Source organism: Trachurus japonicus, chromosome 6, assembly GCF_045865225.1.
Source record: "Trachurus japonicus isolate A0001 chromosome 6, Traja_1.0".
Lineage (NCBI taxonomy): Eukaryota > Metazoa > Chordata > Actinopteri > Carangiformes > Carangidae > Trachurus > Trachurus japonicus.
This window is the reverse complement of record NC_140912.1, coordinates 9,259,182-9,360,570: the sequence shown is the minus strand read 5'-3', so window position 1 is coordinate 9,360,570 and position 101,389 is coordinate 9,259,182. Positions and strand designations below refer to the sequence as shown.

General features: G+C 40.6%; 3 protein-coding genes across 3 annotated transcripts; all 3 read left to right on the top strand.

Moving 5' to 3' along the window:
• Positions 1 to 9,128: 9,128 nt before the first annotated feature.
• On the top strand, positions 9,129 to 25,530 carry ldhd (lactate dehydrogenase D). The gene is made up of 11 exons (XM_085778630.1): positions 9,129 to 9,263; positions 11,356 to 11,468; positions 12,715 to 12,856; positions 13,446 to 13,587; positions 16,298 to 16,457; positions 16,575 to 16,774; positions 18,746 to 18,874; positions 19,578 to 19,705; positions 19,979 to 20,069; positions 22,914 to 23,025; positions 24,793 to 25,530. Exons 1-11 carry the CDS (start codon positions 9,168 to 9,170, stop codon positions 24,971 to 24,973), a joined length of 1,494 nt encoding a protein of 497 aa, XP_085634756.1. The 5' UTR covers positions 9,129 to 9,167; the 3' UTR covers positions 24,974 to 25,530.
• A 3,811-nt stretch (positions 25,531 to 29,341) lies between these two features.
• Positions 29,342 to 82,874, top strand: znrf1 (zinc and ring finger 1). The gene is made up of 5 exons (XM_085778631.1): positions 29,342 to 30,520; positions 66,398 to 66,493; positions 77,984 to 78,089; positions 80,106 to 80,197; positions 81,116 to 82,874. Exons 1-4 carry the CDS (start codon positions 30,127 to 30,129, stop codon positions 80,161 to 80,163), a joined length of 654 nt encoding a protein of 217 aa, XP_085634757.1. The 5' UTR covers positions 29,342 to 30,126; the 3' UTR covers positions 80,164 to 80,197; positions 81,116 to 82,874.
• Positions 82,875 to 85,795: 2,921 nt separating this feature from the next.
• Positions 85,796 to 90,627, top strand: gins3 (GINS complex subunit 3). The gene is made up of 3 exons (XM_085778615.1): positions 85,796 to 86,083; positions 86,690 to 86,923; positions 89,420 to 90,627. The coding sequence occupies exons 1-3, from the start codon at positions 85,913 to 85,915 to the stop codon at positions 89,648 to 89,650; spliced, it is 636 nt and encodes a 211-aa protein (XP_085634741.1). The 5' UTR covers positions 85,796 to 85,912; the 3' UTR covers positions 89,651 to 90,627.
• Positions 90,628 to 101,389: the final 10,762 nt, after the last annotated feature.

Genomic DNA, 101,389 nt, shown 5'->3' with positions numbered 1-101,389 from the left:
GAAAAATATCAAACTGCACAAAATGATATATTTGACTTCTAATGCATCTCTGCATTCAGAGCATATTCACAAAAGTGAATAAATATCAAATTGCACAAAATAAAGACCCACAAAACAAAACAAGATTCACTGCATTCAGGCCACATTAATAAGAAACTGATATCTTTGCATTCAGAGCAAATAATAAGAAACTGAGGAGGACCATTACAACTGCATGTGTTCACGTGACGCGTGCCTTTCAGTATAAGTTATTTTTCAAAATAAAAGACATGTCCAACATCAGATGTGCATTAAATATTATTTACTTTTTTGACCAGCTGTCCGCGACCCATCCAGAACGGGTCCGCGACCCACTTTTGGGTCCCGACCCACCAGTTGAGAACCACTGGCCTAGATAATGAGTGCAATTTGAATTTTGAATGAACTATCCCTTTAAGACAGTTTTCACCCTAACAATTATAACAATGCAACGGGAGTCAAAAATTTATTTCGTGATCCGATTGAAATGTGCCATGAGAAAAAAAATATGACCTCTACCTGTTTAAAACATTGCGTTTCATGCCACTGGCTCAGGAGGTAGAGTGGGTCGTCCATTAACTGGAAGGTTGTGGTTCGATTCCTGGCTCCCCCAGTCTGCACGTTGAAACCCACACCCACACTTGCCCTCTGATGTATCAATGAGTGAGAATGATTAGCTCTCAAAGCCTGTCTGCGAACAGTGCTGTATGAATGTGTGTGTGAAAGGGTGAATGCGACAAAAACAGTGTAAAGCGCTTTGAGTGGTCCAAGCGCAAGTGCAAGTCCATTTACCATTTACACACCAAATGCCGCCCTTTCCAGTGTCAGTTGGTGACGTAGTTTTTATGGGACACCAGATCTGTCCATAGAGCAGTCTTCACACAAAATACATTCTTCCGTTGCTGTTTTATGATAAACTGCTGATTTGGCATGAAACGTGATGTTTTAAGTAGGTTAAAGCAGAAGTAAGCGATCCGGTCGTTTTGGCTAACTTTTTGTCAGCTGATTGAGTTAGCAGTCCCCGCCCTCGTCATGGATCTATTGGTCCTCGTCCCTACGTCACCACATTCACGTGCATCCCTTGGCTGCACACACAGCCCTTCATGCCGTTCTCTCTCCTCATTGGAAAAAGGTTGTAGGATACAAGTATACAAGAAGTTTTCTCGTGACTGACAGACCCTTGTTTCGGACCAAACACTCTATGTAGCCTGTGATTCTAACTATTTAAGACTTATTAACACAAACATTCTGCTTACTTCTTTATTCACTTATCTGCTGACAAAGACAAAAGTCAATACAGTCGGGCGATTGTTGTCCGTAGGGCAGGTAGTAGGCTAGGTTGCCCAAAACATTTGGTCAAAGATGGAATATTAAAGAACACATGAAAGTCCATACAGGAGAGAAACCATTTGAATGTGCTACCTGTGGTAAAATATTTAGTCAAAGAGGGAATCTTAAAGAACACATGAAAGTCCATACAGTAGAGAAACCATTTGAATGTCCTACCTGTGGGGAACATTTCAGACATCAAGGGAGTTTTAATTGTCACTTGAGACTCCACACACAGGAAAAAAACACTTAGTTGTGCTATTTTTGGGAAAGGATTTACCCAGAAGAAAACTCTTTTGTTTCACACAAGAGTCCATTTAAAAGCGAAGCCATTTGGTTGCAGTGTTTGTGGGAAAACATTTATGGAGCTGGAGAATTTGGCTGCACATGGATGCACATTACTGTAGTAAATATAGGCTAATCACTTCAACTACTACATAGGTAGGCCTACTGTATGTTACATGTTGAACCTCCCTGTTCCTTCATCATACAGATGAATTGCTATGTCATCTATTTTGGGATTGTCCCTTCAGTCAAACCTTCTGGTGCGACCTCAACCATTTTTGAATAGAAAATTAGATACTGTACCCCTTTTAAAATCAAAATTGAATATCTTTTATTTGGCCTTGATAAAATAACACATTTTTATACTATTTAGCAAATTTACAAAACAAAAACTTAACTTTTTTGTCTTCATCTCTTACTGTAAATCATACTTAATTATTACAAAATTTCGAAGCTTTAAAAACATTAGCCTTGCGATCTGTTTTTTTTTTTTCATTTTATCTTTATTTTTTTTCTCTCTGTCGCTCTCTTTATGTGATTCTCACACACACGCACGCACGCACACACAAACAAACCAAACGCGGCTCTTACCAGAAGTTACGTTTTTGTGGGCATTCCCTTGGTTGCCGACTGGTCTATGCCTTTTACAGTCTATGGTCTATGCACGCGACGTGCCCACTGCCCAAACAAACTGGAAGAGAGTCGCATAGGTCTAGCAGCAGGAGACGGTTCGGCTCTCCTCCAGGCAGGGCCGGCCCTAGGATTTTGGTGGCCCTAAACAAGATTTTTATTTGTGGCCCTGCACTCTAAGCGCAAACACCAAATCACTGGTTAAAACTGAATACAGACATGTTTATGCCCTCTGAGGTTTGAGGCCATTTTCTCGACTTTTACATATTTTCTTAAATGTATCTTTTTAAGATACTTGCAGTAACAATACTCAAGTGTTTTATGTCTAAATATTAGAACCTCCGCTGTAAGTACACTGAGGCCAATCTCAATTTGTCCTAGAACACTGTATAAAGAAATAATTTAGGCCAAATGCTGGAAATTTGAGGTCTGCTTTTTGAAAAATTTCAAATCCCTTGTGAAAACACACCTTCAGTCATGAGGATGAACTGTTTTGGTGCTTGAAATAGGATATGAATACAGTAATCCTATATAAGTGTAGAAAACAAGTCTAAAATGACATTTTGTAAGATTGCTTTTTGAGCACAAATGTTGTCATTCTGCCATTCTATTTTCACCAAATGTCTCAAATGTGAGATAAAAGAAGCTGAATATTGACTTCACATTACATATAAAGCTCATAGCGTGCATGCAGACCTCAGAATGTTTAAATGACTTGATGAACCCCGGTGCCTTTCTGATCATGTGGCCCCCCACCTAACGGCTGTGGCCCTAAACAACCGCATAGAGTGTTTATGCCAGGGGCCGGCCCTGCCTCCAGGAACAACAAAGAGTTTGAGTAAAACCGAGTTTCTGAGAGGATTCGTTACCGAGAGACTGACCGCAGCCTCCCAGGAAATCTTAGCGGCCGTGGACAGAGTCGTAGCCGGGTACGAGGCGGAGGCTTCGGGCTTCAGACGGGAGATCGAGCGGCAGAGGAACCTGCTGGACGTTCTCAACAAAACCGGTTGGTGATGCAGTTTTATATCCATGGACCGGCGCTGTCACTGTGACCGGATGTTTTGACTGTATAAGTAGACCTCTGGCCAATCAGAAACTCATAGCAGGAGCAAAATTCCTTGAGCTCAGAAATCACTGGGGTTCATACACACCAGTTATGAGTGACAGTATGAAGATACTGTTGTTCATGATGTGTTTCATTGTTTCTGCAGGTGATCAGCACATGTTGAAGATTGAAGCAGAGGATCCTCCTGAGTTGACCTCTAGTCTGGATCAGGAGAACCCAGAGAGTCTACATGTTAAAGAAGAAAAGGAGGAACTACTGACCACTCCAGAGTTCCCCCTAACTTCTGTTCATTTAAAGAGTGAGGATGAGGAGGAGAAACCTAAGTCCCTACAACCTCATCAAAGACAAACTGAGGCAGAATCTCCATCCAGCAGCTCAGCTGAACAGATAGAGGCGGCTGAACCAGCCAGGAACTCAGATCAACATGAAGATCTTCAACCAGATACGGATGGTGAGGTCTCAGAGTCGTCCTCTGAGACTGATGACAACGATGATAACTGGAGAGAAACCAGACCACCTGAATCAGGTTTGAACAGCGAAGCTGTTCATGTAAGTGATGAAGAATGTAACACTGGTAAGAAGTCTCGCCTCTGCTCAGCATATGGGAAAACATTTAGCAGAACCTCGGTTTTGAAGATACACATGAGGATCCATACAGGAGAGAAACCATTGACTGTGCTACCTGTGGTAAACAATTTAGTCGAAGAGGTCATCTTAAACAACACATTAAAGTCCATACAATAGAGAAACCATTTGACTGTGCCACCTGTGGTAAACAATTTAGTCGAAGATTTCATCTTAAAGAACACATGAAAGTCCATACAGGAGAGAAACCATTTGAATGTGCTATCTGTGGTAAAACATTTAGTCAAAGAGGGAATCTTAAAGAACACATGAAAGTCCATACAGGAGAGAAACCATATGCCTGTCCTACCTGTGGTAAAACATTTGGTCAAAGATGGAATCTTAAAGGACACATGAAAGTCCATACAGAAGAGAAACCATTTGAATGTGCTACCTGTGGTAAAATATTTAGTCAAAGAGGGAATCTTAAAGAACACATGAAAGTCCATACAGTAGAGAAACCATTTGAATGTCCTACCTGTGGGAAACATTTCAGAAATCAAAAGAGTTTTAATTATCACTTGATACTCCACACACAGGAAGAAACCAGTTGTGCTATTTGTGGGAAAGGATTTACCCAGAAGAAAACTCTTTTGTTTCACACAAGAGTCCATTCAAAAGCAAAGCCATTTGGTTGCAGTGTTTGTGGGAAAACATTTATGGAGCTGGAGAATTTGGCTGCACATGGATGCACATGAAATCTGTTGTTGTTGTAAGTTGTTCTGAATTGTATTTGAGATGTGTCCTGTTGAAGAATGTGAGGGAGTCGAGCATTAACCCCGTGGTACGAAGGGTTAACACATGGAGAGAGCGGAGCCAGGACATATAGAAAGATTTATGTACCTGTTTATGCTTTCACTTTAAAGCAGAAGTAGGCAGAATGTTTGTGTTAATATAAGTCTTAAATAGTTATATCTTCCGACAGCAATCACTTATATAGAGTGTTGGTCCGAAACACGGGTCTGTCAGTCACTCTGCTCTGCTGTAAGCCGAGGAAAAAACTTTCCTTGTATCCTACAACCTTTATCCAATGAGGAGAGAGAACGGCATAAAGAGGCGGTCCTTTCTGTGTGTGTGCAGCCAAGGGATGCACGGGAATGTGGTGACGTAGGGACGAGGGTGGGGACTGCTAGACTGCTAACTCCATCCGCTGACAGGAAGTTAGCCAAAACGACCGGATCGCTTACTTCTGCTTTAAGTAGTAGTAAAGTAACGCTTTTTTCTTGGGCAGATGACAGAGAACTCTCACTCTCTTGGGATGGTGATTTCAGCTAACTGCTTGCAGACTGCGATTTCTTGAACAGGAGAGTTTTTTGTATCTGATTTGTTTGATGATCTAATTTAATAAATAGTTAACCAGAACGACGCATGTCAGTTTTCCTGTTTTTTCAACCTGACAGTAGACACAGCATTCTCTCCAGATATCAATGCTGTGGTAAATGCTGGGGCAAAGCGCAACGGAAAGTATCTGTGATCCAGAAATCCCTTGGCCAATATTCTTCCCACAGCTTTCCACTCTTCCTCCTGCTATTTTGGTGGTAGGGATGGCACCGTCATTTCTGCCCCCAATCCAAAAAGCGGCACGGACATCTCTGGACACACCATCTGCATCTGCACCGCATTCATTTATAAAAGCAAACTTCAAGATCGACTCATCTTTGAATATGACTGAAATCATATCCTGTCTGTGAAGTTTAAGACTCACATAATGTTGGTCAAAGCCTGCAATTTGAGTAGTCATCAGTATGTTGATCATGGTCCCCTGACACAGGGGTGGATGTGGAGGGGGCACCGTTGATTTATTTTTTTTTATTATTTGTTTATTTCGGGCATGTCAATTAAATCATGATCATCACACTTCATCTTAGTTCAAATAATACAATACACATGGCCGAAAGGGGAAGCGAGAGAAGCAAAAGCTTATCTAGTCCCGCCCCCTTGATGACTTCCTCCACTGGAGTGAAAACTCAGACAGCATCATCCTTCTGAATCTCTGAGGGTGGGTCATTATGTGGGTCAGTGACATACACCAGAAAAAAGTGTTTTTTCAAAAATTTCAAATAACAAGCATGAAAATGGTTGACTTTTGTTCTACTAACTCTCATCTCTATAGAAACATATGTGGTTTTTAGATTTTCAGTTGGAATCAGAATTTATGTGACAATTTGTTTTATTAGCGCCTAAAATCGTCATATGGTGTGACATGAAAATAATTGTATATAAACTGAAAATGGATTATACCTCTCTTAAGCTATTCACTTTATCAAAGTCATTTATCATAACTAAACTGTGGTCCATTATACTTTTTTGGAAATTAATTAAATTTGTGTATTATTTTCTAAATCATTGCTCAATGTGAGACCTATGCCGTCGGTCTTTCAACATATTTTCTATTTATTGTGACAAACATTGCTATAAAATTATAAAAATATTTGTGACTCTTGCTGATACTATTTTCTATGTATTCCATGAACATTTTCACATTTTATCATTAATAAAGGTATGTAATTTTCACAATTTGGAATGTCACACCAAATGATATAGTGTCACACCATATGATCATGTCGCCATGTGTGAATGCAAACCATGTATTATCCTACTTATTATCATGTATTATTATTATTATTATTATTATTACTATTATATTAGTTGCACTGCCTACAATGTTCTAGTCCTATGATATTTTAGCTATCATGTATTGCCAGGCTTCAAGAAATCTGCCTCAAGGCCTTTTGAATCAACAGTGAAAGCACCCCTTAAAACCCTCCCTCAGACCTTCCTATTGGTCAGTGAATGGAAACAGGAAGTTGTTGTTTAGGCTACTTCTCTTTTCTTTTCTTTTCCTCAGCAACTCCTCTCTCATTGCAGGGTCAGAATTCAGTGTCTCCCTGTATGTCTTTGTCCTCTCTGCACTTGTCATCATTACTGCCTCAAATTGACCAAAGAAAGGGGAATATGGTTTGAGGTGAAGACAAAACATTGTTTAGACTTAAACAGCATTCTAAGGTTTCTGTGAAGGGGTCTGCTGTGTCTGTCTGATAAACTAGAAATCTGTATCACAGAATAAAACTAAACTAAACTAAACACAATAAATTGTGGATAATTACAGCCTTTATGTGATGATGGACCCAAATAAATGTTTAAAAGGACAAAACATACATTTTACTTTGTTATTTATAGTTATAATAGCAGGAAATTACAATTCATATCATATGGTGTGACATCTGGAAGACATCTGGAAGTGGGACCTTTGTCAGAGTGCCAACAAGATCTGATTTATTGTAAAAATAAAAATGATGGCACAACTCAGGTTGTACAGTACTAGCAATACATTGCCAGTACTGTACAGTCTTCTTGAAGAGGGTCCTCTCCTTCCCAAGGATGTCAAAACAATTGCCTGTTGAAATATCCCAAAACAGTGTCACACCATATGATTTTGATTTGTGGGACAAAATCTTTTTGATTAGAACTGACTCAAAACATTATGCTTGGACAGTGAAAAGAGTAGGCTCACAAATAGACATCTGTATTATTTTTCTGTATTTTTTTGAGAATTTTTGCATCTATTTTTCTTAGTTTTATTCAAGTTCTCACTTTGAGAAAAAAGTGCCGGACAGTCACGCCATATGAGTTTTGTTATGTTTGGTTGAAAATTCTGAAAGAATGAGTGATGAACTGTTTAAATGTTGAGTATGTTCACATAAAGCATGATGCTCTGCACAATATTGAGAAGGTTTTTGGCAAATATATTTTTTATTCATACATGTTTGACACTGAGGACAGCAAAAATGCCATGTCACGTCATCCACCCACGTGCACCACCTGAACGACAGCATAGTAGTCAACACAATCTCACAGGAGACAGGAGTGGATGTGGACAGGGCAAAACTGACTTCATTTGTTGGTGTGAAGACTGGAACAGCAGCATTCAGCAGTAGGTTGTTTTCCCCAAACAGTAGTTTAAAAGGTATCTCAATAGCAGGAAAGGTCATCTCTGAGTCAGCTAGCAGATGACACACAACTCTTTTTTTCGAGATAGATACCAAATTTATATTGCCATAAAACTATTAGATTAATTTTCTGCAGCCTATCTTTCTAAATGTGACCTCTGACCTGCTTTCCATCAAAGCTTGCAATGACAAAGAGATCTCAGGAATCCCTGTAAAGTTGAAAATTAAATACCTTGGTGTATAATTAAAGACCCAGTTATAAGAATGAATGAAAACTTTAATTCATGAATCACTTCACTTCTTTGCAGCAAAGATGTAATTTATGGACTCAAAGAGACCTAACTATAACTGGTCGAGTGCTGCTCTCCAAAGCGCAGTGCTTATCTAGACTTGTTTATGCGAGCTCAGCTCTTGAGGTCTCAAATGATTTATCTAAAAAAAAATAGACAAAACTTCATTTGATTTTATTTGGAAAAAGAAATCTAATTCGATTCCACATCTGATTCCACGAGTTCAGCATGTTCACTGCCCCAAGACCCACGTTAAAGCAGATAAGCGATCCGTCATTTTGGCTAACTTCTTGTCAGCAGATGGAGTTAGCAGTCCCCGCCCTCGTCCCTACGTCATTCACGCGCATCCCTTGGCTGCACACACAGAGGACCGCCCCTTTATGCCGTTCTCATTGGATAAAGGTTGTAGGATACAAGGAAAGTTTCCTCCTTGGCTTACAGCAGAGCAGAGTGACTGACAGACCCGTAGACCAAACACTTAAGTGATTGCCATTGGAAGATATTTAAGTCTTATAACATTCCGCTGCTTTAAGGTCACACATGCCGGACAGTCCCACCATAGGCTACTGTATGACATTTTTGATGTTTGGATCAAAAATCTGAGTAGAAATCTTAATACACCAACAACAACTTTGGTGTTATTGTAACAACATTTACATTCTTAAATAATATTATTTTTTATCAGTAGCCTATGTGAGTCAGAATTGTGTTATTCGTCAACCAAAAATATAAACAGATTTTGTTTGTCAGCATGGCCTAATTCATCTGTCCAATCATCATAACTATGACACCTGAAACGATAAAGCCAGCCGATCGACCGAGAAAAAATTACCACTCGATTGAATTGAAAACAGGTTCTTGAAGTGAGTCTTAATTCCTCGCCGGTTTTATTCTGAAAAGCACAGGCCGGAAGTGGTGTGTGTGTGTGTGTGTTTGCTGCTGTGCGTCTCCGGTCAGGGAGCTCCACAGTGAACCATGGTGGTTGGCTTGACATTGAGCCGCCGGCTGCTGCTGTGTCGTCGGCCCGGCCTCCTGCAGAGCTGCAGCGTCAGTTCAGGAAGCTCCGCCACGGTGAGTTATTTAAAAACATAGTTGACTTAACAACAGGTTTTATGTTGAACCAGCGTGTTGTCCAGAGACAGCTACACCGCCGCTCCAAGGATTCATGTGATACAAGTGCAGACAGTGTTGTCTCCGGTTAGCCTTAAATAAACCAATATTGATCGATAACTCAGTGATACAGCTGAGCCACAGGATCTTGGTCAGAAACCTCCAGTCAACCAAAGTGTTACCGACAACATCAGCTGTATATTTTACATTAACACCAAGCAGTAACTGTAGTGCAACCGTGTTGTCATCCTGACGTTAGCTCAGTCTTCAGCTGCACCTTATAACTTAAGAGATAATGTCACAGACTAGTAGTAGCTGTAGGCTAGTAGCCACGGGGCTGTGAAATTGACTAAATATCATAACGTGTTTTCATATTGAACCATTTAGAGATATGATTCCCATAAAGACGGAAACTGTGAAGGTAACAACTGAATGTAATGTTCTACAAAGGAAAGCTTTTAATTTGAAATTTAGCATTTAGGCCTAATGCATTACAAGTTGACTCAACAGCAACAATTGTCACATAATAGGTTAGTTTAGGTTTACTGTGTGAACACAGCACCACATTTGGGTCCAACTCAGTGAGCTGCAACAATATTTAATTTTAAATTCCAAATTAGTGAGCCAGTGAGCCACAGATCTCAGGAAATAACGTTTGATCTTTGGACTCTGTTGCATCTGGCATTTGTATTCCTTATGTAGCCTAACTGTCTTCTGTCTAAAAGACAAGTTAGAGTTTCTTACCAACTGCAGAAACCCTGTTGAAACGTTCAGTTATCAGTGCATTAGATTCCTCAGAAATACTGTGGTTGTGCTTCAATGAACAATATCATATGCACACAATACACTGCACAGTCTCTGTTTTTCAGGCTCTGAGGTCCCTCCTCATAGATAGACTGAAGGAAAAACTGCAGTAGTCCAACTTGGCCAAAAGATGGTGCTGACGTCAAAATAATAGAGTCCCAGTTATGAGGAGCCACCCTTTGGTTAACTAAGAGAAAACTGACAGCAGAAATAACACATTTATGAAGTTTAAACAAACAACAAACAAACTTATCAAGAAATGTTAGATTTAAATTAGGCTCAGGCCCTACAGGCTCAGAGAGAACGTGCACTCGCCCAGCTCGGGTCAGGCTGGATGTTTTGAGCCTGATTTGGCTGTGTGACAACCATATAATACAATATCATAACATAATGATACTTTATAACATAGTTCTATGTCATGACACAGCCCAGTCTCTCTTGTTCAGAGGGAACTTGAGGATTTAATGTCAGGTAACACAATTGTTATTGAGAGGCATCGCAAAGTTATTTAATAAAACATCCAATCTCAGTCCTTCCTTCCTTCCTCCCTCTCTCTCTCTACACTTGGGCTTCAGCCTCGATGTGAAATTTAGAGCATTTTAAACTGAGTGTGAAACTGTGAAAAATACTTTTTTGGGACTGTGTTTCTGTTTGAGTGGGAGAAAGATTTGGAGCCTCATGGTATCAAACAACAACAAAAAAAATTGCAGTGACATCTGGTGGTTTACCAAATACACAGCAGCCCCTCCAACCTGGAGTAAGAGTGCTACAAGACCACAGTGGTTTTAGCTGTAGTCTCTTGTGATGTGCCTGTGTCATTATCAAGTCGATTAATACTCTTAAACTGTGAGTTATGATAATGTACATGTAGATGTGCAATACATAGCAGTGAGACAGTGAATAAATGTGTCGTCTTCTAAAAAGCCTGAATACTGTGGGCTGTGTTCAAGCTGTTAAAGGGTCATGGTTGATTTTTATACACTCACATACTGTGACATGACAAGAGAAAAATGTTCACCATTTACGTTTGTTACTCACCTAATCCCTCACATTAGATCCATGTTAACCTGACAGATTAGAGATTTGAAGTAAGGTCGATCTGCTGTTCTCTCCAAATAAGAAAACAGAACGCATCAGGGCCAGTGTTCAAGTCAAGAGTACAATTTAATGTTTTTATCTTTACCTCCCAATCTCCTGTGATGACTCACTGACTGTCCTTCACTGCGTGTGTGTTTGTGTGTGCGATCAGAGTGCTGTTGTGGACAGTGTGCTCTCTACATTCAGATCTATATGTGGTGAGGACGCTGTCTCACTGGGTGAAGCTGTAAGACAACAACATGGCAGAGATGAGTCTGTACACAGGTTAGTCTGCTGCACTCTGTGATATAGAAACACACTCATGGTGTCTAGTCAGACATTAAAGAAAAGGGAAATGGTGCCAATGGCTCAAGGACAGACAGACAGGATGAACCCGAAAAATATTTGGAAAAAAAGGTGAACCAGATGACACAAACCATCATCAGTATTGTCTGTCCTGTCACTGACGAATCACGAGCTGGAGAATCAAAAATATGCATTATTGACAGAGGTTTAAAGGGATGGGTTGTGTGAGACAAAGTACCCACTCAAACAAACCAATATCAATTTAAAAGGATAGTTCAACATTTTGGCAAATTGGCCCATTGCCATAATCCCTATTGTGTTAGGAGCAGGTTTGTTGCCTTAAATTGTTGGTGCATGCTGTATTTAGATCGGCGGAGCAAGAGTCGCAAGCTGCCCAGAGCTACGCTACGGAGGCTAATAGGATTTCTTGGTTTTCCTCATCAAACTCATCAAATACACAATCCAACAACTCCAAAACGCTCTCGTGGACAAGTTGTGACCCGCACATTCACCACGCTATGAGCTAATAACGAGGTAAATTCATGCAAAACCGCTCATGTGTGTTCCCGTCTGGGGCAGTTTTTCGGCAAGCAGTCTCTGCATTTGTCTTGAAAAACAACTCAGTCTTGTAACGTTGCGTTATTATCTCATAGCCTGGTGAATGTGCAGGTCACAACTTGTCCATGAGAGCGTTTTCGAAGTGTTGGATTGTGTATTTGATGAGTTTGATGAGGGAAACCAAGAAATCCCATGAACCTCTGTAGCGTAGCTCTGAGCAGCTCGCGGCTCTGCTCCACCGTTTTAAAAATAGCTTGCACTGACAATTAAAGGTAACGAACCTACTCATATGACTATAGGGATTATGGCAATGGGCCAATTTGCCAAAATATTAAACTATCCCTTTAACTCTTCAAGTTCATGTAGCATATTAACAACAGTACCAGCACTTACATTTGGCGCTACATATTTTCAACCCCCGAACTGTCGTATTCCTACGTACAAGTGCACCTACAGAATTCAGTGTATCATGTTACAGCTGCAGGTCAGTAGAGTGAAACAGAAAGCTCCCACATACATTTATACAACATCAGCGTCTCACTTGACACCTGAGCTACAGGATGTGCAGCATCCTGCGGCAGTAGATTTCTGGCCACTTGGGGCAGAAATAGGATGGGATGTTATATTGTGAAATAGTGATGGAGAGCATTGTTTTCCTGCTGTCCAGATGTTGTCCCCCAGATGTGGTGGTGTTTCCTCATTGTGTGGAGGAGGTCAGTGCCCTGGCCAAGGTCTGCCACAACCACCGCATTCCCATCATTCCCTTCGGCACTGGGACTGGCCTGGAGGGAGGGGTCGGTGCAGTGAAGGTGAGAGACGGGAGGATGTGTGTTTGTGTGTGGTAAGAAGAGAGCACAAATCTTAGCTCAACTCAAATTTTTACATTGAAAATGTCTGATTACAATGTGTATGGTAATTGCAAATAACAGAAGTGGAACATCACAATTAACACGTGGACAGTTCAAAAAATTTAAGTATTCTTGTATCGCCTGTCTAGTTAGTTTTATTTGCACATTATATAACCTGCATAAACAATGAAAATAATAAAATTAAACATTGTGCAGGAGAGGTAGAAGCCAAAAAAGGCTTATAAAAATACCTCCCCTATGTAAAAATACAACAACAAAAAACAACAACAACAGCGGTGGTCTTCAGAGTAAAAAGATAATACAGAAATTCATAACATAAGACAGACCATTGGTAAATTATTCATATAAATCAAAAACAGGAGAGGCCCAAGAATGGAACCTTGAGGTACGCCACAACGTAGCTTAACTCTACTTGAATTATACATTTTTATAGAAACATATTGTTCCCTATAGGTAATCAATTAACCATTTGAGAGCAATATCATGAAACCCATATTTCTGTCTACATGTTTCTTCCCTCTGCTCTCAGGGTGGCGTGTGCTTCAGTCTGAGGAACATGGATCAGGTCCTGGATCTCCACCAGGAGGACTTTGACGTGACAGTGGAGCCTGGTGTGACTCGGATGGCCCTTAACGCCTACCTGCGAGACACCGGCCTGTGGTTTCCTGTAGGTCAGTCACACTGTCCCCCAGCTTTCATATTCTTCAAGAGCACAGTAGATGAACTTGAGTATTTTTTTTATTTGTAAATTGCCACAGAACAATTAACTAAACTACAGTTAATTTCATAAATAACAAACCGACATTGTTACCACACATAACCTAATTAACCATGGTAAACAGCCGCAGTTGTTCGGCCTTACAGGGTAATTTGATCGCTCACTGGAAACACACTGTTGTCACTAGACTTAACAGTTAGTTTGGATGATCCTCCAGTATAACCAGCAGATGCCACAAAACTGTATTCAGGTTTTAACACAACACATACACCAGTGTCCTGTCAGTTTGTAGTGGATGAATGGAAAAGTGTGTTTACAGGCTGGAGGGTAGGACTGTATTTTCATGTGCCTTTCATCTGTCCAGAAAGTTGAATTTAGTCTTTGCGGCTATACAGTTTTAAATTTCAGATTTTCCCTGGATGTTTTCTCACTTTAATCTTGCAAATTGTTTGCAGTGGTTCAAAGGGTGGGATGGTCTAGTTTCATATTATTGAAAACATGTTGTGGGTAAAATTGAAAAGGAACATTTCAAATGTGATTGGCCCTGACGTTTGGAGTCTGATACTGTAGTTTAGCACAATATTTCTATTGTGAAGTTATTTTACTAAAATGGAAAAACAGATTATGTTGACATCAAAGTTAAATTATATAACTCTAAGCTGATACATGTGTCAAAGTGACATGAAGATGAAGAGCAGGAGGGTAGGTGAGGGGCAGTCTACAGTCTGGAGTGGAGATGTGTTGATGGATTATGTAGAGAGTGTGAGGACAGAGGGGAACAAAGACAGATGAGGTAAAGAAAGTAATGAAGGAAGGGTTGGCTGGGAGAGAGGCTTAAAGGTTGAACTGTATAGTGGCTGATGCCAACTGGCTTCCAGCAGCAGGTGGACGCACTGATACACTGAAGCTGCAGCTCCTCCATCATACAGTATAGGCTGATCACCCCAGAGTGGGAAAAGTGAAGTGGTGTGGCTGGTTTTCCCTGAACAGTAGGTAAGTATGTAAGTATGATGATGAGGTGTTTGATCTAGCCTCACATACTCTCCTGCTGTTGAGTGCTCTTCATAGGACACACATTGTGTGTTTTGTTTAGGCTGTATAATGTGTATAGTTTAGTTTTAGCTCTGAATATCTCTTTATTTTTTTGTAGAGACCCACACGGAAAGAACCGATAGGTTTTAATATAGGTTTGAATATATGTGACATACATAAAATTGGCCGTTTTCATATATATGCACAGATAAACTGCATATAGGTTTCATTGCGCATATATCCTCATGAGGATATATACATATATAAAGACGCATATATGAAACCTATATGCAGTTTATCTGTGCATATATGCACCATATATATTAGCATATATGTGTATATATGAAAACGGCCAATTTTATGTATGTCACATATATTCAAACCTATATTAAAACCTATAGGTTCTTTCCGTGTGGTGAAGTAAAATATTTTTGTTTTTTCTGGTTTAATAAATGGTTTGACTCTAGTGCTGATAAATGTTTGATGGACTAAGCTGTTGATTTCTTTCTCAGTGTCTCTGTCATCTCAATTTATTTTTCCAGCCTGAGGTTATTCCTCCCCTTGTTACTGCTTTTGCTGTTGCAGAAGGTTGTGTTGTGTGTTGTGTGTTGTGTTGTCGTCGTCTACCAGAGAGGGTGTCCACACTTGTTTGGTCGAGAAATTCTGAATCTCTGAGTAGTGCCTTTTTAACAGACGGTTAGCAGATGCTCTCAGTAGGTAGTGTGATGCTCACTCACGCATGGTAAATGGTAATTATGGTCTGATAGTAGGAGTAATTTCTATTATGTGGACTGTGCATTTGCTTCACGTTGTCAAATCCATTGCTTGGCAGGTTTTGTTTGAACATAGCTGTTGCTTTATATAATCTGAAATAAACTGACAGGGTGGACTTGTCAGGTTGTGGATTATGAGCTTGGTTAAAATCAGCTGCTGTGAAACATTTTAATGGTAATGAATCATTTCCACATTAGTTTGGGTCATGGGGGTAAGTGAATCAAAGGAAAGAATTTGACCTCATATATGTCAGTGTTTTACCAGTGTCCTGTCCTGTGTAGCAGGAGTGTTGCTACCTGTCAAACCAACCATATGAAGGGTTGGCCTTTTATAATAAGAAACAACATTGATGTTCCACTGTTGTAATAAATAATGCGAGACAAGATCGGCCAATGTGAACATGTCAGGCTGAATGAGTGAAGTGAAAAGAAATGGCTATTCAGTGATTACCAGCTAGAGATGTTTGCTTTGATAGATTGTTGTATCCACCCTGTGCACTCCCTGATGTCCACAAGGTGTGTGATGCAGTGTTTCTCTGCAGCCTGGCCAGTCATGTATGCCCGCAGCATGTGGATATCTTTCACTCCTCCATTTCCCTGTTGCTCAGTCACATAAAAAAACATTTTATAAGATAAATCTCTTCCATTCAGGCGTCCACTAAGGATGTGAAACTGTACAAGTTTTTTTCCTCGAAGACGATTCTGTCATCTTACAGAGATGTCAGTCGTTAATGTAGAGTGTGTTTTGAGTCATGAATCATGATAAACTGATACTGAAGCAGACATTTTCTGTATATTTCTACATTGTATCTGTTTCATTTAGTGATGTACACTATAGTGTTGTGCTGTTTCCATCAGATCCTGGAGCTGATGCGTCTCTGTGTGGTATGGCTGCCACCAGTGCGTCTGGTACTAATGCAGTGCGTTATGGAACGATGAGGGAGAACGTGATGAACCTGGAGGTGGTGCTGGCTGACGGGACCATCATACACACAGCTGGGAAAGGCCGACGCCCCAGGTAACCTCACTCAGGGTTTCTGCTAGTAGATGTGTAAACAGATGTACACACATGTTCATTTCCATATGCAACTATTACCTCAGGCACCAATCAATCATGCCTTATGTCAATCTTCAGGAAGACTTCAGCAGGTTACAACCTGACAAACCTGTTTGTGGGTTCGGAGGGCACCCTGGGGATCATCACCAAGACGACGCTGCGCCTGTACGGCATCCCAGAGGCCATGGTGTCAGCTGTCTGCTCTTTCCCCTCCGTCCAGGATGCTGTAGACAGCACCGTGCAGATCCTCCAGGCCGGAGTGCCCATCGCTCGCATCGGTGAGGAGACGATGCTTCACAATAGATAACTGCAGCTCTTCCACATGACAGTCAGTGAATCTCACTGTATGTTATCAATCAAGGTGTGAGCTGTTGTTTGCTGACCTTGGTCACAAGTGGCACTGTGTCATGATAAATGACCACCCTGAACCAGGGCCGTTGTATAGGGGAGAAAGGTGATGATAATTCTAGGGGCCCAGCGCCCAGTAGGGCCCACAAAAAACCCCAGTAGTCTAATCTTTGTATGGCTGAATTATTCTTCATAAGACCCTGACTAATACTCGTAGTAATGCTGCATTAGCATCAAAACAAAGTAGGTTAAATAAAAAATGATAATACGTAGTCTAAGAAAAAAAGTGGAAAAGTCAGGGGCCCACTTTGGAATTCTTTCAGGGGCCCAGAATTCCTAGCAACGGCCCTGCCCTGAACTACATGTGCATGTAGTTTGGTCCCTTGACTGCACTTGTGCAAATACGCAGCTCAGTGAAGATAGACAGTGAAGATGATATTTTATTTTCTGCCACAAGATCAAAAAGGTTTGATCAACCATTCAGTGTTAATCAGTGACAACATTAATGAAACATAAAATATCTAACATTATCTACTTAATGCTTCCTGTCTAAAAAATATTTCAAAGAAGAAAGAGAATATTCTTTAAAAAGTTATTTTAGTCACTGATGAAAGCATATGATTTAATATTTATGTTGATTATATATGTGGTCACATCTCCCTTTTTTCATATGTATTTTCAATTTTTGCATTAAAAGATTAGAGTGGAAATAGAAAAAAAGAAAACATCTGAAATACCAAAAGTCCTAATATCACAGAAATATTTTACACCTGGTTTAAATGTTTCAATACAAAGAAAATATAACAAAGTGCAGTTACAAGCTTTCACTGTAAGACAGTCTGCTTGTAGGGGAGATACAGAGGCAAGAACATGCTGCTAGATGTGCAGAGCAGAGCTTGTGGATGAGTTAGGAAAGTGTGAAAAAGAAAGAAAAAGAAACATAGCCAGAGGGAAGTGTGGAGCATGGAGGCAGGAGGCAGGAGGGATCTTGGGGGTTGAAAGTACAGCTTTACCTTTTTGTGCAGGTGTAGCTTTACTTCATCTCATTTTGTCAGTCAGTGTGTAAAACAAGCCCAGGGTGATACCAAGTGCTGATGTGTCTGTCAGCAACAACTGAGGGTGGGCGTCACTGATGAGAACTCACTGGATGCAAAAATTAAGTTTGTTTAGGCGTGTCCTATGTCAAGTGCTTGATTGTGAACTCTGAAAGAGGAATAACAATAACTGTATTGTTAATTCCTCTTTACTCCTAACAACATCTGAAATTGAATTAAACTAAGTTAGATACATAGAAATAGGGGAAATCAAAAAAGAAACATTACATATAAGGTGAAGAAGGTTACAGTATAGTAGCCTCACTGTTTGTAACTTAGGTAATGTACTGTCAATGCCAATGATAACTGGACTTTCAGAAGAGAATCTACTTAATCACATGACTGTATTTATCAAACAAGTTGATTTGCCCACATGAGATTGTGTCATTGGAAACAGGCAGCTCATGGGAAAAAAATATGCCACAGCTAATAAACTTGCTTACATAAAAATGGATGCTAATTATTGCTATGTCAACATCTGTTTTAAATTTGGTTATGTAAAAAAATATGATGAATATTACAAATAGCTACAGAGAGGTGGAAGGGAGGGAAGATGAACAAGTCAAAACAAGGAAGAGATGAGCCTTTATTGATTCCTCAGAGAGAATAGTATCCTGCAGCAGCAGCAGGATAAAAATATTCAGCAGAGAGAGAGAGAGAGAGAGAGAGAGAGAGAGAATCAAGTGAACAATGAAAATAGATCAATATCAGATATTGAAAACTGGGAAATATGTTTATGACCATTAAGCAAAAGCCAGAAGAATGACCTATTAAATGTCTGTGTCTGTCTGTGTTTGTGTTACCCAGAGTTCCTGGATGATGTGATGATCGATGCGTGCAACAGGTTCAGTGGGCTCTCGTATCCTGTGACCCCGACTCTGTTCCTGGAGTTCCACGGCACCGAGCGAAGCCTTGAAGAACAAGTCAGCACAACTGGTGTGTGATAAACAATTAACAAATAATCACCTCTCTAACAACGGAGCTGACACAATGTCAGGTGAAAATTTGATATAAGGATGCATTATTTGGGTTTTTATTGTTTTGTAGGGTTATTTTGAAGAGGAAGAAATTGACATTTCTGAGCCTCAGTCTACATCAGACAACATAGACAAAAAAAAAGACAAAACTGGAAATCCTTCATCTAAACATTTTCATTCATTCATTTTCTTTAATTCAATACTCAAGTCTGCTTCAGCAGCAAATATTTTTCATGCTTAGCACATGCTTGGATTTGGACCTGCAGTTTATCCCATTCTTCCTAGCAGATCCTTCCAAGCTCCATTAAACTGGATTGAGCTGCCATCTTCAGGTTTCTTGACAGATGTTCTATGGGATGTAGGTCCAGACTCACGCTGAGCCATTTAAGGAGATTTGACCTGAAGGCACAGCGTTTGCTTGTCTGTTTGCTCTGGGTCAATGTTGTGCTAAAAGGTGAAGTGAGGCTCTTCTTGCCTCAGGTCAGGGTTAGAGACTCAGTTTGGCTCGACTGCCAGCTTAAAGAAGAGTTCCGAATTTCTTATATTTTACAATGAATGAGATGCTTCAGAAGACCAAATTCAGAAGTGGATTTATTACCTTGATCTATGTGTGATCACAATTTTATCCTTGGACTTAATGGTTTGTGTTTGTGTGTGTGCAGAGGACATCACTCACAGTAACAGAGGGGCCGATTTTCAGTGGGCTCGAGATACAGAGACAAGGAACCAGCTGTGGAAAGCTCGTCATGACGCCTGGTACGCTGCTCTGGCCCTCAGACCTGGCTGCAAGGTACAGGAAGTCAACTCCCAAATATTCCATAGGGATAAAACTGTGCTATCACCATGACAGTGCTCCCTCCGGTAACTGCTGCAGGTGTGACCAACAACAGGCGGTTCATCGCTTCATCTGGCTGAGTGATAAGAGCCGAGCCCTGTTGTGTCACTATCACCAGTCAGACGCACTGAAATGTTTAAATCCAATTTAATGGCATAAAGTGGCCATTTGATCCTGTTTTAGTTCTTTGACCTTCTTTTCAAGTTGTGTTTGTGTCTGCGTGTACAGGCCTATGCCACAGATGTGTGTGTCCCCTTGTCTCGATTGCCTCAAATCATTGTGGAGACAAAAGAAGACCTGATTGAAAACAGACTTACAGGTGAGCATGCAGCTGTTCACTGACTTGACTCAGTGTCAGTGATGTTAATGGGGCTTGATGTGATTTATTGAGCGTATATTATCTCTGCTCTTGTTAACCCATGAATAGTTCATAATCAGATAATCAGATTACAATCAAATGCTATGATTGCAGACTGATCACAGTCATTCACAGTGCAAGATGAATAAGGCTAATTATATGAAGTTGTTTATAAGTAAGAATATATTTCAAACCTTTACATTCACCTTTTTGATTGTGCTTTGTCTGTCCCATGAAAAGCCTTTCCCCACTGGGTCATTTCTTTCTTCCTTTTTTTCTTTTATAAAGACATTACCAAACAAGTAAAGCTACTGTTACATTTAACATGAGTGACAAAAGGCATGGCCAAGCATGGAACAGAGGCCATAATAAGTAGTAAAACGAATAAGAAGAGTAATTTCAGATTGTATTAGCCATTTTGAATTCCCTGTATTATAAATAAAATTGTAAGAAAAAAGAAAGGGTGTGGTGGGTGGGTTGGGGTTAATATGTATGGGAGAAAAAAGTCTATCCAGCAGCCATTAGTTCTCACTATCGAGGTGAGATATTGCCTCAGAGCAGAAACTCTCAGTTACAGCAACAATTTAGAGAAGAGGCATAAAAAAGATGCTACTCAGAAACAAAGTTTTTTTTAAACTGCAACCTTGGAGGCTGAAAAATAAACCTAGTGCAGAGGTTACTAAAAACTGCACCCATTCAAGTGCCCTCAAAATAGACTGCGATGTTAAAATGTCCAACAGAGATGAACATGTTTACAGCCTGGTTCTGGCTCAGTGGTGACGGTGGAGCAGCTGAGCTTTAAGACTGCTCTTCATATGTCATGTATATCCTTAATAGTTTGAGTTTGAGTTTATTTCGATCAGCAAAAAATAAAAAAATAAATAGAACCACAAAAAAACTGTTACACATCCCTCTAAAAGCAGGGCTGCGTGGCTGATCGAAAGGGTCAGGGGCTGAAGCTACAAGCTCATGGATGCCCTAACCTTTACACCATACATGTAAATATATGTATGTACAGTGCCTTTACATAATCAAACAAGCATACATGCGATCTACACACATATACACACACCTACATGTACATACTCAGCAAATACCAAGCAAAAAATAGACTAGGATAGGATAAGTTTTTTTCATTCAACTTGATTAAAAAGCAGCTTGATAGAAGCTGGAAATCAAGTGTAAAGTTAGTCACAAGTTTTCAACATGCGCAAGTCATAGACACACCTGCATTTGCAGACCAAGCCTGATGAACATGTTCTTTATTTTTCCCAGTGGCAGTGGCAAATCATTGAACTCGGTCCAGTTTTTCTTTTTCTGGAGACAGTGCACTTTACCGTGGGTGATACTGTACATGTCAAAAGACCCACACCTTTTGTTTTCTTTTTTGACATATTTTGGGGGGGCTTTTATGATAGGATAGTCAGAGAGAGACAGGAAATGGGGAGACAGAGAAGGGGATGGCACGTAGCAAAGAGCCGAACCGGGCTGGCTGCAGTGAGAACTATAGCCTCTGTATATGGGGCGCCTGCTCAACCCAGTGAGCTATACAATGCCCCACCTGCTTTCTGTGTAAAGTCCTACACCCTGGTGGTGTCTGGAAGCACATTTGTCCTCCAGAAAAGCAGCAGTTTTATGACATTGACTCCCTGAGCACATCTGCTGACTGCAAAGTGACGGTTTGGTGGATGTGTGCTGCCTGAAATCATCAAGTGTAACAGAAAAGGAGGGGAGGTGTCTGAGGAAAAAAGAAGCACAGGTACACAGAGACAACAGCTGCTTGAAATCTTCATACAGGAACAAAGATTAAAAATTCTCAATGCTGCAACTTTCTTAGGTCGATGAGTTTCTCCACCAATCATTTTGACTTGAGCTTCAGACCACAGTGAAAAACACTTTACATAATTAATAGCAGTAAAAGAGCCTGAGGTGATGTCTTTGAATTTCTTAAGTAATTTAAGTAACAACAGCGATATTATGTCTCACCTCACCATTATAGACCAGTGTCATATACTATACAGTATGTATAAATGTATTTGTCATAGTCTTTGTCAGTAGAGGTCAGATCAAGATGAGAGATGAGTGTTTGGACAGGAAGTGGATCTTGTAATAAAGGGAATAAGACAGATAACATTGCTTCACTTAGATCAGGGGTGTCAAACTCATTTTAGTTCAGGGTCTACAAATTGCAGAATTTGATCTCAAGTGGGCCGGAACCTTTAATTTTTCCCTTTGTTTAAGTACATTATAAAGATATTTCTACAGTTAATGAACTACAGTATCCTTTTACAAAACATGTTATGAACAACCTGACATGTATTGATAAAAATATGTGCAATTTCAAATTTTCACACTTGGCAAATTAATCCCGAGGGCCAGATTGGACCCTCTGCCGGGCCAGTTTTGGCCCACGGACCGCATGTTTGACACCCTTGACTTAGATAGAAATACTGTCTATGCAACACGGCTCTGAGTCAAATCATTAAAAGCATTTAAAAAAAAAACTTAAGCTAATAAATACAGGATTTTAATTCAAGTCACAAGATTTACTCAAGCTGATGAAAGAATAGTTGCAAAGTTAGTAATGTCTTTTAACCAGGGCTGTTTACCAGAACTATACCCACTTGTCTTATTGCTTATGTATGATTGCTTTGTCTGAATTTGGTAATTAGTGTTTCATATGGTAAGTGGCTTTACCCCGATGGGTTAGGGGTTAGTGTCAGGAGCTGACGCCAACCCTTAGTAAAAATGAATCCTGTATGTTTTCCAGTAAAATGAATTAGTGTACTATCTATCTACCCCCAGGTCCCATAGCTGGTCATGTAGGTGATGGTAACTTTCACTGTCTGATGGTGGTGGACCCCAACGATCCAGAGGAGCAGCACAGGGTCCACATGTTCACTGAGAGACTAGCCAGGTAACACCCCCCTTCTCTACTGACACTATTCACATCCTCACAAACCCACTGATTAACAGACACAGCTTTGGACTTTGTTAAAACTTAAGTTTTGTGATTTACTTTCAGTTCAGGACCATTGTTATATGTCTACATAGTTAAGATACACACAGGAACATAGGAACTTATTTGATGGAAGTCCAGTGTGTTAACCTGAATTTCTTGATTATAACAACTGTAATTGATTTTTTCTTTAGCTCATTTGCATGTTTAAAGGTGCAGGGAATATTCAGCCTAGGTACTGTAGACAGACAACTTCTCTGTCTCTCTTCTGCACTTTTCTCCTCTCCCTAATTCTTCTCACACTTTGCCAAATCCTTTTCATTCTGCTCGTCTACCTTCAGAAGAATTCACCTGTCCCTTGAGATCTCTCTCGCTCCTTCTCTCTGACTTGGTATTGACTAATCTGTAAGTGCCGGATTTAAAAATGAGTCTTTGTGACTGTGGTATGGTCCAAAATCTATTTTGTAAGGTTGTGAAAGCAGCTGGTTGTATCAGGGTCAGTTGTAGATCCTAAAGGCCTATGGCCTAGTGGGCAATAGGTTTGACTCCTCAGGAAGATAAACATGGATTTTATACTGTAATACATAATAAATAAAAGAAAAATGAGCCTTTAAGCAGCTTTTAAAGGGTTTCTCCAGACATGTTTAAAAAATACTGCCATTTGTATTCTTTTTAACAAGGTTTTCTCACATAAACACTGATTTTTTTTTTTTTTTTTAATAAATCTGGATCTGGCCTTGAGCCCCACCCACCATCTGCTGGTTCCAGGTGGAAGAGCAGAGAGCATCAAGATGGTTAGAGGAGGAAACATCAGAGAGACTCAGACCCAGAGGAGGAGTTGGTTGAGAACAGTTTGTGGAGGTTGACTGTCCAAACAGACTGTAGATCAGGTTTTACAGCTGTTTTTTAGGATCGTATGGTCGGATAAATTGGTGAATTTCATTTGTAAAAGTTAGAATTTCATCATAAAAGAAGCTTAGAAAGTTGCTATTTCCAGCTTCGCTATTAGATCCATGGGCTAAGTCTCAGCTAGTGACAGTCAGAGGGTTTTTCAGCCGTCAACCTATAGGAATTTGCATTAACTTACTTCATTTCAGGAAAGGTGAAATTGTTGTCTCTGAAAAGACCTGTGACATTTTTCAGTTTCCAAGTCAAGTCAGGTCATTTTTTGATAGAGCCAAATCACAACAGTTATCTCAGGGCTCTTTTCAAAAGTGCAGGTCTAGACCGTAGTCTATAATATTGATCACAGAGACCCAACAACTCTCACCAGCAGCAAACACTCTGCAACAGTGGGGAGGAAAAACTTCCAGAAATCTTGAGCAGTCGGGGGTTAGGTCTTTATAGACCTAAACTTTTTTTTGGATACCTTGGCCAGTTTGCTGCTGACCTTTGTGCCACTGTGTGCCAATGCTGCTGGCATCTCAATAGAAACCACAGGGCTAACCTTTTACTGGTAGTGTACTATATTGTCATGGGGGGTAAAATGTACACTGCTGTAACCACTCACTGAAAATGCTTCCTGTGAGACGTTACATTGGAATAAATTTGAAGTTTAGATGTAGTTACGAATTGTTTTCTTTGATATTAGTGGCACCAGTTTTTGTTCTTTTGCTGAGTCTAGTGAAAACTGCTGTGACATCATGAACATGTTAATGTCAGGAGCTGCTTACAACACTGAATAAACAATATGCAGTGACGTGATGTGGTCTGTTCTCCCTGTAGACGAGCTCTGGCCATGGACGGCACATGTACGGGGGAGCACGGAGTGGGTTTAGGGAAGAGAGCGTTGCTGTGTGAGGAGATGGGACCCACGGTTATCCAGGTCATGCAGGGTCTAAAGGAAGCCCTTGACCCATGTAACTTGATGAATCCTGGGAAAATCCTACAACCAAGGGGACTATAAACACTAATCATGGAAAACTTGTCCCCTGCTGGCTTGATCAGAGACTGTCACAATTAAATTAAATTATTTTTGTTTGTTTTGCACATACTGTAGAAATGTTCATGTTAAAACAGGAAATCAGGATGTGCCTCAATAAGGAGGAATCAGTCAAAAGTGAAGACCAACAGGAAATCACTGGCAAGACACTGTTATTTAACGTGGTGCTGTGATTGTACAAAAATCTGCGATGATTTCATCAGTGTTACTTTTTCTGCTCTCTGGTAGGTTGATGCTTTGTTTTACAGGGTGATATATATGTGTGTTTATGAATCAGGAAAATTAGGATTGTCTTATTTGATTGGATTAAAACACCAGCATGTGGGTTAATCAACTAATTCAAATGATCTTATTTGATAGTAAAAAAAAATGTGTTTATGCACTGGTTCCACGTGTTCTACTGAATGTATTTATACTGTAACTGCCTTATTTTTATAGAAAACTGACGAAGCAACAAAAGATATCATGAAAGTACAACATATGTCTGCGTATAACCTGTCTCATGTTGGTGTTTGAAGGAAGTGCTGGTTCAGACTCGACGGTAATTCCCAACCTGTGTGTGTATGTGTGCGTGCCTGCAGGTAGGCCAACAAATGATTTATAAAACAGTTAAATTTTGCTCCAACAAATATAATTGGAAAAAATTGAAACGCAAAATAATGTTTTTAAATGTCTAATAAAATAAAAATGATCTTTAATAACTGTAAAACTCCTTTTTAACTAATTTATATGGAGCTGCATCTTGAGTATCAACCTTAAAAAGAAGAATTTCCTGTATCTTGAGTCAGTCATAAATCTACAAAGTCACTGAGTTGCTCAAAGCAATATCACTCTTCAGTTAAGAATTTAACCAGTTATCTTTGTCAGGTGGAGCGACCTTTCATCATTTTATCACATCATCATCAACATCTCTAACATCCATGTTGGGGAGGTTTTAACAGGGCATGTGTCCTTTTTTCCACTGATTTTGAATCAGCATGCAGCAGGATATCTCTGAGATTACATCATCTTCAATTGATTATTAATGGTTCTTTCACACCCACATGTTGGTGAATCTGATGGTAATGTGCCATGTGTTTTTGGAGCCCGTTTTGGGCTTGTGATGGGTTAAATGTGATGGTGTACTGTACGTGTTTTCCTGCAAAGGATTATTTTGCAACAATCCATGTCTTGATTTATGTATGGCCACATGATAAACTTCCTCCACATGATCAGATTGTTTACACCATTTCCCCAGCACACAGCAGGATCACTATCTGTTTAGATCTTTTTGTAGAGACTGTTTAAAATTCCTCTTGCTAAGGTCCAGAGAAGCCAAATGTAGGGTGATCAATACATTGTGATTCTAAGGAAGAGCAGTGTGCAGGATATTCTTCCTTTCAAGACTGAAGTGACACTTTTCAACACAACTGCACTTGAGACATTTAGATGTGTGAATATCTTGGCTGAGGAAAACACCAGAGTGTCAAACTGTAGAGCTGGTTCACAAGAGAAAGAATAAAAAGGAAATAATCATGAGACAGATGGTGAATGGACACATGATGGTTCGTTCTCCAGGCTAGCTGTTTCCTCTCTTGACTAGAAAACAAATGTGTGTAATTTGCAGAATCATTCACTTTTTCTTTTAGCAGTTTGGTTAAATGCTCCCGTCTTCACTATTTAACGACAATTAAACAAGCAATGAATGCACCAGCCGTCTGTAGACCTGTGTAGATCCAATGAGTATATTTTCAGCTATGCACTCATATTGAAACAGAATGAAATGTCATGAGTTGCACAGTCAGCAGTCCACTTTTAAAACAGTGTTCACAGACCTTCCCCAGCTTCCTGAACTACTCAGAGTGTTTGTTCTTGGCATCGACTGCACCAGAGCTCAGACAGCTGAAGGTGACACAGCAGTGTATTGTGACACTTGAGTAATATGAAGAAGTGTATCTTGGCATCAGAGGGCAGCAGCACGTTACAGGAGTTTTACTGCTCTGTAGCAGTGAATGCTGCTGGATGGTTGTCAGGCTTTTGTTGTGAATTGCATTGGAAGACAACATAAAAAGCTATTAATTTGTTTTCAACTCTTTAGGCCCATAGGTATTATTGTCACAGCTCACTTCAACTGAACTGAATGAAGACTGAAATAAACAATAGACATGACCACTGTGGTGCAATAAAGTATCTATTTAATTCTTAATCACAGTCACAGTAGATGCTTTATTTCATTATTCAAGATCGTCCAGGTCCTTTAATCATCAGTATACAGAGAGTTTGAGTTGATTGCACTCTGCTGAACGTAATTACAGGATTTAAAATAATTTCCATGTATTGGTTTCAGTTGTTAACAACTGTGCTTTCATTGACCCACTTATCGGGCCTGTAGCTTCCAATGAGGACACCGAGGTCACGGCCTTACTCTTCAGTATTTCAATGAGTTTAAGAGGATTAAAGACTTTATAATATACAAAAGTGAAGAAATTAAATGGAGTAGTTACAGATCTGTCAGTCCTGTGAGGTCAAAGGTCAACCATAGTAAATAATAGAACTCATTAGCAAAATGAACAAATGTAAAATTTAACCTTTTCTCAGATAGAGACTGCATGCATCCGAACAATTTATGTTACTGTATTGTATTGTATTGTGTGTGTGTGAGGCTGAGGAGCAGAGGGGGAACCATTTATAGGCCTGCTGTCATTATAGCAGGATAGATTAATACCTATTGATGTGAGAGTTTCCCTTATTGGGCAATGAAACCGAGGAGACTGTACGAGACCGACTGTGTGTTATTGTAAAGAAACAAAGAGCCAAAGAGAATGAAACCAACCTAATTACACACACACACAGGCAGGCAGGCAGAGGATTAGACCAAGTAATCCTAAACAAAATATGTGAGAGCCAATAATCCCAATAATTTAACATATGGCTGAAAAATCTGTGCGTAACTTGATAATGACAATATGATCCTTCAGCCATTTAGATCACAGTCAAAACCCTAGTACCTGCTGAAAAGCCATTCTAAATTTTACTACTATTTAGTATGCGTAAAGTGGAAAATATATAAGACCTCTGTGCGACCTTTGGTGTGGAAAATGCACTGAAGCCGTAAATCTGAACCAATCCTATGTCAACAGCTGTCGCATGTGGATCCTAAAATACTTTTCAGAAGACAGAGCTTTCAGACAATTTGTCAGGGTTGAGTGAAGGCTGAGTCCAGTACAAAAACACACTTAAGGACAGAGTCGGCAGTGGTGCACTGTGAATTTGAAAAGGAACGGTTGTGTAGAGTTCCCACATTTATTTATTCATGTCGGTAAACACATTTCTGTACAAGATATTCAGTTATTATAAGTCTGAATTACTGGTGTATTGAGGTGTCTTCTAAAATAATTATTGTCGCTTGGACTTTGATCTGTATCACAAATTATATAAAAAAACAAAGAAACAAGAAAAGACCATGTTGCACCTGGTCATTCCCTCAGCTGCTCAGGTAACACTTACGACAAGAGGCTACTGCAGAGCTGACTGGTAAACTCTTCCAATTGGCATCCATCACAAATGTGGAATAAATAATATGAAACCATGACTTTAAAAAAATCCAAATCTGAATAATTTCAACTTTATCAAGTTCATGCTTGGAAACACATAACCTGAGATGTCCTTATTTATTATTGATTGGCTGAGCATTCAAAAGTAGGCTACAGACAATTTCCAAACATCCCCTCCTTGATTGCTTGTCCATGGTGAACACATGTGAACACACCCTGCTCACTGACATGTTCAGTAACTACTAATCCTGACCAGTTGTATTTGTAAAGAATGTGCAGCTGTGTGAGGGATGGTTTTCCCCTGCTGTCTGTGGACAATGACCTAATACAGTGTCCTTGTGACTGTCTGAATAAAACAATGAATTGCTCTTACTGGAATTAATAAAGTTTTCTGAAGTCTGATCAGTTTCTGAAACTCTACTCATATACTGTAGCTCCTGACCACTTGGCCTCTAATCAGGCCCCAGCTGAAGTTTCCAAAGTTTAATAATGTGGTTTCTTGTGCTTGTTGAGGTCAGTTTCTTACTATGTGGAAGAAGTTAAAAGCCTTTACACTAATTCTCTGACTAACTTTATGAGTTAATTGGAAATCAGAGGTGTGCTCACTCCTGTTGGCACCTGATTGTCACCGTCCATCCAGTTGCAGCTGGGTCAGATCAGATGCTTCTTACAGTCCTTGTAGGGGAGATAACAGAGTGATAGTTCACTCGGTTCTGTTTTATACTGTAGGTGTCTCCTCCCAGCACTGTTTCCCGTCTTGTCTGTATTTATGATCCGAGCTTGCGCACTGAGCGTCTCCATTGTCTGGCCCGTAGCAGCAGCGGCAACAGCAGCAGCAGCAGCAGCAGCACGAGCGGCGGCGGCGGCGGCAGCGGCGAAGCGGAGAGGACCGGAGCACCGATGTGAGCGCAAGGGAGCGACATCAGTGTGACCCCCAGTTTCCGGGGGAAAAGCGCAGGTTGGAGCCGTCGGAGCAGCCACACGGCGTGGACGGCGACGTCATTTGATTTTTTTTTTAGTGTGTCACACAGACAGACCGTGGTGTTTGGCGGTCAGACAGACAGCAACAGTTGTCACGATGTCTGAGATCAGATGAGGCCAGAGCAGCGGAATGAACATTGCGGCGCTGTTGTGATCCGGGCCGGGGGGGTTAAACGTGTTGCTGCCGCGTCCTCGCCTGCAATGATCCAACCGTCTTAATCACCTGGGACGGCGCAGGGAGTGTGGCGTACATCTGTTTTGTCAGTCGGGGCTTTCGCCGCGTCGTCCTGCTTGTCAGCCAGCCATCCCCCGGTTGTTGTGTCGGAGGTTGTGTGTGTGTGTGTGTGTGTGTGTCTGCGGCTGAGGTGAATCCAGACGTCAGGGCGGCTCATGTTCCGCTCAGCAGGGAAACGGGCTGTTGCGTCTGCAGAGAGTCAGAGCTGACGAGCCCGCGGAGACACGCACGGACAGACAGGCAGCCACAAGGCCGAGAGACAGACGAGGGGAGGGGGCCTGTTTCGGCTCTCTCGACCCCTTTGCGGATCGAGCCGAGCCCCCTCCTGATTCCACCCAGAACCCCCACCCATTTGTCTCCCGCTTTGGATGGGGGGAAAGCAAAGCACGGCGGGGCGGCCCCGGGGTGCTTTTCCCGGTGTCTCTACAGATGACAGCGCGGTGCCACCCTCGGCCCACTTCGGCCACTACCGGCCGAGCGGCACCATGGGCCTGCGGAGCCGCTCGGTGAGCTCCGTGGCCGGGATGGGCATTGATCACAGTCCCGCCGTGCCCTTCGGCTTCTATACCCCCAGAGGGACGGACCCGGATCGAGCCGGAGGGGGGTCAGGGGGCACTACCGCTGCCCCCCACGGTACCGGTTACCAGGACACTGGGGGCGGAGGGCACCACACGGACGGGGTGCTGTATTTGGGTTCCCGGGGGTCGCTGGCTGACACCTTGCCCCTGCACATCGCGCCCCGCTGGTTCAGCGCGCACAGCGGTAAGTGGCGGTCCACACACACACACACACACACACACACACACACACACACACACACACACACACACACACACACACACACACACACACACACACACACACACACACACACACACGAAAAGCATGAATCAAATGCATCATTCCCACACACGGACATCCCACCTCCAATCACGCACACCTTGTTTACCTGTAGGTGGGAATGACACCAATGCGGTGCCATTACATTACATTTCACCACTAAACAGGGACGTTGAGCCCAGCCTGAGGATGCACTGAGGAGGCAGACAGGACACAGAAAACGCAGCGTTGGGCTTTAGAAATAAGCAGAACTGTGCGTAAAAACAGTATGTTTCCCTCAGGCTGTGACCCTGTGCGGGCTGAGGAGGGTGAAATGCTCGGTAACAGCAGAAAACAGATGTCACCTTCTCCACACTTGATAGTTGACATTTTTCTGCAGGAAAATGTCTGGAATTGGAAAATATTGATTCCTGCAGCTTCAGTTAAATACAATCTCTACTTTAAATGATCTGTTTTACACTCACGTGAAATGATTGTTAATAGCCTATTTTATCAATTGAGAGGCACATTGTGCTCCATGTTTGTGTGTGTGTGTAGTGGTGGTGGGGGGCATTGGATGTTGTGAACACAACAGTGGCAGGGTGTGCTTCGTCTGACTGTCACCGCTGCACCGTCTGCATAGGTCATTCCTTGTGTGACATGACAGTAATAAGCCTGTTGCCAAATCTGGCTGAGTCAATTAGCTCTGCGATTAGAGAGGGGGAGGGGGAGGGCGAGGGAGAGATGGAAGAAGTTGAGGGAGGGAGCATGAGAGGAAGGCAGGGACCGGCTGGAGAGAAGGATTTAGGAGGATGCCTGAGTAGTGATGATGATGATGATGATGATGATGATGATTCTGTGGGTGAGTGATAAGATAAGATCTCCTTTACAATACATAGACTTGTTACACCATCATGTAGCCTACATGCAAACTCCTACATCATTCTGCACACACGCACACATACTATATGTAGACACACCTAAACAAACCACATGGCCATACATACATGGCCATAAATCATACACGCACGTCCTCAAGGAAGATTAGACACACACACACACACACACACACACACACACACACACACACACACAGACACACACACGCACACACACACACACACACACACACACACACATCAGGCTCAGCCAGGTCCCCAGGCTCTCATTACCAAAGCCCTGACTGGCTCACAGCAGTAGAAGTTGGACATCAACATCTTGGCTGTTTTTCCTTGCCTACATTACCCAGTGACTCTGATGTGCTCACATATCAGTGGGAGGAGATAACAGGGTTGAAGGGGGAGGGGAGGGTGGGGTGGATGGGTGGGTGGGTGGGTGGGAGGTGCAGGTGTCACGGATAGAGGATGAAGATCTTTAATCAGAACACAGAAAACATCGGTTTAGGTTCAGGATCCAATCAAGATGTTTGATTCAAAGATGTCGTAGGAAAAGTTCAGCATATTTTGCAGATGTTCATCCTCTGGGTGATCATCGTATGGGCGTGGTCATCAGCCGGCTTGTTGGCTGCGCCCAAAGGTGAGGCTAGCAGCAGCTACACTAGAACAAAAACAAAAACAACAACAACAACAACAGAGCTAGCAAAAAGAGGTCTGTGCTTTTAAAGGAGCTGGAGGAGATTGATGCTGCACACCTCGGCCTCAGGCAGGACCACATTAAAAAGACTGACAGCCCATCAAGATGACTGGCAAGAACTGGGCTGAGATCTGGACTGTGTGAGGGGGAAAGGGCAGGACTGACAATACTGTTGTCTGCCAGAGAAGCCTCAGCTTCAGACTCTTCTTCTCTCAGTGAGCAGATGTGGGTGGAGGCAGATAACCTCACAAGATACCGCCTCAAGTGTCTGTTGAAGGTCCCTCTCTCTCCAACCTGTCTCGTCTTTGATGCTGTAATAAAAGATTGGCAGTAATTGTAGGGAGTTTGCCCCCCTTTTCATCCACCCAGACCTTTCATTTAACTTGTACCTTCAGCAGAAACGTTCCTCTCACGGAGGTTTTCTGGTGTTGAATGAGATTTTTTAGCTGCCCCAGGCTGCGTTTAGAACCACTGTGGCGCCACGTCGAAGAAATCCAGGGTCCTCTTTTATTTCTGTGAGACCACTGCTTTTTCTCAGTGGGATGCAACCGCGAGGGGCTCTGGAAAGAATGCATAGCAGTTTGACAAAAAAAAAAAAAGTTCATCTTGGTTGTGCAGAGATATTTTGGTGATGCACAGGTGTCTGAGCCTATTTGAGTTCTATAATCTTTAAGAAACAGACAAAATTGTGATTTTTTCTTGGATGATGATTTGCACTTTTCTCCACTGAAATCTAAGTGATTGAATTATAAAAGAAACAAACTTTTTGTTCTCAAAATTGATATTTTTTTTTAAAAGTTGCCCCGATTGAAGGTTGAGATCTTTGATGCAGTTTGAGGAGCCGCAGAGAAGATGAAGAGAAGTTTGTAGTTTCCTCTCTCACAGTCTGGATTTATTTTAGGTATTCTCATCCCAGACAGTAAGCATCTGCAATCACATAAATACCTGCTGCTGGTTAACAGGTAAAAAAACATATTTCTGCATTGCTTCTGTCATGTGAGGTTCACTGTGTGAAACCGGTAATGACTAAGGTTTGAGCGAACAGTGTGAGGATCGCATGTGGTGCAAGGTGCCTATGAACCCATTTAATGTTGAATTAGATTAAAACAGTCAAATTATTTTTTTTTAACTCTGCATGTTGGGAACATCAGATTTACAGTGTTTCAATCCACAAAGATTTGGTCCTGCTGGGTCAGGACATCATGATGCCATATACTGTAGCTTATGTTGCCAGTGTTGGCACTGCAGCTGAAAATGAGAAGGCAGCTCGTACTTAGTTCTACTGTGTTTGTACAGCTTCACAGTTTACCAGTCAGTTAGAGCAGCATCAGACAAACTGTGTTTCAGCATAGTTCAGTCAATACTGTGTATGGCCATGGGGGTGGTTCCTGCAGGCTGCTGTGGTCTGCTCCTCAACACTCACACTTTGTTGGAGCAGCTCTGTCAAACCCTGGAGCGTTTCGGTCAATGTGTCCAGTGGAGAGCTGAGGGGAGGTGGGGGGGCAGTGTGGGTCTTAGCTAAGGTCCAGCAGAGGCAACTACAGTGCAAGCTTTGGGTGGTGTCTTGAAAAAACAATAAATAACCACAAGCATTCATCATGCTAGTTTGACTGACAAAAGAAATGATGTCTAGTTAAAATCTAAAGTCTTGTGATGTCTAATGTCGCCAGCTCTGCCCATGTCGGAGCGCCTGACTTTATCTGCTGTTAGTGAAGCCTGTAACATAACTGATCAGGATATGGAGCTACAGTGTTTTTTGTTTTTGTTTGTTTGTTTGTTTTTATCACAGCTCATGGGCTGCGTTCAAGTATTGTTTTGTTCAACTCTGCATAATTACTGTATGAGCTCAACTCTCTGGAGCACTTCCCTTAACAGCATGTTGAGCAGCCTCTCGCCTCATCAACACCCTCTATTTACCCTATATTATTTTATGCAATGACAAATTAATAAATTGATTAGTTAGATAAACTGCAGTTATGAAACTAGAAACGGGCCTAAATTTCCTGCTTAGTAATAGTCAGGTGTTTTATTTTTCCTTCTGCTGTCTGTGTCTTATTACAATTTACTCTTTGCTGGATCCTCATAAGATAGCCTACTCATCATCGTTCCTGTGCTGAAACACTTCAGACTCTCTTCCTCTATAAAATGGATGTTAATCAGGCAGCCACCAAGTGCCTCTCCTCCTGGTTGCCCTTGGGAGGTGTGTGTGTGTGTGCGTGTGTTTGTGAACAAAAGATAAAGAGGGAGGATGTAGAGGGGGGGGGGCTCAAAATCGTTGTCATAAGGGAGAGGAGATTTTCTCTTTGAAATTCAAGACAAAGGCCAGTGGTAATACAGAGGTGTGTGTGTGTGTATGGGGTTGTATGTTGTTAACATCTATTCAGAAATAAAGGGATATTTACTAGGTGAATGTTAATCATGACATAGACCAGTTACATTTGCATTTGTAAAGACACTTCATGAAGTCTTTGCTCTTTTGCTTACTCACCTGTTCACTGTCCACACACACACACACCAAACACACACTGATTCATACAGAGCTGCTTCTTCCCCATGCAGGAGGTCCAATGTCAAGTAGGCCCTGAACATGAATGCGTTTGATTTCATTCACGTTTGTACAGCAGCTTTATTTTGGATCTTATTTTGGTGTCCCCTCGCTCTGACAGAACATATGGTTGTCTGCATCTGTGTGAAGCAGACGTAACAGGGACCAACTGTAGCTCAGTGTTGTGTCTGCAGTTTATATCCAGTGTTTAACACCATAACTGGGAGCGATTCATGTTACCCGGCCGCCGACAACGATGCTATTTTGATAATTAATCGTTTAGTTTGATAATTGATTTTCTTGGCAACATTAAAAACCATTGAACAGAAGTTGTATTTCAGGTGGAGAAGGTGCTTTACTTGCACTGACGTGGAGTTAATGGTTTTCCCTCAAACCTCAGTGACATGTGGTATTAGCACCACATGTTGATTCGTACCGTCACTATGGCGATGTCCCACTACAGCACATGTGTCTTATTATTTTGTATCTCTGCTCTCAGATGTCATGTTTATTATTAACACAATGAGAAACTATTGTGAATAAATAATAAATTAAAAATTGTGCTGTGGGGATTTCCAGGCTATAGCTTAAGAGTTATATTTGTTTGTTATATGTGATTTCATTACTTTTGAACACCACAAAAACCTAAAAACACAACACTGACATGAACTTTGGATAACAGGTTTAATTCACATATCCAACATTTAGCAACATTAGTGTTTATCTGTTGTTGTTTCTGTTCATCTGATTAATGAAAAGGTTTGACTGATTTCCAGATGACAGAAAATGGGAGTTGGTGTTTGTGATGTATGAAGTTTCATGCTCATGTTAATGTCTTAAAAGAGCACGTGTCAGTTTTTACTTTTATATCTTAGCTGAAATGACGTTTGCGTTGAACCTTCTCAGAATTTAGCTGTTAGCATGGATAAATTATACATGTCAGTGCTTGGATGAAAATATTAAAACTGTGCATATGAATCACACCGTCTCACAGAAAAGTTACACAAACTGAGCGTTGTTTTGTAAGACGAGTTCTTTTTGATTTCCTTTGGTCTTGCACGCTGATGGTTTTGTGATTCTCAGTTGCTTTGATTTGAATTGATTTGATCTGTTGTCAGTCAGGAGTGTGAACGGCTGGAGACCTGCCACTAAAGGCTGGAGTCCCTGCTATTAATATGTCAGAAAACAGACAGACGTGACAGACTGAACAGGCTGAGAGAATCACAGAGGGAGAGATGGACGGGATGAATGACTCATTAAAGGAAACAGAAAAGAATAAATCCGCTCACTGTGGCAGAGCATCACTGTGACTGAAGGACGAGGCAGAGGCAGACAGAGCAGCGACGTAGTGAAGAATAACTACACCAACTAAACTCAGTCCCCTGTTCACACTCATGCTCACGCTTTCCTCCCACTGTACAAATACACGCAGGACTCTGAATTGAATGTGAGTGTGAACGTTAGTTTGTATATATATTAGTCCTGTGATAGACTCGACACCCGCTCAGCGTGTACACGGCATTCACCAAGAGTCAGGTGGGATTAGCTGACCAGACAAGATGAGTTGTATTATGAAAGAATGAATTAATGACGAAGAGAGCGTGCAGTGGTTCAGTTCGTGCTCATTGGCTACAAGCTAAGGCAAGGCAAGGCAAGGCAAGGCAATTTTATTTGTATAGCCTGTTTTTACAAACAGTTTGTCTCAAAGGGCTTTACATGGCATCACAACAACATCCTCTGCCCTTAGACCCTCACATCGACTGAGGAAAAACTCCATGGAAAACCCTTTTAACAGGGAAAAATTTGAGAAACCTCAGGGTGAGCAACAGAGGAGGGATCCCTCACCCAGGATGGGCAGATGTGCAATAGAAGCTAACTGATGGATCAGGAGAGATGAGAACAAAATATCAAGACTCAGATTTGAATCATAGACTAAACAACGATGGATGTGGTCTCTGGGATGTCACTCGGTTTCTGAAGAGTCCTGCTCCATCATCGCAATTTTCCCAGTAAAGAGGAGGGGTGACTTCAGTCCATTTCGGCTTGTGGGAAGAATGCTCAACCCCCTATCACTCAAAGAGGCCACACCCCCAATTTTGCATAACTTTAAGTCTAAATTTCACCCCCTGTCCCGAAACAGGCAGTTGCCACTGAGGGAATCGGCTAAGAGACATTTTGTGCACCAGACTGTAACCATGTTTATTTCTGCTGAAAAATAGGATATTTTAGGATGGGAATCTATGGGGCTGACTCACAGTTGGAGACACACTAGTGGTGAGTAGAGGAACTAATAACAGGCAGATGTGACTACTGTTGGCAAGAAGAAAAAGTAGAGCATGTTATCATAATAGGTAAAAAGATGGCAAAACCTCAGATGGATTAAAGAGCACTTTGATATCATTGAATGAGTGCTATTGAATCTTATTTCATTATATTCAAATGTGATCCGCACAGCCCAATAAACCTGAACGATGAGAAAGGAGAGGAATAAGAGGATGAGGGAGATGTATTGTCATTATTTTTAGTGTGTCTCAGTCAAAGACACAAAGAACGCTGTTGTCCGTTGTGCCGGCAGCAAAACATTGTCAACTGTGAAAAATACAACATCTAATTTACTGCAACATCTTCTATGGCAGCAGAGCAGCAATGTGAAACGACAACACGCTGCTGACAGGGAGGCACTCACCATTAAACAACAGAAAGTGGATTTCAGAGCAGGACACGGCGCCGGAGAGACGATAAGTGGACAAGATCTGAAGAAGTGCGTCACTAAGTTTATCACAGTGGAGGTTTTGATCGAGTCTCATTTCATCGCATTATAGATAAAGTGCACATGAAGAGCAATGTCAAGCTGCAGGATATGTGCTATGGTCACCTTGAGGGAGGTTGTGAGGTGAAGGGTTAGAAGTCTGTCTCCACCATAGCAAGACATTTAGACAGTGATCAACTTAAGCTTTCAGGGTATAACAGTTCACTGGACCTGCAGATCCAATAAAAACACATAAAAATCAGTTGATGCTATGGGCAGAAAGATAGAACACATTCATTCATGGTACGTGCTTGGCAGCGTTTTAGCCACTATCAGTGTTAAAAAGTGTTAAAAATATATCACAGTGTCGGTTCTGAGTCTGATTGTGAACTGGACCAGGACATGAAGACGTCATGTTTACAGATCTCACTGAGGTCTGTTTACTCCTCCCACATTGACCAGGCGTGCATCAGATACACTTAACTTCATATCCACCAGTGCTGTTGAGAGATACTTCACTCTGCAGAGACCACTGGTTGCAAGAGGAGTTTACTGAAATGCACAGCTCTTCATACCAAGACAAGAGGATCTACAGTTACATCATAACTGTTGATAAGGGACTATCCTCCCACTTTAACAAACCCAACTCTGTTTTTCTTTTTGCATTTTTCGGGGCAGATTTGAAGTGTTGTACCATTCATTATAAGAGGGAACAGATATTAAGGCAGCATTTATTTTTTCAGTGCAATTATTAACAACTGTTAAAAATTATGTTATTCATCACAGCAGCAGAAGATAAAAAAAAATTTAAAAAAACCTAGCCCTATTACAACAAATGTTAAGTTGATCTCACATTGGAGGAAAGATGGTTCAGGTGGTTCAGCAAATATTCAACACAAAACTTACATGACTTAAAAAACATGCTGAATAGTAATTATACTACTATAATCAAAAGATGACAGGTGCATTGAATAGCAAGGACACACTTGTTGAAGCTGCCACCGGTTTCAAGTTTAAACTCTGGGTGTGAGATGAAGAGGAGCAGGACTGCCTTCCTCAGTCTCAGTGAAAAGGATGTTTTTTGCATTCGAGACAGAGCCTGACGACAGCTACTTGGCAGAACAAAAAGTAATGGACTATTTGAGGTCATGGGTGATATGAGGTTGAGACTCTGAACCAGTTCTCAAATGTCAAAAACATTTACATGAAGTCAAAGTCCTTAAAGGAAAGTCTCGCCACTCTGCAGCCATCCTGGCAATACCCCTGAGCAGTTATTTCAGGCTGACAAGAGCAGACCCTAGTCTAAATGAATAACCGTACATGCAGTTCTTCTGACCTGGTGACCTTTGAAAGTGCAGAGTCACCAGTCAAATCTGATAAAAACCTCTTTAATAGTTTGGTAACTTTGCCCCCAAGTGAGTTTCAAACGCCTTTTTTCTACAGGTTGTGCTTCTATTACTTCTGTGCCTTCCTGCCACAGTCAGTTGAGACGGTCATAAACCTTAACAGTTCACATGCATCAGTGCAAATACAAAACTGGCTTCATAGTGGTTGCTACAGAGCAGACGATTGGGAGGGCCAGTTTCAAGGCAGACAACCGCCATCTTTGATGTTATGGACTGGCTTAATCAGGATTCGTTATGTACTTTGTGAAGTAGGCTACAAAACCCTGATCACATCTAGTGCAACCGTGGAGCAGCTTTTCAGTTCAGCAGGTTTGGTGCTCGCCATGCAAGAAACAGACTGACAAAAGGTTTAAGAAGCTTCTGTTAATGAGCATTTAGCATGATGCCAGCTGGCTGTATGTTTACTCAAACCCATGAACTCGTAAACTGTGACCTGAATGATCAGTCAGGTGACCACCCTCTGACTCTGTGCTGGATTTGTGTCCTACTATCTCTGGCTATGAGATGTGAAGCCATGGACAATCAACAGTGTGGATTCCACTAAAGTCATTTTGCTCCTGCTGGGTATAGCTAATGCTAGCTAGCCAGCTGCCTGTAGATATGTCAACACAGACAGTGTAAATGAGTTAGTCAGCAGACTTTCAGTTTATGCCCTGTGTGCACAAAGTGATAATCAAAGTGGATTTCTGTAGCCTATGTCTGAAGCATCTATTACTGACACTCCATGTGTAGCCTTACAGAAAAATGTACATGTACATGCACATTGATGACGCCTTTGTAAGTGGAGCAGGTTTTTTATATTCTGTTTTCTATTTCTATTTACAAAATATAGACAAGTCATGTTACAGCAATTTTCTATTCAGTTTTACAACTGTTTAGCACTTACACAACAGCATTGCTCTTTGTTGTTTCATTCTTGCCAGACATGTTGTGTGCATACCTAGATATTCTAACTAGTTAAACATCAAAACCTTTGTTGAAACTTCCAGTGTTTACTCTGAATTTGAATCCACACCTGTGAGGTGAAACAGCTCATTTTTAGTCCTGTGCAATGTTTACTCACCAACCATTAGCTGCTGTACAATACAATAATAATTTATTTCATTAAAGTTTATTTATTTATTTTTTACATTTCAGATATACTGGATATTTAGATATACTGGTGTTGTGATAATAAGGGCTGCAGGTCGTGTATTACATGTTTTTATATTGTTCATACTGTCGTCAAGAGCGTTAATTGTCATAGCGTTGGAGTATCTTTATATGGCTGTGTGCAATCTACAGCCATCTCAACACTGCACATACAGTTACATAAATAGAGATACCCCAAAACCCTAGTGTTCTCAGGCCCGTGGTCTTCATGCAGTCCATGCTAATAGCACCATGATACTGTATATAACATACTATATCTTTATCTGTAAATATAATAATTATAATTATATTGTTGTTGTTTTTAAATAACACATTATTCTAGTTTTTATCAAACATATGTCAAGCCTGAACACACAGTTCAGGAGAGTGGAGACATTTTCAGTGTTAGCAGACACAAAATATTTAATTATGAAATTAAATTTGCTAAATTCAGCAGGAATGTCCTGGTTATTCACTTGGTGCAAAGGAGAATAACAGTAAACAACTATGACTGAGAACTAACAGGTCTACGCCCAACCACTGCTGCTGACATGCCCTATTATATCTATCTACACATGCATACAACACACATTGACATGTACTGTATAAGAGAAACACACACACACACACACACACACACACACACACACACACACACACACACACACACACACACACACACACACACACACACATTAGAGAACAGGTTCGAGGCTGAACCAATGACTCTTCACAACACTGCATGTAATCTCCTGCCTCTGAGCTCACTCACCTGATCTGATGGGCAAAGCAATCACTCAGCAGCCCCATTACCTCCATCGCCCCCCTCCCCCTCCCCCACCCGCCTCGCTCTGTTGTCAGGTGCAGGCTTTTGTTCTCAGCTTACAGACGTGGGCAAATCTCCATACAAAGGTGCTTTTTAATTTAAATGTGAATGGTGATAAAAACAAATCATGCTCACCACCACACGCAGATACACATCTCCATATGCACGCATGCACATGCACGCACATACACACGCACATACACGGGATTGCTGTGCTCACAGTGAATTAAAATCACTAACTCAAAGATCCTTCCTGAATCTTTGAGAAATAAAAGACCACTTAAGTTCATAGCATATTGGAGACATTTGTGTTTTATATTCATCAGCATGTCTCCTACCAAACCATACTTCAACTATATGAATGTGTTTAGAACTGTAAAGGCCTTTGTACTTGATGCTTCTCGTGTAGGAAGTTGTGAGTGTCAGATATTTCAGTAGGAGGACAAATGAGACCAAAAGTGTCTGGATAGATGACAGTGGGTGAGAAACAGAATTGTCACTTTGTCAAAAAGCCAAGTTGGAGTGAATTTGAATTATCTCATAATTCAAGGGCAGAGAGGCTCTTAGATTTCCCCACGTGGTGTCACAAAGCTGCATAAGGTGTCTTGCAAATTTAGATTTTATATTGAGATGCCAATTCCATCATTATTCTGAAAACCTCTCAGTGGTCACATGTCTATAAATGTAATCCTGCTGTCTCGAGGTGACAATCTTCTCCTGAACGTCTGAAGAGGGTTGTGATGATGAGAGTGGTGGACAGCAGGTGGTCAGACGTTATTGTACAGCTGAAGTAGCTCCTCTCAGCTCGGCATGCCCCCTTTGGCTTGTGTTGGTGGTGGGTCAGCAGGTGACACCTCAGGTTTGTTCTCTGGTCCACATGCAGCTTCTCAGATGCTTTGTGGTTGTTAGATTATCCAGGCAACACAACTTTGCTCATGAGCATCCTCCTCCACTTTATTAGACCAGTCTACTGATCATCTGGTTAAGTAATAGCGCTGTGCGATTGCCTCTAAATTTCATATTGTGGATTGTCATTGCTCCAATACACGATTAAATCGCCACGGGTGGTGGGGGGGTGTGAGGTTACGGCCTTGGCACGTGTCTTGCGTCTATCACTAACAGTCAGCATGTCAGCGCGTCATTAACTTTTAACCTGCAAAGGCAGCAGCGCCACAACATTGTATTTATGAAAGCCCTTGTGAACATTTCAGTACATTAAAACAGTATTTATTTACAGTTACTCTATTGAACGACCTCGAAGCATGAGCAAATGTGTCAGATCAAAGATATGCGCAAGTGTTCCAATTAAATTGCTTGTGGGTGTGTAGCGTACAGGGATTTAATTTTTAACTTATGTAGGTGTTGTCATATGATTTTGAGAGATGCCTCTCAGACAGTTTTTCTTGGGTATGTAACAAAGTAGATTATAAAACATACTGTGGACTTGTCTGGAACCAAATTCTGACAGGACTCTGACTGTTTATTAGTTCTCTCTCTCTTAATGCTGTATTCTCCAACACGTTTCCTACTTTTGATAGTGACGCTATAAAACGGGCAGGAGCACAGACAAACCGTCTCAGTTCAGTCTGGACAATGATTAGAGGTCTGAGGCCTGAAATAAGTCTTCCTCGCTGCTGCTCTGCCTGTGCTTGCATCATCAGATTTAGGATTTGGAGGGATAAAAAGAGCCTTCCTACCAGATACAGATTATTGACAAGTGTATAATGTCGTCCATAGGCGTGCTCTCACATATAGAGACAAGGCCTGGCATCGGTGAGGAGCTCCTTTAAACCTAGAAATAATTCAGTACAGGTCCTCCCACACAAACTGCAACAGCACACACAAGCAAATAAATACTGATGCACAGCGTACGAGGGACACACACAGGGACATACACACACACACGTTATTGCAACACATCCCGTCCACGCAGCCGGGTGTTGTGGCTGGATTTGACGGCCGAGGGTTTCAGGAGCTCGGGGATTGGGGGGGAACATCTGTGCCGCTGAACTGTCTGGTTGCAGGATTCAAGAATATAGGTCAGCACTGCAATTTATTTCTGTTTCCTCTGCCTCTCTCCCTTCTCTCCCTCACCCTCCCTCACTTTCTCTCTCTCTCTCTCTCTCTCTCTCTCTCTCTCTCTCACACACACACACACACACACACACACACACACACACACACACACACACACACACACACACATAAATATAGATACACACCCTCCATCTTTCTTCGTCTCTTTCCTCCCCGCTAACTCAATACAGAGGAACCATGTAAGGTCACACACACACACACACACACACACACACACACACACACACACACACACACACACACACACACACACACACACACACACACACACACACACACACACACACACACACACACACATCTGCATTCGGCATACATGCAGAGCTAGGATGAGATGACGGAGAATAAAATAGTGAGGCGCCGTTTGGAGATGGGTTTTTGTTGCTGTGACAACCACATAGCTGCCTATCACCGCTGTTTTTCTAGACACAAGCCCCACTGTGCATGCTCTCACACAAACACACGCACACGCACCAACATTTAAAGAACGAGGAACAGAGCTCGAGGTCAGGAAAGAAAGAAATGATTAGAGATACGAGAGTCCTGAAAACAATGGATAATGTTCACTTGTTTTTTTTTTAAATGGTCCGACAAGCTTCATAACACGATATAAAAGGTCTCGTCACTCTGAATGTTATGTTAACCCCTAACCCCAAAGGACTGGCCAATTACAGGCGGGGTGACTGTTGCTATGGTCAGTTGCCTAAATGTCGTCAAGCCAAAGCAGACAGAACAAGAGCGATCGGCACAGCACTGTACCACGCCAGACATCTGACTGACTGTCTCTGTTGAAGTCTCATTCAGTGTCAGACATCATCAGTTCACTTCAGTCAAATCTGCTGTTTTTCTGTTTTGGACTTTGGTGATAGCTGCTTTTCCTTGGTTTGTCTGTATCTATTTTATATTCATTATAGTCTGTATGCTGTATTTTCTCAATGTGGGTGAAATGAGCACATAAATCAGTTAGTTAATTGACCAATCTTACATATTTGTTGATAAAATAGACCAATTATATGGGTCATATCAAGCAAAAAAAAAACAACCCCAGAATGTTTTCTGGCTTTTAAATGAGTTTCTCTTTGTTTCTTTTAAAAAATAGTTTAACCAAGGTGGTTTTGTAAAGTCAGTGTCATCCAGGATTAGTTTCATTCACAGATTACATCTTTCTGTGTTTCTTACTTGATGGATATTTTTCAATCATATCTGACATTTTATGGACCGAACATTTCTGCGAGATGATAATTGATAGATTAAAAAATTATAAGATAATGATCAAGTTGTAGCCTTAAGCTACAGATGACATTTGCTTTTATAGTGGCATCATCCATCTCTTCAATTGAAGATTAATGTTATTTGTAATGATAGCACATTCATTTTTTATGACGATAGTCAAGTGCAGGTCTCAGTACATGGGATGTCATGTAGTGTGACACATTATCTTGGTTTTAGCCTCCTATCTTTATGCATGTTTTCATTCGGTACATAAAAAAACCAGAGTGAAACACAGGAAATGAAAGCAGTATCACAAAAAGGTGTTAACGTTTGTGTATCAATGAAAGCATCTGGCTGCTGTTGCATCAGCATTTTAATGGGACTAAATTTTGTTGTTTGTTTTAACTCTGAGATTTAATTTGCATTTTCTTTTGCTGGTTTCCTCAAAATTCTCTCAAAATTGGTGCCTCATTACAGTAGAAACCAGTTTGAGTACATGCAGATGTTTGTTAAGCTGTTACACTGGATTGTGGCTGCTGTTCTTCAAGACTTTAAATGATCCCTCCATCAGAACTAATGGACAAAGCAACTAACTAAATAAAGAGTTGAATTTCCATATTTTGAACAGATGGATGAGCTCATGAGAGTGGGGATAGGAGTAAACACCAGGTACACTCACCTTCAACCACCTGAAAAAACTTTCAGGTTTAACTTTCTGCTTTAATTGATAAATAGTAATAGCTACTGATATGTGAGCTTGTTGAAGTGCTGCTCATGTAACATTATTACCTAATATGTGCTGAGGGACCAGCATGTCGTATATGTGTGTAAAGCTGCACTGAGTTGTATTGGTGGTGTTGTTTACTGATCCCTGTCAGGCCCTCTGGTCTCTGGAGAGCAAGGCTCTGAGGGGTTGACTCTCTCTCTCCGTAGCAAACACTAATTTAACCCCCGGTGATGCTGTCTTCAAGCTGTGGCTCTGTCCTTTCTTTTCCATTCTATAATCACACATCTCTCACTTCCTCCCTCCCCTGGTCCACCTGTGCCCCTCCCACCCCCCACTCCCACCCCGCCTCATCAAAGGTCATATTATCTCCCTGTGTAACAAACACAACAAAAGACATGTTTCCCACTGTTCTCTGTCTGTACGTTCTATTCTCTCTACACCCCCAACACTCATCCTCTCCTCTGTCTCTCCATCTCTCACTTCTCTCTATTTTTCACGTTCTCCTGTTCTGTCCTGTTCCCATGGAAACTGCTGGTCCTTCCGGTGAGACGAGGCGAGTTTGTTGGCGAGAGTTGCCTTAGTTGTAAGTTGTGATGTAATCGAACTAACAGTTCCCAGGGCTGCTGTTTATGGTCATGACAGTAGGCTGCTGACGACAGTGTGCACGTGCACAAGGCTGTATATGTATACAGCTATATTTGTAGAACTCTGAATTAAATTTCTGCTACTCAATCAAGTTAGAGGAAACAAAATGGAGGTGACACAGAGTCTGGTGATGGTAAAAGGTGATGGGGGAGATAAAAACACCACAATAACCAGTATAATGTGATTTATTTCCCAGTGGCAAAAAAAACATAGACACAAAGCTTATTATAGTGGCAAGTGAAGACATTGTGATGGCATTGGAAAGACAACTCTCATCAAAAACAACAACAATGACGACGACAACAACAACAACACAGTGGCCTCATGAGGATAAATGGTCTCTACTGTTTGATAAAGCAATGGCTCAGTCTGGATCAATCCAGTTTATAACAATTTAGTAGTTTTGGCCATTGATCCTCTAATAATAATGATAGCACTGTAATCTCAGAGTTTATAGCTGAGATCTGGAAACACAGTAAAATCCTGAGCAGCCAGACAGGTTATAAAGAAATCCCCAGATCCCCAGTACTGTTTTCACAGAAGCTTTTTGACTCCAGATTAACATTGTTGTCTTGTTGTTGAGGCTGAGGTTCTGCTTGCACTATAGAAACCTTTTTACAGGTTTGTCTCCATTTAGACAACAATTTTTCTGACAACAGTTACATCAACCAGTCAACCTGCTTGACACACAAGTCACAGCAGTGATGAGACTTGGGAATTGCTCAATGTTGAGATCTTTATATGTATCTTCAGAAAGACACGATTCTATCTTGAGTTGTAAGCCTGGAAAAATAACAGACTGTGAACTATTGGAATTGGAATATGAGATTTATCATAATTTGACCTATTCAAAGAAAATCTAGTCTTGTATTGATCCACTGTTTTCTTCACTTGCTGGACACATATCAATTCAAATCAATCATTATCATAAGAAATACATTATCCATGCTTTGGACTGTTGGGGGAGAACATGCAAACTCCTGCAAGCAAATACCAACCACTGCTCCACTGTGCCGCCCCTAGACTCAGAATTAGGGCTACTTTTTTTTTTTTTTTTTTTTACATTTTATGATAATAATATTAATTCATTTTCTCTATAACCTGTGACAAAGTAAAAACTGAAAAAAAAAAATTTTTTTAAACGAATAGTTCACCAAAAAATGAAATTCAGTCATTAGTGACTCACTCTCATATTGATGAATACTCCAAATAGTTTTTTATTCCTCAAAGTGCATCTGGAGACCCGGGAGGCTGGTTCATAGTCCAACGAAAACTTTATATGAGAGTAATAGGGCCCGACACAAAAACATCCATAAAACTACACAAAAACCATGTAATATTCCTCCACACTCGTCCACTGCAATCCAAGTGTCCTGAAGGGATAAAGTCCAGAGTTTACTCGAAACTACGCCATTTAGGACATAGACATACACATTCACAAGACACACTTACTGAAAATCAAAAACTAGACAGTCCTTCCTGTTGGTATTACCCACCACACAAGTGTGACACATAAATAAACAATTTAAGATTACCTTCAGTGCGTGAATGTGTGTGTGAATGCAATGTATGATATACTGTAAAGCGCTTTGGGTATCGTTACAGGTATAGTAAAGCACTATATAAATACAGACCATTTACCATTTACCATTCAGTAGTACTCATCTGTATCACTCTTCATTTCATTGCACAAGCCTTTTCAAGAAATAAAGAAAAGCAAATATTTTCAACTGAAAAAGATGTTTTAGCTTCTCAGCATCATCCAACCACACAAATTCACTATTTGGATACTAAACAGGTTTTGTCTTATAAAGTTATAGAAAGGACAGTAGGACACAAAATGCATTTCATTCTCCACCTCTTGGATGTCACACAAAGTACAAATTGTATCGTCTTCTGCTGTGCCAACATATCTGCCTGTCTCGATATGAAGACCAAGAATACCAGCTCTAAATTGAGCACACAGGGATCTTTTCTTTTTGACAAATTATACAAAACACAATTTTCTGGGCCAAGTACGTGCTTTATTTCACAGTAAGTACACCAAATATCTAGTGCCCATGCCCATCTATCTTTACTTTGTTGAAAAATTATTTCTTTTAATACATTAATCTCCACTTTATCTTTGTTATAATAATGGTCTTCATATCCAGCCCTTAGCAAGATGTCATGTACTGTATGTCCCTATCCCATGCCCCATCAGTCAGAGTGTCCCACTGAGAAAAGACAACGATTTTTCTTGCAGTCCTGTTACGGTTTAATCCTAGTATCCTGTTCCATAAACATACCTTATACACTCCACCATATGTACCTCATTGGGTTCCCAGCCCATATCTCCCATGACAGCTGTGAATTTATGTACACCAAGAAAATACCGCATGGCCGTTTGCACAGCCTCACATTTGGGGTATTGTTTGAATCTCCATACTCCTGCTACATAATCTAGCACAGGACAAAAACAGCTCTGAAATAATTTGGAGTATGTGGAGTACCCAACATCCCTCAGAATCTTTGTTTTGGCTATAACACCCCCTAGTGCCCGGTTTGCTGACTCAGCCAATAGCATTGATCCTTTGGTGAAATTCATGTGTTCATCCAAATGGAGACCCAGATATTTGTAGTCTCTTGAATAGTTCAACTTTGATTCTGACCGGGCTGATGAATTATGAACAGCTCAATTTTAGTTGATGTTTGTAACTGAGGTGTAAAAAACGAAAAAAGAAAAAGGATTTGAACTTCAAGGGTAATGTTGGCTTCAAAAATTCAGACTAGGTGTAATTAGCTGTTAGATAACCATGTCTACTTTGTAATGAGTGTTTTTAGTTGTATTTCTACTAGAGAGGCAGTATAATAATACTGACATTTGTCTCTCTATATAGCTAGATAACTGAAAAAATATAAAAGATAATAATATTATTGGCACATTTACATCTGATTACATCTTGGAAGTCAGCCAGTATAATATTACCTTTTTGTCTCTCCCTCTCTCTCTTTTTTAAATCAGTGTTTGGATTTGATCATTTTAGAAAATAAATTCCATCACTAAACATCAACATCTCTATCCCTCTCTCTCCTCACCTCCTGTCCATCATTGGGCCATTGCTGGCTCGGCATTGTGACGAGCGGTGTGACTAGAGTTGCTCTCAGACTTTCCATCTGTAGTATTAGTGGTGTCTTCTCTTTCCTCCTCTCCGATCCGTCTGCCTGACACCGGCCGCCTGGAGGGCCTGTGTGTGTTAAATCTCCGCCTTCAGTCTGCCACGCCACAGAGCTAAACCCCCAGAGTGGCTTTGTTGTGCTTCTGCAGTAGAATCTCTGCCTTCAGCCTGTCTGCCATGGAGCTAAATCTCAGCATGGCTTTTGTGCATGTGTGTGTGTGTGTGTGTGTGTGTGTGTGTGTGTGTGCGTTGTGCACATCTGCAGTTACTGTAAATCAGTTCCCAACTTCCCTGCCACAGACCTAAAAACCTCAACTCTGGTTTTCCTTGAATTAGAACAAAAATGTACAAAGACATCCTGAGCATGTGGAGCTAATCAAGTCTGTAGCTGCTCTTACTGTAACTTCAGGGACTTTGTGCCACATTTCTTCTGTTGTTGTTCTTGCAATTACAGGTTGCACTTAAACGTGGCAGTCTTTACTGTTCTAATTTAGCATAATTTAGTGCATACATTCAAATAATTTCTAATTGTTTGGCCATTGCAAGAATTTAGAACATTATTTTTAGATGATTGTTTCTCTTTTGATTGACACCATATTTATTACGTACTGTATTCACCCTGTGGTGGTGATGTTTCTGAGAAAGGACTGAATAAAAGACAAGAATTGAATAATTTACTATATAACTATGCATAGCAATATCTTTGTAAACAGTTAGCGCTAACACAAACATCCAGCAGGTGAAGGCAAATTTAGAGCAAAAATTTAATGTATATTACAGTAGTAAAATATAAACGTCATCACACTGAAAGCAGAGTGGGTTTTTTGTCTTGTGTTGTATGTGAATTTGAGCACCGGCCAAAGTACCTATTGGAAAAGTGCAAACTATAGCAAGCTAGCAAGGCTGTCCAGTATCTCCATTGACTTTGTATCAAAGCTCACAGTAAATTCCTCTTCACTCCACTGCTCAGAGTTGCACAAGTCTGCTCTGCAATAATCACCCCAATGACTTACTGACTATTGACTGTTGATTGCTACAGTAACAAATTATTGTGCTAATTCAGAATGTTAGGAAACATGGTCATTCTTAGCAGATACTTATGTCAAGCAGATCCATGTTCACCATCTAAGGTTAGTGTCTTTCTATATTTGCAAATGAGCACTGAACACAAAACCATAGATTGAGCTCAGGCTCATGGGAACCATAGTTACTGCCATTCAGCCTAGATGCTTTTTAGTCAACATGTTTCTTAGGAAGGTGAATATAAATATTAGTAACTTATACTGAAACATCAGATAGATAGATAGATAGATAGATAGATAGATAGATAGATAGATAGATAGATAGATAGATAGATAGATAGATAGATAGATAGATAGATAGATAGATAGACAGACAGACAGACAGACAGACAGACAGACAGACAGACAGACAGACAGACAGACAGACAGACAGACAGACAGACAGACAGACAGACAGACAGACAGACAGACAGACAGACAGACAGACAGACAGATAGATAGATAATTATCCACTTTGGTGGAAATTCAAATAAAACATACCGGCTTAAAACATACAGTACGTAACCCAAACTATGTGCTGTAGACAGACAAATGTGTATTTTGATGGTGGAAATACATTAGTATTCTGGATAAAACGGCAAAATCAGAAAAAAATATTTTGTTGAGTGAATGAAAAGAGTGAATGTTTACATGAGCACAGTCAAACCTTGCTAATCCTGCGTTGTTTCTCCATCAGCCTGCTATGTAACAGTGTTGGATGACATTAGTAAACTGGTGAAATCAGTCTGGATAAGAACAAACAGCTGTCATCGTATGTTGGATCAAAACACCACTAGCAGATCATGATGTGAGGCAGCAGAAATCTGACAGCGTTTTATTTGTGTCAGCATTTCTCTCCTTAAATTTTCTTTTACCTTTACCCACATCGACTTTGTTTCATTTAGCACCATGCCGGCTGAAGGTGATATTGATTACACCATTACCTGTGAGTTTTACTTGTGGATAGTGACCTTTGCTGTTTACTGTCTCGCCGATCTTGCTGTGTCACTGTGTTTAAGTCTACCCAGCACTCTGCATCTCCTCTCATCTCTTTTATTATCTTACCCAAGTGGCTATGTGCAGCACTGCTGTAACATCTGCTCATGCATTTGTTCTCAAAGTGGCATCCAGGGACCTCTCTGGGTCCTTCAGGGCCTTCAGGAAGGTCCTCTACAAAATTAGAAACATTAGATTAATTTGAATAATTAAAAAAAGTAACACCACAGTGCTGACATGGCTTCTGTTGGTGCTTTTTGTCTATTTTTAATTTAAATACGCAGATGCAAGCCAAAACTTGAGGAGAAGATGGATGGGAATTTGGTCATCCTGCACTCCGTTTGGCAGTGAGTCTAAGGCCCAGCCCCATTTCTCCTCCCTTATAACACTAGCACTTGGTTAACTTTTGAGTGGCCTCCAAAGGGAGACACCCCTTGACGATGAAGTGAGAAGAAGTGTTAGAAGTAGAGATCTTACCCTACCAAAGGGACACCACTTAGCGTAGCTGACGTGTTCACCCACACATCACGCGTAGCGACTACCAGCCACGACCTGCAGTGGGTTTTCATTCAGGTTTGAAAATACCGGCTGTTGTGTGGACTTTGATGATCTTTCTTCATTTGATAAACCAACGAAGAAGGAATGTAGACGCCTTCACCACTTTTCATCTTGTGCTTGTTTGAAGTCTGTGCCCGGCCTCCCTCCGATTTAAGTTTTCAGGGTTGAAAAGAACTTCCCCTTGCTCTTAAATGAATTGGGACATCCTACCCTTACACAACAACACGCAAAACTGAGTGATATAGGGCCAAGATCGAGTGGAAGTGGTTAAAATGGGAGGGGGCCTAAGACTAGCTCTTCTACCAGTGTTAACTCAGATCAGATGTCTGTGTAACCACTCCTACATGCTGGTTACTGGTGTTAACGCTGTCTGATTTATGATAATGTTGTCTGATTTAGCAGCCCAAGCTGTCCCAGACTCATGTTACAGTAATGCCAAGCCACCAGCTCTAAAAGACCCAGCAGCAGCTCAGACAGAGGAGGGAACCGGGGCAGAATGAGGGGTCAATTCAACATACTGTAACTACATCACAGTCACTTGCTTTTTTAACAAGCATTAGAGATCAATACCTCGCATATCTGTACTTTTAATTTAAACCTAAAGCCAGGAGACACTTGGCTTAGATTAGCTGAAAACAGCTAGCTTCAGTTTGTCCAAGGTAACAAAATGCGACAAGCAGCACCTCTAGAGTAACCAATTATTATTAATTATCAATTTTTGTCTTAAAAAATATGGATGTTTTATGTACTGGTTTCTATCTCTAGCTGAGTGCAGCAGCTGGAGTCTCATATCTACTCTTAGGACCATGGATTAAGGAGAGCTGGTGGCCACCTTCACAGACAGAGGCCAGGTCTTCCTGTTGATTTGATATTTGGCCCACAGTGTTTGTGTACAGTACTAGTCCTGCTCCAGGTGAGCTGCAATACAGCAGCCCCATCGACGACCACACTCCAGGTAGTGACTGTTCCAGGAAAAAGTCAAACTCTCTCTTTAGGCAATGACCTCCTTCACACTTTTCACACTGTTACAATGATGCACAGCTGCTCTGCAGGACCTTTGACATCATTAACCGTGGTTACAGGTGCAACAAAGCACAGTGACAGGACATGGTTGAAATTTAAACCGGAGAGCAGTGAGAGACTGATGTTCAGTTTGTCTGTACAGAGCCTGACAAACTCTGTAGGATCCTCTGTTAAATGTAAAGCTGGCACAGTACTGACTGTGCTGCTCAGGTGGTGGCTTTGAGAAAACAGCCTGTTGGAGCTGCTTGTACCAACAGAGTCAGAAACTGTTTCTAAACTAAACCACACTTTTTCTTTGTTTTTCTTCTCTTCTCCTTTTCTGTACATTTTAACTCTCATTTTCTCTGCTCGCTGCTTCTTTTCTCATTGTCCTCTTGTCCCCTCTCCTCTTATCACTTCTTGATGTCTCTCCTCCTCTCACTCTCTCCTCCGCTACCCAATCCCGCGATTCAGTTTCACTCCCTCTATTTACTCTTAGTATTCTCATTTCTTCTTCTCTATTGCTCCCTCGTGCACTCTCTTTCACCAATTCCCCCTTCAACTTTCTGTCTCGCCGCCTTCTTTTCTCTGCTTTACTGCCCCCTCTCTTTCCCTCCCTCTGCCCTCTCCTCCTCCTCACTTCTGCACCATAAACTAGACGGCTGGATGATTCATCTGTCCCTCTGCCCCCGGACTGTTGTGATCCTTATTTTACTGCACAGTTAAACCAGATTCCCTCTCTCCTCCTCCTCCGACGTCTGTCTGTCCTCCGCAGCTATTGACACTCATCAACCAAAGTGTCTGCTGTTGATACAGATAACCGTCAGGACTGGAAACAATAACTGAGCCCTCGTTTTCTCAGTAATTGATATTCTGCAGATATTTTATGTGAGATTTGAATACAGTCAGGGTTTTACAGTGCTATTGATTGGGTCTGGGAGAGTTGTTTGTGCAGCCATTATGCTCTGAGGCACTGCTTTGATTTAAACAGGCTCCTCTTGATTACTGTGGCTATCTCCAGTCCAGCCGTCCCCTCCTGGACATTATTCATCATTATGAGACAGGCTGATCCATGTTTTAATTATATTGTCTGCTGCAGCATTGCTACGTCTCACAGTCATTCATTGCTTACGACCACCTTTACTAAACACTGGTTGGTGTTGCTCCATACGACTGGTGATTTGGAGTCAATGGGAGCTTTGATGAATTACTCAGTGTTTGCTGACTGATTTCTTTCTTTCTGATTTAAAACTACATTTCTGCCATAAGATGTTGCCGCGGGCTTCAGGCTCTTTATGAACTGTAACAGCATAATTCCTGTTGAATCAATTTTTCTATTCTCTCCACCTGCAGTATAACTGTCCGCCAGCAAATTGTCTTCTGATCGTCCTCATAACTCTCCTCGAGACTATCCATCATTGCATTTAGATTTTTAAGTTTTCTTACTGTAAGTGCAATGCACACCAGTGCCACCACGGTGCGTTGCAGCATGCCGCGGAACGCCAGTACACATCGAGTGCCGCCCCATCACCAATAGGGAGCGCTGTGCTGCCTTGTGTAAATAAAGCATTGGCATCAAGAGATGTGGGGTTTGGCTGTTCTGATATCAGTACCGGTATTGATCACTTGACTTTGATAGTGATCCTTTACCAAGCTTTTTTCTGTATTAGTTCTATAAAATCTTCTTTATCAATTTTATAGAACCGATGTCACTCACAAAGCTGAGTCTTTCCTCACTCAAACGACCATTGTAAATCAGCAGCCAGTCACCAGAATTTTTAGAGCTTGGTCCAAGCATGCTGCATGTTTATTTTGTTTCACTGGTCATGATGGAATTTATGCATTTACTCCTTTACTATTGAAATTTGACACTGATTAACAATATATTTTTAATTCTTTTTTGATGATACAAAAACCAGTTTGGTCTGACCATGATAGTAGGCTATTGCATATATCTACCACAGCAGTGTCTACTGTGATGCCAAGGGTCTCTCTGTGTGTGTTTGTATTGGGGGTGGGGTTAACAGGGGACATCTGACAACTTTGGCAGGTGTTTATATGTGTGTATGTCTGTGGGCAGTTTGTCACCGTGACAACATTACAACAAGACACAGTCAAAAAAAACTTTGCAAGTCAGATTTAGATTTTGGTGAGTCATGGACTAATGTAGCAATGGCCACATGGTTCAGCACATCATGTTGATGGATGTTGTGTTGCCATCAGACCCTATCACAGCTTGAACTTGAGATCACAACACAAAAAATCCTCATTGTGTTTCTCACTATGCAATTTATGGGCTCCAATGCTGTGTGCACTCTGCTGTGTGACCTTCAGGTAATTAAAAGTTGTTAAGTAAGGGAAGAAGAACAGTGTGCCAGCGATTATTGCAGAACACGGCCTGACAAGGTGAGTCAAGACCCCTGAAGGGGTTTTATTACAATCTAATACACTTTTAAGAAAAAAAAGGAAAGGAAAAAACATAATATAAAATACTGTTAGTATAAAAGTTTCATCTTTCGGATCTGAAGGTATCAGAGTTTGACTCAACAAAGTCAGTATAAATAGAACTCAAACTGGGGTGCTAATAGCTCATTGGGTTGATCGGGCTGCCCATAAACAGAGGCTACAGTCCTCACTGCAGTAGCCCCGGTGCGATTCCCCCGGTGACCCTTTGCTGCATGTCATACCCCCTTTCTGTCGCTCTCTCCGACTGTCCTATCAATAAAAAAAAAAGAACTCAAACTGTAAACAAACTGTGCTCCCAACTAAAAGTCAACTCTTGATAAGAATATTCATCTATGTAATCTAACCAACCATTATTATTTATAGTAGTACATAGACATTTATGAACTTATTATTCAAAATTACATTTAGCAGAAAGTGAAATAAGTGTTTTTCTAAGGAAATTTTCAACAATTAACCAGCTAACACTCTTTGTGGTCTTCATGACATTTAATGATTCAACAAATAAGATGCATTCATATAGATCTTAGTGTCATTGTCGTCAATAATCGAAAATCTGATCTGTCACAGAATGTGATCAAGTTGTATGTTTCACATCTGTGAGAAGATTTTTCTTCTCACCAACATGGGGATGAATGGCCGCACACTGAGAGGACAGGCAGGACTGATGTCTCCTTTTTCGCTGTGATACATCTGTTGACCCTGATGTTTTCAACACATCTTTGAAGTTAACGAACCAAATGTGCCAGTTCGTGAAATGAATTGCACTTGGCTTCACACACAGTTTTTATTCATACAGAGGTACAAACAAAACCATCATCCTCAGATAATGTGTCATAAAATGATGGTTTGGAATGAGATTTGTGTCATACAGCATCCTAATGAGACTTTGGGGCTTTTAGAAATATTGCCGACCCATTTAGAACAACTGGCACCAAGATGATGCTGCATATTTCCCTTTGCCAAATCAATTAACGCCAGTGTTGATTTTTTTTTCTTTTTCTGTCTACAACATCCCCTCATAAAAAGGGTGAGACCAGTGAAAGGCAGCACATTTTAGATGCTGTCTGTCTTAGTGCATCTGTTCAATGTGACACTTGGCTCTTTTTCCTAATTTCCCTACCCAAAGTCAAACCTAAAACCTGTTCCAAACAGCATTACTGTAACTTGACCTCTGAAAGGGGCCACACATTTAAGTGCACTGTGCATGATTTTGTCACCTGTGTTCTCTGTAGCATATGTAGACAGACACTTTGCTTTGGTCAGTCATGCAAAACTGTTTTGTTTACAGAAGAACATGAATGAGTAAATTGCCCAGAGGGTTTTGGCGCCAGAGTTAAAATAGTTCAGAGGTTTACAGAAGTCTTTAAGGTCCTTAGCTTATTTAAGCACTTTATAAGACTCCCAATTGACTGTCCAGAGTTATCTACAATCACCACCTCTGGTCACATTAGTTCAAGTCATAATTGAGGAACATTTGTGCCATTTAGGAAGCTGCAGAATCATCAAGATTTGAAAATTTTCTTTTCAACAAAATCGTTAGATGGTTCTCTTCAGTAAATGATTTGACAATGACACTATTCTCTGATGATGGGTGAGAATGATCACTGTGTAAAAGTGGTGGTCTGTCCTTGAGTAGCCATCGTGGCTGCATATATTGTTTTGTCCAGCAGTGTATTTCAGTGCATATTTACTGTAAAAAAAAAATCAAATACAACAGGTCACAACCTGCTCAGACTGCCAGCATCTCATTCTAAATATCTCATACCCAGTAGCTGTTCTGTTTATCTGCAGCTCAGATACTTCATGGCAGTAGAGTTTTTGTTGACTTGAGAGGTCTTCATCAGGGGACAGTGGTTATATGGGAGCTGAGTCAGGGTCTCAGGCTCAGCCAGGCTGCCTGGGGTTGATGAAATATGCATTGGCCTGCAGAGACTGAGTGGTGTGACCTCACCTGTGAAGTGTGTGTGTTTGTCTTTGTGTGTGTGTGTGTGTGTGTGTGTGTGTGTGTGTGTGTGTGTGTGTGTGTGTGTGTGTGTGTGTGTGCGTGTGTATGTATGTATGTGTACGTGCATTGTCTGAGCAGGGGCTGACAAGAATAAGTCTCTAAGGGACAATTTAATAGCACTTGAGCTCAGAGTGTGTGACAGCTCTATCTATTCAGCCTCTTTCACTGTTGTTATTGCATAGTCATGCAAGGTGTGCATGGGCGGGCGGAATCATTTAATTTAATTTATGTTTTGGTGGATTTAAATGTTTTTTTTTTTTTTTGTTTTACCACAAATGACATTTTACAACCAGTATGAAGCATTCATGATTTTGCTTAATGACCCAATTGTTATTTCAATAATACTAGTTTTCTAAAGCTATGCAGAGCTGCTGTGAGGAAAGACGTTGAATAAAAATCATATATGGGCGTAGTATAGATCAGTTGGTTGAGCAGGCAACCCATATGCAGAGTCTATTCCTCGCTGCAGCTGGCCCCTGTTCGAATCCCAAACCTGGTGGCCATTTGCTACATGCCATTCCTCCTCTCTCTGCCTCCTCATTTCTCTCTCAACTATCCTATCAATTAAAGGCAAAAAGCCCCAAAAATATACATGATGCATGTAATCATAGACAGAAAAAAATCACACATAGGATGAAAATACAAGAGAAGTTTAGTTTCAAGATAGCCATCACTGACAGTGTGTACAAGCTATGGACATACAGTGACCCCATGTTTATTACATTTTCTGTGATAACGATCATTGTTTTAAACTCAATTCTTTATGCAATTTGAATTTTTTCTTTGAAAAGAGTTTCCTAATTTGACTGTTGCTAAAAGAGCAACATCTAAAGCTACATCCACCTTAAAATGTTTTAGTTTTAGTTTATTCACCACTCAGGGGCACCTGTGTCTCTTGTCTTGTCTTCACTAGCAGCTGCTGTGCAGTTAGATTCTGTATTTAAACACAACAACTATTGTTCCTCATTCTCTCTGCAAATAACCAACTGCAGAATAGACCGTCTGTCTGCTTCCTGTTTGCATCAGCATGTGCCTGCCCACTGTACATTTTCAGGTGTGTTGGTTAACGCTGGAGGTAAAATGCTCATCTGTACAGAATGTATTGTTATCTTAAAACACAGATTTAAGAGCAATGGCAATGATGAGTCATCGTGGATGTGCTCTCAGCTGGACATGTTTGTGATGTGCAGTCAAGGAATCTTAATGTAAATCCATTCTTAGAAGTGAGACACGAATATAATACATCCTGAATATAGATGGAAACTAATGAATGTTTAACTAGATTAATGTAAATAATATATAGGTATAGACCTCTTATATAATATATAAATGCACACAGACATGGCTGTTTAACCCCCCCCTTTTATGTCTCCTTTTGTATTCAGATGTCTGTATGAAGTGTGTGGGCTCTCTGGTCTTTCTCTGGCCCAACAGTCTTCAGAACTTGTTTGAATTCATCCTGTACTGTAATGTATTATGTAAAGATCATTTGCATTAGTTTATGCCTCTCATTCCCTTTGTTCAGTGAAGAACAAAATGCTCGTGTTGTAAACTGCAGCCATGATTATTATCTTCCTCTCAGTTAAATCCCTCTGTTGTGAAATGAGCAGTTGTTCGTTTAAGAATGAGCTATTATTTCTGTCTGTCAGTACATCAGTGTTTGGCCATTGTTCAAAAATATGTCATCAGAATAAAATTATATGATAATACGATGAATCACTGTTAATCACAGATCTTTGTATTTTAATTACTTTTCCCTAAATTGTCTCTCTCTAATAATTAATCACAACTTTTGAATAGATAAACTGTAGTTAATATCTAACTTTGTCAATTTGTTCGTTTCATGGCAGCACCAGATTTCTCTCTCTTCATATTCACCAGAGCTTGTTTCCACACAGGATTTTGTCCCCATCTGACAGCCGTTTTCAAGAACCCAATCAGTTTTTGGAAAAAGTCCTATTACTGTAGTCTGCCAAATTATTATTATTTTTGTCTCTCATCTTCAAGTACTGTGATTTGTGCTCATCTGCCTCAGTGACTGCAGTGCAAAAGTGATCCAGGCCCTAAAAGCCTCATGTGCTGATATTTGTATTGGATAATACTAGTAGTTCTTATCTACTGGTAAAAACATCAGTATCATATCAGCAAAAATATGAAAACACTATTAAAGAAAAGATGAACTAGTAAATGATCTTCTCAGTAGAATAAACACAATAAGCCAAATAAGTTCTTCCACAAACATAAAACAAACCAACTTAAAAAACAAAATTAAATTGACCCTTTTTTAAATGATTAAGACCAGTCACAAATGGCTGCCGCCGACCACACGGCGGTTCCTCCTGTCAGACGCCGTGATGCTGTCGTCCCAGTGATGAGCAGCTGCAGGAGAATCCAGACAGGAAACCTGACGACAGATTTAGCATTTGAGTCATTATCCGGCTTTGATCCCCACCACTCACTCAGTGTTAATTATTGCATCACAGCATAGGGCTGCCTGTCTGTGAAACTTTGATTCACAGATGTGTTTCATCACTAAAACATCACAGAGGGTCGACCGACAACGGGGTAACACAACATTCAGTTAGCCAGAGTGTGTGCTAAAATAAATGGAGCACCTGCACCTGCCACAGAGGACAAACAGAATAAAATTAGCTTTTTAACTTTTACATTTTTAAAATTCAAATGATTCTCAAGTATGAATTAATTTATCTTAACACAATAGCTGCAGTGTCACCACCACTATATGGTGCATGACTTTTTCTTAACTTCAAGTTTACATACTATATGGTTATTATGACAGATGGCACAACAAAACTGAATATACAGTATATCTAAGAATTCTATATTCCCTCGTTGAATAACATTAGAATAAAAATAGTTGGCTAATTAATTAAAAAATGATTTTAAATTCAAATATAAAACACCAAACACAACAAAAGTCATCACATCCTTCATTTCTTTAATTTTACTGAGAGAATCAATCCTCACACAGCCACAGGACTTACAAATCTGTGCTGAGATGTTCTGCCCCTCCTCACAGAACAGCTGTGCACATCTGCTGCAGACAGTTGTTATGTCCCTCTACCTTCTGCTTTGAAATACTACGAATGTTTTCTGTTGGACTGGAGTCAGGGGATGGAGGATCAGACCAGGTTTTCCTCTTTGAAAGCTGTTGTGTGATTTCTGCAGTGTGCAGAATCATTGTCATGTTGTTAGATTTATCTCCTGCCAAGTTTCTTCGAACTGTGAGTCACATTCAGCATTTGGGTAGAAATCTGCATACGTAGCACCATCTAGAAATGTCATCTACACCTTTTTGCTCTCATACCGGCTCCATATCAGCTCACTCACACCTCTGTGTTTCACAGCTGACACTCTGCCGTCACTGTGGTGGTCCTGGCCCGGTCCACCCCAAACATGCTGAACTCCATCTGATCCAAACACATTTATCTTGGGTTCGTGTGCACTGCCAACATTCATCAGGCCTCTTTTCACGGTTTTGGCAAAGTTGAATGTTGCAGAGTTACACAGCTTTGTGAGCAAATGTTCTCCTGGACGCTGTCTATAGAGTTTGATTTCATGCACCGTCTTTCACACTGTATGATCAGTCACAGAAAACAAGTCAGAAGCACATACCTGTCTGTTTTTTTCAGTGCTTGGTTGCATAAATAGTAAATTGTGCTTTTTAAGGGCCGCCTCTACGCCTTCTGTTACTGGCTCTTCTTATATTTTCCTTCCATCATTTCCTCGCCATGTGAAGCCATGTTGCATTACACACAACCCAAGCCAAAACTAAGGAGGCTGTGGTGTCCTGAATTATTTTATAACTTTATTTATGTAATTTACATCAGCTGGAAGTTACCTGTGTAATTAAACGTGCTGCTGTGGTCACAGGCGTATATTTACTATGGCTGCATTTGGGTTCATTTTCAGGGTCTATCACAGTTTACACTTTAATTCAAACATAATAGTTATTGACAAATAAAGCAGTTTTGAATCATTTAACATTTTAATGGTATATCACAGGGATGTATTCAGCTTGGTTTTACACTCTACTATGGGTTGACTGACTCAGCTTTTTAATAAAGCCTGTGTAAAATACTCACCTGATTCTTAATAACTACTGAATAGTTTGAAACCAGTTACTTACCAAATTGTGTTGCTATAACTTTAAAAGGAAATATAATAGCATCACAACAGGAAGCTTACAGTTCTTTACAACATGGAGCAGCATTACTGTTGAGGCGGTGTGCTCTTTGCTGCATGTCATTCCCCCTCTCTCTTCCTACCCATTTCCTGTCTATCTCTACTGTCCTGTATATTAAAGGCAAAAAGTATATTATATAAGTATATTCAAGGCAAAAAGCCCATTGTTCTGTACAACACATTCAACCTGAGCCACAGGCAGGCAAAGGGTTAACTCAGACCAAACGACACCAGAGAAACCATGAGAGTGATACTGCAGGTGGTTGTTGAGTTGATGGGTTGAGGACCTGCAGGTGGAGAAGCTGCCACACTCAGCTCACACAAGCAGAGTAAGAGAGACAAACTGCGAACAAGCGGCATGCAGGCACACTGGCAGGAGAGAAAATAGCAGAAACACGAGGACTGATGATGGAGACACACAGCTGAGACAGTCACAGCATCACTGGTCAGAGCTTCAGCCAATAGGAGTTCATACATCCACCTCTGTGTAAAGGGAAGCTGTGAATATGAAACACTTGAACTCATTAGTCAAGGTCAAGATCAATTTCACAAGTTAGTTTTTTGTTTTTGTTTAACATGATTTTGTACTCATTTTAATGGGATTTGTTCATAGACATTTCTCAGGGCCCATTTCTGTTGTAGAATTAAAGTCATCAGCTCAGGGTCTCATGATTTGCCAAAATAAAGCAACATCACCTCCCTCCACAGTCCAGTGAGTGACATGCATCTTAACTGAGGGGAGGCTCTGGAAAAACTGTTTTTGATGGACCAAGTTACTGTAAGGAGATGGAGCTTTAATGTCCCGGAGGATGGTTTGGTTTTTATTTATAAGATAAAGTGCCTTGTTAAGGATTAAATCACTGTTTCCCCACCATTTGTGATAAACAAAAGCAGTTTTTATTAGCAGAAAGGCCAAAGAGCAGCACAAAAACAAAAATCCAATCTCCAATCCATTTCTAAATTTAACTTTCAAATCTGTCTCTTCAGCAGCATCAGTGAGAGCTCAGTCCAGGCTCACAGTCTCCTCTGTGTCAGTCGGTTCAAGGCCTCCCACAGCCACCAGTGTGAGAGTGCTGTGTGCAGTTTACCTGCAGTGGCCACAGCTCAGAGGAGATATCGGAGAGAAACGTGTTACTTTGACATAAAGCAGAACTGTACAGTCGCAAGCTGCTCAAATACACACGTGCCTCGCCTCGCGCACACACACATCCAAACGTACAGTACACTCTCACAGAGACACCACTAGGCTATAATTAATGTACGATCTGGTCCTGTGATTTATTTTTGTCCCTATCTGACCTTATGCGCTTCTTGAATGTGAAATGTCCTCAAGGATTTGTGGAGCTTGGGTGAGCTGAAGGCAAACGCGCGCATGCACACACACACACACACACACACACACACACACCCCTCTCCGACTGCACATGAGTCCTGCTGGACCATGTATCATAAACCTTCATTTCTCCTCGAATGCCTGAACTGCCTCGCCTTCCTTCTACACGTCTTTTTCACTCATTTCCTCCATCTCTCTCTTTCTCTGGGCTCGTCCCCATGGAGCATCTGAAAATAGCAGCTCAGGGAAAAGTGGGTCAGCTGCCATGTGGAGGGGGAAGTGGGTTTGTGTGTGTGGGTGGGTGGGAGGGTGGGAGGGTGTCTGTGTGTGTAACCAAACAACTGTAACTCTGTTATCTCAGATTTTGAAGTTTTTCTTTTAAATTTGGGTTGACAGCTGCTTTTTCACAGTCACACAGCTGGAATCACCAGGACTTTACATTTGTCATTCAAACATCACCTTTATACCTTTCACATGGGAAACAAATTTTATGTTATAGTCTTATTTTAAAGTTTATAGAGACTAATAACACCTGAATAACATACATAACTTCATTCATTCTTGTTAATTCACCTTTACGAGCTAAGATCATGTGAAAAGCCCTTATAATTGATAACTCCTGATGACACCATCATCTCCTGTTGATTCCTGGTGTTTGAACTTCCCTCTGTGCTGCATCAGAGTTTTAAGTCCTCAGTGTTAGAAACCTCTCTACAGCTAAACCAGGATAAAACAGCTGGTCCTGATCAATATACAAATCAACTCTGTTTTCAGCATTATACAACATTATAATCATCATTCTCTGTTGAACATCTCACCTCAACTATTATATTTGACTCGTCTTCAGTCAGACTCTGCCCTCTCTACATGGTTGATTTGAGTGTATTGTTTCAAACTGGCTCCACAGGTCTTCTTCCCTTCACTCAATCACTGTTCTTCATCTCAGCTCTCAGCTCATGGTCATGTCAGGTCAGGTCATTTACCATTGTCTCTGAGCTATGTACTGTAAACAGTTTGACACTCACTGACTCACTGATTTTAACCAATTTGAAGATCTTGTCTTTAGCCTTTTAATTGTCACCATGAAGACAACGTTTTTCAATTAGCTTGTATTTTATTTGTTCTCTGTGCAGTACTGTATTGTTGCTACCTTCCCAGATATTCTGTGCTTCCAATAATACATACAATTAATATATGATACATCTATATCATTCTAGTTGGTTGCAGTTGGTTGCATTTTAACCATTAAGCACTTTGGTCAATGTTGTTTTTAAATGCGGCCTTTAAAGGATTTGCTTTGCCAAGTTCAGGGGTCTGATGGTCTGTCTGGTAAAATAACAGCTGTGTTGCATTATGGGAAGTCTATGCATCAATGCAGTCCACCTACATGTTGTCCAGTGTTATAGAAGAGTGACACTAAATGGCTGGGATATTGTAGCGGGGAGTTAAAGCACATTTCTCTCTAGAACATTCAAACAGAAAAGAAAGAACAGGAAGGAGACACAAACACAGGTCAAAACAAACCAACAAACGTATCTAACACTGTCAGGAGCAGCAGCACCGCTGCCACACAGAAAAGTCCCGACAGAGAAAAAAAATCCCCTAAACCAGCTCACAAAGAAAACCCAGGAGCAAACTCCCCTGACAATGCTACTGTTCTTATACATGTAAATCTCATTATAGCACCACATGACTGTGGCACATCTGTAGGGATTCTGAGCGGATCTTCAGTCTGCTCCCAATCACACAACCATTGCTATAAAACTGTCAATAGACAGCGTTACCAGTTGCCCATCTTCACTGTCATCAGAAATATTCAAAAGATTATTATAAAAAGATGCTGATGATGTCATCAGAGGATTTGAAAACTGAGTGAGGCCTGAACAGTTTTTTCTACCAGCCTGTAACTTTGCATAATGAGTTAACACACAGTAGTTTTTCAGACTATACTCAAACACAATCTGATCTACAGGGTTTTAGAGCTTCTCTTTAACACAGAGCAGTGGAGCATGTTTTCAAAATGTCTGTGGACTTGGCTCATGTGGCCTAGTGGTTTATCTAATTATCTGTTATGTGTTGAACTAATGCAGTTAGACCTAATGGGCTCCATGCAAACAGCACAGAAGGGGACCACTGAGACAGCCATAACGTCATAAAACAATCAATGTGGTGTGTGTGTTTGTGTTTGTGTGTGTGTGTGAGAAGAGTGGATAAACACGCACAGATGAATGTTTCAAACACAAAACACAAGATCTCAGCAAATGAATAAACATTCATAATGAAAACATATTTGTCACGGAGGGAACAACAAATACTGGAGTACATATAGGATAAGTCTGTTTGTCATGTCTCATATGTCGTACTGTATACAGTATATGTACATACAGCACTGTACTGTTTGTCGTTAGTATGTTCAACAGTTTCATGGTTGATGTGAACACTGATGTCTATGTAACGTCTGTTTGAAGAGACGAAATCAGCCAGTCAGAGCTGTGTTGTGGTTGCCATATTGAAGACTTTGAAAAGACTGACAACCACTCCCATCTAATACATGTGCCAGTAAGTCACACAACTGAAACCTCTGTGACTCTGTGGTAGAGATTAGATTATTATTTTCCTTGTCCTTGCTATCCATTGTATCTTTAATACATGAGATATCATACTGTAACACTTAAAAACCAAAATGAAATGATTGATTTTATTGGAAAACACCAAGACAAAAAAGACTGTGTTTCTTATCTCATCTGAAATTATAGGGTTATGTTTTTGTTTTGTCGCTCTGTACAGTACCTCCATCCGTCAGTGAGATAGGAATGCGAATGAATGGATTTCCTTAAGTTCTGCACAAATATTCACTAGGACTTAAATATGAACTGATTTGATTTTGGTAGTCAAAGGTCAAAGGTCAAGGTCACTATGCCTTCACAATTAACATTTATGGCCATAACTCACAAATTCATACTCAAATTTATGACATGATTTAACATAAATATGTCATTAGACAAAATGACATGGTGATGTCATTTTCTACAGTAAATGGTTACTGACATCATAATGTTTCTCAAAAACACTTCAGGTCATTATTTAATGTTGTAAAGAAGCATATTGTAACTGCATTCCTTTAACTTACTTATATTGATTTAGCTCAGTCCAGCGCACACTGACCATGGAAAAAGAAGGAGGGAATCTACTCTAGAAAGACTGAAACTAACCATTTAACCACTAACGATTCAAACCTTTGAAGTATAGATGTGCTAAGAATCGACAGCTGTTCCCCAAGGTCTATAGTTAAAAATCTATATGTACAACAAATGAGCACACTGAAGTGGTAGTTATTTCCTTTCAAAAGTAAAATGTTATCACAGAGGCTTTTTACTGTGTTTACATTATATTGCTTGTGTTCATCTCAAATCATTGTGCTGACCTTTAGCCGAATGTAACTCTCTACCCCTGCTTCACTTAACGTTTGCTTTTATGAAACAGGTCTTACTGGTTCAATAGCTTCTTCTTAGAGCAGTGGGAAAATGAGTAGGGGTGTAAAAATGATTTAATGCCTCAAAGCACACCAGGCACAGAGCATTTCTCTTTAGATTTTTAGTTGATGATGGATTTTTTTCATCTGTTATAGCCAGAGTGGACCTGTTTGTAAAGTCAGCCAAGGACATAACAAAGAAATGTAAAACATCCTCAACAATAAACAGCATCTGAAATAAACAAATCACTCTATCACAGATACAGTAGATATGACAGAGCATCCACACAGTGTGTCACGGTCTGTCATTAGATGGGATCCAGGGAGCCTGAAGAAAAACAGCCACACTTAAGTGCTGATGGGTAATTTAAAATAAAGGCTTCTGGTCTTTATATCATCACCTTAGAAGACAAATGTGCACCATCATTCTATTTCATGGAGAAACACCTCTTACTGTACTTTCTTTATTCATACAACATATTTAAAAAAATAAATCATATTACATGCTGCCAACACTGGTTACTGTAAATGTGCTGCACAAACACAGATCAACATGAGGTTGTTATGTGTTTATTTCAGAAGTATGTGTATATATTTGTATATATTAATGTCTTCTCTGCTATGCTTTCCAGGATTCAAGTGTCCTGTCTGCTCCAAGTCTGTGGCGTCCAATGAGATGGAAGTTCACTTCATAATGTGTCTAAGCAAGCCTCGCCTCTCCTATAATGGTAAGGAAGCACTGCCGTTAGCTTTTCTTTGTATGACAGGAGTGCCTGATCTGGTATGTGGAAGGAAAAGTCCAGGCTCACTGCCGTACTATAAATACTGAATTGATTTTGGCTCTGGCCCTGGTCATATTTATTGGTCTTCCCAATATTGTGCCAAGTCTCCAGTTTCTGCTGCTCTGCTGATAAATATTCATGACGAGTGGCTCTACAGACTGACGCGTGTTGTTGAGCTGGTCCTACCAAAATATGATAAATATTCATAGAATGAGTTTATTCAACCTGACATGTTCAGTCATCCAGTTCTGAAAATACAAACACAGCTGAGGCTGCTAAGATCCCTAATGGCAATCAACACTTGCGTAAAGTAACATCTTTTGTTTCATGAGACGGATCCTGATTCTATCCAAGCTCATTATGTCTATGTGGGGTTTTACCATTTCTTATCAGTCAAGTGCAGCAGCAAATTACACAGTTAACTCTGAAGGAAACTAACAGTGTAGTGTTTGACTGAAATAGTCATAATCATCCATCTTTATTGCAGACACTATAACCAAACCATATCAACAACAACAAAAAAAACACACAAAAAAATGTGATAACGTTAAAATTAACTCTGGTACATTTGCCCTTTTGCAAGCCAAAAGGGCACCTATAGGAGCAGTTTGTGAGTTTTGCTATTGCTACATAGGCATCATTAGCATTAGCAGCTGTTTGCTTACAAGACATGTGCATTCAGCTTGTCTCTATCATGTCATTTCTTTCACCGAAGTTAGCATGTTAGCCAGCTAGCCCCGATCACTTTCCGATAGCGAGTCACTGTAGCAATCTGCCCTAACGACGTTGTGCTGTTTATTCGGTAAACACAGCAATGGCCAAAGCTCTTGTGACGATCCCCACCACCTGCTCCAAGAAAGAAACCCCATTCAGTGGCAGAGAAGCCAAACAAATAGCCTCTTGAAAATGGTGTGCAAGTGTCACTTGGACTAGACTGTTGAACAGATGAAAAGGCAGTCTTGACTAATAATGTTCAGAATCAGTTCTTACTTCTCCACTTCTGCACTCTATCAGGGATATAAACATGAGGCAGGAGCAGGAAAGAGCTCATCTGATGCCCCCCCCCACTGGGTGCATGCAACAAAATTAATTAAGCCTGGTTTGTTTGTGAAAGGCCAGTGTGGATGGAAAAGGACCAGAACAAAAATGCAACTATGTACAACAAACAAATAAGCAAATGTGTGTGGTGGAAGTAGTTAATATTTTTTAATCATACTACTTTTTAATGAAAACAAGTTATTCTATACCTGTTTGCCTTAGGCAGTATACCATGCTTCAGTTTCTCTATTTAGAACAAAGCTGTGTACTAGAGTTTGCATATTATCAGTGATATTTGGGGTCATGTTTTTATCACTTAACTAGATTAATCAATGGAACAATCTGCTGTAATATGTTGTATTCATTAGCATTCATGCCTCAATCCAGGTCTTATCTTCAAAGGTTCCTGAGCTGATGGAAGTGATGTTGTATTGGAAAGAAAAGAAAAGAAGTCTTTTTCTCTTTAGCACAAGCGAATGACAAAAACTCAGGGTCACAAGAAATGATGAGTTTTACATACAGTAGACATTTACTAAAACAAATAGAAGGGCCATTAGGAGTGACAGACATGGCTGAATGCCACATACAGAGGCAGCAGACTCTCATGTACTAAATATTTCATTGAGCTTTTCATTTAACTTGTTTTCAGAAAATTAACAACTTTGATGCAGCTGCAGCTGCAACAACCTTCTGAGATTGACAGGGTGATTAGTATGGGCTATCCAGTGTGAAATGAGGAACTGCTGGGCCTTTGTTTTCATTGTAACACACATTGAAATGACAGGGAATAATCTAAAATGGGAGGAAGTGGTGACCGTGGACTTATGTGTGTATATTTGTGAGGAAAAGGACCCAGATGCTGAATTGAGGAGAACATGCACTGGATGTAGTTTACATCCAATATGTTACTGCCAATGTCAGAGTTTGTAACCTGAGACTATCTCTACTCTCTACAGTATGTCACACTAAGGCTCATGAGGAACATTTCCCTCAACCTGAAACTCAAACTTCTTTTCTATTCAGCTGGAAATCAACACAGTGTGACAATAGTGACTTAAAACCAGCACCTTACTGTACGACAAAATCATTGCACAGTTAATAATCTCAATAAACTTTTAATTTTAATTCAGTGCTTTACACAATCAGAGAGGATGACAAGAAAAAATAAACAGTTTGCTATGCTAACCTTTCGACTAACTCCTCAGTAATCTCAGTTCAGAGGCTTTATATCTCAAAGAAAATTCATAAACAAGCTTCTTTATCATTCAGTGAGTTGTCTCACACAAAGTCTACCATCAATTGAAGATCAGCTTTGTCACACTGTGGTGTAGCTATGAGGTGTGTTGCAGTGTGTGTGTAGAAGCCAGGCATGTTTTATTTTATGTCATTGATTGTCTGTGTTCGGTGCTCTGTTAGTTTATCTCTCCATGTCTCTCCATGCTCTTTTCTCTGGTTAGTCAAACCACTACTTACAAGAGCCAGTATAATCAGAGTTGTTCTTTTGTGGTATTTGAGCTCAGTGATTGTGATGTGATTTGGGGAAACAGACATCAAACTGACCAAATAGATAAATAAATGATTTACTTAATTGTCCTCATTAAAACTAAATTGACCTCTCAGCAGCCATGAAAGGCTAGGCCTCATATTTCCCCGTCTTTTTTTGGTCCTTTAGTTTTGTGCTCCAGTAAACCAGAGAGGAAAAGTGGTTCATATTTATCATTATACTTTTGACTGCAGGCAGTGCCACAGCATATGAATCAAAGTGCCTACTTTTCCACAGCCATGCCAGCAGAGCTCGGAGGGAGTGATATAGGCTCTGTGGTTTTCACTTTATAACTTGGATATTACTGAAGTGACTAATGTCAACTGCAGAGGTGACTCTTACTGGAAATTTCACAACTGAGCACGAGCATGCCAGTATTTACAGGAGGCAGATTGTCTGCTCTGCAGTTGGTTGCTTAGTTGCAGAAAATGCTCATTCATTACAACTATTGGTGAAAAGTAAGGTCAGAGGTAGGAGCATGATGAATCAGAGGAAGACACATTATGACAATCAAGAATCAAATGTGGGTGCCCTGTGTTGTTGCCAGGTGTAGATGCAGCATTCATTTAAAGCTAAACTGTTGCTCCCTGTTTGTAATTGTTGAGTCTGTTCAGTGCAGCCTGATAGTCTCAGTTTAAAAGTGAATGAACATCCAGCCGTTCTAAAAGCCATATGGTCACAACACAAATGGATGGTAAAAGTTGGTGCTGACTTACCCAACAAGTTGTAATGTCATTTGTCATAGCCTCATGTTTATTGTTATCCGGTGTCCATACTAATATAATAATAATAATAATAATAATAATAATAATACTGCTGAAGACACTGTCTAGCTTCCAGTCTACTGTGTATTTCCTAAAGCAGGCTTCTGTTTTAATTCTGCTGCTGCTCCTGCTTGACTGACAGTTATTGACAGCTACTTGTTTTGCTATAGACATGTGCATGTATATCTGACCAGGAGCCTAAAGGTCACCTTATAGGAAGGAGTCTGTGTGTGTGTCTACACAGTGTGGGCACTAGTGTTGTCTTTGTGTTGATAATAATAACATAACCACAGGGCCAGTTCAGTAAAAACTAATGTAAGTTTCAAGCCTGCAGCTAAACACAGACTGTGGAGGGAAGATTGAATGACAGAGACAGGGAGAGTGCAACTGTCTTAAAGAAGATGGGATCCAGAGTGATGGAGTACCCTGATGGCTGATAACGGATGAGAGGAGAGAGGGTAAAAGGAGAAAGGCTCCCATAATTCCTCTGTTTTTTTTCTCCAGCTCTCTCTGTCTTGTCACTCTTTATTTCCAGCAAATTACTCTCTCTCGTTCTCCCTCCGTCCCTCTTTCCTCTGTGAGTCCGTCTGTCCGAGCGCCTCTGTTCCCGCTGTGTAATCTCTCTGTAATTTCTCTTTGTCTTTTTTCCCTCCCTCTTCCTATATCTCTCATTCTCTCTGTTCTCTTGGATTTTTTAGACTCACAAAACAGGCCAGGCTGCGGCTTATCTCGATTCCCAGCATGCTCAGGCGTCTATTGTCAATCACCTGGTTCTACTGACTGTTGCACATCAACACATCTCTGAGCAAGGCCATTACACCTACTCACATTTGCTCAACAATAGATGTCAGCCTGGAGCGGATGAATTAGTCTGCAGACTTTTCTGCTCTATTTATACTGACACTGATTATTAAATCATTGCTAGTTCATAACTGGTTTTTAATTATTATTGCTCAACTGTCTTGTACAGTAAATTCTAAAATGTATTATGTATCATGCATGTTCCGTATGTAGCTTTGTAGCATTTACAGGGAGAATAAAAGAAGAAGAAATGACATTTCCAAGCAGTGCTGTCAGAATCCAATGCAGACTACAGGTTTTCACATTTCTACTCTTGTGGGATCTGGAACCAATATTCTGTTCTTATCTATAAAACAGACTAACCTGGTCCTGAAAGGCCCACTGGCCCCATGCTTGCAGGGCTGCAGGTTCATCTCTGGACATCATATTTATGTTGGTCTTTCACAGGTCTGTTTCAGATTTGATTCATAATACTGTCTAAGATTTTTCTGGATTTCATTTACTTATTTATTTAATTGGAACAATGCACATTAATCAGCATTACTGCATTAAACATTAATGTAAATGTGCCAGACTTAGCACAAATGCTAAATTTCATCCGTAGTCCCAAGGCAGGTACCTACACAACACAGACATGGTAAGGCTTTAAAACCTCATAACTTCTAATCATACAATAGACAATTACAAAACAAGACACAGGCAGACAAAATCAAAACAAATAATATTATAACAAAAATATTTTAACCCACAGTTAAAAATGTAAAAGATCAATGGACCAAAAGCCCCCAGGAACTGAATTGTAGTATCTGCTAACAGAACAAGCACACTGTACTGTAGCTACAGTGCACAGAGTTTGAAACATGTTGACTTGTAACTTTCAGGAGAATAGTATTTGCATCTTCCCATAAATTGGTCTTCATTTTCTGAACTGCTTATGTGAAATTTATTTTAATGAAAGGGAATATGAATATTTTAACAGCGCTGCCTCACAGCTGAAGTGTGGATCAGAGCAAAGGTGTGAAACTATTTCTAAAACTTTGGGTGTTTCAGTGTTTAGTTTGAGGACTCTTTGCTAGATTCTGCACAACCAGGCAAGAAGGGCGTCTTGATCAGGGAGGTCCTCTCAGCAGCTCCACATCAATCAGGCCTTTATAGGAGACCGGCTCGACAGATGCCACTTTGAGCCTGCTGGAGCCAACAGCCTTTAATAGGAAAAATATTCTCTGGTCTGATGAGGCAAAAACTCTGAAATCCTTGAAAATAACTCCAAACTGTGTGTCTGTCAAACACCAGACACTGCTCATCACCTAGCAAGCACCATCCTGGTGGTGTCAGCATCATCATCATATTAGAGGGCTTTCTCAGCTGCATGGACATGGGGACTGGTCAGAGAAGGGAATATGTCTGTACTGTTGCCACTGCTGTAACACATGTTAGAATTGAATTCCATTAAGTTTCATGGTGTCACAGCACATCTATTAAAGCCACACTACGTAGTTTTTCGACCTTAAAATAATGTATCTAAACTCATTGAAGTGGTACAAAAATGGTTAATAGGATGAATGGTGCCGGAGGGGGGGGGGGGCAGAAACAGTAGCAGACAGTTGCTCTTCTCAACCAGAGTACCAGTACCGTGAATCCTACATGTGGCTTTAAGCTTTGAGATGCTAAGAGGCTGTCCTGACAGTTTCACTGTGCATACCAACAATGACTAGGTGAAAAACATGTGACAAATCTTTGCTGCCTAGTGCCTACAGTGAAATCAGAGTGCAGAGTTACAGATTGCAGCTTTCATTTCTTGCATCAATCTAAATGTAGTAAATGAAATGGGAACACAGGAAGCAAATGTGTAATTTGTGTCTCTGTTTGTCTGCACTGTACGTGTGCATGTGCTGTGCATGAGTTAGTGTGACGCAGGTGAGGGTTGTTGGTAGCACACCGAGTCCACGTGAGCTGACCACTGGATCTTTTCTGGGCTTTGACTTTGCATGATGATATTTTAATGCCTCTCACTAAATATAGCCCCTTGCACAGAGTGGGGCTGGGGTTGGTCAGATACAGACATAGAAATCAGGAGGGTGGCATGGAGACATAAGTGAAAGTGTGATTGTGCAGTTTACCTCTTGCAGCTCAGGTCATTGGAGGACACAAAAGAAAGAGGAAATTTAGTGCTGTAATTCAGAGAAGCAATAACTGATGGGAAGGTGCTGGATGCCAAATGTCTGTTGGCAAGTCACTAGCCAGGAGAGACAGCTGAAAGTCAGGAGGAAGCAGAGGCAGGTGAGAAGACAGCTAATGATGCAGAGACCTGGGAGAGCCGGCGAAACCTCGCATTCCATTTCCTCATTGTCTGTTCACACTGTCTCATTTGTTACATAGTTCATTTGTCATGACATTAGTCTGGTTCATTTTATTTTGATACCATCCATAATCCTCATATTTGTTCCTTGGCACTGATTCTGTTTCTACCCACTTCTTATTCTCAGATTTTTTTTCTTGGAGTCTCTTGGATTTTCTGTCAATAAATTTCAGTTTGGGTTATTGTTATGGTTACAGTATCTGCTACTGGACAGGGCAGTAAAGATGGGATACCTTTTTCCTTTTTAGATAATACAATTATGATAGCCTAGAAATCTAGACGCACCCTAGCGGCAGCAAAAATATTTGCTCCGTAGTGATATAGTCTGGCTTGTCAGGCTACAATTATGAAGCAATTGCCATCAAAAGTTCATGACATCTATAAGACAGTGTTTCCAAAATCACTTATCATCAGCCACTATACAGTCACTCAGTATTCACTAGTTAGCCTTAAATAGGCATTTTAGAAGCACATCCTGAATCATCAGAATTTTGTGTCTTCAATAAGTCATGTTACTATTAAAGCAGAAGTAAGTGATATATTTGTGTTAATATAAGTCTTAAATAGTTATATCTTCCGACAGCAATCACTTACATAGAGTGTTTGGACTGAAACACGGGTCTGTCAGTCCCTCTGCTCTGCTCTGAGCCCAGGAGAAAACATTTATCGTATCCTACAGTTTTTATCCAATGAGGAGAGAGAACGGCATGCAGGGCTGTGTGTGCAGCCAAGGGACGCCGTGAATGTGGTGACATAGCGACGAGGACTGTTATGGTGCGTTCAAGGAAACTCGTATTTTTCCGACCGTGAAGTGGTACCAGTTCGATCTGGTACGAGTTCACGGGTCAGAAGTTACGAGTGGCCGTTATAGTGACTTTCACCGGTAAAACAGGTCGGAGAAACACGAGTGGGTTGCCTGAAACGCTACAAAGTCGTAAGTTGTGACTTGAAGCTGTAATTTACGATTTCAAAAGCCTGCCTGGAACGCAGCATTAGCGAAAACGACCGGACCACTTACTTCTGCTTTAATTCAGCTTTTATATATATATATATAAAAAAAATCCGATCAGGAAGTAATCAGGCTGTAATTTTCCAAAGCTGGCTCTGAATTAGTTTGTAGTAGTAGTTAGTAAGTTGTGATTTTGTTTTGGCAATTTGAGTCTTTTTTTCTTTCTTTTGATGCATCATTATGAAACACAATCCATGAACCAAACTACTTCAATCTGCTTGGCGATTGTAGATATTCAATTTGAACAGGTTATAACAGATTTGAGATTTTTTATCTTATCCTATGTTCAAATGAAAGCTTGAATTTTGATTAAAAAGTGACAGAAAGTAGTGCTCACACCACTGACATGCTGCTGTTCTTCAGCTGTGGGGTTTTTGAGAACACAAAACACACTCAAAACTAGAGACAAATCCAATAAAATGACAAGAGTTATCAAGAAGTGATTGTGAACATAGACTCACAGTGACGAGTGGAATGAGATTGTTTTCCATGCCCTACACACATGCTATAATGCTTGATATTTAGTCTGTTCCTTTGTAGCTGTATTGTAGGAGCTAGCAGCTGATGTTAACGTTAGTCAGTCTGTCCATCTTTCCAATCTTCTTTCTAGCTCAACTACAACCAGATTGATCTGTGCTCATGGTCCTCAGAGGATCAACCTTGGTGACTTTGTTGACCCACTGAGCTGTCTTCAGGTCTAATAGATTCCTATAAAACTCACTGATCATGAAACCTTGATCACAGCTTTAAATTCACTCAACAGTGTCAAAGCTGCAGGACAAAATTACCAACTACCAAGGGACATATGATATATGTTTTTATATAGTTCAGAGGACTTTTCACAAACCTTCTAAAAAGAATATTACTCACCTCAGCACTTTTAGACACCACCAGCATCATGACACCACATGCACATCTTTAAACATTAGTCTGTAGTGTAGGACAGTATATTAAGTATGTTACCTTCTGTACTGTAATGACCTTGTGTCAGCTCTGCCAAACTGGATTTCACATCACATGTTCAAACATAATCATCAAATTAATCACCATCATCCGTGAAATAATGATGGTGATTTTGATGGAGGTTGGCCAAACTGGGGGTTACCCTCTCCACTTTGTGATAACTTGATGACCTCTTTAAAAAAACAAAACATTTTACAGGTGAAAGAAACAAGATTGAACAAACCTCTTCACTTGATTATTCAAGCTTGGATCAGATGTTGGCTTTAGATTTAATGCACTCTGCACTCGCTGTCAAACACTCAGAGTCACATCACTTAAACTATGCAGACTTTTGAGGATCTGATTAATGTGAGTGTTTCCTGGTTGGATTTATATGGAAAGGCAATTTGAGGAAGAGGAGGAGGAGGAGGAGGAGGAGGAGAGAAAGAGGAGGAGAGCTGCTGTATTGCGTAAGTCTGTGTACATCCCTGTGATTTAACCACAAGGTCTTTGTAGGAAGAAGAGAAGCTGGCTATCCTTCCATCTATCCATGCACCCACCTATGTACTGTCCAAAAGTTGTTTGTTCCGCAGCTCATTATGGTAACCATGACAACCAAGGTCCATTATGTGTGGCACTGTAGGTGGGGTATCACAGGAAACACTCATGTGGATTGTATGAAAGAATAAAAAAATGACCCATGTGGTTGTTGAGGTTGGAGGACTTATTGGTACTTTCCTGGCTTTGTCATTCTCAAAACTCTTTGTTCCCAGAACAATTCATCATCTTTTCTACATGTTGTAGTAGACAAGTCCTAAAAGGGCCATATATGATTGTCAATGATCAATACAGAACATTTGGTTTTGTTTCATAACCCATAAGACGCGAACAGCCATAATAAAAGTGACGATCAGTTTACTCTGAACACACTCTGAGCTCTCTGACACACTGCTAATGACCACTTGTGGTCAAGGACCTTACTTATTTATCTACTTAAATGGCAAGTGCCATTAGCCATTATGTCTTTCAATTTTTCTTCCTTTCTAAAAGCTTTACTCGTGTGTTTTGCATTTTTGTTACATATTGTTTTTATGGGCAGCTGAGGAACTGTTTTTATATTTTAAATCGGCTTGCTTCAAATATGCCTTTGGGGGAGGAGTGAAGCACTTTGAATTGAACATCTACAGTGAGTGAGAAGACAAAGAGAACCGTAATTATGAGCAGCTAAAGCAAGAAAACACCAGCAATAAAATACAGCAGTTATCAGCTTAGCAGAGATGACTCACAAAAATACAGACAGACAACTATGAGCTACAACCAGCTTTGCTCTTAAAACGGCAGTATGTAACGTTTTATTAATTCTTTTTTTTTTGTTGAAATATGTTTCAAAGAACATCTGAATGTGGAGAGTTTCTGTGACCCACACGCATTGAACTCCATTGCAGCAATGCTCTTGAGGATTCAAACTTTCTTGCTATTAGGATAATAAAGAGTAAGAGTATGACTGAAGCTGTGAGCGGAGCTTAACAGAACATCCTGCCCAACAGTGACAGAAATCTGTTTTTATCAAACTTTCGGGACCAATTAATGTGGGAGGTGGGACTACAATACACAGCACAGCACAGTGCTGCAGTATTAACTACAGGTGGTGATCAGTTTTAAAGTGACAGGTGAACTAGATGCATTGATTTTAATCAACAAATCATATTTTTGTTATGTCTATGACATGAGGCAAATAGGATCTATCATTAGCAGTTTCCAACTTTTAATTTTTTTTAAAAATTAAAGCAGATATCATCGGCACGGCCGTTTCGGCTAATGCTGTGTTCAAGGCAGGCTTTTGAAACCGTAAGTTACAGCTTCAAGTCACAACTACGACTTGGTAGCGTTCCAGGTAACCCGTAGCTCGTGTTTTTACCGTCCTGTTGTCTGTGAAAGTTCCCTATAACGGCCACTCGTAACTTCCGACCCGTGAACTCGTACCAGATCGAACTGGTATGACTTCACAGGAAGGAAAAACACAAAGTACGAGTTTCCTTGAACGCACCATGAGTTAGCAGCCCCCGCCCTTGTCAGGCATCAATTGGTCCTCGTGCTACGTCACCACATTCACGCGCATCCCTTGGCTGCACACACAGCCCTTCATGCCGTTCTCTCCCCTCATTGGATAACACTTGTATCCCACAAGGAAAATTTTCTCCTCGGGTTACAGCAGAGCAGAGTGACGGAGAGACTCGTGTTTAGGCTGAAATACTTCATGTAAGTGATTGCTGACGGAAAATAGGACTATTTAGGACTTATATTAACAAAAACATTCCACTGATATCTGCTTTAAATGTTAAATGTTGTGATACTGTCAAATTGTGAAATTGCCTTGGTTGGAATAAATAAAAAGAAAGAAAGAATATGGTGATTTCAATGTGTGCTATTTATTATTCTTAAGATGCCTCTTGAGCTTTACCATAAGAACATAGTTAATTCCTCTGTACTTTTTCATGACATTCAAAATCTTTAAATAAAGTCAATTGAAATAGGATTGAATTTTGTGTGGAGACCATAATTGACTTTTTGAGAGTCTATTGATCACTGTAAGTATAAGTGTTGAATGTCCATGTGATGCCGTTATTTCTTTACTCTAAAAAATTGTAAAGAGAAGATCTTGGGCTGCTTCTATTGAGAAGTGCCTGGAGATAACATGTTGTGAATTGACACTATACAAGTAAAATAGTTGAATTTGAGTTGAATTGAATTGATTACGAAGAACAGAGTTAAGGTTCCTCCTCATCTTCAGATTCAAAATTACCAACTTTATCAACTGTAGACTGTAATACACCAAGCTGCTCACTGGTCTGTTTGATCTGCTGTCAGTCTGAAAATGTCACTGTTTTTGGTGCATACTGATATGTGTTCTGCTCTTTACGTGTGTGTGTGTGTGTCTGTGTGTGCTTGTGCGTGTGCATGCATGTATCTGCCACCTTAGATGATGTGTTGGCGAGGGATGCTGGTGAGTGTGTGATCTGTCTAGAGGAACTGCAGCAAGGGGACACCATAGCCAGACTGCCGTGCCTCTGCATCTACCACAAAAGGTGACACACACACACACACACACACACACACACACAAACTTGAATCACTGCCCGTTATTTAATTTTGCACTTCTTCTAATTAAATCCACTTAGTGGATAAGATAAGATGGACAGTGCTCATTGCCTTTGATTTAGATATTATATATTTTATATCTCTGGATAATAAAGGTGCTGTGTGTAGCATTTCTAAACATCGATATATCACTGTCAAATCAGCTGTGATAGCTGCTAATTAGCAATGAGTAATGGGAACAGTCAGGAGATGACTGATAGCTGATAGTATTTCTAAAACTCTTATAGCTAGGTGGCCATATTTACCACTGGACAGTATTTTATTTCAGTACTAGTCTTTTATTATATTACCGTAGCTATAGTTTTCTAGAAGGCCTTGGTCTCAGGTGCAGCAGCTCAAAATGCATCAGAGTGAGGTGACAACCAGTTACACCACTGGTCTAATATCTCCAGTGTAATCACGGGACAGTGTGACAGGCAACAAATTAACTGGAAAATGATTGTGTTATCTGCATGTTGTACAGTGGCACATTGTGAACACACAACACCTGCGCAGCATTGTGTTAATTAAAGGTTTGATGAAAATATGGGTTGATGAAGCCATCTACAATCACCGAGCACTTTATCAGGAACATTTATTGCTCTCAAGCAGCCTCAGTTCTTCACGTCATAGGTTAAAACAAGATGTTGAAACTTTCCTCGGAGACATCACATCATCTCTGCAGACTAGTCAGCTGCACATTCAAGCTGCCAATCTCCTGTTCTACCACATCCCAAATGTTTTCTACTGGATTCAGACTGTGGAGAGAAGTGTTTATACAGTGTAGAAGAATATAGCAGAATCAACCCATCAATCAAATATCAGCTGCACAGCTATGCTCTAGTTTCTGTGCGGAAAACATTTGATGTGCTGTTTTACATGAAACCACACAGCAGTAAAAAAAAAAAAAAAAGTGACTTATTCCTGTAACTGAGTATTATTACACTACTTCCACTGAAATTGTCTTATTGTAACGCACAAAAATACAAACAGTTCTGTAAAACACAGTGTGATAAGCTGCAAGTTTAAAATGCACATACAGGCATAAGGCTAAGTATAGAGAGTTGTCTTTTGTGCAGCAGGTTATAATGACCAATAGTTACATTTTGTTGTTGGGTGCCATCCAGTCGCAGTAGGAAGTGCACTAATGTATAAAAAGACCAATTCCATGTCAGAACGAGATTGGGAGCTGGTCAATAAAACACAGGATTTTGGCACAGGAGAGCAGGGTAAACTATCACTTAATCCATGAGCCCTCAACAACGTTACCCATATAAGTATAACAGTAACCATGACAACAAAAACTGTGAAATGTTGAGGAAGTAACCTACTTATATAAACTGAGATCACGATCTTCTCTCAAACCTAAACAAGTAGTTTTTGTGGCCAAACCTCCTCATGGCATGACCGTTATTATAGTACACCGTGACAACCACTGCTCTCAGGACAATGGCGTCTTCATCGTGGTAAGCGTCTGTTGCTTCTGTAAGAGCTTGTAAGGTAATTCTGTTACTCCATTAAAAATGTAAGGCACGTCTTTAAGTGTGATATTTCAGGAGACATTCCTCTGGGTCATATCTGAGGGTGGATAAAACAATGTAGCCTACAGGGTTGTTCAATAAGAAATCAGCCCATGTGGTTACTCAGGGTTACACTTCTTGATTTATATGTTTGCGTGTTGTGTATGTTCTGTTACTGTGGGTGTACATGGAGGCCGTCCAACATGCCCACATGTCGCTTCAGCAACACTCCTCTGTTGAACTGACTCTATAGTTTCATTCAGCTGATATTGTTTGAGTCGTAGTCGATAGGTTTCTCTGTTTTATGTTTTTGCTCTTTAGTTACTATAATATTTATTAAACCCTACTAAGACTGACCTTAGTACATTTAGTCAGCTAAGTGCCCTCTGTATTGTATAGACTTGTGCTTATATAAGGTAACTGTGTGTCTATGTGTATCTGCAGCTGTATAGATTCATGGTTTGAGATCAATCGGTCCTGCCCTGAACACCCCTCTGACTGACTTACCACCAGGCCCACTATGAATACTGTTCAAGGTGAGGCCATACAGTGTGAATGCTAATGATTAAAAGGTAAGAGTGTGCATGTCAGTCATTCTACAGTCAGAAGCCTGTATTAACTTGCAATACCCACACTGACTATCTTTCTCCATTAATATGATGGATTTGATGCATTTGACAAACACATATTTAATGTAGCTATTATAGATATTGTTGTGAATGATTGTGATTGTCTGATTAGATGTTATTCATGTTTAAGTGTGTATTTGCATTACCTTTGACAGGTGTAACATTAGTATCTCTAGTTCCAAAAGACTAAATTAAGCTTTAAGAGATTTTTCCAAATAGTTCAGAAGACACGAAGATACATTATCATTAGTTATGAAGGTCATAAACAAATCGTATGTTAACCAGATGATGGTACTAGATTAACAATTAGATTGTTTTAGTTATCAGGCTTCATCCAGAAGGGAATTAAGATATGACAATCCCATCAGTAGCTGCTCAGTGAGATTCAGTAACATACCTAAACCAGTAAATGTTAATCTTTCGAGAGATGTAGATAAAAAGTCAATACATCAAACCTCATGGACCTTGAATGTCACTGAATTACGGTAGGCTACTGAATTATTTTTTTGTCAAAATGGTGGTTGACTGATGATCACACAAGACTAAAAATCACAGACCCTAGAATAATATTAAATATGAAATCTATTAAAGAAAAATAATTTGAATGAATTAATTTCTTGCAGATGAGTATTTGCAGTAAAAGTCTCTTTTTACTACGATATACTCAAGAGTGTCTCCATAAAATTACAGAAATTGTTATCATCTAACTAGCCACTGAAATAATTTTGAATCTGTTTATATGTTGCATAATAAACCACATTTAATTGATATGGTTTCTATCCTTCTCTCTTTTTCTGTCCCACCCTTCCTTTTCTTTGTCTGCAGAACATCTCGTGGTCTTACCATGGATATCTGGACACAGACGCAACCAAATCCAATGAAACAATCAAAGCGATCAACATACTTATCCTGACAGAATCCATCATCCTAACCAAGATAATTATTCCTTGTGAACTGAACCAAAAAAAATGTGACTGTCAAACCATTGTACATTTAAGGGCCCCTCCCAAGCCCACCATTTCACATCTGCTGAGAAGACTGCTTTCAAACTCCCCGTTCCCCCCTCTCACATGTCCGGGCAAACAGAATCCCTGAAAGGGCTTCATCAGGCCTCAACTCCCCTTCCAAATCAGCCGCGGCCAGTTGCCTCTCTGAGGTGCTCAGGTCCTTACAGGTCTCCAGCAGCTGGCCTTCCATCTCGTATCTGGATCCAAGCCTGTAATTTGTGTCCAACCCTCCCATGGCCTTAACTGGGGGAGAGGAAGTAGAGCAGGGAGGGGGCAGGAGGGAAGAGGATGGAAGAAGACGTAGAAGTTAGACATCAACCAACAGAGGACTGTTGAGTTGCAGAGTGTTGCTATGAGAAACACTCTTGTACAATATTCGGTGGGCCTCTCATTTCACAACAGGACTCCAACTCGATGACATCCTCACATAAAAGACTCGGTCCTGGCGTGCTTCTCTCTCATAGTTCCTGCCTCAGTTCTGTGTCCTCATAAAAATAACATCAAAACGTTAGATCGGGTTTATGCACACCTGGGCAGGCAGGGAGTGGTTAGCTAAAAAAAAAAAAAATCTGGGATGTCAGCTTGTCTTGTGTGTACAAAACAGAGGAGGGAATCTGAAGATGGACTGGGGATGGAGAGGAGTAGTCTGAGCACACTCAGTTCTGATTGGGAGGGATGAAAAGGCCAGCAATGTTGTTTACGCTCCTGCTGTGTAACATGTGTGTGTGGGATGCTCCAGTGTTAGGCTTCATCCTGTATGTGTATGTACACCTTTGTGTGTGTGTGTGCGTGTGTGTGCGTGCGTGTTGGAAAGACCTCCGAGTTGGAACGGTGACAAAATAGCTTTTGCTGAAGCCTAGTGACTGTGTGTGCGAGTGTGTGTGTGTAAGAGAGAGAGAGAGAGAGCACGAAAGGTCAGTGTAGAGGGCCAACTGGGACAGTGCTGTGTGTCTATGTATTGAAATGTTTACAGTGTAGATGTCCATGTTCCCTGTGTGTGCGACTGGCAGTCGTCCCTTTACTTTGCTGATGTTTACAGCTACAGAGAAGCGACATGACATATTGTAAATTATACATGTAACCTCTCTCAGTTCTTTCTTTTTAGATCTGCCAGATTTTTCATGTGATCACAATTGGTCATTTTCTAGTGAGAGCCTTGAGTGTGCGAGCGTGTGTTGTGTGTGTGTGTGTGTGTGTGTGTGAGTGAGTGAGTGAGTGTGTATCTCCGTGCATAAGACTGTTTGTGCATGTGCGTTTGAGTTTGAGACTCATGCTACTGTCAGTTCCCCACATTGTGTTTCTGCTAGAGTAGGTCTGGTTAACTTGGACTGGAGCCGTGAGCCACTCAGACCTGAAATCAGACTCTGTAGTCCCACTGTGGATCCACTGAACGGGGCTTATTTATTCATTTGTTCATATTTAACAATATTTGTTTAATATTCCAGTCATGTGGGGTGTTACTCACTCTTCAGAATGCCAGAGCTGATTTATGAAGACTACTACAAACCAAATCATACAAACTGCATTTACAAAAAGCTACTGTAAACAAATGGTGGAATAAATTGTGCTAGATGACACTATATTTTGAGTTTTGATTCTGTGACCCAGATACGACTTACAGAAACAAACCGTCACCATGGGCCTCCCATCTTAAAGGTCAAAGGTCAGCATTTTATACTCCTCCTTTTTTCTGGATTTGCTTTATAATCAAAAAACACACAGCAATCTCACTTTGACTAACATGGGAGCTTGAATTCGGACAATACTGTTGTACATACACAAGATACCATATTTATAATATCTGTAAATTAACAGGACATTGAGCTCTTCAATGAAAAATCCACCTTTATACTCAAACACTTAGACATGTTTGACACACTATGTGAATTACTGTAAGTTTGAATGTGATGTATCCACTTCTTCTTAACAGGGTTTGTGTTATCCTGTTTCATTTAGACGTTTTACTACATTTCCCAGAACACCCTCTGTGAAATCCCAGAGAGGTTTGCAACTGTCTTACTGCTTTTTGAAAACTAGAGTCCATAACAGTATTGTATGTCATTTTTGGACAGTGGATGTAACCCCTACAATACCCATGAGTCGACTGTTTCCATTGAGAAGAAGAAGAAGTTGCAATTAGAGCATCAGTGAATTCATAATGCTTTGGGATAAGGGGACACAGTTGCTGATTCAAAATTGAATTAAAAATTGGAAGAGGACTTTAAATTGCTGAATGTTTCATGCCTTCTCTACATACGTTAGTATAACTTTTAAATGCTGCTTCACGCATCAGAGGTTTTAGACTGATCATTTGATATTTTGTATCCATACCGCTCAGGAGTTGTGACTTTTACTGAAGAAACAGACATTTTCTAATGCATAAATAAGTCTACCTAACTATTCAGGGTGTTATATGTTTTGCAGCTGCAGCACATTATAGTCTGTTGAGGCTACTGAAGATGGTAAAAAAATAAAATAATGTTGAATGTTAATAAGCGGCCTGGGTCTAATATCAAACTCCACTGAAGCCACTGTAAATGTTCCAATTTGACATGATGTTATCTATGATTACTAATCAACAGGAAAACACTGAATTGACTGAACAATGAAACATTCAAGTGTGAACTTTTCCTCAATCATTTTATTCTTGCAATGTAGAATAAACAATGTTGAATCAGTCTGAACAAAAACACATGATGGGTCAAACTCTTACACCTTTGACCCTGGATGAACTGTCCTGAGTCACTGTGTCAGAGTTGGACATAACAGGACTTCGACCCAGTCTTCAGGAGATAGTGTTCTCAGAGCTTCTGCAACTTCAGAGCTGCACCAGTTGCTACATGAGGTACGTGGAAGTATGTGCGTGTGTGTGCGTAACTTGATCATGTTGATATGTTAGTTAGATTATTCTAATTCTTGAGGTTTTGATCAAATATGGGTGTTGAAGTCAGCACAATCCATCCATCCATAATTGTATGTTCAAGTGTTGTGTTTAGCTTTTTATACCTCTTTCAAAAATATTAATATTTACACTGAAAAAAACTATCAGCATTAGAATGTATAAGGCCACACATTATTGCTCTTATTGCTCAAATTGACACACTTAAAAGAATTTCCACTGTGAGGACATGGTTACATGGAGTGGACTCTAAACAGTGAAAATATACTGTATATTTTCACATCTATGTCCTGTGATTGCTCCCTCTCATGAGGCATCCCACACTGACTTGGCAAACATAAGCATGAGTTGTGACTTGACTTTGAAAAGTTGTGGGAATTCAATTTCACATTCGATTAAACACTTTGCTTCTTGCTGCCTTTGGAGTGGCCATCATGTGATGATGTCTAATGTAGCTTTAGCCAAGTCTGAATGTGGTATGAAATTGTTTTCTGCAGAAAGTATTCAATCTCAGCAGAGTTCCCCCCTTATATCACATCTAATATTAAAGCACTTGTGGTCATAATAGTTATGATATCACATGAGCACCGCTTCAAATAAAGTGTTATAATCCTTTTAGTACTGAGATCATCCCTGTTCCTCTATAAGGCCATGACACATACAGTAGAGGGCACTGTTAGCTTGAACAGGGATGACGATAACTGCTTAACTCATTGTTCTTTTGTATGGTACACTATGTTTCAAGTGCATCATGGTCCACTACAGGAGATGATCTCTTTGGGGAATGAGTGACTGCTGCTAAAGTTGACAGTTGCGCGTGTGTCCTGTCTGTTGTGTCCACTAACCTCAGATACAGCTACAAAACAGTGCCATAATTTAACATGGCTAGATTTTGTTTGACCTCTTTTAGACATATTCTTTTCTCAGAGGATGGCTGTAGGCTATTATCAGCAATAATAATGACATACTGTATAATTACATATATTGAAAAATGTCAAAGACTGACCTGTTCATCCTATTTGTAAACTGATGGTATCCCTAGGTTGTCATTTTTCATTTATCATCTGTGAGAGAGGGATTGGGCAAAAAAGCAGCATTTAGTTTTTTCCTCTTTTTTATTTTTTAAATGATGGGAAATTTAAGTTTGATATCAGGTTTTTGTTATGTCATAACAACAACATCAATAAATTCCACATGTATGACTGTACTAATCAAATAGGTGGTAGTACTTATAATGGTTATATTCTGACCTCTAATGGATATATTCGTAATTGCACCTGACTGTTTTTAAGGTGGGGTGGGGGTGGGGGACAAGTTTTGTAATTGATTGCAATGTCACTGAAATGATTGGGGTATAATGAAGGTATTATAGTTCATTCCCACTCAGAATTAGTCGTTTTAATCTTAAGATTAACTGAAAATGAACAGAGAATTTAAAAAAAAAAGAAAAGAAAAGAAGGGAAAACAACCTTTTTCTGCAGAAACAAGCATCAGTGTTGAGGAGAACAAGCACCGATCTTTACTTTGATCGATAGTCTGAGTCGATTGCTCTGGTCTAGACGTAGACGCGACTTCTGGGCTCTGATTGGTCCACAGGTCCTGGCGCCAAAAGCGCAAGGAGGAAGAAGAAGAGCACAACAAGAGAGGCGTCCGCTCGGTGTTTGTGTCAACTCTGTATCTGTGGTATGTCGCCGCTGTTGCTCTGATTCAAGCACAATGGACACACAGTCGTATCTTCCCGTGCAGCCTGGAGTGGGGATGGAGGAGAATTTCCTGTCTCTCGACGATATTTTACTCTCTCATGAGAGACTTCCCGTCCGGACGGAGTGCACCTTTCCCCGGCTCGGATTCCTGGAGAAGTCCAGTGACACGCAGGACATAACGGAGGTCTGTGGTGTTATTTAGGAAAATGGAGGAAACACAGCGTCAAATAAAAATACTGTATTTATCTTAAAATAACAGTGTGTCAGATCAGATGTCTACCAGTACAAAGACCTGTGTGCAATTGTTTTATTGTTTTTTTTTGTTGCGTGAAAACATACACGATCTCTTTGTGTTGGTAACTTAAATGTAAGAAATAGAAACCCAGAACTGTCCTACTTACCTCGATTAAACATAACTTCAACGTTAATTCTCAGTTCTTGGACAATATCTAGATACAACCTGGCTGTGAAAGTTTTGGTTTGGTTACTTGATAATGACACATAAACAAATTGACTGAGATTAAAATGGATCTTATAAATGAGAAGGGGGAAAAAAATCGTTAAAGAAGTAAATGATATTATAGATAGATGGACTGAGACTCAATACCATGAAAAGGTTCAGGTGTCAAAATCCCTGTCTTAAACACGTTGGCTCAATGTCATGTCTCATTAAAACACTTGTTGTTATTGTTCAGTGATTGAATTGAATGAATTATCCATGACAGTGTCAGTGTGAGGTGTGAGGCAGCGGTCTTGACATCTTGTCTGAAGTCTGTCTCCTTTACATCAGGGTTCAAAGATGGAGCTTCCTCTGTGGCTGTCCAAGGGTCTGTACGAGAGGAAGAGGAGGGTGCTGTCCGTGGAGCTCCCTAAGGTGTACAAAGAGGGCTGGAGGACCGTGTTCAACGCAGACCCCAACGTGGTGGACCTGCACAAGATGGGGCCCTACTACTACGGCCTGGGGTCCCAGATGCTGCACTTTGAGAGCCCAGAGAACCCAGACATTGCACAGACGCTGCTGCAGGTGAACACAACACTAACACAAAACTATTTTTGTCTGTATCCAGGGCCCTGTTTCAGAAAGGTTTAGTGAAAACTCTGAGTTAGTTGACTCTGGAGGTTTTCGGTTTCACAAACTCGTCTCTGCTCGCTGGCAGCTTTCCTCCAACAAACCCTGAGTTTCTCCTCTTTATCTGAAGCCTGAGACTGAAAGCAGCGTCAGACAGGGTGTGTAGACTCCATCAGGAGGATTATTAGGCCTCAACTGGATGTTTTATCCTTGATGAGTATTTGTTTGAACGCTCCTGTTTTTCTGCGCCATCAGTTTACCTTACATCGCTGATATGACATGTAGTGGACACACGCAGTTCAGAGCAAATTGCACTTTTTTTCTGTCTCTCTCTCTCTATTTTTTTTCTCATATAAGGTAGGCTATCAGTCTATCAATAATAAATGCAGTATGAAGAGACTCAATGCACTTTATTTCCAAGAAATAAAGGTGTGATTGATGCATATTAGACTACACGCACATCCCTGTCATGTTATAAAGGAGACAAACTTGAACGTATCCAAACACACATTTGGAGACTGTAAATACATTTACATGTTGTTTTTAAATGGTCAAAAATACTGGCAAGGTTGGGACAGCTGAAAAAATGACTTTTTTTACTGAGAAGATTTTGTAACTTTTGTAACAAAAATAATTTCTCTGTGGAGATATCACACGCTGAATACAGGTTAAACAACATTATGACTGCCTGTAATGAAATTATAACACACCCAAACTTTATTTTTATATTTCATCTTTAGTTGCCGCCAAGTTTGTTTGTGCCTGTTGAGTTGCACCTGCTCAAACTAATATAGAATATGTTGATTTAGTCGAACACTCGAGATATATATATATTTTTTTTTTTTTGATTAATCCCTATGTACGTATTGTCTGGGTTAACAATCAGAGCTCACGTTCTTTTGCAGCTACTACAGAATCGATTTTTTGTCCTTTTTCTTTTTAGAGTACCCTTGCTCATGTTCTGCGTCAGCATTCATAAACATTGTCTTGCTTTAATCTCAGCCATTTGGGATAGGGGGTGGTGGACAGAGGAGCTGGTGACTTGTGTCTGTTTTTCTTAACCAGCAAATCTCTACATTCACACAATATTTGTTTATTTATCAAGTCATTTCGTTGTTGCAGTATTAAACAATATTGTTGTTCAACATTATAGAGATTTCCCTCATACTTTGTGGATGGATCTTGTCACCAACTTTCTATCTGATGATGTGTATGAGCTTGCAGAACCTAAAACAGTTTTCTGGGTTTTAAACTATATTGATAGCTGTGTGGTCAAATTTAATACAAATACTAAATGCTCTGTACAATATCCCAGATTGTTCATCATCACACATTTTCACAGATCAACATACTGTAAACAGATTTTATGACAGCTATGTCATTTCATACATTACAACTAGAGGGTGCACTTGGATCAAAAATAATGTCAGACTATGGTTAGTATGATGCAGCTGTTACTAGGCAAACTGACTTTAATAACAGGGTTATTATGTTATTACAAGGCGCCCTAGCATTATGTACACACCACAAGGTTTTCACAAACATTAAGTTGTAAGTTTTTTTTTTTTTTTTTTTAAATCACATGGTCTTCATAAGGAAATCATAGATACAATATCCATTTCCTCAACTTGTATTTTTTGTTTGAACTCTACAAAGGAAGAGTGAAAACTTAGGTCGTGAAGGCGTCGTTGCTTCATGCAACCTGTCTCCATGATGTGCTTTGTGTTTCCCACAGAGTTGGATTCTATTTACGGCTTTAGCTGACTGGGGGAGCGTAGGCTTCACACTGTGTTAAACTAATAACCACCCTCATTGACTTCAGTCTGGTCGGTGACGTGCATTGAGCGGGTTGGGAAAGGATGGTCGGCAGACGCTGGTGTGGTAGGATTTCTCCAGGTGGTCCTGATGTCCAGGCTAAGTGTTACAGTCGGATCCGCAGTCAATGTTTTAGTGGGAAAACAGAAAGGGTGAGAGTGGGGCAAGGAGAGGCAGAGCCAAGCAATGCACTGCGTACAGATTTACAATAAAATGAGATAACAAACAGGACAGACATATGCAGATGTCAGTGCTGCAGGCAGTGGCCCAGCTTCTATGCTCAAAGTTAAGAGGAACAATAAAGTGGTAATAGGGAAATATCATCTGATAGCAGCTATATTGATTATTACAGGCTGTATAGTTGCTTGAAGTCAATGCAGTGTAGCAGGAGTCAGTTCTGGATCCACATACTTTTTTTCAAATACTTTAATTTCATGTGTTTTGAAGATGTGAATAACATCCCTTAACATCACTGATGTTAAGGGAAGTAACATGAAATCGCAATCAAAAATCAAATCTGGTTTAAAAACGTTCCCCTCATGTGATTTACCTTTACTGCAGTACAGTTACTACACTTGCTACCAGGCAGATTGCAGTACTAATGGTCCTGAAGCTGTTCATATTATCTCTTGCTAGACATTCATCGGCCGGTTCAGACGGACCATGGACTCTTCCCAGAACGCCTACAACGAGGACACGTCTGCGCTGCTGGAGCGTATGGACTGTCTGGAGAAAGGTCTGTTTAGATCTGGACAAAGTGGACTCAATGGTTTCCAGAGCTGGGAGAAGGGTCAGGCCACGCAGCTCACTGCCTCCAATCTGGTTCTCAACTACCGCAAGAGGAAGATCACTGATGTGCAGACCTGACCCAGACCTGCAGTGAACACCGACGCTGCTCGGACTGCGGTCAGTGCCTCAGAGCAGCAACAGACTCTAACTGTTTCTATGTCCATGGACAGTGACTATACATACATTATAAATGTGTCTCCTGCCTATTTTGTCACATTACTTCCAGTGATTGTGTAGAATTGAACATGCAGGTGATGTAGACTGTTTTGATCTTGATAATTGTTTTTATCATATAGCAAAGTAAAGATTCCTAAAGTTTGCTGGTGACAGATTTGCAGTCTCAAAAAATTGTGTAGTTATTTATTCTACTAGATTTCCTTTGAATGTCTGCGATGTCTCAGTTAGTCTCTTGGATTGTGTGTGTTTTAACAGTTCACAAATAGCAATCAATAAATCTTCACAGTGATCTCCAGAAACTACTGGCAAGTGGAAAATTGGCTTAAATCTTGTATCATTAACTTAGCAGGAGTGTGTGACAGATAAACATTTCTGCTTTTGTTATATGAAAACTGTTACAAAACACGTCAGCTCAGAAATTTCTAGATTTTCCTGTTGCCAACGTAGAAATATGAATAATAGGAATCCTACACAGATGACCTCTTTCATAGACGCAGTGCAGCAAAATTCCTGACTGTACAAATATTTGCATAGGCTCTTGGTGTGGTGCGTCTCAATGTCAACACTGCTAGGGATCCATCGATCTTTATCAAGGGTCATGTAAGTAACACTTTGTTTTCAAGATGGGTTTTGTAAAATGGGGAAACATCACATTCATGGTGCTCACTAGAAAGCAGCAGTTGCTCACTCCTGTTACCTTTAACTGACATCGCTGTGCCTGTAATTCAAGGTTGCTTCCAAGTGGCAGCTGTTGGGCACAGTGAGCAGAATATAATGCAGGGATGATGTAGCAGGCGCCAAATGCTGTTGAAGAGTCACTGAGACAGTAACATAGTTATATTTTGAAACTCAGCATCACCCAGCTGCATGTAGATCTGTAGCCTACTGTAAGCACACACACGTTTATACATATGGCATTTTCACTGTCACATCACCAGCTCCTTTGGTCCACCTTCAAGTGTCCTTGGCCAAGCCACTGAACCCTTTGTGGGTGTGTGTGTGTGTGTGTGGTAGTGTAAAGTGTTCTGTGCAATTCTGTTGTCAATGTGACTAGTACTGTAGTGCTTTGAGCAGTTGTTAAAGCCCCAGTGTGTAACTTATTTGGCTTTTTCGTACCTTAGAATGAGTTGTTACAAGTCGTTACAAAGGGGGGGCGCACCGAACCGAGGCTGCCATGTTGCATCGCCATTTTTCACGTTCAGTGGCAGCGTGACCGTAGGTAACCACAGAAACTCAGCGGAGCTGTCGGCTCGGGGAGAAAGTTTTCCAGGTAGCGCCTGTTAAAACTGTCACCACTGTGTAATGTGAGGAAGGACGGAGGCACTGATGTTGCATTCAGGTGCAGTCAGGCAGACGGCCGTCGGCAAACCAACCGGATGTCATTTTACTCGACGAGAGAAAGACGGTAAAACATGGGTCAGGTAAACAATACGACATCACCATGACAACTATTGTCTCGTCTGTATTGTTTTGCCTAGTGCTGGCAGACCACTTGTTTACATAGATGCTTGTTTATCCTGTTACATGCAGCGTCTGTTGTCTGTCTGACGTCTGCCAGATTTCATGTGAATGCAACATGAACAAGAATACGTTCCGATATGCAACCGCACCGCTATGGGGGGAATTCCTACATATACCTTTAATACTAAAAGAACGCTCTTTATTATCAGTCCACTGCATTAGAGGCCCAATGAAATCAAAAACCAGTCTAGAGTGTGAGGTGTTGGTCTCTGTGTACCACTGGAACAACATAAACAATGCTCATGTGACATCATCATTCCACATTTAGACAAGTAAACAGGAAAAACTCAAACAACTTTGGAAGCAGCTCGACGTGACACAAAGAAGTAATAAACCCAGCTGAGAAGCATTATGTGACAAAAGCATTGAAAAGTGTGTCCCAGACTGGTTCACCACTTTTGTGCCCCTGCAACACTGCCATTGTGTAACTGCACCACATTGTTAAGTTAATTGAGATGTTTTTAGTTTTTTTTTCTGATTGCAGCGTGCCGAACTCTCAGGGACACCGTACACTGAAGTGTTAATTTTCGGGCCTGTGTTGAAACTGACTCACTTGGGTTGCTGCCCTCGTATTGTAGTGGTTTGCAATAACCATCACCTGAATCATCAAAACACTGACAGTTTATGTAATGTGGCAAGACTGACATAACAAACAGGCAGCAATGAGCACAGTTATCCTCATTTAATCTCAGATAATACTGACTGACCGAAACCCGGTGTATGTTTACTCAGAAATATCCACAGATTGAAATCAACCCCTCTGACAGTCTAATGGACAAAACAGAAAACCAGCTAATATCATTGCACTGGTGTTTGCTAGTGCTTTGTTCTTGTTTTGTGGCAGTCTGGAGTCTACAGTAAGTGTTCTGGCCTTTAGCTGTTGATATCATTAGCTTGCATGGGGATATGTGAAATTTTCCAGTTCCTCACGTATAGGCGTCCCACTGACAGTAACTGTTTGTGATGTTAATGCCAATAATGATAATTATCAGACCCATGTTAAAAGCTGACTCACTACTCAATGACTCATTTGTCTTGCTGCCTTCATACTGTAGTTGTGAAGCTAAAGATGATAGTAGACAGCTCTGGTCTGTTGCTACCATGAACCCTTCAGACAGTTTAGGCAGACAGGAGTAAATCTGAGAGTGGAAAGAAGCTTGTCACTTTTATTTACAGCTTTCCACAGTGTGGGGCAGTGTTCATACGAGTTTACATCCACCCCTCGCCCAGCAACCACTTGTCGTCTGTAAGAGACTCCAAACTCTCCTGGGATTTCAACTGGGCAAAACTCTTTATCTTTCACATATACTGTACAGAGGAGATGGGAGGCTGGAACTGCTTCACACCAATGGTAAAATAGCTTTAAGCCACACAGAGATTTTTCTATGTTGCACTTGCATTATAACTATTAATAATCCTTTGACTGTTCACTTACATGACTTTTTGTATATTTACGGTAGCTTTTGAATGTGGCGTCAGTTTATCTAAAACCCTCCTTTTTTGTAAATTAACCGTAGCTTGATCTGCCGACCTCAGCTGTTAACATGCTGCCGCACACACTGGAGCTGAAGGTCGACCAGAGTCACTTTGTCCACATGACGAAAGGGAATAAACCGGGAGAACCCTCTTTGTCGCTGATGTTGATATTTCCAGATAACCAGCTGATGTAACTGGTCATGTATGGATTCACTATGTGGAAAAGGCATTAGTCTAAAAACACGTAGGAGGGTGGCCCAGTCCTAGCTGTTTGTTCAAGTGTTAAATGTGGGTCAGATGATGGACAGAGAGATGGGAGGTAGGTGATGAAAATATTGATGTTGCCTCTGGGCTGTAACTATTGATCCTGATATGGGATTGGCCTGACAGAGGGAGGACTGTGCAGAAAGTTTTCTCATTAGTTGACCATGCTGTAAAGATGGTGTCTCTCAGTTGTTTCCAATGGTAACAATGTTTGAGGGTTTACTGTTCGAGATTGTATGTTGTATCTATCTGTCCTGTTTTTTTTAAATTATAATTAGTCAAGTTACCAAATAACATCTGCAAAGCAATAATGACCTAAACCATCTAAACCTGTCCTTGTCATTGGGTCAGTTACTTCTTCCCTCTGACTGCAAATCATCATCTGTACCCATTAAGGATTTTGGTCAACAAGACGGAAACACACTACACATTCCAGGTCATCTGCTATTATGACTGTTTACTATACATGACCCTGAAACCATTAGGAAAGCAAAAGGCTGTGTATGTGGATGTCACACTGTTTTTCAGCAGTCACTCAGCACAGATTGCTGCTGTAACTGTGGCCAGATCAGTCTCAAAGACAGAAACATCGTTCTGTGGTATGACTAAGGAAGACTAAGAAGAGTTTTAACTTCCATAATGATAAGCAAAAAGGGGGCTGCCGCTTCACCCGGCTGGCTCTTCCATAATGATGAAATGTCTCAAGTTATATCTCTAGAGTGCAGTGTTGGAACCTGGCAGTGGGCAAATAAACAGAAAATGATACTGTTATGCTGTTTGTCTCATGGGCCACAAATATGATGTATCATCTTCTGCTGAAACAATCTGGCAATTGCAAATCAAAGAATGATTATAATTACACTACCTGGACCCAGGACAAGGATTTACATCTCTCATCTAGACAGGGTGCTGCTACATCTCTTATTGTCAAATGAGGCCATAACCGAGTTGGGCTTCTTTACCTCCTTTACATGTTTCAGTCACAGACCCAAACATCTTCTGAAAGCTCATTGGCATCCCAGGTCCAGGTGATCCAGAGCCAACAACTTGTCTGTATGCGAGCACTGGGCTTTGATAGTTAGTCCTGAAAATATTGCCACATCCTTAAGTAGCCTTGTGGTTCCTGCAGTTAGTTTCCCTATCAAAGCAGTGTGAAGAGAGAGGGACCAAAGCACATGGTCTGCTCTGAGAGTCGTTGCCGTTGGTTCGGGTCCATTGATCATTTCCAGTCTTGCGCCCCATCTAGCTGGCCAGCATCACACCTGCACTGATGAACGATATTGTGGTGTGATGAGAGATGATGGTAGCGTTGATGAATAACATGACACTTTAGCACCTGGTTAATGCTGCCAGGTGTAACAGCCAGGCTGGCTAGACATAGAGGAATACATGAATACTATATAGTAGGCCGATATGAAAGAAAATTCCATATGATAGTTGATGTGATGAAAGTTGCAACATATAGATTTCAAGACAGTACTTTCATGTCTGTACTGTTAGTAAGATCTTGAAAGATGTGATAAAAAAATCCACTTCCAATTGTATAACTTCTTTCTCTCACTGTTAGTGCCATTAGATTTACTGTAAGCAGCAGTGCCTCAGAATATTTGAATATATATATTATATATTATATATATTATATAATCATTATATTTATATATTATAAACCATAATATATATACATGTATATATATTTTTTGCATCAAGCCATGAGAGTTGTAGCAGTAGAATTGTTGCCTTGGTATATTACAGCAGTCAAACATCCAAAGACTACAATCAATGCAAAACATTGCTGCCAGGTTTTATAGGCTCTGTAGTAAAGTACTGTCTATGTAAGGATACATATAATGGGTTACACATCTCCTATGTATTTGTCATTTGAGTTCTTCTGCTCTTTTTTGGGGTGTCTGAACCCTAATATTAAGTCTCCCTACTTTTACAAAGGGCTCCAGCTTTGACCAGAACTATCACTTCTCCTCCTTGATGTGTAGCTAACTTGCGTAGGTAACTTGATAGGTAACTTGCATAAGTAACTTGATAGCTACATGGTGTTTTCATTTGCTAGTCGATGTAATAACATCAGCTGAAGAGAAGCAGCTTTATCACATCAATTCTTGCTTTCATCAGCTACCTGTGAGTTTTAGAATTCATTTGAAGATTTTATTGCTTGTTTTTAAAACCTTTAATGCTCTGGTTTCCTCTTTTGTCTTCCCATGTGCCAGACTGCAGATTAAGATCCTTTGGCTAATGCTTCTAAAGTTTCACGCAGGTTAAATCTATACCCTGTTTCAAGTCTCCTCTTAGAACACATTTAAAACTCAAAACTTTTTAATTAACCGCTCAGTAAATGTTTTGATTATTTGGTCTTTTCTTATACTTTACGCACTTTGTAACTGTCGTTTGAAGGGTTTTTTCTTCATCTTGTGCATTATTAGGACATCATGGGGGCACAAATCAAACAGTCTCATCCACAGGCTAATATTTTATGGTGAGAAAACAGTGTGAATTATTTGTGGCTATCTTCTAATCATTACTGTCTGATTGCCCTTCTCCGCGGGCAGATCTATTACAGGCCTTTGAGTACATCTGTCTGTGGGTACATGTGGGCGGTCTCAGCCAAAGATTTAGCTGAAGCAAAGGGCAGACTGAGGGGAAGTGTCCAGGAAGCTGACATACAAGACACTAATGCTGCCTCTGGCTTTTGTCCACTCTAAGGGCCTCTGACATTTGGTATTTGTTGAGAAACCATTTGTGTACACGATAAAATGCTGAGAGGAGCCCTAGGCTGATTCTGTCTCCTTCTGTCGCACCTTCTCACTCTGTCTCTCATTTTGCTACATACAAGTAGCTAAATTGTAATGACATTTTGCTTCTATTCCTCTCTGCATTCACACTTTAGCCCTGGATCATTGAGTCAGCCCTGCTAATATTTTCATCACTTTCTCTCACTGAGGAGATGACGTTCAGACAGGGTTTCTATTCTGAGCAGGACGACCAGCATACCACACTATGCAATTAACATTTCCTCATCCTCATTCAGCTACAGCCTGCACCAGCGACTCTCGCTCTGGTGCACACTGATTTACAAGAATAATGAGTTAACAAGTTTGCCACGGCTAGTAAACGAACTGTTGTACTTGTATTGAAGTTTTATTGTTGTTATTGTTAAGTGATGGATCAGACGGCTCTATGTGTTGGTCTGAGTGAGTCTATTTGCCAGATGAGTTACTGCCAACGTGAAGTGACAAGGTACTGTACTTGCCATAAAAACATTGCCCCAGCTAGTAGAATCCAGTCCCTGAGGAGCAGCACTGGACTGTGTAGTATCTGACAACAACACCGGTGGCAGGTCACAGAACACCCTGCGTCCATGTACTGAGAAAGTTACTTAAAAATGTTGTCAGTTACTTATTACTAGATTAAAAGCCCCTTATATTATTTATTTGTTTATTTGAACAGGGACAGCATGACTCTAAGCCGTACCAGAATTAGCTCGAGCTAAATTTCATCTGAGGTCCCTGGGCAGGAAACAAAAAACATATCTGCTAAGACAAACACAAAACAACATCTTCAGTGACAACAACAAGATTTCACAACATTAAAAAACATTACAACTACGGCAATGCGGTTTCACATGATTAAAAATACCGGTGACAATACAATCACAATGATGAGACAACAATAACAACAAGATTACACTACGCTAAAAGTCCAATTTATGATTCATGGCTACATGATTGGGTTGATTTTAGCCATGATTTCATCTTGGTTTTAAAGCCAGTCGAGCTGTTATCCTCTCTTGTGTCACTTGGCACTGAGTTCCAGTAATTTGTAGCTCTAACAGAAAAGGCTGATTTATCAAACTCAGCTGTACCACACAGACACCTCTGCTGCTTGTCCTAGTTATATTAGTCTATCTTTGCTATGCCAAAGGAGCTGTTCAACAATGCCACAGCAATGTTAGTTTCAGTATTTAACATGTGCAAAATACAACACAAGAAATTGTGGTGGAGGTCTTTAACCAATAAATAGAGAAGAGCCCAAGTTATGAAGAATAATGTGAATGTAGTATGTGTTTACTGGGGGGTAACACTGGGCAAACACTGTCCTCTAACTGGTCCTGCTCCCACTATGTGAATCTGATGTTTTTAGCCTTCACCACCAGGTTTTTTAGCAGTCGTTTAGATTCAGTTTTGACTATGTGTGATTTTTACAAAAAAGTTTCATCCATACTGGGAAGGGCCCAAGAGCTTTTTTTCATACAGAAACTCCTTAAAGTAAGATAAGAAGTGTATAGAATATGATTTTTCCGATCTTGTTGTACAGAAGCAAATCCAAACTACCTCTGGGATTCCTATCTCATCTTCTTTCATTGTATCTTAGAAAATCCTCCATACTCCCTCCAATGCAACTAATTAACCGTTAACTCTGTTACCTAGCAACAGATGCTACTTTTCTCATCTGAAACAATACCCTGGTTGCGTACACTTCCTATGCATGATTGCACAGTCTGTATCCTTATTTAAATGTGCAGAGTGTTTGTGCACATATTTGAAGTTGCCCTCAATCATGCAGGGCTGTTGAACAGAGTCCAAGCAAGTGTGTTATAAAAACAATCCACCTCCTTCTAGTTGCCATAAAGGAGGAAGATTGCTGTAGAGACCAAGCTGTTTTAGCACCTGGCTGTTGTAAAGTGCAGTTTTTGAAACTTCCATATTGCCTTCATTTTCAGCTTTTGAGGTTTCTGCTTCACAAACCAGACTTAGACCAAAGTCTTACCCAACAGCTAAATTTTTCCAATCCCTCAGTATCAAAGGGCAGCTGGTAGAACAAGCACAATGTCGGCAATAAGGATATTTTAGCCCTTGTTTACAGGTTTACTCAACTTCATCATTTCCACCAAACAACTCTGATCCAATACCAAAGAGCAAAATCAGTTTGCCTAATAAGTTTTCCTTATCTGATCTGTGCACCTGCAATCATCAGGAAAACTACTGTGATTTGGCAGACCCCTCACACACACTCTCTCTCTCTCTTTCCGTCAATCAGATGGATACTAGTCCCACATAGACAAAGATTATTTTATTCCCTCTGTGATCATCATTTGAAAAGATTAAAAATAGGTAGCCTACTGTAGTCTGACCTGTTTAACATGGTTCTTGTCTGGTTTTATTCATTTTTAGTCCTATTCTCTCTGTGTGTATGTGTGTTGGTGCACGCACATTTAAAGTGCACACTATTATTCAGTCAAGGGGCATCTTGAATAATCTGTCATTAATCTGATTTCGACAATAACAAACTCTATTTCACTTAGTGTACACAGTACAAACATTTGAATCAACCCAGTGCTACGTCATCATATTTAAAGGGGGCCGAGGTTGTGTGAAGTGTGGGAAACCTTCCAGAACAGTGTGATTGGCAGGTCGATATCATGGCAAAACAGACTGATCACAGAAAAAAAACTGGGAGTTAGTTAGAGGAAGAGACTGAGAGAGAATTGTGTCTGAATGAGGCTTAAAGCAGAAGTAAGTGATCTGGTCGTGATCCGGCTTTATGCCGTTCTCTCTCCTCATTGGATAAAGGTTGTAGGATACAAGGAAAGTTTTCTCCTCGGCTTACAGCAGAGCAGAGTGACTGACAGACCCGTGTTTCGGACCAAACACTCTATATAAGTAATTGCTGTCGGAAGATATAACTATTTAAGACTTATATTAACACAAACATTCCGCTTACTTCTGCTTTAAAGAGTCTTCCTGGTCAGTTACAAATAACGTCATTGGTTGAAATACACACCAGTTACAAAAATGCTATTTATGATTGAAAGAGCAAATATTACTGGAAACAATTTTCAAATCCAGAAGTACATTGCAGATATTTGGGGCCCACATGTTGCTTCATCAAGTGTGGCCAACATCACGTCACAGTTTAGCAATATTCGAGGATGGGGGGGGGGGGGGGTCACATACCTATTGTTAAATAGAGAGCTAAAAGATGAAGCAGAGACACATCAACATATTAAAAAAAAAACTCAATTTATCCTTATACAGCGAGGGGTATCATCCTGTTTATTATTTATTGACTCTTTTTCAGTTTCTGCAGATTGGTAAAACTTCCACAGCTACAGGTGATTTGTTCCAATATAATCTGTTTTCCCCAGCAGCACAACTCACTGATTTCCATGTTCTGGGGACGTAGTGCCGTGAAACGTATAAACATGATAGGACTACAGCATCTTGTTCTTCCCCACTGCGTTGTCTCCTCTGCTCCTCTTTTCAATCAGCCTCCCTTATCTTATCTTTGAAATCCTCTATTATCTCCTGTCTAAAACCTGCTCCATCCTTACACCCTTTGCAATGATACCCCAGGAGAGAGGGGAAAGTACAGCGGGATAAGAAAGAGAGACAGGATAGAGAAGAGGGCTTATAAATGAGTAAAGACAGAAGGAAAAGAGACAAATGAGGAGGAGAAACACAGAGTAGGAGAGCGCATTGAGCTCTGCAGCAACCACATCTCAGCCATGAGGTGCGAGGATTAGCTGTATCTGAAGCAACACCCCCGCTATGCTCTCCAAATGAGTATTATCTCCCCCTACCACCCCCCCTACCCCCCTTGAGTTGGCACAAGAGCAGCAGCTCATACAAAGCCATGTTGTCATGGTTGGTAAGAGGAGGGGAGTCCAAGGCGTATTATGTGTAGCAGGTGGCAGGCAGCAGTGAGGAAAAAATAGGCAGCTATTTGGTAGATAGTGATGTGCATGTCTGACTATGCAATGGTGATACAAGTATTTGGACAGTGTTGTGTGATTGCTGTGGACTATCAGTTCCATGAACAGGGTTTTTTCTTGTCATGAGTGGGTGGAGGAGACGCAAACCTGACAAGAGGTTATAATACGTCCTCTGGCCAGCGCCGGAGTTGGGATTGAAAGTGATGAGACAGGCGGAGCTGGTTAGCATGCTAAATGAATGTCAGTTAACTGTGATGTCACCTCTGGAGACAAGCTCTTAGTAAAGTAATGACATTTTATGCTGCACATTTCTTTTAGTTAATTTAGAGCTAGGATTAGATAAATGCAAATGTTGCTCTGTTTCTGCTGGATAGAAAATTGTTTGCCAACATGTTTTGCTATATATATATATATTTGTTTTATAATTGTTTGCACAACTTAACAAGCAACAAAAACAGCATAAAAACAACCAGATGTGCAGGTGAGATTAAAGAAACCCAGAGGGGTTTATAAGAGAAATCTCACCTCATAAAAACAAGAAATAAAAGACCAAAACAAAAACAACACAAACAAAACATTAAAGTATGAAATCAGGAAACAAAAATAATTCAAAAATCACAATATAGAACATAGCTAAATTTGTGTGTGTGTGTGTGTGTGTGTGTGTGTGTGTGTGTGCGTGTGTGTGCGTGTGCATGCGTGTGCATATGGATGTCTAGCGACCATGGAAATGTGCTACTAGGCTACACATATTCCAAAGCATACTTGTGCTCAGCCAAATACCTACAGTATAGTGGAAGGAGAACGGACAATTGCAGTCAGGTATGAGTTTGGTTCATCAGATATGACCGGATAGCCTCTTAAACCAGCCTCTCGCGGAAATGCATTTCATTTCATTTCTCGGGAGAGTCTGGCCTCATCCCCCCTCTAAGCGTTTGGGGTGGGCGGGAGCTGGGCGGGAGTAGTAGCAAAGACGGTTTAATATCTTTGGTAGTAGCGTTGACAGACAACCCCATTCAGCCAATCAGCAAGTTGGTGTAGTGACGGGGCTTTGCACCAGTCGGTCCCTGATTGGCCAACGTGCTGTGTCAATCACAGCGGGCGACGCTGATTGGCTCGGCCTTCTGAGGGTTTCAGTCCAAACGCTTAGAATGGGGATGAGGCCAGACTCTCCCTCAGAATGAAATGAAATGCACTTCCGCGAGAGGCTGGTTTACGAGGCTAATGACCGGAGCCTTTGTTTGAAATTCTGCAGGGAGGTGGACTGAAATGCAATTTGAATGTGGCTGTTCCAAAGCTGGGCCCCTTTATATCTAACAGAAAATTGACAAAGCTTGGTATGAAACATTGGAAGGTGTAAATCTTTGGCATGTCTATTATATATTATATTTATGAACATCACTATTAGTCAAAAAAAAACTTTAAGGCTTGGAAAATGATACAGGCATATAAACAATCTTATAAATGAAAGTACAAGTTTGATATATGTTTATATTAAAGATTAATAAGATATTGAGCTGTTTGAAGAGAGGGGCAGAGGGTTCAGAGTGGTTGCTATTGGTAGCAATTCACAGAACTTTTTTTGTAGAATATAAATAAACCATGTAAATCAATATAACCTAATACATTTTTTGCTATTTACCACAGTAAGTATA

Bases quoted from the DNA above. Each gene is read 5' to 3' on its own strand.
- ldhd (XM_085778630.1), top strand. From the start codon at position 9,168: ATGGTGGTTGGCTTGACATTGAGCCGCCGGCTGCTGCTGTGTCGTCGG. The intron at 16,775-18,745 runs GTGAGGAGACGA...TGTGTTACCCAG, and splicing joins AGTGCCCATCGCTCGCATCG to AGTTCCTGGATGATGTGATG. The intron at 19,706-19,978 runs GTACAGGAAGTC...CTGCGTGTACAG, and splicing joins CCCTCAGACCTGGCTGCAAG to GCCTATGCCACAGATGTGTG.
- znrf1 (XM_085778631.1), top strand. From the start codon at position 30,127: ATGGGGGGAAAGCAAAGCACGGCGGGGCGGCCCCGGGGTGCTTTTCCC. The intron at 66,494-77,983 runs GTAAGGAAGCAC...CTGCCACCTTAG, and splicing joins GCCTCGCCTCTCCTATAATG to ATGATGTGTTGGCGAGGGAT. The intron at 78,090-80,105 runs GTGACACACACA...GTGTATCTGCAG, and splicing joins CTCTGCATCTACCACAAAAG to CTGTATAGATTCATGGTTTG.
- gins3 (XM_085778615.1), top strand. From the start codon at position 85,913: ATGGACACACAGTCGTATCTTCCCGTGCAGCCTGGAGTGGGGATGGAG. The intron at 86,084-86,689 runs GTCTGTGGTGTT...CCTTTACATCAG, and splicing joins ACACGCAGGACATAACGGAG to GGTTCAAAGATGGAGCTTCC. The intron at 86,924-89,419 runs GTGAACACAACA...ATCTCTTGCTAG, and splicing joins TTGCACAGACGCTGCTGCAG to ACATTCATCGGCCGGTTCAG.